Raw genomic sequence first — 121,896 nt, 5'->3', positions numbered from 1 at the left:
CCAGGCCCTTTGCTTCGCGCCGGAATCGAACCAAGGACACTCAGGCTCGTGGACCTTCGCCTATGGACATTCATGTCGTTAATTCCACTTCGTCCAGTGACACTTTCTCTCACTGTAACTGTGTTCGTCCCACAAAAACTGTGCGTCGGCGTCGCCGGAAATCACGTCAATTAGCAAGTGATTCTGTACCAGTGTCTGTTCCAATTGCACGGTTCTGGTCGACGCCTTCAGTAATTTTCCTTTTGTTGTCCGGATGTCTTCCACGACGTCCTCCGCCACCATCCAAGCGTTGTCTGCTATCTTTTGCATTGAAGGTCTTCCGCAGACTATTGTTTCCGACAATGGCCCACAATTCATGTCCGCAGAATTCCAGTCTTTCTGCCAGGCCAATGGTATTCAACATCTGACATCCGCGCCGTTTTCGCCTCAGTCCAACGGTGCCGCTGAACGATTGGTCCGGACTTTCAAGTCACAGATGTTGAAATTGAAAGAGTCGCATACTCGGGAGGACGCATTGTTGCTCTTTTTGTCTTCGTATCGCTCTCAGCCCGAGATGGTTGCTCGCCGGCTGAGTTGCTCCACGGTCGTCCTCATCGCACCTTGATGTCTTTGCTGCGTCCGCCGCATCAGGTTCCTGTGCAGCGGCAGACTCCTGCTTTTGCTCCAGGCGACGTTGTATTTTATCGCAACTATCGAGGTTCACGGCGTTGGCTCGCAGGGCGCATTCTTCGCTGCCTCGGCCGCGCGATGTATTTGGTTTTGGGGGCCTCTGGTGAGGTGCGTCGGCATCTCAATCAGCTGCGCCTCTGTCGTCGCTCGGGTTCTGCCGCTCCCCGTCTGCTTTCAGCGACGGTGCCGTCCGGTCAGCGCCCTGGGGACCCATCTACTGGCTCGCCTCATCCCCAGGTGTTACCGACGATGCCTTCCATTTTGCCCCATGGCGACGCGCCGCCGCCGCCGCAGCAGCAGCAGCAGCAGCCGCCGCCGCCGCCGACCGCATTCGACGCTTCGTTGCAGCAGCCAAGCGCCTCCCAGGGTCACGCGCCGCCGATCGCTTCCCGTGACCAGCTGTCCTCCGCCATGGAACTCCCGACCGCTCCGGACCACATGACGTCATCGCGCGTCGGCTACCCCGACGCAATGGAGGTCGACACTTTGGCCCCTCCTGTTTCTTTACGGGCGCATACACCGCATGTTGACGTGCACCCTGGACTAGTTTTGCAGGCGTTTCCTAGCTCCCCTCGGACCGGATGGCCGGGTGCGGGTGGCACAGCCTCGCCTGTTGTTAGGCTCCCCACCTCATCGCATACGTCAACATGTGGTCCTCCCCACGGCGGGCGGAAGCCTTATTACACGACCGTTCGCCGATTTGCGGGGGAGGAATGTGGTGTCACCGCCAGACACCACACTTGCTAGGTGGTAGTTTAAATCGGCCGCGGTCCATGTAGTACATGTCGGACCCGCGTGTCGCCACTGTGATCGCAGACCTAGCGCCACCACCAAGGCAGGTCTCGTGATACGAGAGTGGACTCGACCCCAGTTGTACGAGAACCAAGCTACCGCCCAGTTGTACGCGAACCTAGCTATCGCCCAGTTGTACGAAGCCTTTCTCTCTCATTAGCCGAGAGACAGAATAGCCATCAGCTAAGTTAATGGCAACGAACTAGCAAGGCGCCATTTGTATCAGTGCCTATAGCTTCGAGTATTCAAGAGAGATGTATTCCAAGGAATCAATAAAAGTTAAGTAAAAAGCATCTACATACTTTTCTTCTTATTCATTCATAAGTTTTTATGTTCCAGACATCACGCCCGTCTGCATTAGTCTAGCGTGCCTTTCTTTTGGCTACTACCGTGTGGCGTAACAGTCTTGTTACGTCACTACAGTTTTCAAGAAGAGAACATATGAAGAATTCGAGAACATGCACGCCCTCAACAATGAGACACAAGTAATACATATCAGCGACACCAAGAAAAAAGATTTATTGGCTATGTTGGATTACATAGATCCAAAATATCATGTTCTGCAAGGACACCTATTCCTCCTAACTTTTTATTGTTGTGCATAACTATGCTTTCTATAACTTTTGTTAATATTGTTCAAAACACATAACTGAAATGATTGTACCTAAAAATTAGAAGAAATAAAGTATTTCTAAAGTCCCAGCTACATTTTCTTAACTCCTGAAAAATTTACTTTTTGGTATTTACATCATTCTCCATGTCAGCTCTTCTTCACAAAGTCAACTAAGGTGTTCCTCACATCTGGAGAACCAGCAAACGTGTCTTCCACCCATCTGTCACCTGATAGGTGTACACAGTACACACCACAATCGATGTTCTCTTAACGAAATAAATACATGGAATGCGCAGAGGCGGTTACCTGGACAGTTTACATGAGAAGGAATAACGCTCCAAGGCAAACTCACGTCCATATTGAATCTTCCCAAAGTTCCATGGAGAACACACGCGATCATGAAGGCTGCCCAACACATATTCACGATTCAACCGTACAGAAGGCGACATGGTTAGGTCAGCCATATTCCTGTACCCCAACTGTCCTTTCCACTCAGACGATTCCTGCTGCAAGACAAAAACGTGAATCGTTCCCGCCACAGGCCACCGCCGCCACGCACCACGCAAGCCCAGACAGAGTCGTCCTAGGAAACTGACCACATATATATTTGAACGCTGTACTTACAGTACAGTTAAATAATACAATTGCAGCCTCAATTGGACGACATTCGACAATGTGCGAAGTGTCAGAAATACCCCCTCCTGACGACTGTGGCTCTGGAAATAGAAGAATCTGTACCATTCTTACGACTCGACATAATTTTCAAGTAAAAAAAAAAAAAATAAAATAAAATAAAGCATTCATTCCCTTTGCGGCTATCGTAATATTTCTCGTCAAATCCATACCTTCCCTTATGACACGACGTAGTCATTTTCTTTGCGCATGACGGAACACACACACATACTTCATAAGCCTGAGGCTCAAGGCGAAACTCTCATGCATCCCCTACTACTAAGTATAATACTTCTCTAATAACTGAATACTGGCGGTACGAAACAATACTGAGCGAAAATCAGCGATGGGTGGACATGTTTCATAAGTTTTTCTTCCGAATGGTACCACCATGTCTTATAAAGAGAAACGTAATCGTCTTACAAGCCGCCAGATGTTAAAAACATGATCACAATGGCCATGTTACTGTCACAGTCGGTCTTGGTTCTACAGGTTCTCACAGGCATCATTAATGATATCCATATAAAAAACTATATTGGCTTTATAAATCGACGTACGATATTGCTTCCAAATGAAGTGATTTTTCCGCATAAATACCGTGACACTGAATATAGACGGTGAAATCTGGAGTGTGTATTAACAGACCAAAAGTGCGGTTCACGTCACCGACGGCGTAAGCTCGTAATAAAATCACCGAATTTAGAAAGGGATTCGGCTAAGGAACGTGGTATGATGCCCATATTTGTAACCCCCTCACAGTGCCGCTAGATATTCGTCCAGTATTTGTAACGTATTCTGTTTTGATACCACATCAGAGGTTCTGCGAAATATCCTCTGGGCTACAGGTGCTGGTTGATTAAGAAGCATCGCATACAGTAGATAGTGTGGTGACTGAGGTCGTAAGTAATATACACAAGCTTTTCAGATCTGTAGTGTTACGCTTTCTGGTAGAAATGCTGTCTACGATTAGAAATCAAGTCTTTCCAGTCAACCACATACCTGAATTGGATCATATGAAGAAGTCTTTTAATGATTACAGCCACTCTTGAATCATATTCGTGGCACTCTCATACCTCGAAACGAGACACCTTTTTCGAACCTATCAGCTACAGTGAAATTCCAACGTGGTTTTAGATAGTCCTTATGCATCTTGCAACTGCTCCTCAGACTCTGCCCTGCCATCCCTGCAGCTTTGCACATGCGATCGTTCCTAATTAAGTAGGAACTGACCAGAGTCGGACAGATCTATATTTATCACATTCTGCTAAAGTGTAGATACAGATTAAGATGAGTCAGTGCGACAGGACCGAGTTTGGACCATTCGGTGAAAATGGAAACATGTTGTCATAGCTCCAGCAACCGTGTACTACGTTTAAGGTCAGTGCAAAACGAAGTCTGCTCCTCCAAGACGAGGAAGTATAAAAGGCAATGCTAAACAATTCCTCCTCTACTTTGCGAGTACTATTGCGAATGTAGATAGATGACTGTGCAGTACATCCATTCATTGTTAATTCTCGAATGTATACCTCAAAGTATACCGCACAGTGATCTGCATATTTCTAGCACTTCGATCGTAGTACGTAATTTACGATCTTTCTCGTGGATGGGAGTCACAGGGCATTCTCGCATTCTCAAGATAAAGTCTGAAAGATTTCCTCGCCTTAGAAGTGCATGTGTTTATGTTCTCTCTTACCAGTATCTTCTTGGTACTGATCCCAGACACTAGATCAACACTTTAGGATTGATGGTGTAGTTGATTTATGTAAAATGCTTTGAACTCCGTCCATCTGAAACTCCATTATGCATAAAACCATCTGTTTCTTGTTCTTCTTATCCGTCTGCTGTTACATCACAACACTTTCAAGTCTACAACTATACACCGATAAGGGGTGCTAACCTCCTAGACATGTGCTCATCTGGAGAGATCTTGTGCACTTGGATGGGTGAGGAACATCAGTTAAAGACTCAGTGTTCTCCATTTCTTCATGAGACACAGAATGAAGTCGTCTACTTCTGGTCAGCTGCAGATTAAATTGGTGACAGAGCTGCAGGGTGGGTTGGTCAAAGACAGGGAGAGGAGATCTTTTAGTTTAGAACCTGACAAAAACCTCAAAGTCATGGCGGAAAAAACAAAATGTATGGCAATGTACAAAGCGTGTCACAGCAGAGAAAGAGAGTGTTTCAAACAATGACACAGGGTCACAAGGAGTCTCTTCTGCGACTGATGGTCTATGGGATATGATCCTCCTCCCCTCCTCCCCCTACAGTACGGTTGTTAACACATTACACTGGTCTGTGCAATAGCTGTATATTTAATAGATCGCTGCATATGCTCGATACCGGCACACATACAAAATTGGTTTTCAATATATCAGAAGAGAGAGCTGCTGTAAAAGTCTTACCGAGTTTTCTATCGGATGAAATTAGCGGAGCTTTTATAGTTCGTAATTATCTCCGTTGTGTTGTGTTGGCAGAAGAGCCAACACCGTGTTACTAGTGGTGGCCGAAATGCACGCATTTTAGCTCACGCAGTCTGGCGTGAGGAGGGAAGACTTGAGGTCTGGAACATGACAAGGAATTAGAATTCAGAAAGCGGACGTAATTAGTTTCATACTTAACTTTAATCCATTCATGATGAACGTCGCTCTTGACGGTACATGATTCACAATATCAATATCAATAGTAACTGAATATGGCGCCTTGCTAGGTCGTAGCAAATGACGTAGCTGAAGGCTATGCTAAACTGTCGCCTCTGCAAATGAGAGCGTATGTAGTCAGTGAACCATCGCCGGCAAAGTCGGCTGTACAACTGGGGCGAGTGCTAGGGAGTCTCTCTAGACTAGACCTGCCTTGTGGCGGCGCTTGGTCTGCAAACACTGATAGTGGCGACACGCGGGTCCGACGTATACTAACGGACCGCGGCCGATTTAAAGGCTACCGCCTAGCAAGTGTGGTGTCTGGCGGTGACACCACACGTTGAATGGTACAAAATAACGTCGATAAAATGTTGGGTTGATAGACGTGCATGGACCCTGAGGGACATTGATCTGCTTTGGACTGCAGTACCTATATGATGTTGAATGTTCCTAATTTCTCGAGAAGAAACGCCACAGTAACTGTTCGTACTGCGATTTCTTCTACCTCGTGTTGCAGGAGCAGACTTCTTTCGACGCTGACCTTACACATCATACACGGTTGCCGGAGCTATGACAACATGTTTCCATTTTCACCAAATGGTCCAAACACTGTCCTGTCGCACTAACTCATCTTAATCTGTATCTACACTGTAGCAGAATGTGGTAAATATAGCTCTCTCCGACTCCTGGTCAGTTCCTATTTAATTAGGAACGATCGCATGTGCAAAGCTGCAGGGATGGCAGGGCAGACCCTGAGGAGCAGTTGCAAGATGCATGAGGACTATATACTGCAGTACCTATATGATGTTGAATGTTCCTAATTTCTCGAGAAGAAACGCCACAGTAACTGTTCGTACTGCGTTTTCTTCTACCTCGTGTTGCAGGAGCAGACTTCTTTCGACGCTGACCTTACACATCATACACGGTTGCCGGAGCTATGACAACATGTTTCCATTTTCACCGAATGGTCCAAACACTGTCCTGTCGCACTAACTCATCTTAATCTGTATCTACACTGTAGCAGAATGTGGTAAATATAGCTCTCTCCGACTCCTGGTCAGTTCCTATTTAATTAGGAACGATCGCATGTGCAAAGCTGCAGGGATGGCAGGGCAGACCCTGAGGAGCAGTTGCAAGATGCATGAGGACTATCTAAAACCACGCTGGAATTTCATTGTAGCTGATAGGTTCGAAAAAGGTGTCTCGTTTCGAGGTATGATTCGAGGTATGATTCACTAGTGACTGTAATCATTACAAGACTTCTCCATAAGATCCAATTCAGGTATGTGGTTGACTAGAAAGACTTGATTCCAAATCTTAGACAGCATTTCTAACCAGAAAGCGTAACACTACAGATCTGAAAAGCTTGTGTATATTACTTATGACCTCAATCACCACACCATCTACTGTATGCGATCGTTCTTAATCAACCAGCACCTGTAGCCCAGAGGATATACCGTAGACCCTCTGATGTGGTATCAAGACAGAATACGTTACAAATACTGGACAAATATCTAGCGACACTGTGAGGAGGTTGCAAATACGGGCATCATGCCACGTTCCTTAGCCGAATCACTTTCTAAATTCGGTGATTTTATTACGAGCTTACGCCGTCGGTGGCGTGTAACCGCACTTTAGGTCTGTTAATACACACTCCGGCGATCACCGTCTACATTCAGTGTCACGGTATTTATGTGGAAAAATCACTTCTTTTGGAAGCAATATCGTACGTCGATTTATAAAGCCAATATAGTTTTTTACATGGATATCATTAATGATGCCTGTAAGAACCCATAGAACCAAGACCGATTGTGACAGTAACATGGCCGTTGTGATCATGTTTTTAACATCTGGCGGCTTGTAAGACGATTACGTTTCTCTTTATAAGACATGGTGCTACCATTCGGAAGAAAAACTTGTGAGACATGTCCACACATCGCTGATTTTCGCTCAGTATTGTTTCGTACCGCCAGCATTCAGTTATTAGAGAAGTATTATACTTAGTAGTATGTCAAGTCGTAAGAATGGTACAGATACTTCTATTTACAGAACCACAGTCGTCAGGAGAGGGTATTCCCGATGTTGTTGTTGTTGTTATCATCAGTCCTGAGACTGGTTTGATGCAGCTCTCCATGATACCCTATCCTGTGCAAGCTTCTTCATCTCCCACTACTGACTGCAACCTACATCCTTCTGAATCTGCTTAGTGTATTCATCTCTTGGTGTCCCTCTACGATTTTTACCCTCCACGCTGCCCTCCAATGCTAAATTTGTGATCCCTTGATGCCTCAGAACATGTCCTACCAACCAGTCCCTTCTTCTGGTCAAGTTGTGCCACAAACTACTCTTCTCCCCAATTCTATTCAATACCTCCTCATTAGTTATGTGATCTACCCATTTAATCTTCAGCATTCTTCTGTAGCACCACATTTCAAAAGCTTCTATTCTCTTCTTGTCCAAACTATTTATCGTCCATGTTTCACTTCCGTACTGTAATCGACCCTGGAAGTGGAGTAGAAAAGAGTTTAGCACCTGCAATAATTTAATTTGATAGACATTAATTAGATAAAGGAAAGTTTCATTAACGTAGTGAGAAATGAAAGGGTTGCTCTACCGATTAACAGAATGAAAGTTCTGTCCAAAATAACAATTTGATTTATTATGACTAAACTCAAAATCGTAAACAAAACACATGAAACATTTACAATATATCAAATTGGATACTCAAATAAATGCTGTGAAGGAGAGGTTGTCCATAAACTAGATTGTGACATTTATGACCAAGTGGTATGTGGAGCCAATTCCTTGCAACTCAAATCTTAAGAGAAACTCCCAGCCAACCCAACATTAATTGCTGCTACAGTAGTGAGAACTCAGGCAGTGAACATCCAAGACAGAACCATGTAAGAAAAGACGGGAACAGGCGCACTCTGCTGAACTCTGATTATCACAGAGCAGATTCCCTAATCTGCCGGTGCTGCGGACATAGATTTCCAAGCTGTCTTCTTAGCTGCAAGGACACGATCTGGCGTAGCGGAAGTGATGGCTGGTTGCTTCGACGTCCCGTCGCGGTGATGATAATGTCGCGAGTATAGCCCGAAACAAATTATCCTGATCTGGTTGTTCCAGACTAAAGGCTTCCTATCAATACATATGCGCCTCTGAGGGAGACGAAGAAGGCTCGCCACACAGTCACTGACGGTATAGTGGTTGATTTCATCAAGCGAAGTCAGACATAACTCTGATACAGTCAACTTTAGCCAAAACTGCTCAAGACGGACAACATAGGCCGCTTGTACCCAGAACGCGCAAATGCCAACTGTACTCGGAAAGTTATGTTGAAGTCGAAACTTCAGCAACTTCGTCAAACAGTTACAATTAAATGAAAGTATACTAGACAGCCAACGGAAGGCAGGCTGTCCAGAGCAGCGAGAGCTCAGTCTTGTAACCTATCTCGACCGAAAGGCGAGAGACAACCCTCTCAAGAGCACCCATACAAGCTGAACACAGAACATTCCCGCCCCCACGACAGTGGTCATGGTTAAACATTCCGATCAACAAGTCGAAAACCGGCGGAAAATTCCACTCTATTGCCGACGCACTGCTATTCCACCGATGGAGATACTTGGCGCCAATTTCTGCGCCGATTTTGCTACGTCACAGAGCTATCCCCTGAGCCAGCCAATCACAGTTATGATTTTGCAGAAAACGCGGGAATTTGCCCGCCAAGACTGTCTGGGAACACAAGTCATTCCCACGCCTCGCTGGTAGCCTGCCAGAAAGTATTTTCAGTAAGAAACTTCCTGGCAGATTAAAACTGTGTGCCCGACCGAGTTCGAGTCTCGGTCGGGCACACAGTTTTAATCTGCCAGGAAGTTTCATATCAGCGCACACTCCGCTGCAGAGTGAAAATCTCATTCTGGTATTTTCAGTAAGTTTCCGCGAAGTAACGGAATCTCTAGTCCAGCCGCTCCGTCAGACCCCTGTGGGCATGTTGCTCCCACTCTTATGACAATGTCGGCGTCTGGAAAGCATCCACTCGACTCCCTCTTACCCGTCGGCTTAACCCTTTCAAGTTCAGCAGAACCCGCCTGTCACTGGACCACCCGGGTGATGAGAGACGCTGCGTGGGAAGTCTGCGTGTGAAGGAATAGCGACTTTTCACTGCATACAATTAGAGAGGAAAATCGAATTATCAGAGTAAGATAGAAATATGAGAGGGGACTCATGCCACCTCTCATGTTCTCTACTCCTGGAGCCTTGTTTCGGCTTAGGTCTTTCAGTAATCTGTCAAACTCTTCAAGCAGTATATCTCCTTTTTCATCTTCATCTACATCCTCTTCCATTTCCATAATATTGTCCTCAAGTACATCACCCTTGTACAGACCCTCTATATAGTACTTCCACCTTTCTGCTTTCTCTTCTTTGCTTAGAACTGGTTTCCCATCTGAGGTCGTGATATTCATACAAGTGGTTCTCTTTTCTCCAAAAGTCTCTTTAATTTTCCTGTAGGCAGTATCTATCTTATCCCTAGTGAGATATGACTCTTCATCCTTACATTTGTCCTCTAGCCATCCCTGATTAGCCATTTTGCACTTCCTGTCGATCTCATTTTTGAGACGTTTGTATTCCTTTTTGCTTGCTTAATTTACTGCATTTTTATGTTTTCTCTTTTCATTAATTAAATTCAATATATCTTGTGTTACCCCAGGATTTCTACTAGCCCTCGTCTTTTTACGTACTTGATCCTCTGCTGCCTCCACTATCTCAACCCTCAAAGCTACCCATTCTTCTTCTACTGTATTTCTTTCCCCCATTCCTGTCAATCGTTCCCTAATGTTCTTCCTGAAACTGTCTACAACCTCCACTTCTGTCAGTTTATCCAGATCCCATCTCCTTAAATTCCCACCTTTTTGCAGTTTCTTCAGTTTTAATCTACAGTTCATAACCAATAGATTGTGGTCAGAGTCCACATCTGCCCCTGGAAATGTCTTACAACTTAAAACCTGATTCCTAAACCTCTGTCTTACCATTCTGAGGGTGGTCTGGTCTCATGTCAGGCCAGCGTCTGACTGTCAGCTGAGGTGGATGACCACCCAACCTGACAGGAAATATCTAGTGCTGCAAGGAGAATATACGCTGCATGTGCTTATGCTACCTGTCTTTGTGGTATATGTACTCATGTATGGTGGTCGATAGCTATATGCAGGATACAGAAATGGTGATTTTGTATGGCACAGGACACAAACTGTGTGTTTACTACATAGATATGTTATATGCTGATATAGCCAGGTTGGAGAGCGTCTTCATGCTGAAATATTCAAGCTTTCCTCGACAGTAGCAGAACAGTGTAATTGAGGAAGTATCTTTCTGTATTTCATGATCTGTAGACCACTTTTTCAGGGTTTAGCTGTCAGTGTGATACGCCAATCTGTGCAAAATAGTTTTGCTGCTGAAAGTCTCATCTGCAGAAAATGGTGGACAGTGCTCCCACACCAGCAGCAGTAGTTTGGCGGGTTTCCCATCGAGAAATGCTAGATTTGCTCAACAATAACAGAACAGTGTAATTGAAGATCTGTCTTTCTGTATTTGGCAGTCAGTTGACCACTTTTGCAGGGTTTAGCTGTCAGTACAATATGTCGATCTGTACAACACAGTTTTGCTGCTGAAAGTCTTGTAAACAGGAAAAAATGGCCGACAGTGCTCCCACACCAGCAGCAGCAGTTTGATGGGTAAATTCAGTAAGAGCCAATCTGAATGCTCCACTTGTTCAAAAGACATACTTTGTGCTGGGGCATAGTTGCTTATACAGAGTGGTTCAAACAAGATGGGGGCAAGGTATCTACAAAAAGTTCTGACAGTAACACAATGTCTTCTTTGTCCAAGTGTTCAGAGACAAGTTGAAGCAGACCTTCCATCTCTGGTGGGATGCTGTCCCTTATCCTCTATTGTGGCATTACGACATATGTACACCAGCAGCTGTAGGACACCGAAAATTCCAGCCATTTTTTTCTGTAGGACAGTGCTTCGAATGCTGTTTGTGTAATTGTTCTAATTTTCCCATCTGTGCTTAGGCAGCGCTCTCTATTCAAACAACAAGAAAGCTTTTATGATGATCGATGTAGCCGCAAGCATACACAGATACGGTGAAGGTTTTTAGCGGTGAAAATGTGTGGGAACGTTCACCATTTCTGAGGCATATGTTGAAAGCAGGATGTTACGATTGCCAAGAAGGCTAACACATGATGGACGGGACTCGTTAGGACCATCAGGAAGAGTGCTTTCGTTGTTTTTCTGGTATATTTTCGAAAACAGGTTGTGTTAGAACAAGAATTTCCATGCAGACATCGTGAAATGGGACTGGTAACTGATTCTGTGGCACTTCATGATTTCTGTGAAGGACTGATATGTATTGAATGAGCTGTCCCATTAGGATCGCTGGTAAGAATTCATCCTGTGTTATTCTGGGATATTTTCGTAAACAGTTTCTGAGAGCATTGCAAAAGATATCTGTAGAACGTCCAGAGGGAGAATTGATTGTTATTTACATAGACATGAGATGTCAGTATAACACTGACAACCTTTTAGCTGCCCCCGCACGAGGGTGGGTTGCTAATCAAACATCTCACTCTGCAATTAGGCCGGCACTGGACCTTCAGGTACAAAGGCAATGTGTCAGCACACCAGCCGTGGTGGCAGCCAGGTAAACATGTGCATGCCCAGAGGTGTCACATGTGGGGCAGGCTGGACCGGCATGTGCATCTGCAAAAAGCGCTCATCATTCTGCTTTGGACCTCTGTAGGGAAAGATAGCTGATATGCTGTCGTAGAAATTCTTAACAATAGTTCAAAAGTGTTTTTACAAGTACATGCAATGAGTGTTTATGCACTGTAATATTTCGGTTGTTAAAGTGTTGTGAGAATGTTTGTAGAGCATTACGCATGCGTTCTTTTTTTTTTTTTCAATTTTACACCTAGTCAACGTGTCGGTATATCAGTGAATTGCTTTATTTTGTAATCAAGTCTGTAGGCTGTGCACTGCATTATTTTGACAATTTATAATTAGTGCATGTGTTTGCAGAGCGTTTTACATGCGTTATTTTGATAATTTACGAGTTGTTTACATGTCTGTGCATCAGTGTATTACATTATTTCGGTAATTTACGTTTGCTGATCTGTAAGCTATTTTTTGTGACCCCAAGCACATTGGAGCCAGTGTTTTGTATCAGTGTGATAAATAAACTATCTGAAAACCATCCCTAAATAAATTGTACCCGAAAATGAAGTACACTCTTTCCTCTCCAACAGCCAGACACAGACTGAGTCCTTTTCCCGCCATTTTCCCAGACCGCCATCTCGGATTATGTTATGGGAGGGGGAGGTGGAGGGACGGTAGTACCCTCTGGTGGTAGTGCTGTGTACTAGGTCAGTCAAACTCCGGAGCTCATGGTGAAAACAATGGATGGAATACCACCTGCAACAACTCGAATTGTTTAAATAAACAATCATGCAAAATAAAGACTTACATCCACCTATCCAGCAGCCCAGCACAGACTGAGTGATTTTCCTGCTAATTCCAATGAAGAGGTGGTCGTTTAATGACTTAGGTTAGTGGAGGTAGCCCTATTGACCTATTTTTCTACCTAAATTTTCCCATCTAAATTTTCCCGTTTTTTTGTTGAGGGGATGGGAGGGGTGGGGAGGGGGAGGGGAGTTGGTTAGGTTAGTGGAGGTAGCTTAATTGACCTATTTTCTCACCAAAGTTTGAATTTCCTTCCATGGTATTATTGCCAAATCGCCACATCTATCGCTGCCATATTGGGTCCACCATCCAGAATATATCTGGCAGCAATGCAGAATGGGGCCATGCTCTCTTTGCTCTACTACTTACAAGGGCTTAAATATTTTGGTAGATTGATAAAAATACAGTAACTATAATGACCTAAGCAATATTTTGTACAAAAAAAATAACGGGTGGAGAAAATTAAAGAGAAATAAAATTCCCCACACAATAATAGAAATGACATAGGCAGGGATTCGAAATGAAATTAAAAAATAATTATGTTTAAAACCAAATTACAAAGGTAAAAATAAAGACCACAATAATTTTGATTAAGATTATTATAAAAAAACTCACGCCACTGATACTGAGTCCACAGCCTGCAGTTTATGAGTGCAGAGCATTCATCACATTTTTGACATGAAATTTCTTCGAGTGTGTATAAAATTTCAAGCTCGTGACGTTTTTTACATGCACGTTACTTACAAGATGGGTTACATAGGGGTGTCGTGGGCTGTTACATAGATCTTTTTGAGATCTACAATTTAGTATATAATTTACATTAGGGAACACAATGAATGAACTTTGCCAAAGTAAATGAAGAATATTTCACAAGAATTACATCAAAATGACAAGGTATTAAAATGTATAATTCAAAGATTTGTACATAAAACACCATATTAGCACATGTTTATCTTAGACTGTTCACCCACATTCGCCAGTTTTGTGCTTTGTATTCACTCCACCAGCGACTTCAAACAACGAAAATGGTGACTGCTTGTAAACTATAAAATACATTGCCAGAACAAAAAAATAGCACACCTGCAAAGATGACATAGATTTTGGTCCGATAATGGCATGTGCCACCTGGGGATAAGTAGATGTGCTGATAATGGTTTCAACATTGTTCTCCAGCAGATGGCATAGTGGCGATGGCTAGCAGAGTGCCACCTGTGTACCCTTTAACCTGCCAGTGGTTTGGCCTTATGCTGGTCATATACGGAAGTGTAGTTCACCACATTTTATATATTTTGACTAATTTAACATTATCATCATTCATCCCCATTATGGTTGGAGGAAGGCAATGGCAAACCACCTCTCCTAGGACCTTGTCTAGTCCGCAGTGCAGGTCTCCCGCACCGTCATCTACTCTCCTCGGAGTATGGGACCTCATCATCATCATCATCATCATCAACATTGAAGTTGGTGGTTTAATCAATTTTAAGTTATTACTATAGGTTAATATTATTGCATATTATTAATATACATTGACAACAATAAAATGGAATGTTATTTATTAATTATTAGTCATGTCGGAACATTCACTGTGATATACATTGCTGACATAAGTTTTATATCTCTGACAGGTATTAGTGTGGTCTTAGCTTCCAAGCAGTATAGATGTGTACCTTTTACTGTGTAAATATTAACGCAATAAAGCATTATCTTCATTCTGTGCCATGATGTACCTCAATTACATTGCACCTGCAGCACACTCTCGCTACATTCACGTACAGGTTGAGTCACACTCTGGAGTTAATGTTTTGTGTCCAGCGCTATTGTGTTGAAGGGAAAAATTAATTTTACAAAAACATTTTCATGAATCAAATTCCTCTTTCCTTATATGGTCTCTGTTTACTCGTTTCATCTTTCCCCGGGTAATAATTATCACTAACGCCATCTTCATCATTTTCCTCTCCTTCTTGCTCTGATGTGTTGTGATCAATGATAATAACAGCATCTTCTTCATCTCCATCATCAGAATCAGTTGACCACTCGTCAAGTATGTCACAATGAATGCTCACGCTTGGTCCCCTTCTGGTCCATATGGATCCATCTATATAAATATTTGCTATTAATTATACAATGAAATATCATACCTCATGCAACACGTGTACAACATTTCAGTTAAGTAACTACCTTGACTTTTTCTTTTAACAGAACGAGATTGGTGAACATTCTCGCATCCATAGACAAGTTTTGGGACGGCCACATAGAACAGACGCATATCAAGATCGTCGTATTGCAAGGGCAGCAACTGCAGATTGTACAGCTACCACAGCACAGATAAGAGGGCTTGTGAGCCCAGACATCCCAACACAAATTGTTGCAAACCAGTTATTAAAAGTGGGACTACAGGCACACACACCTCTAGCTCATTTTCCACTTATGCCACAGCGTTGATGTGCACAGTTCGATTGGTGGCGTCAGCAGATCACTTGGAAGATGGAATGGCACGCCATGGCCTTCAACAATGAAAGCAGTTTCTGCCTGCACGCAAGTGATGGTCACTTTCGCTTACGACGTAGATCTGGTAAACGCAGTGTCACAGAGTCCATTCGTCCAAGACACACTGGCCCCACTCAGGTCTGGGGTGTGATAAGCTACAACTCTCGTTCACCTTTGGTGTTTCTGGAGCGGATGCTAAAAAGCAGAATTTTGTTAGCCCATTCTTTTGTCGTTTATGCAACTGCAAGGAGATGTGTTGTTACAACAGGATAATGCTCGTCCACGCACTTCCAGTGTAACTCAACGTGCTGTGCAAGACGTGCAGCAACTTCCCTGGCCAGCATGATCTCTGGACTTGTCTCCAATCGAGCACATGTGGTATGTGATGGAACAAGAAGTGACTCGTGCGACTCATCAACCGACAACTCTTACAGAACTACTTGGACAAGTCGAACAGGAGTGGCATAACATATACCAGAATAGTATCCACCATCTGTATGATCGACTGGATGCCAGAATCAACGCCTTGCTTGCCGCCTGTGGAGCATACACCTTTATCTATTATGAGTGTTTCAGCATGGGTCGATAGCTGGTACCTGAGAACTGCTTGAGCTGTTGAAGTGTAAATATAATCATTTCATGTACTCCAAATGCACTGTTTCAAAAATGGTTCTTGAGTGAAGTGGAAACCTCTAAAAGGGTATACTAATTTTTTATCCAGCAGTGTATAACAGATGTTATTGATGTGTTATGTACAGTACTTGTGTTTGGGTAAATGTCAACACACACATGGCTATACTAGTACATCCCAAGGAGTGAGTTACTACTATGTTCAGGTGTAAAAGAAGATTAATTAATTAATTTTTGAAAGGTTTACTTTTTGGTTCTTTAAAAATACTGACATTTGTTTTCGTAACTTTATGTGCTTTCTTCTCATGCAGATAACTTGATTAATATCTGTGCACGTTAATATCTGCTTTCTTTGCAAGGAAGTTGTTCAACGAATGTAGTAGAATTCCATTTTTTAATTTATTTTCCCTTCTCTGCAAATCGAGATAGCCAACCTGGGAAGTAGGCTTAGATGTATGGGCCGACACTACTTACTCGGAAGTGCAAAGCGTAAAGCAAAAGATGAAAAAGAAGGGAAAACCAAACTATTACATGAAAAACATGGATGTAGAGTATTTTGATTTTCAGAAAGATGTCGCTGAATCTAAAATAAACTGAAACAGAAAATATAGAAGTTGCACCTCATTGTACAGATGATGGCAGTAGGCCTGCTAAAAAATAATTATTAGGATCAGCAACTCTTACCGATGCTGCTAGATGTTCTGCAAGTGATACTGTGGTCGAACGGACAGCGAGTCCTCCCATTCAACCACATTGTCCTCCAATCAAAGACAAGTCAAACGCTCGGTATACTCTCTCGCCCTTGAATCATCTTATTCAACCAAAAGAGAAGTGGATAGCATTTACATGCTTCTAATGTCATTACATATTCTACAAGCCAGAAACGAAATGAAAGTAAATTGTACTGCAACGACATTGGTGAATGGCCGAGTAACTTTGATTGAGATTATTGGATTGCAAATGGAAATTGCGAAATGCAACATATAAACAGTAATTTTTTGACTTCAGAGAAAATACACGGTAAAGAAAATAAACCACTATTCAGTCAAAAGCTATTTTTCATATATAGACATAAAGTAACGAATAAAACTCATGTGAAAGATTGGTTGCGTTATTCAAAATCTAAAGGAAAACTTCTCTGATTTCTTTCCAAAGTTACGATTTCAGGCGGTTCGTCGCAGTTTACGAAAGATGGATCAGACGTCTGGAAGAACGCGAATACTTTGTTGGAAAGGCATGAGGAAAGCATTTCACGCAGGAAAGCATTAATTTCGTTGTTAGTTCGCAAAAGACAAGGATGCTTGTGTCGATTCTCACTTTGTGAGTCAAACGGAGCCGAACAAAAATATTGGCGGACACTCTTAGATCGAATTATTGCAGTTATAAGCTTCAGCAGAACGAGGTCTTTCGTTTTGGTCTACTGAATTGGTGGACCATAATTAATACCCAAATTTGATATTTTTCTTGCCCATCGTATACAGATTCATGCAAATGAAGGAAAGAGACATAATTATATTCGTCCAAAAAACATTTTATTTGTGAAACTAAAAGATGCAATATTATTATGTTTCATTGGATTCCACTCTAGATATACTGCACGTAGACTAACTGATCCTGATAGTGCATTATGTTCTGCCATTTGAACCAATGGACAGATTTGTGAGGTTCTTGGACGTAGAATGCCGCTTAGCACGCTGCTCAAAGCTAACAAGATTTTTAAAACGAGACTGACCCGACATCAAAGATAGTGGTGGGCAAATCTTTGACAATGCTGGCAAAATTAATGAGAACTGCACCGATTTAGAAGCACAAATGAAAAACTACAGAAAATAAATTCCTTGATCTGTGCATTCATTATATTTGTGTTTCAAGTGCACTGCAGAATGCTCTACAGAAACTCCTTTTTCTTCGATTTCCGCTTCTGGTTATCGATGAGGTCTTGTTTTGAAAACATTGAAAAAAACTAGTTCAAAAATTCCAATTTTGAAAAGGTTGTCAGATACTACGTGGTCAGCCTTAATGGACACTACAAGGCATATGTTAGTGGTTTTACCACTATCAAGCAAGTTTTGGAAGAGATATCTGATGATATGGATCACAAGGCAGAGTGTTGTAATAAGGCTTATGGAGTAGTTTCGAAGATGTATAAGTTGGAAACAGGAATGCTGGAATACTTGCAAATGACTATCGCTTCACCGGAGTTGGCTGGTCAATACCATAACATGGGATACACCCTTTGCAAATCGTTAAATGGGTAGGTCCATGCAGTGCAGCCCATGTTATCAGATATTGAAGCAAAAGCCAAAGTGTTGACCAACTGTGAAGAATATAAGCAATAGACATCAGGACAACGTAAGTGAAAAAGAGGTCCGTCCATCTCAGCGACTCTACTACACTTGATGAACTCGGAAAAAACCTAACAGATGGACAATATTTTCAAAGTGAGGTGGTTACTGTCATAATTGATAATACTGTCTACATTAGCTAAACGTATGGAAACAAACATTAAGTCACTAGTAAATATTGGAACAACAAAGTTTCAGAGTTCGAAGTGCTCCTGAAAAGCAGTGAAGCTTCCATAATACTAGATACAGAAAGTTGAATTTGATATTAGTGAGAGTTTTGGAAAAATTTAATTGTATATCAAGAGTATAGGCTAATGGGAAATGAAGGTGGTGTATTTATAGCAACAGACAAGAAACTCAAACCCACCAAGATGTGACTCTGCATGTGAGACTGTTTGGGCAAGACTCATTTCAGGGGTGGGCATAAAATAACAACTGGATCCTTCTATCACCCACCAGATTCATTTCCTAATGTAACCAAAAATTTAGAGAAAACCTTAGTTCACTTCTACGTAAGTTCCCCATTCATACTGCAATCATAGGTGGAGACTTTAATTATCCAACGATCAATTCGAAAAATTTCAGTTTTGTTAGTGGTGGGTGTGGTAAGACATCCTGTGAAACATTACTGAATGCCTTCTCTGAAAACTACCTAAACCAGATAGTTCAGAACCCCACTCATGATGGAAATGGCAAGAAATAGACCTGATCCCTTTGATGATGTTCATGTTGAAACTAGTATCAGTACCCATGAGTTGTGGCAACAATGATGACAAAAGTACAAAGCAAAACTAAAACAAGCAGAAAGATATAAAAGATGTTAGGTAAACTAGATAAAAAACATCAGTAGTGTCATATCTCAGTGAGGAACTTGAAACTTTCAGCACGCTCAAATTTAAAAGAACAGTTGACCATGCACCTGATCGATGTGTACCCACTACTACAGTTCTGAAGCCTTCAATGAATACTATAGCAAAATATTATCAACTGATCTTTCACTAAACCCAAAGAAATTCTGGTCATATGTAAAGGCTGTTGGTGGCACCAAAGTTAGTGTCCAGTCCCTAGCAAACTGCGGGTGGCAAACCAAAACTGAAACGCTTAACTCTGTTTTCAAATGTTCCTTTACAAAGGAAAACCCAGGAGAATTTCCCCAATTTAATCTTTGTACCACTGAAAATATGAGTGAAATCAGGAGTAGTGACAGTGAAGTTGAAAAACAACTGAAATTGTCAAAATTGAACAAAGCTTCAGAGCCTGATAGAACCCCTATCAAATAGTACGCTGAATTTGCACTTGAGTGAGCCCCTCATCTAACTACAGTCTATCGTAGATTCCTCGAACAGAAAACTGTGCCCAGTAGTTGGAAGAAAACACAGCTCACGCCCATCGACAAGAAGGGTGGTAGAATTGATCCACAAAACTACCGTCCAATATCCTTGACATCGATTTGCTGTAGAATCCTACTTTGAACAGAATGTCCTCCATAATGCCAACCACCATGAATTCCGAAAACATCGATCATGTGAATCTCGACTCGCACTTTTCTCACATGATGTACTGAAAGCCTTAATTAAGGCAGTCAGGTAGAGTCAGTATTACTTGATTTCCGAAAAGTATTTGACTCGGTACCACAACCACGCTTGTTGTCAAAACTTCGGTGATATGGGTATCAAGTGAGATTTGTGACTGAATTGAGGACTTTTTGATAGAGGGGATACAGCACGTTACACTATGTGATCAAAAGTATTTTGACACCTGGTTGAAGATGATTTACAAGTTCGTGGCACCTTCCATCGGTAATGCTGGAATTCAGTGTGGTGTTGACCCATCCTTAGCCTTGATGACAGCTTCCACTCTCGCAAGCATACCTTCAATCAGGTGCTAGAAGGTTTCTTGGGGAATGGCTGACCATTCTTCATAGTGTGCTGCACTGAGGAGGGGTATCTGTCGGTCGGTGAGGCCTGGCACGAAGTCGGCGTTCCATAACATCCCAATGGTGTTCTATACGATTCAGGACAGGATTCTGTGCAGGCAGTCCATTACAGGGATGTTATTGTCGTGTAACCACTCCCCCACAGGCCGTGCGTTATAAACAGGTGCTCGATCGTGTTGAAAGATCCAATCGCCATCCCTAAATTGCTTTTCAACAGTGAGAAGGAAGAAGGTGCTTAAAACCTCAGTGTAGGCCTGTGATGTGATAGTGCTACGCAAAACAACAAGGGATGCAAGCCCCCTCCATGAGAAACATGACCACACCGTAACACCACTGCATCCGAATTTTAGTGTTGACACTACACATGCTGGCAGATGACGTTCACTGGGCATTCGCCATACCCGCACCCTGCCATCGAATCGCCACTTTGTGTACCGTGATTACCTGCGCGATGTGTGGCTTATGATCAGCCGCTCGACCATGAAGTCCAAGTTTTCTCACCTCCCGTCTAACTGTCATAGTACCTGCAGTGGATCCTGATGCAGTTTGGAATTCCTGTGTGATGTTCTGGATAGATGTCTGCCTATTACTCATTACGACCCTCTTCAACTGTCGGCGGACTCTGTAAGTCATGAGATGAGGTCGGCATTTACGCTTTTGTGCTGTACCTGTCCCTTCACATTTCCACTTCACTATCACATCGGAAACAGTGGACTTAGGGTTGCTTAGAAGTATGGGAATCTCGCTTACAGGCATATGACACAAGTGACACCGAATCACCAGATCACGTTCGAGGTCTATGAGTTACGCTCTGCGCCCCATTGTCCCGATGTCTAATGACTGCTCAGGACGCTAATATGGAGTACCTGGCAGTAGGTGGCTGCACAATGCACCTAATATGAAAAACGTATGTTTTCGGGGGTGTCTGGTTACTTTTGATCACATAGTGTATCTTAGATGGAGAATGATCGTCAGATATAGAAGTAACTTCAGATTTACCTCAGGGAAGTGTGTTGGGACCCTTGCTATTCGTGTTGTATATTAATGGCCTTCCAGACACTACTTCAGACTGTTTGTATATGATACAGTTATCCATAACGAAGCACTGTCTGAAAGAGGCTGCAGAAATAATCAGTCAGATCTTGATAAGATTTCAAAGAATAACGTAGATTAGTGACTTGCTTTAAGTGTGCAGGAACGTAAAATTGTGCACTTCACAAAACGTAGTACCCTATGAGTATAATGTCAATGAATCATAGTTGCAATCGGCTAACTGATACAAATATCTGGGTGCAACACTTTGTAGGGATATGAAGTGGAATGATCACATGGGCTCAGTAGTGGGTAAAGCAGCTGGTAGAGTTCGCTATATTGGTAGAATACTGGTAAACTACAACCAGTCTACACAGGAGATTGATTACAAATTACTTGAGCGACCCACTCCGTACCATGTAAGTCTAACAGGAGGTATTAATGTTACAAAGAAGGGCAGCACGAATGATCACAGGTTTGTTTGACCCATGGCAAAGTGCGCCTATTCAGTCAGTGTTCCTTATGTTATTTCACCATTCTCTGTGAAAAATTTAAAGTTCTGTCGATATCATGGTCTACAGGCGATCTTACGAGAACAAGTTCTAGCTACGAATGGCAATACTGCTCTGCATAAACAGTCGATTATAGGGTAGTTTCCATAAGCGTTGCCTATGAAACGTGCTGACTCCGAACCAAATATATCGAATAACGAAACACATCGAGCTCACGGCTGTCGTGGCGGGAGATATGGGAAGTGTTTAAAGCATTGTCAAGGGAGAATCATGTAACGTCTAGCTTTGTGAGTAAAAATGAGTGAAGCCGCTGTAATCGCGAGTCTTGATTCTCTTACTTGGCGAAACTTAATTTCTCGTTTGTGTAGCGCTCAATCTCGTTCAGATTTCTGCTGGGAATAGGGATCGCTGCCAAATTACGATTTCAGGAATTATATGAATTGTCCATGAGACAGCTGTGTGAAACTAAGCAAAAAAGATGCTAATGCTGACTTCCCATTTCATTTAGACTGCGCGCGGTGTCTGGAAAAGACACCGATAAGGAAAAACATACAGTTCGAAAACAAGTGTAAGTTGATCATTGAAAAGAGCATTAGTTCAGTCACACCCTACAAGCGACCGTGTCGGAAGCTGAGTTATCGACAAACACCTTTTGTAAACTACTATGAGTTCTGTTGGGAAGTCGGCTATGTGATAGTCATGAATGACAATGTTCATATCGGTGAACAAATCAAGATGGTTGGAATAGACGAATCGCGAAGAGCTACTCGGAAATACAAGAAAGGACAACCACTAAAAGATGAAATTGTACACATTGGATCTTTGGAGGCACCGAAAGGGAATCCTGGAAACGCTTTACAGTTCGAGAGACAAAAATACTTAAGTGTCTCTCAGAAAACACCAAAGTTATATCAGATGCCCTTAAGTCCTACAACACCTTGAAGAAAGAAGGAATTTATAAGTCATTCTGTGGAATTTGTCTCTTCAGACGATCCATCTGCCCATACACAGAATATGGAGTACTTGTGGAAATCTGTCAGATCGTGGATTAAAAGTTAAGGTCGACAGGGAGACAAGGACGAACTGTACCTCTTCCAGTAATATTCGCTCCAACTAAGTTGATATTCAGCGTGATGGCTGATGGAAGCGACTGTAAATTGGAAATACCTTAACGGTCGCTTGCATCAGACACCGCGTCGAGTGTCAACTTAGTTAGCTCGTATAGCACCTGTATTTCCACAATTCTCGGTTGCGTGGGAACGTTCAACCTTCTGAGACTCTTCCGGTGTTCCTCAGAGACATATCTAGATTGTACCCAGCTTACGGGGAACAAGGATTGCTTCCTGCGACGTATACAATCTGTGGAGTAGTCAATGGAGAAGACATGGTTGACGAGGCAAGTAAGTGAAGTTACTAGTTTCGTTTTTAATTAATTTTACATTCGTTTTTAGTCGTCGCTCTAGCCATCACAATAAACAGAATCCATATTTACCGCCACGAGAGTAGGTGCTCGATATGGATCGTTCGATGCACGCGTTACGATATTGATATAGCCGCGTACTGGCTACGAGTGGCGGCACTGTTCTGCGTGAACAATTGAATATAGACTTCGACAGCTTTGTTTTCGTAATCACGTAGTGCCAACTGCGCAGTATGCAGGCAAACATGTGGAAGTGTTTAGGGCGTGCATAGCACGTGGGTGTCGGTATTCTGTTCGTTTTTATAGTGTTTGTAGTTATGTAATTGTGATTGTAGTACCAATGTTGGATTGTTTGTTCGGCGCTAATCAGTCGTGTGCCATTAAGTGCAAGCTCTTCTTCACGTCAATTTCTATATTAGCTTGGGAGACATGTCACCTACTCTAGCTCAAAGTAAAACGGAAGAACGACGAAAACACAAACTTCTCAAGAAAATTCGTAAACAGGAAAAGTTGTTGAAACTTGCGAAGAAATCTAACGAAGAGAAGAACGCGCCACCTGACAAAGACAAGATAGCGGAAGATGATAAAATATCATTATCGTTAATTGAGATGCCTACTGTTAGCATAGCTGTGCCAGGTACTATTTTGGAAAATGCTCAGAGCCAAGAACTGAGAACATATTTAGCCGGTCAGATAGCAAGAGCAGCATGTATATACAGAATCGATGAGGTTAGTTATGTTTACAGATGAGGTTTTTGGTATTATTACCATGTTATGATACTTGACCCAGAGAGAAATCATGTTTTTACAAGAGAAGTTCCAGTATTTCTTGGTGCCAGATGTATCACTCTTTATGGCCTGCCTATGCAGTTTTTACATGCATTACAGTAAGCATTCTACTTGATTTAGTTTTGTTTGTTTTCAGTGTTATATAAAAAAGGTTGTTCATGTGTGTGTCATTCCCAATTCTGTCCTCAAAGGAAGAAGAACCTGAAGCAAACATTTATATAAGGAAGGTTTTGCCCCCATGTAGGAATCACTCCTCTCCCCTACAAAAACATGTAACAATGTTGTGCATTAACAGTAAAACTTGCAAATGATGTGTATCTGCAATATGCCATGTGTGCGCAAACTTTAGGACCAATGTTAACTTCGAGGTGTCTAGTGACACGAAGTGCAAAATAAAATTTATAAGATGTCCTTTGAACTCTTAATTGCAGGGATTCTTTGAAGGAACTTGCCTGGGTCGACCGAAGCGTCCGGTCCCACCCGTCGGCTTTGACCTGTGACGTAAGGCTGTTGTGGTGTGTGACTTCATGGTCTGCTCTGAGATGTGTCATACTTGTCAGTATGAAACACAGTAACATGAGAGAGCAAATAGGCGCTAATGTAGCGCAAATGAACTCCCTGTCATGAAACATGAGAAATCAAATAATGGCATAATCTGAACAAACTTAGTTATTATAGGATTATAACTAAAATATCAAAGAATTTTTCTAAGTGAACACAAATGCAGTTAGTTAAAAGCTTTGAGGTTGTTGGAATTTGTAGAAAACATTTCAACACAAAGTTCTTTCAGATCTGTGGATGGGACGCAGTGTCCTTGCATGTCCTCCATGCGACATTGTGCTTCAGTTACGGCTTTTAGTTGCTTCTGTTATGATATCTTAAGCAACTATAGTTGTTTTCAAAATTCTTTTATTCTATTTATCAGCTCCAGGTCACACAAATGGTATTAAAACTATCAGTCAGAAAACAAATGTGAACATTTCCATGCATAACAGAGTGACAGTCAATTAAGATTTTTTTTTCATTTAAAAATAAAAAAGATCAAGAAACATTATAAGGACAAATGGTTTTATTGTACTGTCTAGAGTTAAGTAATGAAATGTAATTTTCTTACCAAAACAGTTTATTTCTTTCATATAGTGAGAGTTGTGTATTTAAAATAAATATATAAAAATCTGCTATCAGAATTACGTAATTCAGATACACATTTTGTTCTTATCTGTATGGAAAATAAATGCATTAAACATATATTTCACTAATGAAATTTAAAAAAAAGTCCAGTAATGAAATGACATCTCCTAGTATTCAGATGACATTATCACTTGGAAAAATTACTACTTTCATTCTGAATTGCTGTTATGTGGGAAATGTGGTACTTGTTCCTCTGGTCTACAGTAGTTGAAACCAGTTTCTCTACAATTTGATCTTTTTTCCACCCGGTCTTTCTCTTCCTTTGAGGGAAAGGCCGTCATCTTCAACTATAAATCACCTGCTCTACAAAAAGTCTTGACTTTTTTCTGGCATGGGCAACCACAGCAAAATCCTCTTGGAGCAAGACAATATGATTAATCAGGTCTCACAGATTTGTTGTGACTAAAGCTTGCTTTTTGAAATTGTGTGCAAACCTCTGGGGGGATAGTAAGTAATATTGGTACTCAATAATAAAAGAATAAATAGGTGTAACAACATGGATAGTTTTCATCTGCTGTGCTGGGACTATTCACATACATATTTGATCTAATTCCTCTTTATTCTCTGCAGTTTGCTGGGCAGAGAGAAAAAAGGTTATGCTGCAACATCTTTCAGTTGTAATTTTTGCAAAGTCTTCAACAACAGATAGTATGTGTTTCCCAACTTTGCAGATATTCGAGACTGCAGACTGTGCAGTTCCACCAATCCCATCCATGACACCTTTGCAATGTGGTGTGGAGAACTGTTTGTTCCCTAGCATTCTCTAAAAAAATGTCAACTTGGCAATGTGGAAACACTGCTTAAATTGATGGCACAGCCAACAGTGCAATACATAAAAATGCTTACTAAGATGGTATCTGTTCTTTCGGACATGTCCAAAAGAACAGATACCATCGGTGACCAAGCAGTTCATTACATTGAAATTACAATGAAATGAACACCACCGGCCACTTGACCGTTTTCTTCTGTCCGAATGCAAAAACAGTGCCCGAACGCTTACGGGAATCAGCAACGCGCCGTGATTAATGAGTATAATGGGCGGGGGCACTACGAATGTAGTGCAGGGCAATACATTGAGAATGTGGGTTTTGCAGAAGGTGTGCCAGAGGTAAATCCCTGCAGTTGCGCTATCCTCTGTGTCTTCAGATGGATAGAGCGTCTGCCATGTAAGCAGGAGATCCCGGGTTCGAGTCCCGGTCGGGGCACACATTTTCATCTGTCCCCTTTGACCTATGTCAACGCCTGTAAGCAGCTAAGGGTGTTCATTTCATTGTAATTTCAACATAAAAATGCCTCTATCATCTTGGCCTAACTCACAGCAACCTTCAAAGGTAGCCAACATTCTTTTACACTAAATAGGAAATTAAACTTTTTTTACTGTATTGAGTTTATTTGTAATTTGGCGTTTTCAATGTTTCCTGCAGAAAGTAATTAGTTAGCTCAAGGTATGGGAAAAGAAAGATTGTTTTTCAAAATAAATAACCATGTTCTACATGTAGTATGCATCCATTAACTCATTTCATTGTAAATTTGTAGTAAACAGGGTTATTAGCTCACCTTTCGCAGTCACTTGTCAGGCAGGCTGTATAAATGTCATTCCATTACTCCATTTGATATTTTATTACTGCATGTGTGTCATTCAGTTTCCATTATCAAATTGTGTTAAAATGAACACTTTTTGTTCCTGCTGTGTGACTTACGTTTATCTCATAAATCTATATTTCATGTGTATTTTCAGCCTTCCATAAAATTACATTGGTACTGAAAAACAACTTTTAGGCTTTAAAATATCGTGCTGGCGACCTTACTAATTAAATCAGTTCAGTAAAAACTATTGAAATGGACTGGTTTAAGATATTAGATGTATTTCAGAGATATTTACCTAATAACAAAGTTTTGTTAAGTTGCTTTAAGAAATCAATTTTTCAGGGTAACTAAAAGTTGAAATTTCAGACAGTTCCAGTGCTTCTTATCATAAATATGGAGCTTCAAATTAAAAAATAAATAATGTTTCAGCTAATAGAACTAGTAATCAGATTTGTAATAAAGAGAATTTTTGTTGTTATGGTTTATGTCAGTGTTCTGGAAGGAACAGATCACATGTTTACATTGCAAGTACGTCTTCAACCTGGGGAGTTGTTGTTGTTGTGGTGGTCTTCAGTCCTGAGACTGGTTTGATGCAGATCTCCATGCTACTCTATCCTGTGCAAGCTTCTTCATCTCCCAGTACCTACTGCAGCCTACATCCTTCTGAATCTGCTTAGTGTATTCATCTCTTGGTCTCGCTCTATGATTTTTACCCTCCACGCTGCCCTCCAATGCTAAGTTGGTGATCCCTCAATGTCTCAGAACAAGTCGTACCAAACGATCCCTTCCTCTAGTCAAGTTGTGCCACAAGCTCCTCTTCTCCCCAATGCTATTCAATACCTCCTCATTAGTTATGTGATCTACCCACCTAATCTTCAGCATTCTACTGTAGCACCACATTTCAAAAGCCTCTATTCTCTTTTTGTCTAAACTATTTATCGTCCACGTTTCACTTCCATACATGGCTACACTCCATACAAATACTTTCAGAAACGACTTCCTGACATTTAAATCTATACTAGATGTTAACAAATTTCACTTCTTCAGAAACGCTTTCCTTGCCATTGCCAGTCTACGTTTTATATCCTCCCTACTTCGACCATCATCAGTTATTTTGCTCCCCAAATAGCATAACTCCTTTACTACTTTAAGTGTCTCATTTCCTAATCTAATTCCCTCAACATCACCCAACTTAATTCGACTACATTCCATTATCCTTGTTTTGCTTTTGTTGATGTTCATTTTATACCCTCCTTTCAAAACACTGTCAATTCCGTTCAACTGCTCTTCCAAGCCCTTTGCTGTCTCTGACAGAATTACAATGTCATCGGCGAGCCTCAAAGTTTTTATTTCTTCTCCATGGATTTTAATACCTACTCCGAACTTTTGTTTTGTTTCCTTTATTGCTTGCTCAATATGAAGATGGAATAGCATCGGGGAGAGGCTACAACCCTGTCTCACTCCCTTCCCAACCACTGCTTCCCTTTCATACCCCTCGACTCTAACAACTGCCATCTGCTTTCTGTACAAATTGTAAATAGCCTTTCGCTCCCTGGATTTTACCCCTGCCACCTTTAGAATTTGAAAGAGAGTATTCCAATCAACATTGTCAAAAGCTTTCTCTAAATCTGCAAATGCTAGAAACGTAGGTTTGCCTTTCCTTAATCTTCTTTCTAAGATACATGGTAAGGTCAGTATTGCTTCACGTGTTCCAATATTTCTACGGAATCCAAACTGATCTTCGCCGAGGTCGGCTTCTATCAGTTTTTCCATTCATCTGTAAAGAATTCGCGTTAGTATTTTGCAGCTGTGACTTATTAAACTGACAGTTTGGTAATTTTCACGTCTGTCAACACCTGCTTTCTTTGGGATTGGAATTATTATATTCTTCTTGAAGTCTGTTTCATAAATCTTGTTCACCAGATGGTAGAGTTTTGTCAGGACTGGCTCTCCCAAGGCTGTCAGTAGTTCTAATGGAATGTTGTCTACTCGGGGGGGGGGGGGGGGGGGGCTTGTTTCGACTCAGGTCTTTCAGTGCTCTGTTAAACTATTCACGCAGTATCGTATCTCCCATTTCATCTTTATCTACATCCTCTTCCATTTCCATAATATTGTCCTCAAGTTCATCGCCCTTGTATAGACCCTCTATATACTCCTTCCACCTTTCTGCTTTCCCTTCTTTGCTTAGAACTGGGTTTCCATCAAAGCTCTTGATATTCATGCAAGTGGTTCTCCTTTCTCCAAAGGTCTCTTTAATTCTCCTGTAGGCAGTATCTATCTTACCCCCAGTGAGATAAGCCTCTACATCCTTACATTTGGCCTCTAGCCATCCCTGCTTAGCCATTTTGCACTTCCTGTTGATCTCATTTTTGAGACGTTTGTATTCCTTTTTCCCTGCTTCATTTACTGCATTTTTGTATTTTCTCCTTTCATCAATTAAATTCAATATTTCTTCTGTTACCCAAGGGTTTCTACTAGCCTTCGTCTTTTTACCTATTTGATCCTCTGCTGCCTTCACTATTTCATCCCACAAAGCTACCCATTCTTCTTCTACTGTATTTATTTCCCCCATTCCTGTCAATTGTTCCCTTATGCTCTTCCTGAAACTCTGTACAACCTCTGGTTCTTTCAGTTTATCCAGGTCCCATCTCCTTAATTTCCCACCTTTTTGCAGTTTCTTCAATTTTAATCTACAGTTCATAACCAATAGATTGTGGTCAGAGTCCACATCTGCCCCTGGAAATGTCTTACAATTTAAAACCTGGTTCCTAAATCTCTGTCTTACCATTATATAATTTATCTGATACCTTCTAGTATCTCCAGGATTCTTCCAGGTATACAACCTTCTTTTATGATTCTTGAACCAAGTGTTAGCTATGATTACGTTATCTCTGCGCAAAATTCTACCAGGCGGCTCCCTCGTTCATTTCTTAGCCCCAATACATATTCACCTACTATGTTTCCTTCTCTCCCTTTTCCTACTCTCGCATTCCAGTCACCCATGACTATTAAATTTTCGTCTCCCTTCACTACCTGAATAATTTCTTTTATCTCATCATACATTTCATCAATTTCTTCGTCATCTGCAGAGCTAGTTGATATATAAACTTGTACTACTGTAGTAGGCTCGGGCTTCGTGTCTATCTTGGCCACAATAATGCGTTCACTATGCTGTTTTTAGTAGCTTACCTGTACTCCTATTTTTTTATTCATTTATATCTAACTTTAACCCATCCATTTCCCTTTTTAAATTTTCTAACCTACCTGCCCGATTAAGGGATCCGACATTCCACACTCCAATCCGTAGAACGCCAGTTTTTTTTCTCCTGATAACAACGTCCTCTTGAGTAGTCCCCGCCCGGAGATCCGAATGGGGGACTATTTTACCTCCGGAATATTTTACCCAAGAGGACGCCATCATCATTTAGTCATACAGTAAAGCTGCACGGCCTCGGGAAAAATTACGGCTGTAGTTTCCCCTTGCTTTCAACCGTTCGCAGTACCAGAACAGCAAGGCCATTTTGGTTAGTGTTACAAGGCCAGATCAGTCAATCATCCAGACTGTTGCCCCTGCAACTACTGAAAAGGCTGCTGCCCCTCTTCAGGAACCACACATTTGTCTGGCCTCTCAACAGATACCCCTCTGTTGTGGTTGCACCTACGGTACGGCTATCTGTATCGTTGAGGTACGCAAGCCTCCCCACCAACGGCAAGGTCCATGGTTCATGGGGGGGAGTTATGTAGTAATGTAGTATGTAGAAGTAGCTTCAGGTGTGGCCCAGAGAAGTGTGTTGGGATCCTTGCTGTTCATATTGTATGTAGTAATATATTCAAGTACATGTAGTTGCGTAAAAAGTCAGTTTAAATTTTTAAATTTAATTTCCTAGTATTTTACTGTTGTCTTTGTCTTCCTTTTTAAACAGAGTTGAATTGGTAAGAAGTCAAAACTGTTTGTGATACCGCTTGTGTGAGCCTAGTCTGAAGAATGCCAGGCCAGTTTATACTTGTAGTTGTTTTCGGCTTGTTCACGCTGGTCAGGGATGACACACAAGGCTGCTGACTTTCTTTAAAAGTGCATCCTGGAGTCAGATCAAGCAAGGCAGGACCGTGATCGGAGTGGTGGCTTTCGGTTTAATAGATAAATTGATATGACATACTGAAAGCTTTGGGTCAAGGCAGTTTGGCAGATGCAATATTTCTCAATTTCCAGTAATTATTTGATCCAGTACCATGTCTGTGCTTATTGTCAAAAGTACAATTGTATGAGGTATTGAGTGAAATTTGTAACTGGATTTGGGATTTTTTAGGGAGGGGGCAAGAAGTTATCCTTGTTGAAGAGTCATCAGCATATGTAGAAGTAGCTTCAGGTGTGGCCCAGAGAAGTGTGTTGGGATCCTTGCTGTTCATGTTGTATGCTCATTAGCTATTTTTTAGAATGACTGCATTTTCACCTTTGACTTTTGGTTTTACTTCAATAAAATCTTCTAATTTTAAAAGCTGTGATACTTCGAATAAAACACGTGAACTCTCAATTGCTGTGTTCGCCATCATCATCAGGAGTTAAAATCTCTGACTGCCTTTTAGGGAAGCAGGAGTGGCAGTTTCAGATGTGGCATCAGTCCCTCACACTATTTGATGTCACTTGGTCCTGTGGCAGGATAGGGCTGCCCAACTTGCCTTCCGTACATGCGTCAGTGTCACTCAAACCCTCTGGTGCTGCCATTACATCTGTATAAGCAGAAGATCTCGCCAGCCCTGCCAGTCAGTGATTTTAACTCCTGATGACAATGGTGGAGGCAGTTCTCAAAAGCTTGATTGGTTTATTTGAGGTGGCACAGGTTGTAACCCACCACGATTTGATTGAGGCCTGCTGTCACAAGACTCGAAGGACACATGTTAGTTTTACTTAAAAATCAGCAAAGATGTTTATCACATATATTTTATAAATGTGAAAGTTTGTGTGCATGAGAGTATGTTACTCCTCATACTGAAATCACTGGGCAGATTGGGAATGAATTGGAATGGAGTTAGTGTATACCCTAAATTAACACATAGCCTACTTTTAAAAGTGTGTAGTAAAAGATATTTATTGATTTGAAGAATACAGGGTGTACATAAAGTTTGGGAACACTTTCAGTTATTTATTGCACAAGAACTAAGCATTGTACAGATGTCACACATATTGCATTTTGAAGAGACAATCTGAATTTTTTTTACATCACATGGTAGAGGCGGTACATACATCAGATCTTTAATGTGTCCCCACAGAAAAAACTTATACGGAGTGAGATCTGGTGATCGGGGAGGCCATTTCATGAAACAGCTGTCCTGTTCTGTAGCACAGCTGGGGATCTGGCAGCTTCGTGTTCAGGTACTCATGAACTTCATGATGAAAATGGGGTGGAGCCCCATCCTGTTGAAAGATGAAGAGAGAATTCAATTGCATTTGAGGCATCAGCCATTGCTGCAACATGTCGAAGTAGGAATATCCAATGACAGTGCTTTCGGCGAAGAAGAATGACCCGTACAGTTTTTCACGTGGCGAGTTACAACCTTTGGGGAATCGCGCTCAAATTCAGTGCATTTGTGTGAATGCTTTTTACCCCAGATTTGACAATTATGACTCTTCACTTTGCCATTAGTGTGAAAAGTGGCTTTGTCGCTAAAAATCAAACGAACAACAATGCCATCCCCATTCAATTGTTGCAACTGTGAACAAAACTCAAAACGCTTGCCTTTGTCATTGTCATTGAGCTTCTGCACTAGCTCCAGTTTGAATGGTTTCATAGACAGCTTCTGTCAGAGGACTTCCCACACTGTCATTGGACCCATTTTGAGTTCACAGGATGCACTGGGACGTCCACTTCTCTTTGACAGGCACAAGCAACCTGTCGTAACAAATTTGTTGTTCTGGTGGTAAATGGTCTTCCTTGTTGACGGCTTCTTACTATATTTGGTTCTAAACATCCATTGAACAGCTGTAGCACACTTGTTTTTGTTGAACTCCAACACACAGACAGCTCGGTGCACACCTGAACTTGCCATGTTTGCGACTAACGCTGACTATTTGCAAATTACCAAACTATGCTGTGGTGGTATACATGAGGAAAGAACTTGAGGTATTTCTCTTCAAAATGACATATGTACAATATTTGTACAATGTTTGGTTCTTGTGCAATAACTAATTCAAAGTGTTCCCGGACTTTCTGTAAACCCTGTTTAATGAAATGTAGAACAATAATTACTCACAGAAAAAGCTAAATTTAAGTGACTTAATTACAGACCACTGATGATGCTTTACCTTAATGAAGTGAAACACGTTTGGTGAAAAAATGATGCATTTTTTATAGTTGCGACGACAGAACATAAATACCCATAAGAATTGTAAAGCAGATATGGACAATATGGCAAGCAAGTGAAGAAAAAACTATTTACTCTTTGACTGTTGAACTGTTGGCAGTACAGAAGCATCCGGTTCCACTTGTCTGTTTTGACCCATGAAGTCATCAGTATGGCGGAAACTTCTACTTTCAGCACCTCCATACATGTGCCAACAAATGCAAAAACAAATATAAATAATACAATAACATCTCACTCCAAAAATAAAATGAAACTAATGGGACAATCATGGGAAACTAGGGACTTAGGACAGGGACAAGGTAAATAACAATAAAATAAACACCACTTGATTTGAAAACAGACAAAAAAAATTTACTGCATTCCACTACACCAACAAAAAACACTGGACTCGGACACTTCCCTTGCCCTATATAGCTCAACTGCAACTGTCAGTACCAAAAAACCAACCCCTACAATTACGAAAAATGTAACCAATACCCCAACACCTCAACAGCCCAAAAATCGGACATCACTTCATAAAGTAAAACACAATCAATCTACCATAAACACACAAAACATTGCAACTCATATAGAATAAACTGAAAACAAAAATTACTTACCATCAACAAATTCTGGCGATAAAATCTAAATTGGCCACTCCAACCGCACGCACACAAGAATGCAACCAAAACATGAACAAGAAAGACTCCCAAACCACCCACTAACCAATCCCAAACCACCCATCTCATAACCCCCCCCCCCCCCCCCCCCAAAAAAAAAAGCTGCCAACAAATAAAAAAAAGCAGAAAATAAACAAAAATCAATCACACCTTACAAATCAACAAAAACTGCAATGAAACAGGTCCTGTACAACATAATCATAAAGCCCACCCACAACCCATCCCCTTAAGTCCACAACAACACCAACACTCCCCCCTCCCCCAATGCCCACACAAACCCAACTCTCTCAACTCACCACCCTCGCCCTATAATACATCTTACCCACAGCCCTAAACAAAATACGAAAGATACAATAATCCCCAGGGATGCTCTTGTGCCAGCAACACTCATCTAAATGAGATTGCAGGTTAGAAGAGTGCCTCTTCCTCCTTCCTATGACTGATTTACCCCCACCCTCGAAGAACCCTTTATCATATTAATGCACGGCCCAGTTTCATATTTTTTGAACTCAAGATTCTGCTTGACAATCCTTCTACGATGAAAATGCGTCTAAAATAACAGTACTCCCCTCAATATATTCTTCAATCTACCCCACCAATTCTCTCTTAGTACAGCCCTCCAAAACCCTAAGAACACAGTCAGCATACTCATCCCCAAAATAACAGCCCCCCTACACCCATAGACCAATGTGAAAAGTACCCCTCCCTAACTTCCTCTTCCCAAACTAAGACTCATCGATCGCAACCACCATGCCTGGCCCACCCAACTCATCCCTACACTTAATGTACTCAGAACAAACTGCTCTACAAAAAGAAAACTAACGTAACATCGTTCTCTTGCTCACTCCAGTCTCGTGCACAAAAACTAATAGGGGACCTATAATAAAAATAACACGTCAGCAAAACAGTCTCCCTCATGGCCAACCTAGATTTCTTGAACCAGGTACCACGTGTAATGAACCGCCTAACTTTATCACGCCAACACTGCCACATACATACGTCCCTTGTCCGAGATGCCATATCTTTCATTAGCCCTATATTTTCACCACAAATACTACATCTGACAACCTCTGCAAGAACTTAATAACTGACATCTCGTCTCCTCCCAAAACTCGACACACAATGAAGTACTAATACATTTTAGGATTATATCCATACCTAACAACAGAAACCACGCAATGAATTAAACTTCTTGCCACACAACAAACACCAAACCAATAAACCTAACAAAAACACCAGACACATAAACAAACAAAAGTCGTTACTAACTCACTGAAAGCACTTTAAACACACGATACATGATGAACAGCTAACACTCCCAGCAACGTTGCACTGTCAACACGAAATCTCAAATGAACCCAATACAGCACGTTACACTCAGTACATAAACATACACCACCAGCGGTCACCAGCAAACACATCTACGAACACAACCAACTCAAAAACTCTGCGTCGTAATGATATCGCACAACACCATTACGTAACAGGTCAAAGCAAATGGGAGGATTCGGATGCTTCTATTTGACCCAAACTGTATTGTGTTTGTGAAAATGCTTTTATTCATTAATATGTCCTTTGAAATACGATTCAGCGTAATGAATACAATGCTTATACAATCCTTATACTCCATACAAGCTTGTTGATTTTAGCCATTGAGTGTCAGGCTTAATGTCGTAGGATTTTTGAGTTTGATTATGGTATGTAAGCAGATCTGCTGGTAACGGGCACACACGTGAGGACAGATGATGTTGTTGCACATACAAATATTATAAAATTTGCACTGAACAAGAAATTGCTTATTTTCTTTCTTCATTGAGTTAGTATATTTGTTACTCCTTCACGCTGAAGAGATTGGACAATTTGGATGAACTTTGGAATGTAGATACCCTCTAACCTGAATTAACACAAAATCACTATTCCTGTGAGATGGTCAACGTGACTGTTGTTCACAAATGATGGGTAATGTCACTAAAACATCATCCAGGAAGTTAAATGCAAAGTAATGCATTAAGGTTAACATAGAGATTAGTTTTTAAATGTTTCGACAAATTCAGTAAGTGTGTGCATAAACCAAGACAGTAGAAATATTCCTGTAGGATAAAATCATCATTAAACTCTGTGACATATGTGAGTGAAAATATTTCTAAGCACCTGGATGCACCAAGATTGCGCAGTGGCACTAGCTTATCCATCACAGACTTAGAAGGCATATCATGCAGGCCACCATTGTCACTGGTGGATCCAAAGGAGAGACAGGATTGATATGACAAATTCTTATCATTCCAACAAATTGTGTTTCCATCCAGTTTCAACCATTGCAGTTCCCTTCGAAAGTGACCTCCTTGATAAATAAGAATTGAGGACAAATGTTAAAAATGGCAGGTATTTCTCTGGACAAACCATGTTTTTCTTCACAGACAGATGTGCATTGTCTGCCCGCATGTATTGAGAACCAGAAATTTCTACATGTACGGAAAGAACAAGAAGTCTCAGAACATTTTTTACAGTGATGTTACAGCAGATTTCTTGCTCTCCATACACACTAACACAATTACGATCTTCTCAGTGCTAGGCATGTCACAAACACTCGTGAAATTATTTACTCCTTTTTGTGGCGCATTTTGTAATTTGCTACTCGGTTGCGTAGAACTTTTTTCCTTAAGTAATGGAGTGAGTTGTGAGCAGCATGTATTCTGTCAGATTCTTTCATCATTTGATGCCTTTTTTCCGATGTTGCGTGGTTTGCTAGGCCACAAGTGGCTCATGGCTCAATACCTCTAAGACATAACTTTGTGATGGTGCATACACAAGGACAGTGATTTTCGACATTAACATTCCTTTATGAATAACTGTTTAATTGTAGGTAACATGACAGGGTTCATCTAGTATACCCATAAATACTGCATGAGAATTCTTACTGTAAGTGTGTTTGAATGCAACATAAGTTTGTATTGTGGTGCACTGTTTCCTTATGTGTTTCATGAAATTGCAAATTTTTAGAAAAGATGTAGCTTGTTGTGGCTAGTTCGTAATGTCTCCAGTACCTCTTGCTTTTGCACCATTCAAGTTGGATGACACAAGATTGTTTGAGGAGGCTCAATACTATATCGAGTGCTGTTGCAAATCGAGAAACGTTTGAGCCCATTTGAATGCGAATACTGTTTGTCGGGCCTCACTAAAAAGTACTACTGAAGTACCAGTGATTTACACTGTCGACATCAGTTGGTATTGCATAACTTTTGTATTTATAACTTGAGTGAATGCTGTTGTACCAAGAGGTGTGAGTACTACTGAACAATCAGTTTCATATAGACAAATTATTTACAGAAGAGTGGAAAAACTTGTAGAACCCAACCTCAGTGAACATTAGTTTGCATTCCAAAGAAGTGAAGGAACATGTGAGGAAATACTTGACGCTGTGTCTTGTCTTAGAAGATAAGTTGAAGAATGGCGAACCAACATTTACTGCATTTTTGGATTTGGAGAAAGCTTCCAACAGTGTTGATGGGACTATACTACTTGAAATTTTTAAGACAGAAATATAAAATACAGGGAGCAACTTGAACAGAAGCAAGAATGCAATTATAAGAGTCTGAGGACATAAAAGTGAAGCAGTAGTTGGGAAAGGAGCGGGACAAGATTGTAGCCTAACCCCAGTATTAATAAATCTCTGCTGTGAGCAAACAGTAAAGGAAACCAAGGAAAATCTTTGGGAAGGGAATAAAACTTCATTGAGAAGAAATAAAAACTTTAGGATTGTGATGCAAAGAGACAGCCAGAGTTGCAACTAAAATGGATGTTTCTTTAGCACTTGACTGGTTTCAGGCTATGCTCATTCACAAACCAACCAGCATTTGTCTAAAATGTTGATCCAAAATAGCACTAAACAAAGTGCGTACTTATTTTGGATGGACTTTTTCTTGGCAAACATTGGTTGGTTTGGGAATGGGCTTAGCCCGAAACTAGTTACTGGCTAAGCATCCATTTTAGGTGCAGCTCTGGCTGTCTTTTTTTTAAAATCACAATCTAAAAATGAATTGCTATCCCACTATATGCAGCAAGCTGGAGCTATGCAAAAACTTTGAGGTTTGCTGGTGACATTGTTATTCTGTACAAGAAGGCAAAGGACTTGGAAGAGTAATTGAAAAGAATTAATGTAGTTAGTTACTTTCATGTTTCATGAATCTTTTGCACAATAAATTGTAATGATGTGGAATGAGTAATTTTACATTCAGATCACAAATTAATTTATGAATGTGGCTACAAGCTGATATTCCTAGGTGTCTTCTTTTTAAAGTTTTTACACAATACAGTGCTTGAAATTCTTCTATGAAATAGGGGGAGTTGTCAAGGAGATACATTTTCAGTTTGTTTGCAGATTTTACTTTGCTGTTTGTCAGACATTTTTTATCGGTGATTAAGTTATCAAAACTTTTAATTGCAACATTGTGCACACACCTTTCTTACTACAAACAGTTGTAATGTGGGGTAATGAATGTCATTTTTCCTTCTGCTATTGTTTATGTGCATCATTGTTCCTTTTGAACTGAAGTGAATTATTTACAGCAAACTTCATGAGCGTTCATAATGTCTTGAAAAGTTAAATTAGATTTGGAGATGGCACACCAAAAGTAGTAGAATAATTTTCTTGTTTGGGCAACAAAATAATTGATGATGGCTGAAGTGGAAAGAATGGAAAGTGCAGATTGGCTGTAGCATAAAAAAACATTTCTAAAAGAGAGGAATTTGTAAACATTTAACGTAGCCTTAAATATTAGGAAGTCTTTTCTGAAAGTATTTGTATGGAGTGTAGCATTGCATCGAAATGAAATGTGGACCATAAGCAGTTCAAATGAGAAGAGAATAGAAGCTTTTGAAATGCAGTGCAACAGGAGGATGTTGAAGATTAGAAAGATATACTGAATAACTAATGAGGATGTACTGAATCAAAGTGAGGAGAAAATACTTTCAGGGCAAAAGTTGGCTAAAAGAAAGGCATCAGTTGGTAGGACACTTTCTGAGTCACCAGGTAATAGTCAGTTTGGAATAGAAGGAAGTGTGGGGAGTAAAAATTGTAGAGGGAGGCCAAGAGATGAGTACGGTAAGCAGATTTGTTGGGATGCAGGTTGCAGTGCTTACTCAGATATGAAGAAGCCTGCAGAGGACAGACCAACTTGTAGAGCTGCATTGAACCAATGTTTCTACTGGAGACTACAACAGCATTTTTGTCTAAATAAAACACACACACACACACACACACACACACACACACACACACACAAGCCAAGCGTGCACACCTCACGTACACATGACCACTGTCGCCAGCCACCCAGGCCAGAATGTAGTGGTCCTGTGTACATGTGCGCCTGCTTGAGTGAATGTGTGTGTGTGTTTTTCTTTCTTTTCTGGAGCAGGCTTTTTCTTTGGCCTGTCTGCAATTTAACATGTCATCTTTATGTTGAGTAGCAATCTAATCTTCTCACAATTATTTCTATCCCAACATGGACTTCCTTTTATCTTTTTAGTAGCTTCTCATAAAGCTTCATGCAATATTTTGAAAATGTTGTTATGTTTAGAAATTATGTGGGAATCGTAAAAGGCATATACTTACTTTTGCAGGACTGAAAATACTGCACGTATTACTGTTTGTGTAAAATATACATTTTTTATTCTGAAGTACATTTTGTTCTTTACAGATTATTGTTTTTGATGATATTTGTGTCGGGGATGAAACGAAATGCGAAACTGTGCCAGAAGCGGATGGCATCAAGATGACCCGCCGGAGCTGCACCCAGCTGGCGAGGATCCTGCAGTACCTGGAGTGCCCCCAGTACCTCCGGAGGTTCTTCTTCCCCCTGCATAAAGACCTCGAGTACGCTGGGCTTGTGAACCCCCTCGATGCCCCTCACCACCTACGGAAGGACGAAGATTTTCCATTCAGGTCAGTGGCGTGTAAAGAATAATTTTTAATGGTGTTTTTCAATGCAGCCTGCTGTCTCAGACACATTTATGTTCAAAGTGTTTCTTGAAGTTTTTGTGATTGATCGAATATTCTATCATCTTTTGGGTGTGAGTGGGGAATGTTATTAATTATTGGTCCGATATGTTGACTGACAACCTTGGGTTCATTCTTGAGGTGATTTGCATTTGACAGCAGCAATACACCCGCCTTCTGTAGCCCAATGAATTGGAAAAGGCCAAATCTTGTATTTCCTCTGGTCATTCCGTGGTTAATGGTAATGTTAAGACGCTGGTCACAAACTCAGCCAACTGGGATTCTTTGGTCAAGGAAGCTGTGGAAATACAATCTGCAATCTGCTCAGCTGAGATGAGGGTTTCAAGTTTGACAAATTGTGGAAACCTCTCATTTCTCATCCGAACTCTCAAAGAAAATATTGTTCTAAGTGTTCATTGCCTGCCATTGCCACCCATAATAACGAACCACATGCTGTATTTCGTAAGCAATGTGGATTCACTGACTGTGCTTGCTTTTTTTACTGTGAGATGTGTAAAGTTGTATGTTTGACTGACACTTGTGTTACCAACAGTATTAACTCTTACGTATGTGTGTTTGCTCCACAGTATTGTATAGAGTGATTTAAAAATGTTGCAAGTGACTCACTTGTAGAATGGCAATAAGGCTGTCAACTGAAATATAGGAACAAGAATTAATAATATCCTGGATGCATGCCTGAAAGATGATTGAATATTGATGTACAAAATTGTTGATGTTTTTGTGGTCACTTGTTGACACATTACCTGTTAGCTTCTGTCTCAGCATCTTTGGCTGATGTTTGTTTAACTATTTTCCTGATGTTTCGCCAGCAAGTTTTTAGGCTGCCACCAGCAGTGTAAGGTGAATCTTTGACAATGCTAGCCACTCGTGCTGGCAGCACATCAGGAAAACATGAGTGAACAGGCAGTCGTTAAACATTGACATAACTAATAAAAAAAAATTATTTTTTTATTTTATTTATTTATTTTTAAGGAAAGCAAGAAAAACAAAATGTGTAACTGTTTCAAGAATTCATTTTGTGTGTGTGTGTGTGTGTGTGTGTGTGTGTGTGTGTGTGTGTGTGTGTGTGTGTGTGGGTGTGGGCGCGCGCATGAGCAGGAGAGAGAGAGAGAGAGAGAGAGAGAGAGAGAGAGAGAGAGAGAGAGAGAGATAACGAATGTATCTAGATTACCTTCCCACGGTGGTGACCTGTCTGGAAAACCTGAAGAATTGGCAGTTCTCATGGAAATTTAATTTACTGGAAAAGATGAGGAAATCTCAGGGATTTCTAGAGACTGTAGGTGGAGTTGAATTCCATATTGATGGGAATAAGTATAGGAGTCATTTGATTACAAATCATTCTGAGATTCCACTTCAGAAACAATTAATCATGGAGTCATGTAAGGAAAGGTGAAAAAAAGTGCTCTGCACCATTGAAAATTTTGTTATTTGATTGTTGCTGCCTCCAACACACTTGGTGACCTCAAGAATCTTCATAATTGTCCATAGGTTTTCAGAATGTAGGTCTGTTTCCCACTGCACAATTGGAAGCACAACAAAGTGTAACATATGTGTGAAATTTTGTCATGCATCTGTAAATTCACCAGTCATACAAAAGCAAAGGTTTATTTTGAATTTTACAAAAAATGTAAATCCAGATCTGTGTTTGAATTTGTTTATTTACATTAGCATTGAATATTCAGGCTTAAGACCATTTTTTGCTCATTTCAGTGCAGAGTAGTACTTGGCCACCTTCCTCACAGTGTGCTTCAATTGGAGGGTGACCATAGTGTGAAGAGCATCTGATCTGAAACGCGATGCAGTATTGTTGAAGTCTGTTGATATTAAGTTCTAATGGCGACATTCCAAAGCATGTCCCAGTGAGTATTTCTTGTATTCTTGAGAATATCGCACAGTTGCATGACGTGGCATGCAGTGGTGATAGGCTATGGTCAATTTCATCTACATCTTGTTTTTAATTCTAGCACAACTTGGAATAAGTGATGTACATGGCAACTCAAAAGAGTGTTGACTGTGAAATCTAGTGAAGTAAAACTTGCCCTCTCTCACAACAAAAATTGGTTCACGAAAATTGTAATTTCAACCTGAAAATGTTGGGGAGATGTCTTATCGAAAAAAATCGCTAGCCTCATTCCATGTGCATGTCCAGTGTGTAATCTCTTCAGAAGGCGATATCAACGTTGGCATGTCACAAGATTCAGTGCTTGTATCAATCCTCTATGCTGTTTTCTCAGGTGACCTAATAAAGGCAGACTGCATGCAGCTTGTGATGGTTGCAGATGACACAACAGTCTTCAGACACACAGATGCCAGGTGCTTAGGCTGATGGCTTTGAAGTGCAGTGGATTGCATAACCACCTGGACTGTGAAGTGACAAAAGCCAAACCACTATCTGTGCCTGATATTAATAAAAAACTCAGCCTTTCACAGGTGATGCACTTATTTGTAATGAAGTATTATTTGAAGAAAAACTACACACGCTGTCACCCAGATCTTAACATGTTATCAAAGTGATGCAAAGATTCACAACTCGTAAATATTAGTAATGTAAAACTGTTCATGTCAGACATTGTTGAAATGTTTCTTGTGACTACAATATCATTGTGGCCCCCAGGGGCTCGGCATTCGTTTGCTGGGTACGGGCTTGGCGACCCCGGGGTTCCTGAGCTGGGGACTGGTAAGCGCCGCCAGTCCCCTGTCACCGTAACCTCTAAGCATACTTCAACGACCACCGTGCGGCGCGGCGGTGGAATGTTGTGTGTCTCAGGGAATGGGGATCTTGGCTTGACCGCCCGGATCGCGAGGATGGAATAAACCTCTATAAAAAACCCCTCAATCTCAAGGTGTGCTGCGCGCTGATGAGATGCATGGCTGTTGAGGTGGAACAGTCGGTAGCGGGCAACCTCTGGGGAACCTGCCGCACCTCAGTTGTATAAGGCTTACCTAGGCACGCGGGGCTCTGTCTAGGTGGACTTCTAGTTCCCTAGCTGCTCGTGGGACCGAGATGGATCCTTCGAAATTCTCTTTTCCTCCTCCCAGCGGAAAGGGTGGGCCGCTGGAAGGTTCTAACACCCAGTCTCTTAAGAGGGCCCGTGCAGTCAGTCCCCCTGACTCCGGCGCTTCTTTAAAAAGTCCAGTCTTAGGTAACAGAATGCATTCTGGTAATCCGAATGTGTTTCTCATTGTGAAACGGAAGGAGGGTAGTTTTGAGAAGGTTTCGCCCTTCTATATACAAAAGGGATTGGAGGGAATCTGTGGCTCCTTAAAATCAGTGAAGCGCTTACGTAATGGGACCTTGCTAGTGGAAACTTCCACTTCCCAGCAAGCAACTAACCTCCAATCTGCTAAATGCCTTGGAGAGTATGCCATAGACACCGAACTGCACAGCACCTTGAACTATTGCAAAGGTGTTGTGACATGCCGGGATCTAGCTGATATTCCCAAGGAAGAACTGCAACGTGAGTGGGCTCCGGAAGGTATCGTTGATGTCCAACACATCATGAAGAGGGTTGATGGCACTCTTGTCAAATCCGACTCCTTTATTCTGACCTTCAGTAGCACAACACTTCCTGAACATGTTAAAGCTGGCTTCCTTCGCCTTAGTGTGAGGCCTTATTTCCCGGCCCCAATGCGCTGTTTCAAATGCCAGCGTTTTGGGCATACCACCTTAGGCTGTAAAGGCGAAGCGACTTGTGGAAACTGTGGTCAGGCTGCTCATGAAGGAGTTGGTTGCTCGTCTCCGGCTAAATGTATTAATTGCTCTGGGAACCACCCTGTTTGGAGTAGGGACTGCCGCATATTTTTAGAGGAACGCAAGGTCCAGGAAATCAAAACAACCAAGCGTATCCCCTATGGTGAGGCCAAGAAGATTTATAAGTCGATGCAACCTCCCACATTTGCTACATCTTTTGCATCCCTGGTACAGAAGCCTACTCCAAAGGTCGATGCCTCAACGCAGACTGAGGTGGTGAGTGTTGGCACTAACACCTGTAGCTGCCAGTGCACTTGCAACGCAGCCAGTGTTCCAGAGCCAGTAGCCCCTACTCGAACGGCAGACAAAGGTACAGTGGCGGACTTGGTCCAGCCCCTCGCGCCTCCAACAGCTGAGGTTGTCCCCAAGCCCAGTGCGCCACTTACCACTCCCACATCCGCTCCCCCAAAGTCCACCAAGCCACAGAAAGCTACTGTGCAGCAGCAACAGCGGGTCAAATCCCGTGGTAAACCATCTGACCATGCGGATGTTGTTTTACGCGAGGCTTCATCTGACTCTTCCCCAGAGTTGATGGAGTACGATGTATGTGTGGGGCAATCATCTCGTCCCACGCCTGCCCCTCCACCTGCTGCGGTCTCCCCGCCCCGTCGGAGAGACAGGATGAAGGTGCTACCCCCAACATAGATGGCTCCCATACTCCAGTGGAACTTGCAAGGGTTCAGGACGCATGTGGAGGAACTTCGTCTACTTTCTCAGGGTCGACCATTGTGTCTCTGTCTCCAGGAGACGTATTTCCATCCATCATACTCCCCTGAGATACGAGGCTATACACTCCACAAAAAGGACGACCTGCGTGGAGAGAGAGCTAGAGGAGGCGTAGGTATTTACGTCAGGACGGACTACCATTCCTCGCCTCTCTCACTTACGACGACTCTACAGGCCGTCGCTGTGTCCGTGCACGTGCGTCATCCATTGACTGTATGTTCACTTTACTTGCCCCCACATGATGCTCTTGATGAAGCGGCCCTCACCGACCTTCTTACACAGCTCCCCCAGCCATTCATTATTTGTGGTGATTTTAATGCCCACAATGTGCTTTGGGGCTCTGCAATTACCTGCCCCAGGGGTAGAGCAATTGAGAGGCTTCTCCTGTCATCCTGTGCCTACTTGCTCAATGGAGGACAGAGTACTCATTCCTGCACGGCGACTGGGTCGTTCTCTGCCATTGATCTCTCGCTTTGCTCTCCAGCTCTTGCCGCTAGTGCTCACTGGGAAGTGGTCGCTGACTTGCACGGCAGTGATCATTTCCCAATCTGGATTCACCTGCCAGATGGCGTGGGCCCCGACAGGAGACCACCACGATGGGTGCTCAGTGGAGCTGACTGGACACTTTATAGCCAGTTGGCCCAATTCGAACACTGTGCGAATGTTGAGGTGTGGGTGGATCATATTACCAAAACGGTCCTCCATGCCGCTGCGGCATCCATTCCACAGTCCACAGGTCACCGGAAAAGGCCACCTGTGCCTTGGTGGAGTGACGAATGCCGCTCTGCAATCAGGACCAGGCGTGCGGCTCTGCGGCGGTTCAAGTGTCGGCCGACTGCTGAGAATCTTGCTGCCTTTCGGGTGGCGAGGGCGAGATGTCGCCGCATTATTCGTGAGAGCAAGAAGAGGTCGTGGCAAAAGTTCCTGAACACCGTTAATCGTTCCACCAAGAGTTCCATTGTGTGGGAGACCATTAGGAGAATTTCTGGCAGAGGAGGGAGATGCCCCATAGCTGCTGTACTGAATAACGGCACTCTCCACACAGATCCGCGGGACATTGCCCAGACTATGTCAGCGTATTTTGCGACAGTTACTGCCACAACCAGTCAGGATCCCGGTTTCCAGCGCCATAGAGCGGTTGCTGAGAGGTGTAGTCTGAACTTCCAGCCCACCTCTCATGAAGTTTACAACTGCCCTTTTTCTATGTGGGAGCTGGATTCTGCATTGTCTGGAGCTCGTGACACTTCCCCTGGTCACGACAGGATCCATTACAGTATGCTATGGCACCTCACAATGCGCAACAAAGAAATCCTCCTCGCACTTTTTAATGCCATTTGGGCGTCGGGTCACTTTCCTGACGCGTGGCGTGAGGCAGTTTTAATCCCTTTTTTAAAACCTGGGAAAGACCGCTCGAGCCCAAGTAGCTACCGTAGTATTGCCCTCACTAGTTGCATAGGGAAGACCTTGGAGCGGATGGTCAACCGCCGCCTTGTCTGGATGTTCGAATCCCGGCAACTACTTAGTCGCTTTCAGTGTGGGTTCAGGAGGTTTCGTTCCACCTTCGATAACCTTGCCCTCCTGGAGGCGGCTATCCAACAAGCTTTCCTACGCCGTCATCACCTTATAGGTGTATTTTTCGACATCGAGAAGGCCTACGATACCACTTGGCGGCGTCTCATCCTGGAGCAGCTTCACGAATGGGGTTTTCGTGGTTGTCTTCCTCTTTTTATTCAGTCTTTCCTCTCGCCACGATATTTTAGATACCGAGTTGGTGACATCCTGTCTGATCGCTTTGAGCAGGAGAACGGTGTCCCTCAGGGTAGCGTTTTAAGTGTGACTCTGTTTGCCATCGCTATTAATAGCATTACGTCCATGGTGAAAAGTCCTGTCCAGTGTTCTTTGTTTGTGGATGATTTCTCTTTGTTCTGCTCTTCTTCAAGCCTTGCAACGACAACTCGTCAGTTGCAACTTACGATTAGGCGTTTGGATGACTGGGCGCTGAAGAGTGGATTTAAGTTTTCCACCGAGAAGTCTGTATGTGTTCTTTTTAACCGTTCTCGTTCGATTTTACCCTTTCCTGAGTTGCGCTTGAGGGACACTATTCTTTCTTTTAAAGACACGGTGAGATTTCTGGGTCTCATTTTTGACTCGAGGCTCACATGGTTACCTCATCTTAAAGACCTGAAACGACGGTCGCTTCAGGCTTTAAGCATTTTAAAATGTCTTAGCCACAGTACATGGGGAGCTGACAGGACTTGTCTGCTCCAGTTTTACAGGGCGTTTGTGCGATCTCGGCTCGATTATGGGTGCACGGTGTATGGGTCTGCGAGGCCTTCGTACTTAAAGATTTTGGACGTTGTCCACCATGAAGGGCTGCGGTTGGCCACTGGGGCATTCCGAACTAGCCCCATACCAAGCCTCTGTGCAGAGGCTGGTGAACCGCCACTTCATATGCGACGACGGCTACTTACGGTACGCCAGGCGTATAAAACTTTGTCCACACCGTACACACCTGCATACCATACCGTTGCTAAGCCTCCTCTGGCACGGTTATTTCATAACCGGCAACGTGCGACGCAGCCCTATGGGATTCGCGCACAGGATTGCCTCGCTGCGATGTCTGTGGCTGGTCTTCGTGTTTTACGTCGCGGTTGGAGCAGATCTCCACCTTGGCTCCTCCGGCGTCCCAAATTTATTTTAGATTTGACTCGTTTTAAGAAAGATGGCACACCAGATTTTACGTTCCAATCTCTGTTTTTTAACATTTTAGACGTGGATCACGGTTTCACTGTCGTTTATACTGATGGCTCGAAACAGGAGACTTCCCTAGGCTGTTCTGTTGTGTTCCCTGATCGTGTCACCCGGATTCGCCTCCCTGCTGAATATACCGTTTTCGCAGCGGAGCTCCACGCGATCCTGAAGGCACTGGAGCAGATGCATCGTGTTCGGGGCGATCGATTTCTTCTCTGCTCCGATTCTCTTAGTGCCTTACAATCGCTGCAGAGCCTATACCCGACTGAGGAGATGGTCCAGTTGATACATGACCAACTGTACTTGCTCCAACAGCGGGGTAAAGAGGTATCCTTCTGCTGGGTGCCTGGTCATGTCGGCATATGGGGCAATGAACAGGCTGATCGGGCTGCCAAGGAGGCCTGCAGAGAGCAGGATGTGGTCCAGTGTCCTATCCCCTTGCAGTCAGTCATCGCTGCACTCCATAGGAAGTGCATGGAGTTGTGGGAGGCCGAATGGCTGGCGGTGTCGGCCAATAAACTGCGGTCGGTAAAGTCAACCACTCGGCCGTGGCGTTCCTCCTGTCGGTTGCTCAGGCGGGAAGAGGTGGCCCTCACACGTCTGCGGATTGGGCACTGTCCTGTGACGCATAGCTATTTATTACGGCGGGAGGATCCTCCGTTTTGTGCCACTTGTGGTGTGCACATCTCTGTCCGGCACATTTTAATCGACTGTATTTTATACCGTGATGCAAGGGCAGAAGCACAGGTTGTTGGGGATCTCCCTTGTATTTTAGCTGACGATGAGACGTGTGTGGCAAGGGTTTTTAAGTTTTGTGATGTGTCTGGACTCTGGCCTAAACTTTTAGGCTGGAGGTTTTAGTGTGTTGCAGAGTGGCTGACTCCTCCCTTTTTTCCTTGTGGTCAGCCAGCCACTTCCATCTGCTCCAATGTTTTAGCTCTCTCTACCATTTTCTTCCTGTATTGTCCACGTTTTACTGCTGACGCCCTGCATCATCCCACACTTCAGTGTGGGTGAGCCCATTTTTTCGATGATTGTTCCCCGTGTTCTCTGTTCCGTTTTATGTCCCTGTTCTGAGGTTTTCTTTTTTCTTGACACCCGTCTCACTATGATGCTGCACGGGCGCTGAAGACCTTGCTGTCGTGCGCCCACAAACACCTCTACTACTACTCTACTACTAATATCATTGTGTTACTATTGGAATCAGTCAGCTCACACAAGTACTGGAGAGTAAAAATTTGTGTGAATGTGAAATGGAATGATCATGTAGCCTCACATATAGGTAAAGCAACTGGCAGATTAGGTTCCGTGGTAGAATACTGGTTAAATGCAGAGTACAGAGGAGTATGTGCTGTTCTAAAGCTATTTTCATGAATAAAATTATGTCAACAATGTAATTGTTGTTACTATGACTGACATGCAGGAGTTTAAGTGATGTAAACACAGGGCTTCTGTAAATGATTTATTTATTTTTCAAAGTTATGCATTTTCCAAAGTATTTTTGTACAAATATTATTTATGCATGAGTAGAACCATAAACTCACCGAGTTTACATTGTGCCCAACAGTTGGTGTTAAAGAGAGCGGGGTCTTGACAAAATGACAACAGAATGAGAAAAGTGTTTTGATATGTTGAAATATGTAACATGTTTATACATTACAACAGTGCAGCCTACATTGAGAAGGAATTAAGGAAAAGAACCGCTATGAAACAGAGAGCTGTGTGTTGATATCAACAATATAGGGACACTTGTTTATCATTTAACCAAGTGTGACAGGTGCAACTGTGACCTGAGTGTTTGTGTGTAGTCAAAAAGAAAAAAAAAATCAATGCTTGACACAAGCCACAAACTTGGAAACTGCAGCGAACTGTGAGGAAGATTTTGCGGTGGCTGTTACATTTCAGACAGCACCGTCTATGCTTGTACAACAGTTAAAAATGAAAGATTGTGGTCAGTACTTTCAATTTTGCATCACAATGCTGAAAGCTTCTGAGGATCAACAAGCCACCTCCAAGGTGATATTCGGCAAAACAACTGTCCATTTTTCTGCAAAAGTTAATCGCCACAATGTGATTGTGTCTGGCACTGAACATCCTCGTGAAATTCTGGCTCATGAATGAGACTCGCCAGAGGTTAGTGTTTAGTGCACAGTGCACAGACAACGCTGTATGGGCTGTTTTTCTTCTGCCAGAAGACCATGATGAGTATCTCTTACATTTGTATGTCTCAGTTGTGATTGTGTCCAAAACTGACTGCTGATTCCAAGAATTTCAACTTCCAATAAGGTGAGATGTCCCCTCATTGGAGCCTTGAAGTTCATCACTACATGAGTGAAGAACTTCCCCCATCAATGTATTGAATATAGAGTGGTGAAGATAATGTGACTGTTTCCTTGGCTCCCCAGTACGCCGGATCTAACACCATGTGACTTTTTACTTGGGAGTTCGTAAATGACGTTATATACATACTTCCAATTGTTTTGGTTCACCAATCAATTTTAACACAGGATTTTGACATGCAAAAAGTGTAATCCTTGAGTAATACAGCTGCTTCTTCATCTCTCTGCAGGGAAGGAGTGACAGTGAAGCGGCCAGGGAAACCTGGCAGGTGTGTGGTCAACGTCGGGCTGCAGCGAGACGTGATTGCCGACCGCGCACTCGTGCCTGGCCTCAGAGTTACCGTGCGCCTCCTGCCGCCGTCCCACAAGGAGGCGAAGCGGACGCGAGCTGCCATTGTATCCCCAGTGACACCGCGCGCTGAGATGGGCGTCTACTGGGGGTACACTGTCAGAGTGGCATCTTCCCTGAGTGCCGTGTTCACACAGTGCCCCTTTGAGGGTGGTTACGACCTGACCATTGGGACCTCTGACAAGGGTACACCAGCTTCTCAGCTGAAAAGGAAACAACTGTCTGGGTAAGCAGCAGCTAGATACAAGAGCTGCCTTTTGAGAGCAGAACTGTGTGTCTCAAAGCGGAAAAACATATTTTAGAAGCAAATTGAGAACTTTAGTTTTATTTGGTCTACTCTGTTGCACGTGGAGTAGATGACTGCATTATACAATATGTGTGAGGAAAGTAATGAGACTGGCAACATGGTGAGTGATGTAGCAACACTTTGTTGTTCTGCTTATGCAGACTAGTGTGTTCATCCCTTCCAGATGCTCAGTCCAAGTTTCAGGTTCCTACAGCCAACACATGATTTTTGAGAGCTCCATCAGTGAAGTTGTTGTTGTTGTTGTTGTTGTTGTTGTTGTGTGTTACAAAAATGGAACAGTGGAATTTATAGCAATGTTATGTCATCAAGTTTTGAATCAAACTAGGGGAATCCGTGAGTGCGATCTTTGAAAAGTCAAAACAGGCCCATGGGGAACATTCCTTATCAAGTGCATAAGCCATTTCTGGAAGGCTGAGAACACACTGAAGATGCACCTTGCTCAGGGAGACCTTGAACTTAAAAAACCAATGAAAACATTGAACAAGTGCATGCTCTTGAGAGATCAGACCGACGTTTAACAATAAGGAAGATGTTTGGCCTTGTAATCAAAGTTTTGCACTTGCGATAGGTTTGTGCTAAAAGGGTACTGAGAAACCTCACAACTGAGCAGAACAACAATCAAAGAAACGTGTGCATTGATCTTGAGAGGATTGCCAAGAATCCCAAATGGTTCAGTTGTGTGATTACAGATGATGAATTCTGGATTTTTGAGTACAATCCTGAGACAAAGTAAGGAATGGCACACTGAGACATCTTGACCGAAAAAAAGCTCGAATAAGCAAATCAAAATGATGCCCATTTGCTTTTTGGACAGTTGGGGTTTAGTGCATAAAGAATTTGTTCCTTCGAGACCAACTGTCCCCAAGTGTTCTACAAATTTGTCCTTGAAAGGCTCAGGAAAAGGATGAATTGAGTGAGATTGGGCATTGCAGACAAGTGGATGCTGCACCATGTCACACAGTGACTTCAGTCACGGGATTTTTGACCTCAAAAGCATTTGTTTTGTTCCACAGCCCCCTATTTACCTAATCTGAGTCCTTGTGACTTTTTTCCTTTCCCGAAATTGAAAAATTTCTTAAAAGAACAGCATTTTGTGACTCTGGAGAACACTCAAAAGAATGTGACTGACCATGTTGAAGGCCTACCAGGTGAAGCTCTTCAGTGCTGCTGCCAAGACTGGGAACGATGACTCTACAGGTGTACAGCTGGTGAAGGGACTACTTTTAAGGGGACAATATTGTTGTTTGAAAAAAATAAGAAGTTTGTTGGATAAAAAAATCAGTCTCATTACTTTTCTCACATGCCTTGTAAGCATCACACATTTCACATGTGTACTGCATAATGCCTAAACCCTACCACCTCTCGGGAAGTAACCAATAATAGATAGACGCCTAGTGTCACCAGGAAGAGTCAGTGAATATTTTGACTCTAAAGTTGCTCCTTATGACTTCTGAGCAGTTGATGCAAAGACTCTGTAAAAGCCTGAATAAGTGGAAGCTACTGCTGTGTTTCACTTCTGAATCTCCCCCTGTTGGATGACGTGACAATGAAGCTGTGGACTCTATGGGTCTCCATCTTATAGGCAGTCAACCTCATTCTCATCTTATAGATGGTCAGTGTCGTTGCCATTTTACTGACCAAGGTGGTGCAGTGGTTTGCACACTGGGCTCACATTAAGGAGGATGAAAGTTAAAATCCTTATTCAAATATTCTGATTCAGGTTTTCTGTCATTTCCCTAAATTGCTCCAGGCAAATTTCTGTGTGGTTCCTTTGGATGGGTACAGCTGATTTCCCTCCCGAGCCTTGAAGCAATCTGAGCTTATGCTCGATCTCTAATAAGCCTGTTGTTGACAGAACATTAAATCCTAATCCTCTCTTCTTCATTCCTATTTTCCCTCTGGGATCCACCTGTATACCTCCTGTGGTCAGCTATTGTCGTACATTCATTCTAAATGCCACACCATAATATCTTCCATTATCTTGTCTTCTACTTCCATCATTTTTCTGATTGCTTCATTTCTGATGATGTGGTTAGTTAAATCCTAAGACTCCAGCATTCTGTGTCTTCAGTAATCCATTTCCATGGATACTATCTAATCTTTCTGTCTTTCTCATTTTCCAAACTTCTGACCCACATTGCTATATTTTTTCTACTATTGTTTTACATATAATCTTCTTAGTGAGTATAATTGTCAAATGACACATTTTCCCTTACTGGTCTTATTGGGTCAATCCATATGAAGTGGTCCAGTGATGGTTGCTTGACCATGTTTAAATATTTTAATTTTTTTATATGTGATTGCCCTATATTTTAGAAGTTCAAAACAGTTTTCTAAAATAATTTATCTTACACCTTTACTGGATGGCGGCCATTTTTATTTGTAGGCGTGTGACGATTTTTCAGTCTGTAGGCATAATGAAAATTTTAATATCTCTGCACTGGGTTAAGTTACAACATTGCAGTTGACATGATCGTTTTTGGAAAAGTGTCCTCTACAACATTGTCTATTACACAAAATACCCTAAATTCAAAAATAACTAGTCAAAATGACCTCCAAAGTTTGGTATCCAAATTTTCAAAAATCCACTTTTTAGGCCGAGAAAAATTACAAACAAGGAGTGATTTATGAGAGTCTATTTTTCACCTATAGTTAGATATTGTACACTACTAGCCTCTTGTAGAGCAAGAACACTTTCAGATGTTTCCTTAATTTTTTATGAATTTTTGAAATTTGAAAATTTTCATTTTTTGTAGAGTTATCTCGGGTGGGACTGAATGTAAAAATATGATTTTTTGCACAGTTTGTACATCTATATGATAGCAACGACTGTTAAAATTTCAGCATAGATATCTGACTGTGAACAAAGATAAGAATTTTTGAAAATGCGGAGATAATTCACATTACTCTACAACTGATCTTATAGCTGTTGCCTATTGAAATGGTTTATTGTTTCATTGTAATAAAATTTAGTTGTGACATATATTTAGTTAACACTATCACCCAATATTCATTTAGTTTACTTATTTTTAATAATGCAATATTAAACAATAGGATCTTTCGCTTTTGTTGTATGGTAATAAAAATGCCCATTTACGTTTAGGTTTATTGTCAATAAAGAAGTACGTTATTGCTGGGTGTGGCATTGTAGAAGTACATTATTGCTGCGTGTGGGATTTTTGTAGTCAGTCTGTTCTGAAACCTCTGTTAGAGTGGATGTGCATACTTCATCGAGAGTGTAGAATGTGTTATGTGCTTTGTTCTGTGTGTAATGTGTAATTAATTTTGAGAGATTAAATGGAATGCAGTAACATGGATGAACAGTGCTCTGTTGGACAGATAGCAAGTGAAGTGTGTCAGAAAACAGTTTATGGTTCAGTTTCAAAAAACTTGAAAAATGTCATTGACTTTGATGAAGTTAGACAAACTTTGTTTAAATTTCGAGTAAGTTCTTCTGTAACATCAGTGTGTGAGTATCATGAGAAGAAATATATTCTGAAGTACAACCACATTTTTGGAAGAAAGTGCTGTGATCCACTTAAAGTTCACAAGAAGGCTATTACTAAAGGTTTGAGGGAAATAAAACTTGAACATTTGTCCTTGTTATGTGAGAGTGAAACAGCTTCCCAAGTGAAACGCAATGTGATTCCTGGTAATACCCTGTGCCCAAATTGTTACTCAAAAATATTTGTTGTGAATCCAGAACCAGAATCATGTAACCTTGTTAATGACATTTATATTCCTAATGAGAAAGCTGTTAGCGTATTGGATTTTGCTTGTTCTAAGTTAGACGTATCTCCTGCTTCGAAAATAATAAAATTAAATAGCAGAAAAAGAAAAGTAGCTATTGAAAATACGGTACAACAAATTTCAGACAAAGTTAGAAAAGACTTGGAATTATGCTTTAATAATAAAGATACCAACATTATTTCTAAAGAAGAAGAAAACCTACCACCAGCATCATCTGACACTGAATATTTGAGATTAATAGAGAAATTAAAAATTAAATGTTTAGTGACATCTAAAGAGGAAAAAGTTAAAATTTTAAGTCTGCTCCCTGACTCGTGGGCAAGAGAAAAAATAGTTCATGAATTCAACGTTTCTCATCGTTTGGTTAAACTAGCCCGAAAATTAGTGAAAGAGCAAGGTATTCTTCCAACTTTAGGAAAGAAGAAAGGAGTAGGTATAAGTGAAGAAACAATTAAAAAGATCCAGCAGTTTTGTGATCATGAAAACAATAGAATGTACTCAGGTTGCAAAGATAGCAGAAGAGTTGTTATAAATGAAGCTAAAGTAACGAAGCAGAAACAACTAGTGCTGTCAAATTTAAATGAACTTCATCTTGTCACCTGAGGCTCCAGGTGACAAGATGAAGTTTAGCTGGTGACAAGGTGAAGTTTAGCTGGTCCGTCTCAACTTTTTAGGGTAATTCCCTTTACATTTATGTATAGTTGCAATCCAGAGACGACGTCATCCTTGTCCATGTATGGTATGCACATGGGCATATTAGTAGCTATCTGTTATTTCTTTTTAACTCTTCCTTGTGAAGAACATGCCATTTTCCCGTGTCAAGGGTCCCTAAAAAAATTTCCAAGGTGTCTTCTCAGCTCAGGGATGTTTTGTCGTATCTATTTTAACAATAGCCTTTGTAACTTACCGAACAAAAGCATTGGCATGTTGATACACACACACACACACACACACACACACACACACACACACACACACACACACACAAACACAAACACACACAATTCAAGCTTTCGCAACCAATGGTTGCTTCATCAGGAAAGAGGGAAGGAGAGGGAAAGACGAAAGGATGTGGGTTTATAGCCTTTGATATAAGATGCAATGATTCTCTTTTGTAGCACATAGTGAAATTGACCTCTGTCGGTCCATAGCGTATAAGGGCGATGAAAGGGCGTTGCACGTCCGTTCCAGTTGCACGTAAAACACAATTTGGCCTATACTGGTCGATTGCTATTACATGGCGATGAAGTGGCGTTGTTCATCCACTCGTGGGTTATTTTTGGTAATAAGATACAAAATTAATCTTGATAATATTCTTCATTCAGTGCATACCAGCAGTAAGAAGTATATCTACGTCAACTGATAAAAACACCTACTCGACCATATGTCTACAGGTTATCCAAAATTATTGCATTTTAGCATTTACATACTACAGTTTCGCTGTTTTATGTCATATTTCATTAATAACGATGGTTGTGTTATGCAGCATTCATTGTGAAAGGGCTGATATATTTTAGTAGTGTAAGTTGGAGTAGTGTGTTCGCACTCATATAAATCCATGCATAGTTTATTAATATAATGGAAGGAAACATTCCACGTGGGAAAAATTATATATAAATACAAAGATGAGGTGACTTACCGAACAAAAACGCTGGCAGGTCGATAGACACACAAACAAACACAAACATACACACAAAATTCAAGCTTTCGCAACAAATTGTTGCCTCATCAGGAAAGAGGGAAGGAGAGGGGAAGACGAAAGGAAGTGGGTTTTAAAGGAGAGGGTAAGGAGTCATTCCAATCCCGGGAGCGGAAAGACTTACCTTAGGGGGAAAAAAGGACAGGTATACACTCGCACACACGCACATATCCATCCACACATACAGACACAAGCAGACATATTTAAATATGTCTGCTTGTGTCTGTATGTGTGGATGGATATGTGCGTGTGTGCGAGTGTATACCTGTCCTTTTTTCCCCCTAAGGTAAGTCTTTCCGCTCCCGGGATTGGAATGACTCCTTACCCTCTCCTTTAAAACCCACTTCCTTTCGTCTTCCCCTCTCCTTCCCTCTTTCCTGATGAGGCAACAATTTGTTGCGAAAGCTTGAATTTTGTGTGTATGTTTGTGTTTGTTTGTGTGTCTATCGACCTGCCAGCGTTTTTGTTCGGTAAGTCACCTCATCTTTGTATTTATATATAATTTTTCCATGCATAGTTTGTTACATTTTAGTCAAAACCTGGTGCAGAGGCTTTATATTTCAGAGTTTCAACATTTCTATAAGTTTTTTGTTTCAACATATAACTACGTTGGTTTTTTATCTTTGACAGTCTTGGTCTCAGTTAGACATGCTCAATGTTCCCCACCATGTTGATATGCAGTACGTCATCTAGGTCTACTTAGTTTCATGTGAGCTCCCGAGGTCCACCGCACGGCGTCCATGGAAACGAGGTGCTCCCCAGAGCTTAAGTTAAGTCTTGATGGTGACTTAGTACCTATGTACTGCATTTTTAAAATGTGACTATTCCTGTTCAGGCTGTTTTGTTTTATTTCTAGACCATGCCATCATAGACATATTACAGAATCAGATTTATCTTCTGAGGAAGGCTCAATTACTTGGGCTGAAACCTAGATAAAGGTTGGTTTCATTACCGCAATCGAGGCTGATAGTTTCTTATATACTGTGAACTATGGCTAGATGTTTCCATGAGTGCATCTCACAAGAAACTCTGAACAGTTTTTTTTCAATAAAATGTGAACATAAGTTGTTTTTTTGGCACTGATTTCTTTGACCCCATGGAGGCCACGTGTGCTCCATGCCCATCACTCGCCACCTTGTGCGGAAAATGACTGCACCCAACAGATAGCAGCACCAGGCTGTGGTCCTCATCACTGATAGCACAGGGCTGGTATAACTCCGATCTGCACAAACCATCAAAACTTCCCAAATGTGGCATGCTTCCCACGTACTAATACTTTAACCCATGAATATCTTTCAAAGGCCAATGGAAATTGAGGACATGGAATGTCTCATTCTACAAATAACATGCTACACCTCATAGTCAGCCATTAAAAAAGCAGACTGATAAGTTTGGAGCACTGCTTATGGTGTAGAACTGACACCACATGGTAATGTATCCCTCCACTGCAGACATTATATCGTGGCAGTGTGTGTACCAGGTGGTTATATGGAAATAACACAGGCTGCTTGATGAGGAGATGTGACAGAATGACAGAGGAGCCGTTGTATCTGGATTTGCCCTTGAATAGCATTGCCCAATTTGTTGCTGTATCAAGGTGGAATAGCCAATATGTCTACGAGGACTTGTGTATCACTCACAGCCATGTAACACGGTGTAAAACAGCCATAAAAGGATCCTAACTGATGTGGACTAGAGAGAAGTGCCACAGTTTGTCAACTATAATCACTTTCAAAGCTGACAGGAATTGCTGTTGTTTGTGAATGCAGGCCCATCTCAATTTGACCAGTCTCCGAGAAAACATTGGAAAAGAGAACTGTTGTTGTTGTGGTCTTCTGTCCAAAGATGTTTGATGCAGCTCTCCATGCTGCTCTAGCCTGTGCTAGCCTCTTCATCTCTGAATAACTACTGCAACTTACAACCTTCTGAAGCTGCCTTACTGTGTTTACCTCATGATCTCCCTTTACAATTTGTATCCCCCACACTTCCCTCCAGTACGAAGTTGGTGATTCCTTGATGTCTCAAAGTGTTTCATATCAGCCAATCACTTCTAGTCAGGTTATGCCAAAAATTTCTTTTTTCCCTAATTCTAATCTGTACCTCCTTGTTAGTCATGTGATCTACCATCTAAACTTCAGCAGTTTTTTGTAGCACCATATTTCAAAAGCCTCTTTCTCTTCTTGTCCAAACAGTTTATTGTCCATGTTTCAGTTCCAAACATGGCAACACTCCAGACAAATAGCTTCAGAAAAAACTTCCTAACACTTAAGTCCATATTCAGTATCAACAAATTTCTTTTCTTCAGAAAAGCTTTACTGGCCATTGCCAATTTCCATTTTATATCATCTCTAATTTGGCCATCATCAGTTATTTTGCTGCCTAAATAACAAATCTCATTTACTATTTTCAGTGCCTCATTTCCTAATCTAATTCCCGCAGCCTAATCTGATTTAATTTGACTACATTCCATTTTGCTTTAGTTAATGTTCATCTTATATCCTCCTTTCAAGGCACTCCATTCCACTCAACAACTCTTCCAAGTCCTTTGCTTTCTTTGACAAAATTACAATGTCACTGACAAACCACAAAGTTTGTATTTCTTCTCCCATAACATTAATTTCTACCCCAAAATATTTTTTGATTTCCTTTACTCCTTGCTTGGTGTACAGACTAAATAACATTGGGGAAAGGCTAAAACCCTGTCTTACTCCGTTGTTAGCCACTGTGCTTCCCGTTCATGCCCCTCAACTCTTATAACTACTGTCTAGTTTCTATAAAAGTTGCAAAATAGCCTGAGAGGACAGACGTGTTGTACACTCAGCTGTGCTGGATCATACAGCTGTGCCGCATACCTTAGCACAGACAGCGTGACAATGTCTAGAGCACTACAAACTCTCAGCACTGGAAAAAGAGCTGAGATAAGAGTGGTGTGCCTATTGACACCATCGGACACAGGAGGACTGCATATAGCCTTTTCAGACTAAGCCCAGTTCTATATATAGCATATCTTCTGGAGGCGCTGAGGTAAACAAACATTGTCCTGCATTTCGGCCCACATGGGCCAATCAGGACCGAGTGATGGCCATTTCATCTCCTGCCATTCACATTATTTGTACACAGTACAGAGGAACGTGGGGTCAGCAAACCACTCTTCGAGCCGTTGTCGGCTTTCTCGACCTCAAAGCCTCTACTGCTCGGTCAAGTAGCTCCTCAGTTGGCATCATGATGCTGAGTGCAGCACATTCCAGTCCTTCCAACGAGGTAAAATCCTGGCAGTACCGAAAAGAGAACCTGGCTCAGCAGCCAGATGTGCTGACCACTGAGCTATGGAGGTGGATGGGATGAAAGTTCCCAGATTTCATTTGTCACAGTCATATGGACCCAGCATTTGCTACAGTGTGGTGCTGTTGGCAGGTTGCATACACTTCAGGAAATCTGGAAAAAATGCAGGAATTTTATCCATCCGAGGAAAGACGGGGAATTTTTTTAGAATTCCGAGAATTTTTCATTGTTCTATTTTTCAGTTAAATTTTTGTAATTTTGACTAATAATAACTGATACTCTAGCAAAGAATTTTACATTAGCGTGCTACTGCAGAATAATAATGTTGCAATAAAACATAAACGAGAGAATAACACCAGAATAAAACTACAGTTGCAAAGAAAATGCGCCACTTAAACAACGAAACACAGTGTTCACTCAACAGTCTGCTGACAGCAAAATGTGACAAAGGCCTTAAGATGAAGACTGTGCAATACTTTGTAACAACATACTGTTTTCAATGAGCATGACGTTACAACTGTTTACATTTCTAACAGGTTGTGAGAAAATATTGCAAATGCTGGGTTGAGAAGCATTACTTTCAAAGGAAGTTTTCTGTTATGCAGCATGAATTATGTTATGTGTGAGAATATGCTGTGAATTTCTTAAATTGCAGAGCATTTGACTCTTTCAAAACATAACTCTTTGAGGACGAGCCACTTGGAAAAATTTTAGGCCCAGAAGACCAGCCGTTTATGCCATTATTTAAAATTGTACTGACACATTTTTATTTGATATATCTGAAAGGATAATGCACCAAAGAAGACCAGTATTATATGTGAAACCTTAGCTTTTTGTGTAGCTGTACTGTATGAATATTAATTTAAACTATTAGCTTCTATTTATGTGTTTGCATTTCTTAACAGCAATGTTGCTATTGGCTGACTGTATCACCTGTCCTGTGCTCTGAACATCTGCTGTCACTTGTTGATGAGATCACATGATGTGAGCCATGATTGGCTGACAGAAGAATATTGCACAGTGCATTCTCAATTTCAGTGTTTTGAAAGCTACCATGCTGTATTTGGTGGAATTCAGATTTACACTTTTGTAATATGAAAATATGCAGCATACATGTTGTCGTGGATCACAGATCTTCTCAGAAAGCACCTTTTTTGGATTATTTCCTAAATTGTCTGGAAGTTCTATGCTGGTGTACAAAACCTTTACCATTCAAAGGATTGATAAGTTTTACAGCTCATTGTCAATTAACACAGAAAAGGTGTATTTTCAACAGGGGAAAAGTGTTATTTTTATCCAGGAAAAATTCGTTCCCTTACTGCCCCCTCCCGCTCCTCCCCCCCTCCCCTGCGTAACCATCCTATATTGGGCACACAACACAGACACCTCTCGTTCTCTTAGTCTAGACAGCAGAGCTCACTTTTCAGACTAGTTAAGGCAGGTGGCTGTGTCATATCTTCATGGTTTCTATGACGTTCTATTTCAGCAGGGTAACATGACACGGCACACTGTGTATGCTGTGCTGGCCTACCTTGAACAGGGTATGTTCCACTGTTGCCCTTGCCAGCATTCTGTACAGATCTGTCACCCACTGAAAACTTCTGGTCATGGATTGACGAGAGTTTTCTCACCACCACTTCCTCGCCGCTATGATCGGTAACCTTTGGCATAGTATTCAAGCAGCATAGAATGATGTAACCCGATATCTGTCATCCGAACTCAGTTCAGCTTGGTGCCTATCTGGGTTAGAGCTGTTGTTACTGCTAGAAGTAGCAGATCTGTGTACTAACTTTGGCATCCTTTATACCCCTAAATCACCTACAAATTAACCATTTTATCTTCATGCTATGATATGTATTTACAGTAAATAAAATTTCATTGCAATTTTGACGACCAGTAATGTATATAACAGTAATTTTCTCCCTTCCTTTTAATTGATTTTTATTTAGATGTTTTATTCTGATGAGTTATGTGCCTACTTTACAGGTACCGCCATGCACTTATAGTATTTGGTGGTCTCCAGGGGTTGGAGGCTGCTCTGGAAAATGACGAACAGTTGAATGTCGAGCAGCCCAGCCTTTTGTTTGACCACTATGTGAACACCTGCCCTTCCCAGGGCACCCGCACATTACGCACAGAAGAGGCATTGCTGATCTCACTGGCAGTGCTGCAGAAGAAACTGAAAACAAAGGCAGTGCCTGTGCAGAGTCAAGCTGGTGCAGCGGAAGAGGAAACAAATGAGGAGGAGGTACAGTTGCTATTTTAAACTCGAATGGAAATACGGAGCTAATTCTCACCTAAGGAATGAAAATCTAGACTGCAAGTAGAAAATATTGAAAACATATTATTGTAAAATTTGATGAAGAGTATATTCCAATTATCCAGTCATCATAATGACTGACTCGTGTAGCTAATACAGTTCTCCGTTTTCTTGAAATTTTATTCAGTTTGGACATCCATATCAGTGACAAAAGCTTATTGTGCATTTCGGAATGTAATATTTTCTCCTGGATGAGATTCATAAATTATGACATGCTGGTAGGCCATAGTAATCTGCTGTTAAAATATATTAACTGAATGAGCAGTTTAAGTCGATGAGCATTGTCTGGCCACACTTTACCAGACAGCATACATTTGTAAAGGAGTGGCAGAAGTATCATTTGTGTCATCCAGTTGTGATCTGCAGAGTACTGTACAGTGCTCAGTTTGCTTATTTCTGACATTTGACAGCTGAAACAGCAATGCAACACGCATACTCACATTGCCCTGTGCGCAATTACACAGGCCCGTTGAGAATTTTCAAAAGTCATGTGAACGTAAAAAGTCTTCCCTAAAGCATTCACAAACTCATTACATGTCATGAGGTCAGAGGAAGGCATACCTTGTCTACACCTACATACTTATTAGGCAAGCCGGCACACCCCAGTGTATCTTGTCTTAGCAGCCCTTAAACAACATCCATGTTGCTGACAACAGGACAGTTCTACAGTGAGTAATAAATGTCGTGCATACATCAGCTGGTGTGACGACTGTTTTGTGTACAACATACATTCATTTTGTCATTCAAAAATTCAACTACCATCTAGAATAGATGGCCTGATTGTGGTGTGTTATATAACCGAAACCAGTAAATTGGAGATGAACTTACAGCTGATTGCAAAAAAAGAAATCTTGCGATCAGGCCCTGGAAACCACGGGATAGTCAGCTGACCGCCATGTCATCCTCAGTCATTCATCCTCAGATGTGGTATGAGGTGAAGTGTTTCAGGTTGGCTTGGGCTGCATGGTGGTTTGTTATACTTGGCCTCGTACATCAAACTCTTAAAGAAGTTGCCACCTGACCACTCCGTGTATATACAATGAATGTTGTTTATTGAGTGCTCGGTCATTGTTAAGTATTATTAATCAGGGTCCAGCTAGTCTGTGCCCTGAACCAGTGTGCCTCCTTCTTCTAACTTGGCTCAGACTTCACCTCCGTACAGTCTGCTGATAAAGCTGCTGGGAATTAACTTCACATTCTCATTCACTCCACCACATAATTAAGAAATGAGATTCAGTTCACCTTCCTATATTATCTTCAAAATTACAACTCAGTACATGATAAATTAGGGCAGCTACCAACTCGTATACTACCTCTCTGGACTACTTACACAACAGATCTGATATTCAACTTGATAATTGATAGTTACAATAGACTTACTATCTTTGACATGCCGTGTTTTTAGATTTCATGGAGTTCTTTCTTCTGCACCGCTCGGTCCATGGAACTCCTGTCTCCACCTCAGCAGGTAGGGTCACTTGACTGCTACCCATTTCCGTACAGTCACTGGATCGTTAGCTCTGGTATCGGCACCTACAATTCAAAACACCTCCCAACAGGAGAGTGCTCACCACTTATCGACTATCGCAGTCACGAACATCTTTTCTCTGACATATTTATTTAAGGATGTGATACCTCTTATTCAAGGAATGGGATGTATTACTACATATCCCTCCACTAAGAGAAAAATAGTGTGACAACACATTCAGCTTTAATTATTATGTAAGAGTTACATAAATGGACACTAAAGGTTTGCTATGACTTTCAGAATTTTTTTATCAGTGCAGTAAGTGTTTCTGTGTGTTTGGTTTTACCATTAACACATATTTCATTATACCTCACCACAAAAATCTCTCTTTCTTGGAGAAGGTAAATGTTATCTGTAATTCTAGGACCAAACTTCAGAGTACTCTGAGATTACATGGTCTTTGGAAACAGGTAAATTACTTAACGTTAATAATTTTATTTAATCAGTCTGGAGGTAATGCTCCCTTACCCTTGAGCAAATAATAATACTTGTAAATATTTCTTAACATTGGCCTTCCACTGATTAAGTACGCTTTCCTCTGACTTCTTACCATGGCTAACATGATGTACCTCTCTTGCCATAAAGTGGTTGGGGTTCTCCCTTCCTTGGGTGCACCCGAACCTGGTATAAGTTCCCTTCTCTGGGGCAGCTTACCCATCAACCCCGACAAAGTGGTTGGGGTCCTTCCTTCCTAGGGTCCACCTGAACCTGGTGTAAGTTCCCATCTCTGGAGTAACTTAGCCATAAACTCCCATAATATGCATCACACAGCTTCTTTATTATTATTTTGAGTACTTCAGCACGACTCCCTTCTGTTTTCCTTTTTCACATCTCTAAATCCCTCACCAAACTCCTATAGCCTCCTGATTTTCTCCAGACAGTCCTCCTGCCTGATTGTTTTTCCTATCGCTGCTGTCCTCCAAAACCCTTTTCCTTCTGCATGTTAGCTTGTCACTCTTGGGTTATTACGACACTAACAAGATGCACGTTTAACAGGTGTCTGCTGCAAAAGTTTCCAGACAGATTTTTGCAGGCTAGCAGTAATTTACTTCAAAATATTACTGGAGTTGTAACAGAAGGCTTGTGGTTCGGCTTATAATTAGGGATCTCGTCAGTTGGATCATGATGTCATTATCAACTTCTGAACACTACTTTTTGTGAAAACACTGGAGTTTGGCAATCCTACGGGGCAGGGGGCTGCCTTTGCCCACAGCAGCAGGTTTCTGTGGGTGGCAAAAGCTTAAATTTTAATATGGTTCCAAAAGAGTGATTTGAACAAGACAATAAAAGTTTGGTAAGAATTGTGAGAATAGTTGGAAATACAAATCATTCATAATATCTAGTGTATTACTGGAAATTATGTAGATATTATGTACGAAACTGTAAAACAGATGACAAATGAAGCACGAGTTGGTCACCTTGGGTGCATCAAAATAGCAAAGCTTTCTAGTGACATATTGCCATCTCGATTTCTACCACACACCTACACAACACTTGAAATGTACCTATTTCAGCTTAAAAGCTCCTACAGAAGTGAAACATGTTACAATAAAGAAAGATAAATGTCAGCATATGATAGCCACAGTAGCTGGAGTAGCAGTCATATGTGTATGGTTTTTTCTTTTTTTTTTTTTTTTTTTTAAAAAAAAGGCTTTAGCCAAAAGCTTTTCTGTAACTGTCTTTTCATTGTGCCCGTCTGCAACTTAATGTCTTGTATCTATTGTCAGTAGCAATCTGTTCTTTTCATCACATTATAGATTGTTCCATTTGATACTCGTATGTATTGTTATTTGCAGGTGTTTGTAAAAGTTAGTCGATTCCAGTTGACTCACTGAGATTGTAGTCAGAGGATACTACATTTTTTGTTTTGATAAGTGCATATTTTTCCATTTCTGATTGTTTAAGCAGGTTATCAAACTTTGTGCCCCTTTAAAAATTTATCAGCGTCTGACAATATTTGTGCTGCTTTTTTACATAATCATACTTTTGTTAGTAAAAATTGTCTTGGCACATAGTCAGTACTTTTTGGGTGCTAAAAAATACTGTGTGTTCTTTGATGTATGGGTTTCACTATATAGGGTGTTACAAAAAGGTACGACCAAACTTTCAGGAAACATTCCTCACACACAAAGGAAGAAAATATGTTATGTGGACATGTGTCCGGAAATGCTTACTTTTCATGTTAGAGCTCATTTTATTACTTCTCTTCAAATCACATTAATCATGGAATGGAAACACAGCAACAGAACGTACCAGCGTGACTTCAAACACTTGGTTACAGGAAATGTTCAAAATGTCCTCCGTTAGCGAGGATACATGCATCCACCCTCCGTCGCATGGAATCCCTGATGCGCCGATGCGGCTCTGGAGAATGGCGTATTGTATCACAGCCGTCCACAATACGAGCATGAAGAGTCTCTACATTTGGTACTGGAGTTGCGTAGACAAGAGCTTTCAGTGCCCCAATAAATGAAAGTCAAGAGAGTTGAGGTCAGGAAAGCATGGAGGCCATGGAATTGGTCCGCCTCTACCAATCCATCGGTCACCGAATCTGTTGTTGAGAAGCGTACGATCACTTCGACTGAAATGTGCAGGAGCTCCATCGTGCATGAACCACATGTTGTGTCGTACTTGTAAAGGCACATGTTCTAGAAGCACAGGTAGAGTATCCCGTATGAAATCATGATAACGTGCTCCATTGAGCGTAGGTGGAAGAACATGGGGCCCAATCAAGACATCACCAACAATGCCTGCCCAAACGTTCACAGAAAATCTGTGTTGATGACGTGATTGCACAATTGCGTGCAGATTCTCGTCAGCCCACACATGTTGATTGTGAAAATTTACAATTTGATCACATTGGAATGAAGCCTCATCCGTAAAGAGAACATTTGCACTGAAATGAGGATTGACACATTGTTGAATGAACCATTCGCAGAAGTGTACCTGTGGAGGCCAATCAGCTGCTAATAGTGCCTGCACACGCTGTACATGGTACGGAAACAACTGGTTCTGCCGTAGCACTCTCCATACAGTTACGTGGTCAACGTTACCTTGTACAGCAGCAACTTCTCTGACGCTGACATTAGGGTTATCGTCAACTGCACGAAGAATTGCCTCGTCCATTGCAGGTGTCCTCGTCATTCTAGGTCTTCCCCAGTCACGAGTCATAGGCTGGAATGTTCCGTGCTCCCCAAGACACCGATCAATTGCTTCGAACATCTTCCTGTGGGACACCTTCGTTCTGGAAATTTGTCTCGATACAAACGTACCGCACCACGACTATTGCCCCGTGCTAATCCATACATCAAATGGGCATCTGCCAACTCCGCATTTGTAAACATTGCACTGACTGCAAAACCACGTTCGTGATGAACACTAACCTGTTGATGCTACGTACTGATGTGCATGATGCTAGTACTGTAGAGCAATGAGTCGCATATCAACACAAGCACCGAAGTCAACATTACCTTCCTTCAATTGGGCCAACTGGCGGCGAATCGAGGAAGTACAGTACATACTGACAAAACTAAAATGAGCTCTAACATGGAAATTAAGCATTTCCGGACACATGTCCACATAACATCTTTTCTTTATTTGTGTGTGAGGAATGTTTCCTGAAAGTTTGGCCATACCTTTTGTAACACCATGTATAACGTGAGAAAAGTTGATTTTGGAATCCATCCTGGTTGGCATGGAAGTCATTCTCCTCAAAATACACGTTACACCTCCTCCTCATCCATCATGCATCTACCTTACACTGATTCAGTGCTGTGCCATTCAGAATCTTTTTCTTGTATTTGCTTCATGTCTACAACACATATTTGATCTAAATTGTTAGTAATTTGCACCACAATAATCTAATTTAATTTATTTAGTCTTCTCGTTCTACTATTGCATGTTGTGTAGTGCCCATGATGCTGATGACACACCAAATAAACAAAGAATTTATATTTCAGTGCACTTATGTTTAGTCAGCTGCACTATGTCGTGAAAGATGAAATAAAGTACCAATTGTGTGGCTTGGAAACTAGTGCCCCCCGCCCTCCCCTCCCAACTAAGCCTGAAACATTGAATTCGTCACTTACAAGTAAGAATGAATGAGAGAGATGCTGCCGAATGATAGCACACAGCATTAGAATGTGGCGGATTGCCTTTTGGCAGCACGGAGGCACCGGTGGTTCAGATGTGAGGCACCGGTGGTCTGGATGTGATCGTATTAGATTTGACATCATAATTCCAGGTGATCTGACTGTCACAACTAGCAGCAATGAGATCATTAATTCGACAGTCTTTTATTGATCTTTTGGAGTCTGTAACACTCAGTTAAACTGTTTCACTATGGCACCTGAACAGTTGGAGCACGAGCTCTGAAGACTGTCTGTACCAACCACTGAAGACTCATCTCGACAGCAGAACAACTTGGGTCCCAGTGAGGCATAGCTGTAGGTGTGAAGGGTATTTAAAACATTGGTTTTCAAAGAAAACGGCCAACTAAGGGGTCATCATATGCTTCATTGTCATTTGCCTGGTTTTTGGCAGGCTGCTCACAGTAAGTTACGTTAGGTTACCAGACATGGACTTCTTCTAATAGACAGAATTGCGTACTGGCACCTTCTTGATGAATTTGTGCAGAAAGGACCATTCAGCTGTTGAAAACGAAAAAATCCATCTTCGTGAAAATTATTAACTTTTGAATTAATTGTAATTATGACCAGCAAGAATTGTGTACATTATATCTATACTGGGGCATCATTACTGGTATCCTTTATTCTCCCTTGCAACACACATGAAATCACAAATCACATTAGAATCAAAATTAATATGTTGTATAGGACTATCATTGCTATCTCAAAGGCTTGCTAACATCTCTCATAAACCAAATTCTGATATGATAATAGTTTGCCACCCATGAAGTACAATGTAATTGTGAGATATACTTCATATTAGATTTCTTACATTGGAATCTGAGCATGGCCAACAGCTACAGCCTGTCATTTATGGATTTATGGAGTGTAGAAGAAGGGGAAAAAAAAAAAAAAAAAAAAAGGTTGCACCGAACAGCTTACTCACTTTGTGATGCACGGTTCCAGTTTCAAGTTGCCAATCTGTTTCAAGGGGCAACAAAAATTTAATTTTCAGTATTTCATAATATTATTGACCATATTTAAAAATTTAAAATGCTGTCATAACATACTCATTATGAGGTATAATCTTGTGTTAAAGGTTTAACACAGTAAAACAAGTATTACAAATAGAAACTGTGTACACGGCTTGACATAGTGTAGCTAGAAGTGCACAAATTACCCAGAGTAGATTAGTGATTCCAAGAAACTATAAACATAACTTCGAACTTTTTCTGAACTACTTCTTACTTACATGCTTATTGTGAGATATTTAATATGTTAACTCCCTTGTAAAGTAATCAGGTGTTTGAAATGAAAAGCTTGGTGGCAGACTGCAAATCCAGAGGTTTCAAGTGTGACCCCTGACCAGTCCTAATAGCACTTCTTTCGCTTCTGGCAGTGGATTGGAGTACATATTGAACAGTATCTCCCCTTGTGACTGATTCTGTCTCTTCAAAAGGTTGGAGGAAGGAAATGCTATAGGACCGTGCCCAGTAAAGCGCAAAGATCTTGCGTTGATGACAGGTTTGCTTTACTGACTTAGTTGAGCATTGGTTATTGAATAAATAGTTCTAAAAATGATTGTGTATGTGTGCTTATTTGGGAGTGAGTTGCAATTATGTGAAAGCATTTTCCTGATCTGACAAGGAGAGGTCCCCAGCAGTGGGTTTGACTTTTTGAAACCATCTATATGGAGATGCAGGTTAATATCCTGGGTATCACACCCTGCAGCCATTCACCCTAGTTGGCCCTCATTTGCGAGTAACTGACGAAAAAAGAAAATTAGAAATTAGGATGACATTCAATACCATTAAAAAAAGTAGCAACAATAGGCTGGTTGCTTGGTGTAATGGACAGAGTACTGCCTTCACATGCAGAAGGTTCTGGGTTCAAACCTTGCAAGGTGATTTAAACTTTTCTTTATTTTTAAATATTTGTCAAAATGACTTTGACCATTACTTTTATTTAGTTCATCATCATCTTGGACAGTTTCCAGTCTCTGGCCGGGTCTGTATGGAACATAGGCCTCTCCATCGTCTTCTATCTTGCCACCATCTCTCCATCTTCACCTTGGTCCAGCCTCCTCCTTTCTTCTAGACACATTCCTCTACTCCTTTCAGCCACCCATCTCTCGGTCTTCCTCTTTGTCTCTTTCTTACCAGTTTCTTCTTGTGTATCCTTCTGGGTATCCTCTTCTCCTCCATTCTCTTAACGTGTCCATACCATCTCAGCCTTGATTTCTCTATCTCCTCCTATAATGGTTCCACCTTCATTAACTCTCTGATCCTCTCATTTCTTAACCTGTCTATCTTTGTCACTCTAACACTGTTTCTCAAGAATTTCATCTCACTAGCTTGTATTTAGCTTTTCTCTCTTCCTTTCATAACCCAGGTTTCTGATGCATATGTCAGGATCGGGACAAAGTACGACTAGTATATAACCTTTTTACTGATTTGGGGTACATCCTAGCTCCATATCAGGCTTCTGACACTCTTCCAAAGTGCTTCTGCTTTTCTCCCCCCCCCCCCCCCCCATTTATTCCTGTGTTTTTTTTTTTTCAATTTTCTTGTATCAGGCTACCCTTGTGCTTCAAACTCTCCACTCTCCTCAATTGTTCCCCATCAATTGTTATTCCCATTATTCCTCTCTTCTTCTTTCTTGTTGTGATAATCATCTCACTCTTTCTTATATTAAATTTCACCCCATATTCTTGCACTGTTCATTCCCATACATCCAACTGCTCTTGTACTTCCTTCTCCTTATTCCCCCAAATCATCAGATCATCTGCAAACACCATAGCTTTTATCTTCCTTTCACCAGTTACTTGTGCTGCTGTACTCATTACATCATCCATCACTACAATGAAGAGTAATGGTGAAAGTACACTTCCCTGCCTCAAGCCATTCCTCTGTTCAGTCCAAGCTGATCTCTCTCCTCCCACTTTCACACAGCTTACACTTCCATGGTCTATATCCCTTATCCTCCAAATAATCTGTATTGCTACTCTTCTGTTCTCCAGGGCTTTCCACGCTTTGCTTTGACGTACACTATCATATGCTTTTTCAGTGTCCAGGAAGGTCTTTGGTAGATCTATTCCATATTCATAGTGTTGTTCCTGCAGTTGTCTTACAGCAAAAAGGGACCGATGACCATGGCAGTCTGGTCCCTTTAATCCCCCAAACCAACCAATCTTACAGCAAAAATTAGATTCACCATGGACCTTCATGTTTTGATGCCATGTTGCTCTTCTCTCATTCTTCCTTCTAATTTTTCCTGAATTCGTGCTTCCAAAATTTTCTCAAAAATTTTTGTACAGTGACTCATCAATGTTATTCCCCGATAGTTCTTGCACTCTTTTCTATTTCCCTTCTTAAAGATCGGGACAGTTATTCCCTTCTTCCAGTCTTCTTGGATCATCTGTCTCCACACAATTTTCATTACTCGATATAGCCATTGTATCCCCACCTCTCCTGCTGTTCTCACCACCTCTACACTTAGCTCATCCAGACCTGGTGACTTCCCTCCCTTCATCTTGCCCAATGCCTCTTCCACTTCTCCCCATGTAAGGTCTTTTTCTATTTGCTGTTCCTCCTCTTTTTTTTTTCTCTCGAATTGTTCCTCCTCATCCAGGTCTCCATTTGGGTTCAGGAGTTCTTCAAAATACTCCTTCCACATATTCTTGAGTTCCTCCTTATTTTATACATCTTGTCCACATTTATTCACCATTCGAGCATAATCTGTTGCACCGTTCTTCCTCTTACTTCCCATATAACACCTTTTTTGAATCTTCACTATCCTCCTCCATCATTCTGGTCCACTGTTCCATCCACTTTCTTCTTTCCTCCACCACCATTCTTTTTGCTTCTTTCTTGCTTGGCTGATACTCTTCTCTTGTCTCTACTGTTATCGTCTGGAACCATACCCAAAAGGCTCTATTCTTCTTCTTTACTATATCCTTTGTTTTATCATTCCACCAGGGTGTTTCTTTCCATCTCTTTTTGTTGCTTGTCCTCCCACATATTGCTTCTGCCACACTCACTAATGTTCCCTTGAATCTAGCCCATTCCTCTTCTACCATTTTTGGTTCATCCGTTGGGGTGCTTTTGTTTTGCTACTTGTAGGTACTGTAGCCTGCTTTCCTCCTCCTTCAACTTCCATACCCTTATACACCTTTCCTGTCTCTTAATAAATTTTTGAATTTATTTTTTGGGTCAAACGTCTTAAATTCTTCTTTAGGACAAGAAGACGGTTTTCTGTCCATTTATTATCCTTAGTCCCTCTTGGCTTTATTCATCTCAACTATTGTACAGGAAGTAGTCAACCCTTTAAGTCTTGACTGTGCCAGGTAATCTTGTGGCTCTCTCTTTTCCTGAACGAAGAGTTTCGGTTAAGTAGTTTAAATCTAATTTTAAATTTCTATTACATTGTCACATTATTTTGATGATTGTATCAACTTCTTCATTTGCCCTCATTTTTCTTCCTATCATTCTTTTTCCACTTGGAATTTTTGTGAATGTGAATTTAATTATATTTATCTGTTATAAAATTGAAAATGCTGTTCTGTCAATTAAATGAACAAAAGATGGAACAATCTATTTATATTGACCATATAATGGTGAAAAAATGTATTTTTTGTTACTAGATGTGTAATTTTTAAGGTAATCATCATATAAACACTTCAAACATAGGCTAAATTCCTGTTGCATTATAGACAAAGTAACACAGATGAAGATTTAAATGACGGAAGAAATTAAATCAAAATTAACTAAAATCACTCAAACAAATATCTCAAGTGGAAAAAGAGTTACAGGAAGAAAAAGAGGGCAAATGAATAAGTCGATATGATCATCAGAGTGACATGACAAAGGAATATAAATATAAAATTACATTCAAATCACTTAATTGAGCAAAACAAATGATTAAAATCATTTTGATAAAGATTTAAAAATAAATTTAAATCACCTGACGGACGAGGTTTGAACCCACAACCATCTATATATGAAGGCATTACTCTGTCCATTACACCACGCAACAAGTCTGTACACAACAATTTTTTTTTAATGCTATAGAACACCAAGAAAAATTCTAATTTTTTTTTTAATCGATTACTCACAAACGAGGGCCGATCAGGGTGAATGGTTGTACGCTGTAGGCCTGGGATCTTAACCTACATCACTGTACGTATGGTTTGCAACAGTTGATCCCACGACTGGGGGACCTCTTCTTGTATGTATATATATTTATCACAGTTCATTGTATTTACGAAGTAACATATCAGAGATTTGATATCTTCTGTTCTTGCTTGTTGTAGTGACTAACAAATCTGATTTAAAATATTAGTAATTGTTTCTGTTGCATGTTTGTCATATTTGAAAGTGCAAACGGTAACATATGTTTTTGATTAACACAGATGCAGATCGAGCAGTGACTTCCGGCGTTAGAAGAGGAAGCAGATAATGGGATTGGGAAAGGCAGAATCCTGGTCAGTCATAAAGTGTAAAGTGCTGTACAAATTGTAATACCTCTGATGTTAAGTGGAGGTTATCACTTTATTGTGTTTATTTACTGGATGATGGAGAGTTTTGTTGTGAGATTGATGAACTGATGCTGTAACTGACAGATTTTACCAAGAAAAGGATTAAAAATTACACAGTTTAATTTATGTCTCCCCATGAATGTCTCGCATAGATATTATGGATACAGTGACTGAAAACTTGAGAAACAGTTTTTCTTGTGATGGTTCCAACAATGACAAATTTGATGTGTTATTTTTATATGAAATAAATATCTATGAAACTTAATTGCAATTTTTCTCTTAATCATTTCTTCCTTCTTTGACTAATGTTGTTGGTTTTTTTTTTTTTTTTTTTTTTTGTGCTCCTGTGTTATTTCTTCATAAAGGATGGCGAAACACGTGGCACTTCCTATATGCACACTTTAAGGACACACACTGCAAGATGATTAATGGGAATAACTAATCTAATAGATATCATCTGACTGTGGCTGGTGTTGATGGCTTTTTGGTTGCTGCCAATTTTAGCTACCAGGTGACATTATTGTTGCTGTTTGTACCATTGAGGTAAATGAGACTTATGGAAATTTCATTGCACACCTTTTAGCAATCATTAAGTATGATCTCTACTTTCGTAGACATAAATACACTTCACAGCTTCTGCTAGGCGAAGTTGGCAATGTCCCAAAAGCAAATTCTGCTTTATAAATTTACTGAACTGCCAATTATGTTCTTCTATTCTTCCCAACCTCCGATCGCATAGTATAGAGGCTACACGAGTGGCAGGAAGTGGACATGAGCTGTTGGCTACTTCACAACTCACACATCCCGCCATTGCCGACCTCCCCAAGGCATCAGTCTGCATTGCACTACAGCCACGTAAACATGGCTGGCGTCATTGTTGCTTCTGCCAAGCGTGAATTACAAAGTGTAATTCAGTTTCTGCAAGCAGAAGGGAGAAATTCATCAGAGAATGAGCCGAGTGTACTTGCATTCAGGCCCAGGCGAGTTCAACCTATGGAGCAGAATGAAGATACGAAGACACCTTCCACTTTGGCCTTTTTGCTGTAGTTTGGTGCCATGTCATCAAGAACCGGAAGATATGTAATTAAGTGTGGTTTTCAACCATCTGCAAAACTGAGAAACCTGTTGGGTTCGGTTAAGGGTGACCTTGGACTGAGGAAATGTGGTGTGTACAAGATTCCTTGTCAGTGTGGGCCAGCGTATATAGGCCAGACATGCCGCACAGTACAAGAATGCTGCCATGAACATCAGCGTCACACTCGCCTTTTATCAACCGGAAAAGTCGGCAACTGCGTAACACTGCCTGAATACAGGACATCGTATGATTTATGAAAAGACAGAAGTTTTATCCCAGCATCATCTTTCTGGGACTGCGTCATTAAGGAAGCAATACATATCCGTGCAGCCGATAATCTCATCAACAAGGATACGGGATTTCAACTGAGCACAGCCTGGAATCCTGCATTGGCTGCTATTAAATCACGATGTGAAGCTCAAGATTCTTCGGTAACAGGCCCATTATAACACTGGCCTAGTACTGCCGTTGGTGAGTAATGTCTGGTCGCACTTGAAAAACACAGCACACGTGTGGGAAAGCCGATCTGCGATTTTCGGCAGAGGGAGTTTGAATATTGCAAATCTCTGCGCGTGCACGATTTCCGCAGCTGTGCATTCTTCGCACATGTTCTAAAAACGGGGCGTCGGTGTGCGGATACCGTCAGTCGTACCTAGCCACAAACAAGGTAGAACCACCTGAAGATGTCGAACAGTTGCTTCGAGGAAATATTGAGGAATTTGTACAATGTGATCCGGCAGCAAACCTGTGAAGATTATTTACAAATTAAAAGTCGACTATAAGGTACTGGCTCATTGCTAACAAAACGCACCTCAGTCTTATAATATAAGGTTCACTATTGAAGAGCAGAAGAGTCTTAATGTTGGGTTGAATAACTTATAACATTAATTGGGTTCAAATGTTTTTTTATGTTTGCTGGTCTGGTCTTCAGTCTGAAGACTGGTTTGATGCAACTCTCCATGCTACTCTGTCCTGTGCGGACCTCTTCATCTCTGAATAGCTACTGCAACCTACATCTTTCCAAATCTGCTTACTGTATTCACCTTTTGGTCTCCCTCTATAATTTTTATCCCCCGCACATCCTTCAAATACTAAAATGGTGATCCCTTGATGTCTCAGAATGTGTCCTATCAACCAAGCCCTCTTTTGGTCAAGCTGTGCCACAAATCTCTTGTCTCTCCAATTCTGTTCAATACTTCCTCATTAATTACATGATCGACCTATCTAATCTTCAGCAGTCTTCTGTAGCACCACATTTTAAAAGCTTCTATTCTCTTTTTATCTAAACTGTTCATCGTCCCGTGTTTCACTTCCATACATGGCTACACTCCAGACAAATACCTTCAGGAAAGACATCTTAACACTGAAATGTATATTGAATGTTAGCTGATTTTTCTTCTTCAGAAATGCTTTCCTTACAGTTGTCAGTCCAGATTTTATATCCCCTCTGCTTTGGTCATCATTAGTTATTTTGCTGCCCAAATCTACTACTTTAAATGTCTTGTTGCCTAATCTGATTCCCTTAACACTTAATTTCACTACATTCCAGTATCCTTGTTTTGCTTCTGTTGGTGTTCAATCATATGCCTCTTTTCAAAACATTGTCCATTGCGTTCAACTACTCTTCCAAGTCCTCTGCTGTCTCTGACAGAATTAAAATGTCATTGGGAAACCTCAACATTTTTATTTCTTCTCTCTGAATTTTAATTCCTACTCCAACTTTTTCTTTGGTTTCCTTTAATGCTTACTGAATGTACAGATTGAATAACGCCAGAGATAGGCTGCAACCGTGTCTTACTCCCTTCTCAACCACTGCTTCCCTGTCATGCCTCTTGACCCTCATTACTACTGTCTGGTTTCTGTACAAGCAGTTAATTGCATTACAATCCTTCTGTTTTACCCCTGCTACCTTCAGAATTTCAAAGAGAGTGTTCCAGTGAGCATTGTTAAAAGCTTTCTCTACATCTACAAATGCTATAGAAGTAAGTTTGTCTTTCCTTAACCTATCTTCTACCATAAGTCGTGGGGTCAGTATTCACTTGCGTGTTCTCACATTTCTCTGGAATCCAAACTGGTCTTTCGCAAGGTCTCTATCTACCCATTATAGAATCAATCTGAAAACTTCTGGTATCATTGGGTCTCTTCCACATATACAACCTTGTGTTATGATTCTTAAATCAAGTGTTAGCAATGATTAAATTATGCTCCATGCAAAACTCTACCAGAAGGCTTCCTCTTTTATTCCTTTCCCTCCAGGCCATATTCACCTACTATTTTTCCTTCTCTTCCTTTTCCTACTATCAAATTCCAGTCCCCCATCACTATTAAATTTTTGTCTCCTTCAACTATCTAAATAATTTCTTTTACCTAATTATACATTTCTTCAATCTCTTCATCATCTGCAGAACTAGTTGGCACATAAACTTGTACTATTGTGGTAGATGTGGGCTTCATGTCTATCTTGGGTACAATAATGCTGTTCATAGTAGCTTACTCGCATTCCTATTTTCTTTTTCATTATTAAGACCACTCCTGTATTCTCCTATTTGATTTTGTGCTTACAATCCCTGTTCACCTGACCAGATGTCCTGTTCCTCCAGCCACTGGACTTCACTAATCCCCACTACATCTAACTTCAACCTATCCATTCTCCTTTTTAAATTTTCTAGTCTACTTGCCTGATTAAGGGATTTAACATACCACACTCTGTTATGAGGAATGCCTGTTTTGTTTCTCCTTAGTAGTCCCTGCCCAGAGATCCAAATGGGGTCTATGTTACCTCCCATATATTTTACCCAAGTCGACGCAAACATTATTTAACTATTTAGTAGAGCTGCATGTCCTCGGGAAAAATTATGGCTGTAGTTTCCCCTTGCTTTCAGCTGTTCACAATACTAGCACAGCCAAGGCCATTTTGGTTGATCTTACAAGGCCATATCAGTCAATCATCCAGACTGCTACTACTCTTCTGGAACCACACATTTCTTTGGCCTCTCAACTTATACCCCTCTGCTGTGTTTGCACCTACGGTACAGCTATCTATATCGGTGAGGCGTGCAAGCCAAGGTCCATGGTTCATGGGATGTCTTTTTTATGATGGCTATCTTTCTCCAACAACCTTGTATTTAAATTTACAACTTATCTAAAACAAAGTCAGAATTTATTCAGCTCATTAAAGCATCACAAGTTCCTCTATTCAGTCTAAAATTTTATTAAAGTAGGTTTCTTTTTATTAATATTCTCCAATTACCCTAAGTGACAAGAACGTTTTCTAAATTATTGTTTTAACAGTCAGATATAGTACCCACATTTATTTCTAAACAAAATTGAATACACAGGTATTATGAGCTATAGTTTTGGGATCGTAACATTGATTCATGCATTAATTTCAGCTTGGCTTCTAATGTATGTGAACTCATAATCGAGTTTGTATTTATCCTTGGTAATATGGTTATATAGTGAGACAGGGTTGTATGATATTCAATCTGTATATTGAACAAGCAGTAAAGGAAACAAAAGAAAAGTTCGGAGTAGGTATTAAAATCCATGGAGAAGAAATAAAAACTTTGAGGTTCGCCGATGACATAGTAATTCTGTCAGAGACAGCAAAGGACTTGGAAGAGCAGTTGAACGGAATGGACAGTGTCTTGAAAGGAGGGTATAAGATGAACATCAACAAAAGCAAAACGAGGATAATGGAATGTAGTCGAATTAAGTCGGGTGATGCTGAGGGAATTAGATTAGGAAATGAGACACTTAAAGTAGTGAAGGAGTTTTGCTACTTGGGGAGCAAAATAACTGATGATGGTTGAAGTAGAGAGGATATAAAATGTAGACTGGCAATGGCAAGGAAAGTGTTTCTGAGGAAGAGAAATTTGTTAACATCGAGTATTGATTTAATTGTCAGGAAGCCGTTTCTGAAAGTATTTGTATGGAGTGTAGCCATGTATGGAAGTGAAACATGGACGATAAATAGTTTAGGCAAGAAGAGAATAGAGGCTTTCGAAATGTGGTGCTACAGAAGAATGCTGAAGATTAGATGGGTAGATCACATAACTAATGATGACGTATTGAATAGAATTGGGGAGAAGAGGAGTTTGTGGCACTACTTGACTAGAAGAAGGGATCTGTTGGTAGGACATGTTCTGAGGCATCAAGGGATCACCAATTTAGTACTGGAGGGCAGCATGGAGGGTAAAAATCGTAGAGGGAGACCAAGAGATGGATACACTAAGCAGATTCAGAAGGGTGTAGGCTGCAGTAGGTACTGGGAGATGAAGAAGCTTGCACAGGATAGAGTAGCATGGAGAGCTGCATCAACCCAGTCTCAGGACTGAAGACCACAACAACAACAGTCTTTGGTGCTAACAAACTCCTCTACAATGTACAACATACATTATCATTTATATGACGTTTATATACAAATATGTTAGAGTTGTGACAGTTGGACTCTCTGATCCAAGAATATTACAAATTAGAACATTGAAGTTAAAATCTTCCGGCTTATTAGGCCGCGTCATGTTTCTTCTAAAATGTTTGACGTTTTGACCCCTCTGCTGGGATCTTCCTCAGGATCTTTTGGTGTCCACTGCTACTGATCCTGAGGAAGATCCCAGCAGAGGGGTCAAAACGTCAAACATTTTAGAAGAAACATGATGCGGCCTAATAACCCAGAAGATTTTAACTTCAGTAACAACGGCCACGAAAGCCTGCAGACTTACATAAATTAGAACATTGTTCTCTTAGTAAAACTTGAAAGCATGATACATCGCCATCTGCAGATGAGACATAAACACACACAGAAAAATAGTACAAAATAACAATCGCTAGCCACCTTCCAATGTAAATGTGGCTTTTAGTGTCAGGAGATGTTCGGCTTGCTATTGATGCAGCTCTTTTCATTTAAACAGAGAGGCTGCATATTTAAGGTAACTTGATCTGACATGAAAGGAAGGAATTTGGAAACAGTAAGGAATTGACTGTAGCTTATAGTGAGAGACTAACCCTGGTACCTGCCTAAATTGAAACGGAAACCAGAGGCAGATGTACTCGAACCATGTCACCTCCTGAATCCAAGGATTGGTAGCTCAGCACCTCAAGGCGTAGAGTTACCCCGGTCAGTGGAGAATGTGAACAAACTGATAGTTATAGACCATAATTCTGGTGTTGCATCGTTTTCCTTTGAGCATGTTTCATCTTTTGACAGTGCATGAACACAAACATTTTAAGATTTAATTCTGCAGGGAACTCGTGGCTTCAGTTATTATAGTTTTAAAAGAACATAAATATATTTTGGACGAGAGAGGGGCAGCCAGTTCGGACGAATTCAAGCAGCTTTTAGAAATGAACGACCTATAGAAAGTATTGTCATAACATACCCCTTCTGCTGTCTACAAAGCCCTCCCTATCGTTCCGTACTGGAACTGGTTTTCGTAATTGAGTACTGCCCGGATGACCAGATTTGGGCTAATAATGACAGAATTTTCGGCAAATTTTTTTAAAGAAGTGTAACTATCGTCGTCTGGGCGAGAGTTTTGCTGATCAACGAGATTGTTGGGTGACACAGGCAAATCCAGGTGTATTTTTACGCACTGGTTATAGTTTGATGTTATTTACGATGATGTTTACCGCTCCGCTGGCTTGTGGAATACATAAATATTTCCACCTTTAAGTTCTACCAGTCTCCAAATAATGGCTCCTGTGCTAACGTTAAACTGGGGTAATTAGGCTATTATAGCAGTACCTACATATTTTTAGCTTATCATAACGCTCATGGGCGAATCACAATTGTTTTTTTTTTCTTTCTTGTACAAACTTATCTGTAATCAGGAACTATCAGAACACCACAAAAATAAGAAACGGCTGCACTTACATTGAATTAAACAGCAAGTAAGAACTGAACTGGTCAACAAAACAAAAACTGGATTCAAGTACGGCTAACAATGTACAATGGTTGGTATTGGCTCAAGTAGGGATAGGCGTAAGCCGATAATGCTATTGGTATAGCAATAGTTTAAATCTATTAAATCTGACGATCGACATGCTGCCTATCGATGTGCGTATCCCATTTCCGTCGTACGATTGAAAATCAAAATATAAAGCGCGATCAAAAAGTTTCAGTTCGATGGCCGTACAGTCCAGAATCGGTATACCACTTAAACAAAATCGCCGTGGGCGTTGAGGGTCATCCCAGCGACGCGCCAGATTGCAGATACCAGTTCGGTAAAACACGGTGTCCTGCTACGTGAGGGAGTCCAGAACTGCCTGCAGCACATAATTGTCGGACAGGAATCGTCAACGCTTCAAGGCGTTTGTTGAGGAACCGATGTGTGATAATCGTATGGGGAGAGATCAGGACTTGATGGGTGCTCGAGTGTCTCTCACTTGAGATGGTGTAACGTCTGCGTTACGACGTTTGCGACATGGGGAGTGCTTTATCATGAAGCAGTGGCGCTTCATTCCACTACGGTGGTTTTCGAGAGATATGCTGTCCCTTACACATTTTTCGCTCTCCAATGAATGTCTACCATTACCTACCTGCCTGTTAGCAGCCTAGAAAACAATGGTCGTACTTGGACGCAGTTGGTAATATCGTCGCCTAAGTTCACGTTTTCGCATTTGCCACACGCACGTTGACAAGACACGAATGTCAGACTAATCCCTTGCCGACACGTCGGTGCTTATAAACACACACCGGAGTTGCACTACATTGCATATACGCTGCAAACGGAAACTTTTATGTCTCCCCTTACATCTTGCAAAATGCATTACACGGCCACTAGGCCGCTGTGTAATTTCAATTAGGGGAGAGGAAGTGAGGGGGGGAGGGGGGGAGGCTTGCCGGACCAAAAAAATGGTTCAAATGGCTCTGAGCACTATGGGACTTAACATCTGAGGTCATCAGTCCCCGAGAACTTAGAACTACGTAAACCTAACTAACCTAAGGACAGCACACACATCCATCCCTGAGCCAGGATTCGAACCTGCGACCGTAGTGGTCGTTTGGTTCCAGACCTAGCCGGACCCTCTTTGGCTATGTCTTACAGCTGAGGTGGTCACTCGTTTCCAGTCAGATAACTTTGCAAAATTTTTGCTGTTCGTCCCTGAGACAATTCCTAACACATCCGTGGTCTTCAGAGTAGATTAATAACCTTCACTGAACATATGTACAGCTACACTGAAGATCCAAGGAAACCAGTACACCTTCGTAACATCGTGTAGGACAGCCGCGAGAGAAGTGCCACAACACGACGTGACATGGGCTCAACGAATGCCTGAAGTAGTGCCGAAAGGAACTGACACCATGAATCTTGCAGGGCTGTCCATAAATCCATAAGAGTACGAGGGGTTTGAGATCCCTTCTGAATAGAACATTGTAAGACATCCCAGTTATGCTCAATAACGTTCATGCCTGGGGAGTTTGGTTGCCAGCTGAAGTGTTTAAACTCAGAAGAGTGTTCCTGGAGCCACTATATAGCAATTATGGACGTGTAGGGATGTCGCATTGTCCTGTGAGAATTGCCTAAGTCTGTCGGAATGCACAACAGACATGAATGGGCGCAGGTGATCAGACAGGTTGCTTACGTACTTGTCACCTGTCAGAGTCGTATCTAGATGTATCAGGGGTCCATATCACTGCAACTACACACGCCACATCATTACAGAACCTCCACCAACTTGTACAGTCCGCTGCTGACATGCAGGATCCATGGATTCATAAGGTTATCTCCATACCCATACACGTCCATCGGCTCAATACAATTTGAAACGAGACTCATCCGACCAGGCAGCATGTTTCCATTCATCAACAGTCCAATGTCGGTGTTGACGGGCAGAGGCGAGGCATAAAGCTTTGTGTCGCGCAGTCATCAAGGGTACACGAGCAGGCCTTTGGCTCCGAAAGCCCATATCGATGATGTTTCGTTGAATGGTTTGCACGCTGACAGTTGTTGATGGCCCAACATTGAAATCTGTAGCAATTCGCGTAAGGGTTGCGGTTTGTCACGTTGAACGATTCTCTTTCGTCGTCGTTGGTCCCATTCTTGCAGGTTCTTTTTCCGACCGTAGTGATGTCGGAGATTTGATGGTCTTCCGGATTTCTGATATTTACAGTACACTCGTGAAATAGTTGTGCGGAAAAATCCCTACTTTATCGCTATCTTGGAGCTGCAGTGTCCCATCGCTCGTGCGCCGACTGTAACACCACCCTCAAACTCACTTAAATCTTGATTATCTGCCATTGTAGTAGCAGTAACCGATTTAACAACTGCGGCAGACAGTTGTCGTATGTAGGTGCTGCCGACTGCAGCGCCGTATTCTGCCTGTTTACATATCTCTGTCTTTGAATAGGCATGCCTAAGCCGGTTCCTTTGGCGCTTCACTGTATATATGCTGCTATTTCAACAGTTGTTACTCCACAATCAAGATGTTTCAGTACCAGTTTCCAAATGCACCCATTCAGACTGTCTTTACCATTTTGCGTATTGGTACCGGTGCATATTTTTGCAGATCTTCAATGGACAGAAATAAGTATACTGGGAGAATCTTTTATTGAACTAATTCATTGAGTGCCTACGGCTGCCTATGTTTCGATCGGGCCCACAATTCCATTGAACACGCTGTAGCATCTAAAATACTTTCGATATCGAAAAATTCCTTTTCCAGGCATAATCTGCTTACTTCAGGTATGCAAATTATTTTTTTGGAAAAATCAATTTTTCCACGTTTTCGACCAGAACTTGCCGGCAAGTACACTTTATTATCTCTGAAACCGGCAAGTAATAGTGTGATGTTTCATCATGTCCTCTGAATACTCTTGCATCACTTACCTTTGCTTCTACATTTCTGTCGATTACACTATACACTATCTGATCAAAAGTATTACTACTGGTGGACATAAATACAGGATGTATCAAAAAGAATCATCCGATATGACATGTCTATATTTCTGAAACTAATAAACATATACGATGAATTTTGTTTTTTGATGAACGGGAAACTCAAAAAGATTTTTTCATACCTTGAGATGTACTGCAGATGTCATTATGGTATTCAAATCGTTCCCACACTGCAGCGAGCACGTCTTTAAAGCTTCCAATGCTGCTGCTGTGTGATGTCTCAGTTCATTCATTGTTGTGGGTAGTGGCGGCACATAGACAGAGTCTTTTATAAACCCCCTCGAGAAATAATCACGCACACGTCCGGCGACCTCGGAGGCCAGTATTGTAAAGCTGGATCATTTGGCCCAGTGCAACGGATCCATCGTTCAGTAATCCTTTGATTTAAAAATTCCCACACTTCCAGATGCCAGTGTGACGATGCTCCATCCTGCTGGTAAGTGAAGTCGTTCGTATCAGTCTCCAACTGTGGGAAAAGAAAGTTCTCAAGTATATCGAGATATGTGCTTCCTATAGCAGTGTTCTTGGCAAAGAAAAATGGACCATACACCTTTTAGGTGAAACTGCACAAAACACATTAAATTCTGGAGAGTCCCCCTCAGCCTCTACGACTTCATAAGGCACCAACGGCTGCTGCATGGAGAGACGACATAGCTGGTTGAAAGATAATAAAATAGGCTTTAAACAGAATATGCAGAAAGCGGAACTTATGGAATTTCTGAAGCGATACAAGCCACAGAAGACACATTATGTGATTGATACATTAGCAGAGAACCGTGGCCACAAAGTTATACGTCTTCCACCGTACCACTCCCATTACAACACAATTGAACTCATCTGGGCTCAAATAAAACAGATGTTGCGGAGCGACACAAAACCTTTACAAGCGAAACAAAACCTTTACGTTGCGAGACACAGAGAGGCTGGTAAATGAGGCTGTCACGCGGATAACGCCAGAAAATTGAAAGAACGTCGTGAACCACGTGTGGAAAGAGATTACAAGGTCAGACATAGAAGAAGGTGTAAGAGAAGAAACCGTTCGTAATATAGTAATTTCTTTATCAGACGATGAGGACACCTAAGACTATGTGGTCATGAGGAGAGATGCCCAGCCAGATGAAGATGATCTTGGGGTTTTCGTTCTCCCGCACGAAAAATAGAGGTAACGTCCTTATCCGATATTTCACACGTAGCATTTGTGCAATTTGCTTTACCTTGTTAATGTTGAATCCGATTGTGTGTAATTTTTATTCTGGTTGGAACCATAGGAATGGTAATTTTTTTAATGATGTTACCACCATTCGACGGCAATAATTTTTATTTTATTGTTGTACGGTCCAGAGTTCGGCCATAGGTCATTTTCAAGTACAGTAATTTATTTTATGTCAAAAGATATCAGACTGGTATGAAATACAGCGAAATCTGAACCGCATAACAATAAAATAAAAATTGTTGTAGTCAAATGGCTGCAACATCATTAAAGAAATATTTATGTGTGTGTTTGTGTAAGGTGACAAAACACTGATAGAGCCGGCCGGTGTGACCGAGCGGTTCTACGCGCTTCAGTCTGGAACCGCGCGACCACTACGGTCGCAGGTTCGAATCCTGCCTCGGGCATGGATATGTGTGATGTCCTTAGGTTAGTTAGGTTTAACTAGTTGTAAGTTCTAGGGGACTGATGACCTCAGATGTTAATTCCCATAACGCTCAGAGCCATTTGAACACTGGTAGTGCATGTGAAAACATATTCCATCAAGGAACACGTCGGTCAGCAGGATGCTGCCCCTACAGGTATGCTGCAGTGAATGACGCGGCATTGTCAGGTTCTGAAGGAGCCGAGTGTTGCTGCGGGCCGAAGGATGGGACGGGGAAGTCTGACACCCCCCCTCTCCCCCTGCTGGCTCGCTGCCCGTCCGTGTCGAATACTGGCAACTATGCTGCCAGCTGTCAGAGCTTTTCTCTCGACGTACTGAGTGTAACGAAAACCATATAAAACTAGAGAGTTTGCTCTTTCCAATAGTACCTTGTTCACGCACATATCTCAAATAACATAACAGTAATGATTTTTTAAAAAATCGGATGGTTCTTTTTGATACTCCCTGATTTACCTGCCTTCTCCCTTCGCCTTTACAACAGCCTGAATTTCACTGGTGGCACGTCCTGTGAGTTTTCTGAATTACTATGGAGGAATGGCAGTCCATTTCTGCTCAAGACCCGAAATGAGAGAAACTATTGATGGTGAGCGCGGGGGTGGTCTGAATTCGATGTTTTAACTTATGCAAAAGGTGTCCCTTTGGCTTCTGCTCAGGTTTCTGTGCAGTCCAGTCCACATCAGGAACGTTATTGTCTGTAAACCACTGCCTAACAGTCTGTCACACTGATACAAACAGCCATCGTCTCCGAAGTACGTCTCCATTGTCCATAGTATCAGTACTGCAAAAGGTGTTCATATCCTTCCGCATTTAGTATTTTCTCAAGCGCAAGAAGGGGATCACACCATAACCATGAAAAATACCCTCATACTGTGACACTCCTCCTTCATTGCTGGCACTACAAACGATGGCAGATGGCATTCTCCAGGCATTCGCCACACCAAAATCCTTCTTAGCTGTGACAACGAAAAGTTTGGCTTACACTGAGGTGACAAAGGTCGTGGAATACCTCCGAACACCGTGTTGCGCCTCCTCGAGCCTGACACAGCGCAGCAACTCGACCTGGTATGGACTCCACAAGTCTTTGGAAATCCCCTGGAGAAATAACGAGCCAAGCTTCCTCTATATCCATCTATAACTGCGAAAGTGTTCCTGATGTAGGATTTTGTTTACGAACCAACCTCTCGATTATGTCCCACAAATGTTCGACGGGATTCATGTCGGGTGATCTCGGTGGCCAGATCATTTGCTCAAACTCTCCAGTATGTTCTTCAAACAGTTGTGATGCGATGACATAGCGGATTGTCACCTGTAAATGACATGAAGTCAATGACTGGCTGATGGTCTTCAAGTACACAAACATAATCAGTACCACACCACTATGGAGCCAACACCAGCTTGCACAGGGCCTTGTTGACAACTTGGATTGATGGCTTCATGGGGTTGCGCCACATGCGACCGCTGCCGTCAGTTCTTACCGAATGAAATCGGGACTCATGTGACCAGGCCACGTTTTTCGGTTGTCTAGAGTCTAACCGAAATGGTCATGAGCCCAGCAGAGGCACTGCAGGCAGTGCCAAGCTAATAGCAAAGGCACTTACGTCGGTCGCCTGCTGCCATAACCATACATAGATAATATTGTGGGGAAGGCGAGCCGAAGGTTGCGTTTCATTGGCAGGACACTTAGAAGATGCAACAAGTCCACTAAAGAGACAGTTTACACTACACTCGTTCGTCCTCTGTTAGAATATTGCTGCGCGGTGTGGGATCCTTACCAGGTGGGATTGACGAAGGACATCGAAAGGGTGCAAAAAAGGGCAGCTCGTTTTGTATTATCACGTAATAGGGGAGAGAGTGTGGCAGATATGATACGCGAGTTGGGATGGAAGTCATTAAAGCAAAGACGTTTTACGTCGCGGCGAGATCTACTTACGAATTTCAGTCACCAACTTTCTCTTCCGAATGCGAAAATATTTTGTTGAGCCCAACCTACATAGGTAGGAATGATCATCAAAATAAAATAAGAGAAATCGGAGCTCGAACAGAAAGGTTTAGGTGTTCGTTTTTCCCGCGCGCTGTTCGGGAGTGGAATGGTAGAGAGATAGTACGATTGTGGTTCGATGAACCCTCTGCCAAGCACTTAAATGTGAATTGCAGAGTAATCATGTAGATGTAGATGTAGAACGCTAGAATTTGTCGTACTGTTCTAAAGGATATGTACGTCGTACTTCCCACATTAATTTCTGCAGTTATTTCACGCAGTGTTGCTTGTCTGTTAGCACTGACAACTCTGCGATAACGCTGCTGCTCTCGGTCATTAGGTGAAGGCCGTTGGTCTCTGTGATGTGCGCGATGAGAGGTAATGCCTGAAATCTGTTATTCTCGGTACACTTTTGACGGTGTGGATCTCGGAATATTGAATTCCCAAACGATTTCCATAATGGAATGTCTCATGACTCTAACTGCACCCATTGTTTCGCATTCAAAGTCTGTTAATTACAATCGTGCGGTCGTAATCATGTAGCAAAACCTTTTCACTTGAATCAACTGAGTACAGAGGGCAGCTCCGCTACCGCACTGCCGTTTTATATCTTGTGTACACTATACAGGGTGTCCACAATGAGACTCCACTTTTAATATCCTATATCTTTCTCATTTCAGATGGTGGACCTGTGAATTCTGAAGGGGCAGACAGAGCAACTCAACAAGTTTGTGGTGTGCAAATTTGATACGCCAAGTGGCCGTAGTGGAGCTGCAATCAATTCTTTTAGCAAAATGGAGGATATGAAGGAGCGTGCACTAGGCTCTGGTGGTATGCAGAGACAAAATCGGCGACCCAAGTGCAAAGAAACTTTCGTCGAGTTTACAACAAAGCGCCCCCGTCGTTCAAGGCTATAAAGAAGTGGTGTGAGTTTTTGCCTACTGGGAGTGTTGCGAAAGAGCATGGTGGTGGCAAGCCTGGGATCAGCGACTATCATGTGGAACAAGTGCGGCGGTCATTCGAACAAAGTCCACAGAAGCCAGTGCGACAGGCAGCACGAGAACTTCGTATGAAACGTTCAACAGTGCACAGCTTCATCAGCGATTACGTTAGTACGCATATAAAGTGCAGGTTGTGCAAGAAATCAAGCCTGATGATCGACCAAAGCGAGAAGAACTTGCGTGTGTCATGTTAGATCGCATTGCCGCGGACGAGACATTTTTATCACGCGTGATGTTTACTGACGAGACAACCTTTCACATGTCAGGGGCTGTCAATCGTCACAATGTGCGCATCTGGAGGTCCGAAAACCCACATGCACCTAGGGAACACATGCGGGACAGTCCGGAAGTTAATATGTGGTGTGGTTTGATGATAAATCGCATTGTTGGGCCGTTTTTCTTTCAGGAGCCGACTGTGGATGGAGCCATCTACCTGGACATGTTGCACAATTTGCCGTGTCACAGATAACAGGCCTGCAGCCAAATGTGATGTTTCAACAGGACGGTGCACCACCCCATTGGAGCCTTGATGTCCGAAAATTTTTAAATGACGCATTCCTGCAACGGTGGGTTGGCCGTGGAGGTCCAGTTCCTTGGCCGCCACGTTCGCCCGACATAACCCCCCTCGATTTTTTCTTGTGGGGTTATGTGAAAGACCGGGTATACGCTACACCAGTAAAGGACCTGCAAGACTTGAAACAGCGCGTAAGAATTGTCATTAACTCTGTCGCAGAACAGATGCTCCGCAACACATGGCACGAAATCGATTATAGACTTGATATTCTTTGCACTACCCGTGGCGCCCATGTTCAAGTGTACTAAACCGTCCACCTGTGTATGAAAACTTTATGAGCTGCTGTGTGATTTCCTTGTATTTGTTCGTCAATAAATTGTGTTTCCTCTCAGATTGTATGAGTTCAAATGTTGGAGTCTCATTGTGGACACCCTGTACTTCAAGCCATTATGAGGACAGGTACGAAACTCATCGAAATGTTGTGACATGATGGTATCACTACTCGGCAAATCACCCGAGAAGATTTCAACTGAATAACTAGTCCATGCTCGAAGTAATTGACCTTTCCTGACCGACCCATTCTGTTATTACTGTTTCTCTGCTGACAAGACAATACTCCCCCCAGTTTATACTGGCAAGTCCGTCCCTCCTGACATCTGGCTGTCGATTCCACAGACTCCACCTTACAAAGTGGTGTCCGGACACTTTAGATCAGGTAGTGTAATCTATGGGGACCTGTAACATCTTGCTGCCCACGTATGTGAATATTTTTTTGCAGTCCACTAAAAGTCATAAAGTATCTTGTGAATGTTAACTTTTAATTGTGTTTAATGCTCACACGTATCACTGTAAAATGATCTAGTAAATAGCAACCTAACTTAACCAAATATCGCCTCAGTTCTGCTCTGAGCTCACGCGAGCTACATCACCTACACGAAGAACTGTAGAACGATGTAGGTGACTTTTCGACCACCACAGGACGAGAATGAAGGTGTTTCCGTATATTGTTACTGCTTTTCAGTATGCAGTTATAAAATGGTCACACAACAGAGAAATAAAAATACCCGAGAAACATCGGTTTCAATAAGGTAAGCTTCACACATTATTAGCCACAAAACATTCGTAATTTTGATTTTGAATGGGGCCACGAGCAACAGAACTTATATGAAGCGAACCATTGCCCGCAAAAGGCTGTACCGTTCTTTACTTTTTATTTGTTATTAGTTGTACTATCGGCCGATTTCGACAACTGCGTCATTATCAAGCACCTAAAATGGAACACACCAACGTGGACCACAATATAACATCAGTGCATACTTCACAAATCTACAAGACATAGAATGAGGCTTCTAAAATGCGTGACCTAAGCATTACTACTCACATGTCGCTGAGCTGGGGTCGGCTCCAGAGATTTTGTCGCCCAGTGTGAAAATTTCAAATGACACGAGCACAAGGCTGTGGCCGAAAGCTTTATGTGAGTGTCTTTTAATTGTACCTGTCAATAACTTGACGTGTTTTCCTTACGGTAAGTAGCCATATGTTTTCCCCTACATTGTTGATATTCCTACGTGGAGTGCCCATTGTTTGATTTCTCACTATGTTATTCATCCATGCCGTTTTATTTTCACGAATCACATATAACGTTTACAATATTACGAAAAGGATAGCTGCTACTCACCTCATAGCGGAGATGCTGAATCGCAGATAGGCACAACAAAAAAGTCTGTCAGAAAGTGAACTTCGTCGGAAACACACACACACACACACAGTCTCTGGCTGCTCAAGCCAGACTCACGTCACGTCAATGAAACAGAGGTTAAATGTTTACAGTGTAATACATTTTGCCTCGTGATGACTGGGTGTTGTGTGATGTTCTTAGGTTAGTTAGGTTTAAGTAGTTCTGAAGTTCTAGGGGACTGATGACCATAGATGTTAAGTCCCATAGTGCTCAGAGCCATTTGAACCATTTTTTTGTAATACATTTTGCGTTTAACTCTAAAATTAATCGTGTCAATCAGAATTACGTCACTCGCAGAGTTTAGTTATAAACACTGTTCAGTTTTTCTCATTCCCTGGCCAGAGGGGACTGTGCGATGCAGGACGTACATCACGACCGCCGGTGGGAGAGTAGTGATAGGACAATCGACTGGTTCCAATAACTGACTGGCCAGTCGATTGTTTTTTCGTTCAGTTGTTTTTTTCAGTCGAATGAAACAACTGAACGGGGCTAGTTTGCGATTACGTTTGAGCGGTACGATGACCGACTGACCCAACTATGTCTGTTATGTCAGTTGCATGAATGTCTTCCTCAATCTCTGGGTTTGAGTGATTTCACTTAAATACCTTTTCAACCTTTTCCGTGAGGAGCGACAGTAGGGATGGGAAAAACCAACCGGTTAAAACCGATACTGGTATTTTAGTTCTGAATAACTAGTATTTTCGGCATTTGTTTAGTCTCGGTTGTAACAAGGTTTTTTTTTTTATTTTTTACCTATCACCGATAAAAAAACCGACATATCAATTACCTGTAGCAGTAATGCTAACATTTTTCGTTTGTAAATAAACCTTCTTCAAAAAAGGAGTAATTTTTGCTCGTACAATGTTTTGAAATATTGCGTTATTATAGGAAACGGGATAAGTGATCAGTGCTACTCTTATCATAACGCCGACAGAAACGAGCAACAAACACATATTGGAGCAGAACTGTTGAAACAATAATGTCGTGGCTTAGGTACGTGTGTGTACGTGCACTGTGCAAGATGTGCCCCCATCTGATCTGTACGGTAGTTTCTCGCTTTCGTAGCCGGACATCCGTAGTATTGCAGAATGCCTCCAACCCTAGTCTGGGAATATTTTTACGAAGTGAGAAAAGAGTGTAATGCTTCATCTGCTCTGAAAGATTAAAGTTTGGTATTTGTGGGGATCCACAGCCTCCAGATGCTTATTAAACGTAAACACGGTCCCTAGTAGGCTGTAATGCGACATTTATTTAATCGTGCAGTTAACTAATATCGACTAGCTGTCAGTGTCGAAAAACATTTTTAACATCTGTATTTCATGTGATTTTCAAATTACTCTTAATTACTAGTTAAATACAGTCATATTCCGTCATTTTACGAAAGGATTCACACTACAGTGGCACCTTTTAAGATCGTATTCTGTGCTTGACAATGACGCTTAGTCTAACTAATCGCACGATTAAATAAACACCTTGTTGTAAACGGGAATCACGCCACTATTTGAACATTACGAGTAGACAGTGCTAAAGGGACTGAAGAACTCTATTTTTTGTGTTAATTTGCCCGTTTTTCAACCGCTGTAAGCAGATAAAGGAACACTACGTAGAAGACACAGGCAGAGCAGATCAGATACTTTGTGTTTTTATTGAATACTATGAATGAAGTTTTTATTAGCTTTTTAATTTATTACTGTTACCATGATTTCCTTCCTCTTTTTTACTTCGTATAAATTTCAGACAAGTCTTTAATCTCACAGCCTTCTACGATGTTTATTTAATCGTGCGATTAGCGAGACTAAGCGTCTTTGTCAAGCACAGAATACGATCCTTTTTATAAAAGGTGTCACTATAATTTGGATCCTTTTGTAAAATGACGGATATATGAACGTAGACATAGTCCGTAGTATATCAAAGCTTGCCGCGCGGTTAAGAGGCGCCATGCCGTTGATTGCTGATTGCGCTGCCCCCCCCCCCCCCCCCATCCCGAAGGTTCGAATCTTCCCTCGGGTATGGGTGGGTGTTGTTCGTAGCATAAGTTTAAGTAGTGTGTAAGTCTAGGGATCGATGACCTCGGCAGTTTGGTCCCATAGGAATTCAAAGACTATTCTACGAAATAATAAAAAGAGGAGGTATTAATGAACACTTCATTCATAGCTTCAATAAAAACAGAAAGTATTTGATCTCCTCTGCCTGTGTCTTCTACGTGGTATTCCTTTATCTGCTTACAGCCCTTGAAAACAGCCAAATGAATGCGAAAAATAAAGTTGTTCAGTCTCAGTTTCATCCTTTAGTACTGACCATTCGTTATGTTCAAATAGTGGTACGATTCCCGATTACAGCACGATTCTTGAACAGTATTTCAAAAAATTAAACTCAGTGGGAGTAGTTCTTGTGATTTTTTGTGGTGTTTAATCAATTACCATTTTTTGAGAGGAGCAGCGAAGTTATCTTTTACTTGCTTATTTAACTTAATGTTTTGTTCTATGTATCCTGAAATTGAGAGGGTCAAGAGACTAAAAAAAAAATCTCTGTTCGATTTATATGTGTGTTATGGGAAATAAAAGGAACAAAAAATCGGTTATTTCAGAAACCGGTTATTTAGATCGGTTTTAATAGTCATGTTAAACTGATGTGGAAGAAAACGATATAACCGAAAACCGGTTGTTTCAGCGATGCTCGTTGGGATAGTTGGTACACTGTGTGATAGAAAGTACTCAGACACCTGGATGAAAATGTGGGAAGTTCGCGGCGACCTCAATCGGTAATGCTGGAATTCAATATGGTATTGGCTCTTGATGACAGCTTCCACTCTCGCAAGCATACGTTCAATCAAGTGCTGGAAGGTTTCTTGGTAATGACAGTCCATTCTTTACGGAGTGCTGCACTGAGGAGAGGTATCGATGTTGGTTGGTGATGCCTGGCAAAGAAGTCAGCGTTCCAAAACATTCCAAAGGAGTGCTGTAGGATTCAGGTCAGGACTCTGTGCAGGCCAGTCCATTACAGTGATGCATCAGAGCATCCCCTCCTCTGGTTTTAGTTTAGGCATCCTAACCTGGGATGTTTATTTCCCATGCACTGGGGTAAAACTTTACATATCATTTAAATTTGTGGAGCCGATAACTGAAAGTTTTTAATACAGTCTTACTGTTAATACTATTAATATGTTCGCTTATTAATTTTGAAAAAGTGTTATGTAATAGGTAAGATTTCATAACATTTAGAACTAAACGACAAGACGACGCACGCCACATTTCCGTAGCGTGCCACAATGTTGCAAGACGTCGCCCCAGCGTAAACGAGGCTTTAGAGCCAGGTCTGTATTGTATGGTGGATGTGATGTGTTGCGTACGAAAGTAAAACCTGCAATCAGATCCAAACGTCGTGGAAAACTGTGAAGAGGCGTCATCCTGCAGCAAGATAACGCTTGCCCACATTCTGCCAAACGGACAGCCGACGCAATAAAGGAGTTGAGATTCGAGGTGCTGGAACATCCACCATGCAGTCCAGACCTGGCTCCAAGCGATTTTCACATGTTTGTACCCTTAACGGAAGCACTACAGGGAAGAAGATTTGAAAGTGATGAAGGCGTCATTGCTGCGGTGCAAAATTGGTTACAGATGCAACCGATGAACGTCGGGAAAACTGCATTGAAGTCCAGGGAGGTTACGTAGAAAAATAACGCATGTTTCAGTTTTCTATCATCAGAATAAGTACAGCTTTTCACAAATGTGCCTTTACTTTTTGAATTCCCCTCGTATACCTGTATGTAGATGATTTTGTAAATAAGCTTCACCTATAATGTACTTTTAAAGATATAACAAGGGATGTCTTTTCTGATAGTGCATATGCGTGAATAGTGAGTTTCGGCATTAACATCTACTTATAAATAACTGTTTAACCATGGGTAACGCCACGGTCAAAGCTAGTAACATATATAATTGTACTAACCCCCTAAGACACCCCCCCTCCCTGGTAAAAGCACAAATCGCACACTGGTAGTATGTGTCTTACGACCTCGCTGCCTAGGAGTGTGGAAATCTCGCGTACAGACGTGTGACACAAGTGACACCAATGACCTGACCACGTTCGAGGTTCCTGATATGGAGTACCTGGCAGTAGGTAGCGCAGCACAATGCACCTAATTAATATTGGGGGTGTCCCCGGATACTTATCACGTAGCTTCTTGGCGCTGCCGCCGTAACCTCCGCCTGCTCCTGCCAGGGCCAGGGATTCAGCCGGTGAGAGGAGGTGGCGCGGTAACCGGCGGGGGCAAGGTACTAGTAAGACCTGCGCTGGCGGCGCCTGGCCAACACGCCACCTCCTCGCGTTGGCTGGCACCCTAGCCCTGGCAGCATCAGGACGCTGACGTGGAGCGAGGACGCGGGCGCAATCAATCTAATAAAAAAAGTCAATCTCACACGCACAGGGTTTTTAAATTAAAATTGCTTTTTAATTAATGGACATTGCGTACCTTTTGAGTGAAAGATGCAAACAGTCGTAAAAATGTATTAATATTCCTTTGTTCTTCACGTACCCTAGAGAACCATTTGTGCTCCCCAACGTGTTAACAGCATCTGGATCAATTTTTAATGGTGAGAAGAACAATTAGTCTTTCAGTACGTAATTAAATGAATAAGAACATTGTTTATTAATCTGATTTCACTCAGAAATGACTCGATGAGTCAGTCAACTAAGCAGCTTCCAGCTGAATGAACAAACATGCATCGACCGACGGAGAAACTAAAAAACACTGGTTTCAGGTGAGAACAAAGAACGAGGAAGAATAACTCAGTGTGCAAAACGTCACGAGATTGTGTCGACTCATTTCATTCAAAAGAAATGGATGGATAAATAATAATCCAACCGATATATAAAACTATCGACTGGTGGGGATCTGATGGAACTGCATTTTCCTTCAGGCATATGAGTTTCAACTTGATCTTCGATAAAGATATAAGCGAAAGTAATGAATTAAAATTTATTCTACAACCAGAACTTGAACGCAAGTCTCCTGCTGCCTAGGCAGTTGCTCTAACCACTACACCACATAACCGTTCTTTTAATTAAGAACAACATTATCAGGCTTGTTTACACATAGGGGTTCAAAAAAAATGGTTCAAATGTTTCTGAGCACTATGGGACTTAACATCGGTGGTCATCAGTCCCCTAGAACTTAGAACTACTTAAACCTAACTAACATAAGGACATCACACACATCCATGCCCGAGGCAGGATTCGAACCTGCGACCGTAGCAGTCGCGCGGTTCCGGACTGCGCGCCTAGAACCGCTAGACCACCGCAGCCGGCACATACAGGGGGGGGGGGGGGGGGGGGGAGGTGATCGTTAATATAGGCAATAATTAATAGCACTGAAAAAGTTTTAATGAAAATTATGGATATATTATCTCTCTTCAGAATGACGCAGCAAAGTAGCGCTTCAGGGAAATGAAAAAGGTTCAAAGCGGCCTGCTTTTGTTTCTAAATTCTGCTTTTTAAACCATGTGCAGGTATTGTTAGTTCTCTCGTCTTGTTTTCTGCGCTCTGAATAAGCCTACGTAGATGCGGCGTGCGATACAGTGGGTACTTCCGTGTGATATGCTACGCAAGGGATCAGGGCACTTTTGTTAAACTGCAAGAAATTGCCGTAACGTCGCGGACTAAAAAAGTAGTGCTCAGTATTAAATTCTATTACATGCCGAATAGGAACTGTGGACTATATGAACGGACGTTAAATCGAATATAAGAACTGGACTGGACACTTAGCTTTGTGAAAATAAAAGCGTACGCAGTTTGAATGACTATATCGAAGTTACAGTAATGGACCATAGTCCTTGCTATAATATCTTTGAGTGACGAACTATAAAAAATCACGGACATTTTAGTTGCTGTGGCGTTCGCTGTGTTATTCAGTGGTTTGGTATTTAACCAATTTGTAAATGAAAATGATAATCTTATTTTATTACATTGAGTAATTACTAAATAATTTTTCTCCCGGCTAATGATTTGGTCAAGTTGCTAAAGAACTCCAAGTTAACGTCGTGTTAAAGTGTTGTCTGTAAGTTGTGTAAGTGTCACTAAATCCAGTTCATACAACAGATTCTATACAACTATTGATTATGATGGAAGCAGTTATCTTCAGCAAAATGATCATTAAAACCACCGAATATCAGCCGCGCACAACACTGACGTATGTTACCTGAAACAATATTCTTCGCAACTCGTGCTTAATTAATTTCGGCTCCATACATCAGCTAGAAAAGTTTGTTATAAGGATCGTGCTATGACCACTGTTTTTAAAGAACCAATCTGATTCGAATTATTTTCATTAAAATGAGTTCGGGACCACCGGTCCACGTTTATTTTTACACATTTGTATTACGTTCGGCATTTGTGTCTGCAGAGTTGCGTAATTTGAATTTGCCGCTGAGATAATTGTTAAGATGGCGGCAGACAATTGATAGAGACTTTCTATTGTTAGAGCAAATAAGATAAGTATTTGAAATGGTTATTAAACTTTACTTTCGTATTGTGCACTATTTAGACTTCATCAAGCAAACATTTGATTTTTTTCTAAGGAAAACACAGACAAAAACGCGATACAAATTGCTATCATCAATGGCTGCGCTCCTTGCAGCGGAAAGAAATAATTAACACAGATAATGCTTACTGAGAGAGGAATTAAAGTTACAAATAATTATTCACTCATATTTATGATAATAATGAACACTATTCTCAAGTAATAATTAACAAATAATTACAATTTCTTAACAGACCTCAGTTTGATATGCGTCCGCAACCTACAAAAGCCAACCAACAAAAGGTAAAAACAAAGGAAGACAAACGCAGATCATAAAAGGAATTTACAATTATCATTGTCTTTGTATGATACACATCGGTATGTTCAATTACATCATAAAATATTACATAAATAATTAATATTTATCATCGTTTTCACTGTTTTTTCATATGTTGAATATATAATGTTTATAATTGTTAGAGGCATAATTTCCTCTCGTCGCACTGTAGCTAATATTTATCTCGTGGATGTTACATTGCCGTAATTGCCGAGAGAAATTGTAGGATCATCCCTCCTTTTCCCTCTATACGAAACGCAACCATTCATGATCATTTAATTATGATCGAATGTTGTTAATAAAAAACTAAAGTGATTTCCATAATTACGTGTGTATTAGTAATTAATAAATAACATCCAAAGACGTTATTAACTATATTGTCTTCGGTAACGCAGCAGCAAATGAAGGGTGATTGACTGAGTCAAAAAGTTAACATTAATAATCATGAAAACCTGAAATTTAGTCTCCGTTACAGTGAAGATGTTTGTGGCTGATCCAGCTAATATATAGATATAACTAAAAACCGGGCTTATACAGTAGATGACAACATAAATATCGTACGTCAGAGAAGTCAATGACAGCAGATCGACGGAGGGCGGCTACAACCATCACATCAATGTGATACACTATCTACACAGATTACCTTACTTCACTGCGCTCCCTAACACACTCTGCAACTCTTGTTTTTAGCCCATTTTTCCCTTCTTAAGTTGTTAGTATTGTGTAGGCTGTACGATATTAGAATAGTACCCCAGCTTTTATGTAATGGGGAAAAGATGAACAAGTAATTCAGCCAATATGTAAAGCTGCAACCGAGCGAGTCCATTCTTTTTATTCAGTTGTTCGCATCACTATAGTCTGATTAAAATTTTGACGTCTGTCACTTGCTGCTCCAGTGTCGCCACATCCGCTGACGGCTACCGCTCGGTTATAGAGAAGTTATGGTTTACATAGCGAATGTTTTCCCAGCAGATCTGACTGCTCTTTTCAGACACTGTCGCACCTCTAGTCAGTTCCAGCGGGAGGATGAGTTTTATGAGCAGGTTGATGGTATGGCCATGGGTAACCCATTGAGTCCTACGATCGCCAATTTTTTTTACATGGAAAAATTCGAACAATTAGCTCTGGAAAAAGTGAATAAGAAACCATGTCGATGGTATCGATACGTGGATGATACATTCGTGATTTGGTCATATGGCAAAAAAGGTGATGGCAGCTTAAAACATAAAATCTTTCGGAAGGTTCCACATACTGACAGATACTTGCATAAGGATTCCAATCATCATCCACAACAGAAAAGAGGTGTAATTATAGCGGACAGAGCTAAAAGGATTTGTGCGCTGGAATACCTGGGCGCCGAGTTAAAACATCTAAAACAGGCTTTTGAGAAGAATGGGTACTCTAGTAAGGAAATAAATAGAGTTTTGCGACCGAATAACAGGAGGCCTAAGGACAACGATAGGACACAGCGATAGAAGAACACAGTTTCTCTACCCTTCGTCAAAAAAGTAACGGAACTAATCGGCAAGATTTTAAGGAAACATAACGTTCGACCGTTTTTAAAGACCAACTAAGAAAATAGGCCAAACACTTCGTTTCGTTAAGGATAAACATCCTTCTCTGTCTGCAAGTGGTGTATACAAGATTCCGTGTACATGTGGTAGGGTCTACATTGGAACTACAAAGAGAAGTGTGAACACACGGTTGAAGGAACATAAAAGCCATTGCCGACTAGGGAAAACAGAGAAGTCAGCCGTGGCGGAACATGCCCTCCAGTCGGGTGAACGCGTAGTTAAATTTTCGGAAACTGAGGTTTTATGTACTATGACGAACTATTATCCACGGGTATATAGAGAAGCCATCGCAATATACACTACTGGCCATTAAAATTGCTGCAGCAAGAAGAAATGCAGATGATAAACTGGTATTCATTGGACAAATATATTATACTAGAACTGACATGTGATTACATTTTCACGCAGTTTGGGTGCATAGATCCTGAGAAATCGGTACCAAGAACAACCATCTCTGGCCGTAATAACGGCCTTGATACGCCTGGGCATTGAGTCAAACAGAGCTTGGATGGTGTGTACAGGTACAGCTGCCCATGCAGCTTCAACATGATGCCACAGTTCATCAAGAGTAGTGACTGGCATATTGTGACGAGCCAGTTGCTCGGCCACCATTGACCAGACGTTTTCAGTTGGTGAGAGACCTGGAGAATGTGCTGGCCAGGGCAGCAGTCGAACATTTTCTGTATCCAGAAAAGCCCGTACAGAACCTGCAACATGCGGTCGTGCATTATCCTGCTGAAATGTAGGGTTTCGCAGGGATCGAATGAAGGGTAGAGCCACGGGTCGTAACACATCTGAAATGTAACGTCCACTGTTCAAAATGCTGTCAATGTGAACAAGAGGTGACCGAGACGTGTAACCAATGGCACCCCATACCATCACGCCAGGTGATACGCCAGTATGGCGATGACGGTACATGCTTCCAATGTGTGTTCCCGCGATGTCGCCAAACACGGATGCGACCATCATGATGCTGTAAACAGAACCTGGATTCATCCGAAAAAATGTCGTTTTGCTATTCGTGCACCCAGGTTCGTCGTTGAGTACCATCGCAGGCGCTCCTGTCTGCGATGCAGCGTCAAGGGTAACCGCAGCCATGACCTCCGAGCCGATAGTCCATGCTGCTGCAAACGTCGTCGAACTGTTCGTGCAGATGGTTGCTGTCTTGCAAACGCCCCCTTCTGTTGACTCAGGGATCGAGACGTGGCTGCACGATCCGTTACAGCCATGTGGATAAGATGCCTGCTAGTGATACGAGGCCGTTGGGATCCAGCACGGCGTTCCGTATTACCCTCCTGAACCCACCGATTCTATATTCTGCTAACAGTCATTGGATCTCGACCAACGCGAGCAGCAATGCCGCGATACGATAAACCGCAATCGCGATAGGCTACAATCCAACCTTTATCAAAGTCGAAAACGTGATGGTACGCATTTCTCCTCCTTGCACGAGGCATCACAACAATGTTTCACCAGGCAACGCCGGTCAACCGCTGTTTGTGTATCGGTTGGAAACTTTCCTCGTGTCAGCACGTTGTAGGTGCCACCACCGGCGCCTACCTTGTGTGAATGCTCTGAAAAGCTGATATTTGCATATCACAGCATCTTCTTCCTGTCGGTTAAATTTCGCGTCTGTAGCGCGTCATCTTCGTGGTGTAGCAATTTTAATGGCCGGTAGTGTATAAACATGGAGATAATTTAACAGAAAAGAAGAAGACATGAAACTCAGCGAAATATGGACAGTGGCGCTAGAGAATCGATGAGAAGTTTTTATCTTTGACGTACTATGAGCGATAGTTATATTTTATCCTTGTCAAGATTTATCCCTGCTATCACGTGAAATCCAGACCGCCCCCCCCCCTTTCCACGGTATTTAAGCCGTTCTCCGACACGCACGCGACGCACGCACTTGCGCTGTGGCTGCCGAAGCGTGCGGACGCTGCCGAGGCTAACCCTTAGCTCGTGATCCTGTAACGACCGGTTGCGCGGGTTTACGCAGTTGGCTACTCGCTTTGCGTGTTCTCGCTCACCAGCGTTTCTTTCAGATTCGATGTCAGCCTGCAAGGGCCTTTAGGGACTCAGGAGGGAAAATCCACGTGGCGTGAACCCCCTATCAAAGAAAGCAAAAATTGTCGTCGCTTTCTAAAAAAAAAAAAAGCTAAGTTTTCGTGTTGGGGGCCACGCCATGGAGGAGGAGCCGAAACGAGACGATCGCTCCGGCGAGGAACAGGGTGTGGCAGATGACGGTCCGAGGGAGGTTTCCCGGACGACGGCAGCGTCTGGTCCCCCTCCAACGACGAAGACGACGAGCGAGAGTGTTGCTCGCGGCCGCCGGATGGACGTGGAAATTTCCGAACGTACGGCGCCGCGCCCGCACACTCCCAGAACGGAGACGACGCATCGAGCCGCCGATCCCCGTGACAAAGGAGGAAATTGCCGCCGCCATCGCCAGGCTGATCCCCGAGCAGAGTTGCGTCTACATGCAACGTTTGGCCATGGGCACAAAAGAGGACAGGGAGGAGGTACTTTCGTGACTCCGGTCCTCGGTACCCATGGACCAGCAGTCGCGCCAGCCGCGCCGGCTACAGAAGCCGTCACGCCCTCGCCAACGTCCAGTCTGGCAACACCGGACAAGCCTGCAGAGGTCGAGCAAACTTCGCGGAAGCGCCCAGCCGCGGCCGTAGAGGACACCCCCTCCCCCAAGGCAAGTTCCGGTTGCGCCAGACGGAAGAAGAGGAGGGTGCGTCGCAGGACGACCGCATCGCCCAGGAGACAGAGTACGCGAAGGAACTTGCCCCCCTTCTTGCAGCGGTGTACCGTAGGTCTCTAGAAGAGCGTAGCGTTCCAAAGGATTGGAAAAGGGCACAGGTCATCCCTGTTTTCAAGTAGGGACGTCGAACAGATGTGCAGACTATAGACCTATATCTCTAACGTCGATCAGTTGTAGAATTTTGGAACATGTATTATAATCGAGTATAATGACTTTTCTGGGGACTAGAAATCTACTCTGTAGGAATCAGCATGGGTTTCGAAAAAGACGATCATGTGAAACCCAGCTCGCGCTATTCGTCCACGAGACTCAGAGGGCCATAGACACGGGTTCTCAGGTAGATGCCGTGTTTCTTGACTTCCGCAAGGGGTTCGATACAGTTCCCCACAGTCGTTTAATGAACAAAGTAAGAGCATATGGACTATCAGACCATTTGTGCGATTGGATTGAAGAGTTCCTAGATAACAGAACGCAGCATGTCATTCTCAATGGAGATTAGGCTTCCGAAGTAAGAGTGATTTCAGGTGTGCCACAGGGGAGTGTCGTAGGACCGTTGCTATTCACAATATACATAAATGACCTTGCGGATGACATCGGAAGTTCACTGAAGCTTTTTGCGTATGATGCTGTGGTATATCGAGAGGTTGTAACGATGGAAAATTGTACCGAAATGCAGGAGGATCTGCAGCGAATTGACGCATGGTGCAGGGAATGGCAATTGAATCTCAATGTAGACAAGTGTAATGTGCTGCGAATACATAGAAAGAAAGATCCCTTATCTTTTAGCCACAATATAGCAGGTCAGCAACTGGAAACAGTTAATTCTATAAATTATCTGGGAGTACGCATTAGGAGTGATTTAAAATGGAGTGATCATATAAAGTTGATCGTCGGTAAAGCAGATGCCAGACTGAGATCCATTAGAAGAGTCCTAAGGAAATGCAATTCAAAAACAAAGGAAGTAGGTTACAGTACGCTTGAACGCCCACTGCTTGAATACTGCTCAGCAGTGTGTGATCCGTACCAGATAGGGTTGATAGAAGAGATAGAGAAGATCCAACGGAAAGCAGCGCGCTTCGTTACAGGATCATTTAGTAATCGCGAAAGCGTTACGGTGATGATAGATAAACTCCAATGGAAGACTGCAGGAGAGACGCTCAGTAGCTCGGTACGGGCTTTTGTTAAAGTTTCGAGAACATACCTTCACCGAGGAGTCAAGCAGTATATTGCTCCCTCCTACGTATATTTCGCGAAGAGACCGTGAGGATAAAATCAGAGAGATTAGAGCCCACACAGAGACATACCGACAATCCTTCTTTCCACGAACAATACGAGACTGGAATAGAAGGGAGAACCGATAGAGGTACTCAAGGAAACCTCCGCCACACACCGTCAGGTGACTTGCGGAGTATGGATGTAGGTGTAGAGAGCCAGGGCATTCGAACTGGTGATGCCGGAACAGGTCGAGGCTGCAAACCGGTCTGCGGATCTGCCGGAAGTAGCCGAGACCGACGGGGACGGGACCACGCCGACGACGGCGACGAAACTGCCCCGTCGCCCACCGCTGATTACCATCCAGTGGCGTGAGGGCTATAGCGAGCTGAGAGAGAAGCTCTACTCAGTCGTAAAACCGCGAAAGATGATCGCGGGGACCAACACGTACAATGTACGTGAAGAAGTCACTGCGCCACCACCGAGTCTACCCGCCGGCGCTTAATACTCTGGAGGCCACAGGAGTGGCCGTCGACACCACCGCCGTGTCGGTGTACCGGCAGCCTGGCAGACCACTACACGAAGCCGACTCCGACGCCCTGCTGTCGTTGTAGGGGCGAGCTTTAATTGCCGGGGATTTCAATGCGAAACACACCGGTTGGAACTCACGAACTGTCAGCCACAGCGGGCGACGCCTCTCCCGCGCTGTTCACAGTAACGGCGCGATCACCGTGGGGCCGTTTGACCCCACGATCTTCCCTGTACGGGGACAACCGGACGTGCTCGATATTGCTCTTCTCAAGCGCATCGCGACCGGTGAGACGCGTAACTTCCTGTCCTCCGACCACGTACCGGTCATTTTTGGCCTCGACGTGGTCGGAGCTTCTCTTCTACATCTACATCTACTTACATACTCCGCAATCCACCATACGGTGCTTGGCGGAGGGTACCTCGTACTACAACTAGCATCTTCTCTCCATGTTCCACTCCAAAACAGAACGAGGGAAAAATGACTGCCTATATGCCTCTGTACGAGCCTGAAAAGGAACTAAAAAATGTTGTAATTTAATCTCAAAGATACAAGAAGAAAATTTGTTCGACTGTCATACCAGAGGAATACTCTAAAAAACTTTTTTATCATTGAGAGACAAAGGACTAATTTCGAGATTCTTTTATTACTTCTAGTATTAACTACCTTTTTGTTCTGATGTGCTGGCGTAAAGACATACTGTATAGTTTCATGTCTATGTGTTTGTTAAATGAAGGTGTTAAATGATGAAAAATGTGTTTTATGTATTTGTAATATTTTGTTATGTTTGTAAAATATTTAAAGTTTTGTATTTTTCATGTTTGGAGAGAGGAGCGTAACTCGCGGAAACAGCATCTTCAACGGCCAAAGAGCAGCAGAAGATCCTGTGACCTGGTTGTTGCTTCGAACCTCCAACATTCAAATAAATAAAAAATTGTAATTTTCCATTGTAATGACGTCACAGAATGTTTAGTTCATGTTGTATTTTGTTCAGTTCTGTTTTGTCGAGTCTGATCTTCACATCTGTATGTAGCATATACGAAGACAATAAAACAGTGTATGCACTGCCGGAACCAGAAAGAAAATTGCTGGCCACTAGACGACACGGGTCTGTGTTTTATAATTTCTGTCAAGATCAAGCCTAAATCCCATACCAATGGAGTAAAATTATTCTGTTAATTCGAGAAGGCGAATTTTAGATGGAGGCGACGATCTTTACGACGGCGCTGCTCAACAATAGAGGTACGTGATTGAGCTCACTACTTTCCTTTGGTGGCCGCTAAGATTAATTTCGATGTGTTTTTGCCGAGACATCCAGAACCTGCAATCTTCCTTTTCGTATAAAAATAGGAGTCAGATTGAAAAAGAAATATTCTTAAATTTAAATAATTGCAATTCTCTTACCCAGGCCACGGGGAATGATAGAAAGTACGTGCCTCTACCCTGATTGTACGTTCGCTATCTCCGAGTGTGTTACGACGTAATTATTTTACACACAAAAAAATTAAGATAGACCATTCTCGTCAGATCGCAACCACTCGTACGCGAATGTACGTACCCTCTGAATGAGTCTAGTCAGTCGTGCGCATTGTTCTAAAGCTTTTCTGTTAATATTCTGTGGATAGTATCTCCGCAATTAATTTTTGTTTATGCCGCAAATCGCACTTCATGCGAAGTATTTATTACGCAAGTTTCAGGCTGCATTTAATGTCAAAAAATTCCGAAGCACGGCTGACTAAGCAAACCGCTACAATAATTTCATTTCTCTACAACTACAATAACAAATAAACAATAAAAAAACAAAAACAATAACAGAGAGAGTGTACGTTACAAGCCCTAATCTCTCTTATCTTATCTTTGTGGTCCTTCCGCGAAATATAAGTTGGCGGCAGTAAAATTGTACTGCAGTCAGCCTCAAATGCTGGTTCTCTAAATTTCCTCAGTAGCGAATCACGAAAAGAACGCCTCATTTCCTCCAGGGACTCCCACCCGAGTTCCTGAAGCATTTCCGTAACACTCGCGTGATGATCAAATCTATCAGTAACAAATCTAGCAGCCCGCCTCTGAATTGCTTCTGTGTCCTCCCTCAATCCGACCTTATACGGATCCCAAACGCTCGAGCAGTACTCAAGAATAGGTCGTATTAGTGTTTTATACGCGGTCTCCTTTACAGATGAACCACATCTTCCCAACATTCTACCAATGAACCGAAGACGACTATCCGCCTTCCCCACGACTGCTATTACATGCTTCCCAAATATTTAATGGACGTGACTGTGTCAAGCGCTACACTGCTAACATTACGGGATTCTTTTTCCTACTCATCTGCATTAATTTACATTTATCTATATTTAGAGTTAGCTGCCATTCTTTACACCAATCACAAATCCTGTCCAAGACATCTTGTATCCTCCTACAATCACTCAACGACGACATCTTCCCGTACACTACAGCATCATCAGCAAACAGCCGCACATTGCTATCCAAAAGATCATTTATGTAGTTAGAAAACAACAGCGGACCTACCACACTTCCCTGGGACACTCCAGATGATACCCTCACCTCCGATGAACACTCACCTATTGGGTTCTGTTACTTGTCTTCGAGCCACTCACATATTTGGGAACCAATCCCATATGCTCGTACCTTAGTTAGGAGTGTGCAGTGGGACACCGAGTCAAACGCTTTCCGGAAGTCAAGGAATATGGCATCCGTCTGATACCCTTCATCCATGGTTCGCAAGAAATCATGTGAAAAAAGGGCGAGTTGCGTTTCGCAGGAGCGATGCTTTCTAAAGCCGTGCTGATGCATGGACAGCAACTTCTCTGTCTCAAGGAAATTCATTATATTCGAACTGAGAATATGTTCGAGAATCCTGCAACAAACCGATGTTAAGGATATTGCTCTGTAATTTTGAGGATCCGTCCTTCCACCCTGCGCTTTTTTCCAGGCGCTCGGGACTTTACGTTGGGCAAGAGATTCGCGATAAATGCAACCTAAGTAGGAGCCAATGCAGTGGAGTACTCTCTGTAAAACCGAACTGGAATCCCATCAGGACCTGGCAATTTTTTTATTTTGAACCCATTCAGCTGCTCCATAACCCCAGGGATGTCTATCACTATGTCCTCCATATAGGAATCTGTGCGAGACTCAAACGGCGGTATGTTTGTACGATCCTCCTGCGTGAAAGATTTCTCAAATGCTAAATTTAAAATTTCAGCTTCCGTTTTGCTGTCTTCCGTTGCCAGGTCAGACTGATCAATGAGTGACGGGATGGAAGCCTTTGGCCCGCTTACCGATTTTACGTAAGACCAGAATTTCCTTGGGTTTTCAGCAAGATCTTTTGCAAAGGTATGACGGTGGTAGTGGTTGTATGCTTCGCGCCTCGCTCTTTTTATAGCAGCACGAATCTCCACTAACTTTTGCCTGTCCTCATTCTACCGATCTTTCTTTTACCGCGAGTGCAACTGTCTTTGCTTCTTGAGCATTCTCTGAATTGCGCTGTTAAACCACGGTGGGTCTTTTCCGTCCGTAACCCATTTTTTCGGCACATACTTCTCCAATGCATGATTTACAATGTGTTTAAAATTTGCCCATAATTCTTCCATGTCCATCGTACCGGAAGTAAATGAAGACGATTCATTTACTAAGTGGGGTGCTAACAACTGCTTATCTGCTCTTTCTAGTAAGAATACTCTCCTAGCATTCTTGACCGACTTTTTAACTTTCCTAACCATAGTCGTAATGACAACATCATGATCACTAATCCCTGTCTCAACACTGACACCGTCGATGAGGTTTGGTCTGTTCGTGGCTATCAGATCTAAAATATTTCCATTACGCGTTGGCTGTCGATTTAGCTGCTCAAGACAGTTTTCGGATAATGTGTTCAAAAGTAATTCACACGACGGCTTGTCTGTACCACCTGCAATGAATCCATATACATGCCAGTCTATACTAGGTAGGTTGAAGTCGCCTCCGACTAATATAGCATGATCCGGGTACTGCTGCGATACAGAGTGTAGACTCCCTTTGAATGATTCTAGAACTGTCACGGTGGAACCTGGTGGCCGGTAATAACACCCAACAATTAACTTTATTTCTCCTATCCCTGTTAAAAGTGTCCAGATAACTTCACAATCACACTCTACTTCGACCTCAGTAGACACAATATTTTTGTCAACTGCAATGAAGACGCCACCTCCTACGGTGTCTAATCTGTCTTTCCGATGCACATTCCAACCCTCACTAAATATTTCAGAACTTCCTATCTCAGGGTTCAGCCAGGTCTCAGTCCCGAGAGTAATTTGCGCGCCATACGCTTCCTGGAGGGCAGTAAATTCAGGAGCTTTATTCCGAACACACTGAAAATTTACTGCTAATATCTTGATAGCTGAAGTGTCTTTACACTGAGCGCGTCCTGATTTCCCTGCCTGCACGTCGACTGGTGAGTGTTCATCGGGACACCTCGCACTACTGCCTAGCCTAAAAAACCCTCATGTGCACGCCACAAGTACTCTGCTACCCGAGTAGCCGCTTCCTTTGTGTAGTGCACCCCTGAGCTATCTAGGGGCGTCCTACAATTCCCCACCCAATAGCGCAAGTCTAGAAATCTGCAGCCAAGACCGTCACAGAGTCGACGAAGCCTCTGGTTGAGACCCTCTTCCAGAGAGCCGTCCGAGCTATCGCAGGCTCGACGCCGAGCGCTTTCAGAAGAAAGCCCTCGAGCTGTTCGAGGACGCGCCAAACCCTGCAGAGGTAGCGGCAGACGTCGTCTTAGCATTCTTCACCCGAAGAATATTCCGAGCAGCAGATGAAGATCTGTGCAGCTTCACTCGCTGAACCCCAAGAAGGCAGCGATGGCGTCACAAACATCCTGCTGAAGAACCTTCCGCCTGGATTACACCGGCAACTTGCCGATGTTTTCAACGAGATCCTCCGATCAGGTGTCTACCCCTCTGCGTGGAAACACGGGGAGGTGGTGGCCATACTGAAATCCGGCAAGGACCCGCGCCACGCATCCAGCTACCGACCCATCAGCCCGCTCCTTCCCTCTCGAAGGTTTTCGAGAGGGTGTACGCGAGAAGACTGATGCGACACGTCACCCAGGAGGGCATCATCCCGGATGAGCAGTTTGGGTTTCGAGAAAAACATGCCACTTCCCACCAGCTCTTGCGGGTGGTAGAACCGGCGATGAGGGCACTGGAAACAAGGGAATACCTTGGGGCAGTGTTCCTCGACGTCTCCCGAGCGTTTGACTCGGTGTGGCGCGACGGAGTTCAGACTTTTTGAACAAGGGACGCCGACGTCCCACATGACGCTACTGCGGTCGTACCTGTCTGAACGAACCTTCCACGCGAAGGCCGACGACGGTACGTCCACAGAACGGCAGATACGCGCAGGAGTGCCGCAGGGGCCGGTACTCGACCCCTCGCTGTACTCCCTGTACACTGCCGACGCCCCGAAAGTGGGAGGAGTTGAACTGGCGCTGTACGCTGATGATACGGCCCTTTTCACTCGCAGCATGAACGCCCAAGTGCTGAGAAACCGCCTCCAACGCGCGTGCGACGCCTTGGGCTCATGGGCAACAAAGTGGCGGCTGAAATTCAACGCCAGGCACTTGTCTTCATCCGAAGACCTCTGCCGCCAGGGCTTACGCCAGTCGAAGTCCTGGGGGAACCTATCACATGGAGTGGGACGGCGAAATACCTAGGGGTCACCCTAGACCGCAGGTTAACCTGGAAGCATCACATCCGTGATGTGAAAGGGAGAGAAATAGGACGCCTTCGCGCCCTGTATCCGCTGCTAAACACGCAGTCGTCGTTGCCACTGCAACACAGCATCAAGCTATAACTAACATTGGTCCGCCCACTGTTAGAGTATGCAGCCGTGGTCTGGAGGAAAGCCGCAGATCCTCACATTGTGACTCTGCAACGGATACAGAACCGCGCCCTGAAGGTTGCCATGGATCTTCTGAGGCGCTTCTCGACGCGCCAACTCCACGAGGACACTGGGATCCTGCTTCTCCGAGACAGGTTAATTACCTCTCCCCTTCCAGGAAACCCCTGCAACCCTCCCTGCCCATATACCCCCTCCCTTCCCCCACATGGAAATTTTCTGGAAAATGACTCAGTCTGTGTTGGAGAGGAAGTATCTTACGACAGGAAATTCAAATCAATGTCAATTCCATAGTGAAGAATATACAGTTTATTTATAAAATTCAGTTTGAGATCTCTCCTTTACATTGTGGGAAAAGTTCATCATTCTCTGCTGTTTGGGAAGATGCAGGTATTGTAAAATACATTGTAAAGAAATAATGTTTTTTTTCTGGTTGTGCAACAAATGCTGCAATGAAACTGAAGTCAACATAACTCACTGCACGTGATTACACTGTTAAAAATCTTTTGATCCTGTCTTTGCACTGACTGCAAGGCAGGTGTGCTGGTTGCATCCTGTATTCATGCGCGCACTGTTCAGAGAGAGACCACACTACACCCACCTGGACCCGTGACTACTGCTGGCCAGTGCACTGCCAGCTGCTTTGTGTGTTATCACGCACATCAGGACAGAGGTGCAGTGATCTGAAGACATGCTAATCCTCCACAAATGAAGCATTAGGTTGTGGCATCCCTTTGAAATTTGATACCACTCACTTGTTGACAATAACTGAATGCTGGTGGCAGCCCTGGATCTATCTCATTTCCAAATCAGTGCAAAAATTTTAAACTCCTCCTTGAGCGTGTGTGATACATATTTAAAAAAATTGATTTTTCAAAAATATGTTCATTTTTAGTGCACATCTCTCTGAAGAATTTAATAAATAAAACATATATGTTCAGAAAATGTAAGACGTGTTATTTGGTCTTAAGCGTGCCAAAGTGCAGTTCCATGTCTCTTCAGACAGCATTCTCCTATCGTACATCACTGTGGTTTGCTCTGTGGAATTCAAATGTGTATATTTTGTAACAGAAGCCGTCAAAACTATAATGATGACAGTGGAAATTAAAATGTCCTGTTGTGCCTCACCTGCTCCCAGTCAGCCAGTATGGCATCTTACCCCTTAAAAAGAGACTCACAATTAATATTGAATGGGATTATTTGTGACCTAGAGAATAAGAATTCTTCAGAAAATTTGCGCTCTTTATTGCCCGTTAGATATAACTTTTGCTTTCTTGTGACATAAAATTAAATATAGGAAACATAAAGCCGGTAAAGATAAGAGACAAAGCAAAACAGTACACATTTCTTCAATCCGTAGGTCCCAGTATTTTTTTCTCTCTAATCTTGCTACAGTTTTACATGGCTTACTTTCCTTTCTGTGAAAGTATATATTACATCATAAAAGTTTGCCAAACATTTTGCTACCTGAAAAATCAAAATGTCATTGTTTAATACTGAAAAAACTGTTAACACAAATAGTACCCAAGACTGATGTGGTTTATCAATCTGATTATGTCTATTTTGTTACTGTCTGCTAGATCAAACGAAATAGGCCTTTCTAACATTGCAGCAGTTGTAACACATGCCAAATAAGTGAGACTGTTTTGGCACAAACAGATATTTTTATCTACTTCATTTACATAAATAACACAAAAGAATATAATTTGCAAAGTACCCATATCAGATGCCTATTAGGTCTATTACACGCAAAAAGTATTATGTTAGGAAATAGTTTCACATTTCATTAATACGTCCCAGTTTCTCAAGCATGAGATCGAAAACTACTAGCGTGAAATTTTAATATATATTTAGAATCATCTTCCATATAATTTGTGTGATTCCCAGTTTCTTCTCCTTCCTTATTATAATGAACAATCTTGCCATCACAAATTCTATAACTATTCCTGCCATTGTCAAAACTTATTCTCTGCTTAACTTCACTATCCCTGCCAGATTCAGCAGTTTAGTTATCCATCCAGTGTTAACATTAAACTGCTATAGATAGGTAATAGGGTATCACAGCAGTGCATACATATTTTGAACTTGCCATAACACTACTGGACGAATCAGAATCAGTTTTCCTCTTCTTTCTTGTTACACACGTATCCATAATTAGAAACTATCACAACAGCACACAGCACAGAGACAGAATCAAAATTTCCTTCAGTTTCACTACATGGTTACTAGGTCATGTGTAATTTCATTTGACTGAGGCTGAACTACTATTAAAATATAATATTGATTCTGCAGATAGTAATGAAGCAGCTCATTCTTTTAGGCCTAACACTTCAAAAGAGCCAGATTTCAGAACTGAGAAGCCTTAGGACTAGCTGCCTGAAGCAATGCATTAAAAAAAAACCTTCATCACATAATGTAAAAGTGCTAGTGTAACAGTTTTGCACTCAAAGTGTGCATTGGAAAATGACAGCTTCCATATCAAATGAAGAATAAAACAAAAGCCATGAGACCATGCCGAAAACTTTTTGTTGCATCAGTGGGGAAGTGACACGTGCTTTGTAAAAAACAAAACATTACATCATTATTTAAAGAAGCCTGAAACAGATATTTTGGCTTTACAGTCAGAGTCTGGGATGAAACCTGGACACCACACATAGCTTGCAACACATGTGCCTTCAGTGCTGTTTACTGTTTTTGTGGTATGGATGGAGCCTGCAGATCACATAACAGATTTTAATTTCTACAGGCCTCCACCTCTTAAGCAAGGAATTTGAAAGAAAGAGATACTGTTTGTAACTTACCCTAATATTCTGTCTGGCATGTATCGAATTCCAATATGAGAATGGCTATCTGTAGTGAACAACTGACAGAATACAGCACTGATTCAAAAGATAGTAATAATAAAGCTTATTCCTTTGAGTTTCTAGCACTTCAGAAGAGTGAGATTTCAAAACTGATGGGACTTAAGACAAAGAATCTAGGGCATACCAAGTTTTTTAAATTTGTTTTTATTCAGAGGTGAATGTGAAATGTGCTTGTGTGACATTTTTGAATTAACAGTATATGTCACAGTTTGTGTATCAAACAAATAAAAATACTACCATGAAACTGTTTTAACAGCACTAATAATTTTGGTATATATGTCGGGAAGTGACAGTGGCCTTTCAAAAAAAAAAATTACACCATTAAGTAAAAAAGCCATAAATAGATATTTTAGCTTTCTAATAGGATACCAGAATAAAATCTGAGCAGACATGTAATTTGCAACACTTGTGCCAGAAATGCTCTTTGCAGTTCCTATGGTATGGAAGGAGCCCACAAATTACATGATATTTATTTAAGAATGGTTCCCCCCAATTAGATATGGAATTTTAAAGAAAAAGAAACTGCTAGCGACTTACTCTAATATTCCAAGTGTCATGCACCCGGTTCCACATGAAGAAGGGCTAGGTGTAGCTTAATCACCAATATGATACAATACAATATTGCAGTGCCTGTCTTATTCTGAATTATGATGCAGAGTTCCTTTGGACATGCATGCATGTCATCTTACCGTTTGGCTGTATGTGCACAACTCATGGCCAGGCACGGCAATATCATATTTAGCCTCTGATACTGGGAAAGCAACTTTCAAGTAAGAATGTCTCACCTGTATGGAAATATACATAATGGATGTACAAGTACAGGTTGCCAACACATGGTTGACTACAGATGGTAGTATGGGTCTGGCTGTGAGTTGTGCACGGATAGCTAAATGGTAAAGTGACCACTCACAATATGCGGGAAATCTGGCTTTAAATCTCCATATGCCACAAATTTTTGTTGTTGTCATTCCATTCCACAGCCGATGGTTGTCCATATTCACAACTGTGAATACATTTAATGTAAAATATAATATAACCTTGATTCTGAAGATACTAATGAAAAAGCTCATTCTGTTGAGCATAACACTTGAAAAGAGCCAGAGTTCAAAAGACAAGCCATGCAGTGCAACTTAAAATCACCTGACTCACCTCATAAGAGATAAGTGTTTGTTTTAACAACAAGTGCTTGCATTTCACCAACAAGGATGAGACGGCTTATCAGTTAATGTAAATGTTTCAGTTTCTCTGAGTAGTGACAAAATTTACATCTTGTTTATAATGCAAGCCAATCTTGTTGCGTGCATTAATGTAAACGGCATAATGGTGCTACTGGAATTACTTATAATCGGAAAGAGTGGAAACTGTTCACTTTTGTTTGAAAGTTGTACTTGTCCCCACTGGTAACATACGTCCTTCGGTTCCAGTTGGGTATGCTGTCCACTTGGAAGAGTTTTACATACTCTACCAATACCTAACGTTAACATTAGGGAAAGGATAGACTGAAACTCACCATATATTTGAGATGTTGGGTCACAGGCAGGCACAACAAAAAGACTGCTAAACAACTAGACTTTCCGGCCTCGGCAGTCACAGACAATGGTCGGGTGTGTGGGAGTTGTGTGTGCGTGTATGTATGTGTGTTTGTTGTCTGCTCCAGAATATACCCTTTTGGCCAAAAACTTACTTGTTTAGCAATCTTTTTGTTGTGTCTACCTGCAAGTCACTACAAGTCCACTGCAAGTCCACTACATGGTGAGTAGCAATCTGTCCTTTTCATAATATTGTCATTATTCCAGCATGGATTTTCCATTGTTTCATATAACTCATGTTATCTTCTTTATTAATTATGAATTAATAGATTATTATTGTATGTTTGATAACTATGGCTATATAAGGAACTGAAAAAATATGAAAAATATTAGTTTTCTTTTGTCTTAATTTAGTAATTTTGTGAATATACACTGATGAGACAAAACATTATGGCCATCTGCTTAATAACGTTTGTCTGTTTTTGGAATGAAATATGAGGGTAAGTGAATTATTATCCACAAAGTAGTTATAAAATTTTATTTTAATCAAATAGGAAACTTACAAGAACATTATTTTTGACATAGTCTCCTTGCATTTCAACACACTTGATCCATCGTTGTACAAGCTTCCTGATGCTCTCATAAAAAAAGGTTCTTGGTTGAGCCGCAAGCCAGGAATGTACTGCTTCTTTCACTGCTTCGTCTGAGGCAAATCGACAGCCCCTTAATAACTGTTTGAGTGGACCAAACAAGGGATAGAAGGGGAAAGATTGGGACTATATGGAGGGTGATCCAGTACTTCAAATTTGAGTTTCTGGAGCATTTCAGCAGTGTAGGCAGCAATATGTGGTTTGGGCATTGTTGTGCAACAGCACAACACCTTTTAACAGCAATCCTTAGCATTTGCTTCAAATTGCAGGATTTAACCTGGCAGTAAGCATCTCACTGTAACGTACACTGTTTATTGTTGTGCCCCTTTCCCCATAATGTTCCAGTACTGGACCTTGTGCATCCCAAAAAACTGTAATCATTAGTTTTCCTGTGAACGGTTGGGTCTTGAACTTTTTCTTGCACGGCAAATTTGGATATTTCCATTCCATACTCTGCCATTTACTCTCCAGCTTGTAATGATGGATCCATGTTTCGTCACCAGGAATGATCTTGTCTAAGAAGTAATCCCCTTTATTATCATAGTGATCCAAACATTTTTTGCTGATGTCCAAGCACGTTTGTTTATTCAACTGTGCAAGTTGTTTTGGGATCCATCTTGCACAAACATTATGAAACCCAACTCTGTTGTGGATGATTTCATAGGCAGAACCATGACTAATTTGCAGATGATGTGCCACTTCATCAATAGTTAATCGCCTGTATAAGAGAATCATTTCACGTGAACCCTCAATGCTTTCATCATTTGTGGCAGTAAACAGTCATCCGGCTCCTTCATCGCATGTAACACTTGTGCGACCATTTTGGAATTTTTCAATCCATTCATAGACACTCCATTGTGGCTAAACACTGTTCCAGTACTGCACCAAAAGTCTTCGATGAATTTCGGCCCCTGATACCTCTTCTGACCACAAAAATTGGATCACTGAATGTTGCTCTTCTTTGGTGCAAATAGACAGCGGAGCAGCGATGATTAACAGCACGGTAGTGATAATGAAACTAACCTAGCAACTTGAAAATTGCATAGATATAACAACAAATAAACAAAGCATGTGTCATCAATGTAAAATGACAGTACTACCAAAATAAACAAAAATATAACAAAATTGCGGATAATAATGGACATACCCTTGTACATTACTGATTCTTAATATCAGGGACCCAACAGTTTGTTAGTAGATTTGTGGAGCTATGTTGCATTAAATGTCTATACACAGGTCATGTAATTCACATAAGTAATGGGCTACTGGTTTGCGTACACGGTGATGACACCTGATAGCAAGCCTGATGGTATCCATAAGATTTACATCAGGTGAATTTGGTCACTGAGACATCAATGTGAGTTTATTACAATGCTCCTCAAACCACTGTAGCACAGTTCTGTTTCAGAGACATAGACAATTATACTTCTGAAATGTGACATCGCTGTTGGGGAAGACATCACGTGTGGTGGGATACAGGTGGTACACAGTTATCAGTGTGTCTTTGATTACTATCACATGTCCCATGCCAGCACAGGAAATGTCTCCCACAGCATAATACTGCTCTCACCAGCCTGCATCTGTGGTTCACAGCACATTTCAAACCTCCTTTCACTTTCATAATGTCATTTGTGGATATGACCATTGAGCTAGTGTAGCAAAAATGTGATTCACCCAAGGAGCTGACACATTTGCATTGATCAACGGTCAAATCTTGATGGCCCTCTACCCACTGCAATCATAATTGACAATTTTGTTGGGTTAGCTGGTGAATATGAAGGGGTAATCTGCTCAACAATGTATGATGAACAATGTGCTCTGAAACACTTGTGTGCACCAGCTCTGCGATCTTTTGGCAGAGATGACACAGATTACCATCTATCTAACTTTACAGAGCAGACAAGCCTCCACATCTCATGTTCTGTGAAGAGTTTTGGATGTCCAACCATTTAGCACCAGTGGAAGTTTCACTGTCCTCCTACCTCTTTCCACAGATGCTCACAACAGTAGTACATGTACATTAAACCATCTTCACTATTCTGGAGATACCTGTTCACAGGCACTGTGTAATGATAATCTGCCCTTTGTCAGAGTAGCTTATTTCAATGGATTTTCCCATTTGTAGCCTATATATTTGCTAGGATGATGCACCACACATGTCTGCTCTGCTTACGTACTTTTGTTACTGCTTCACATTCCCGTAACACCAGCAGGTGTCATCCAATATTGTGATGGGAATGTTTTGGCTTATCACTGTATGTTTACTGAATTTTATCTGTGCAAGTGATTACATATTATTTGAAGAATCTTTCACCTCAGGGATTGGTAATTATTAACAAATTTCTTATACTAAATGTGTCTAGGGTACATTGTTATTGAAATAAATATGTAGATTGTTGCTTAAAACAGGACACACATTTCTGAAGCTGGAGGTAAGTATTTCTTTTAATGGCTAATTTTCATTGTATTATGTCTAACAAGCAAATGTAGAAATCTTAAATTATGTAACACACATATTTTTAATCAATTGAAAATTTGTTGCACATTTTTATCAGTGTATCACTGTAGGTGGGGCAATAATTTTTTTGGTATTTTCACTTACATTTATGAATGGTTTATCTTTCTGTCACTTATTTCTCTTAGTGGAAGAGTCTTTCGCTCATGTCTTGCCCCAAGCAACTTCTTTGGATTCACTAATATGCGAGATATGTAGTTGGCAGCAGATACCTTCAACCTGTGCAGGGGTGCCTTAAGCTAACTGGTCAGTCCACATGGGCTACCACTAAGGAAAGTGATTGTAAATTTTTCTGTGTTAAAGAATGCTGTAATTTTCTGCAATTTATTGCCATTATTGAGACCTTCAGTTTGTATGCTACACTACTCTTCACCCAGAAGCAAAATTAAATATGTATCAAGCAAATGTTGTTTAGCCATCAGGGAGACATTAAACAACATGATTGCCTTTTTTGCAGCATTGTTCATTACAAAGATATGAATAAAAGTACATGTTTTATAAATAGCACACTATAATTTTTATTCGTAAGTCTATTCCATTTCTCAAGATCTGTTCAAAAACATATCACAATGTATCATTCATGTAAACATGATATCATCAAAACCATAGCACAATAATGATGTTGACTCTGCTGTAACAGCACACAGCACAAGTAGATAGGGTAACATAAATTGTCAACTTGCTGTAGTTACAGTAAATAAATAGAAACACAAGGAAAATACTACACATTACTGTACACATCATATTGATGAGAAGTACTACATGTACATGTATTGTAAATAAGAAAACGTTATTGCAGTTACTGTGGTGCTAACAGACATTCTCCATCAAAAAGTAGCATTTCTGTCTTCTCTTGATGTGTTGCATTGTACTCACACATGTATTCGACTAAAGAGGTAGAATGAAAGAGTGGTTTCCCTTTTCCTTGTGTTTCCATTTGTTTGTCAACTCCAGCAAGTGGAAAATTACATTACAGCCTGGCTTCAGCTTTCGCCTGTCATGCATGAATAGACAAGCAGCAAGTCTTTGTTTTCTTTATAGATTAATTCTTATATTCCAAGCACGTTTTCCTACTTAAGAAGTGTAATCTCACATTTTTGTACATGTAAAGAGTAGATGCATGCAGTCTGTAGTACAGTTGTCATTTCTTTTAAACGGCCAGCCACACATCTCTGTAGGAGTCAGCCTCCTTTGTAGACTCTCAGGGCAGTAGCAAGTTGTATATTTAGGTTTTTGTCTGTATTTTTTATCTGTTCTTTTATAGTGCACTTCTTAAGTTTGTCATGTTAGACTGGGTAGGATTTGCACATGCTGTGTGAGAATGCAGGAGGAGCTGTCTGCAGTTCACAAAAAGATGGGCTGCTGCTTGGGGGGGGGTAATGGTAGTGGAAAATCTGGCACGTCACATGGGACATCTCAGGGGTCACTTATGACACACATGAGCTCTGTTGCTAAGCCACCTCCCAGTGTATTCAATGTGGTGGATCTGTTCTCACCACAGGGTGAATGGTAACATGTTCAGGTTGCTCGAGGCAGAGGATCAGTGTGGAGTCTGATCATCTGGCCTCATCCATTTGGCCTATGAGTGGACAGGTGGCTGCTGCTTCAGAAGATTTCCAGCAGGCACATAGGGAGGGGGGCTTATAGTTGTGGGGAGCTCCAATGTTAGGTATGTTATGGAGCCCTTTAGGGGAATGGCATTCTGGGCATCTACATTTACATGATTACTCTGCAATTTACATTTAAGTGCTTGGCAGAGGGGTCATCGAACCACAATCATACTATCTCTCTACCATTCCACTCCCGAACAGCGCGTGGGAAAAACGCACACCTTAACCATTCTGTTCGAGCTCTGATTTCTCTTGTTTTATTTTGATGATCATTCCTACCTATGTAGGTTGGGCTCAACAAAATATATTCGCATTCAGAAGAGAAAGTTGGTGACTCAATTTCGTAAATATATCTTGCCGCGACAAAAAATGTCTTTGCTTTAATGACTTCCATCCCAACTCACATATCATATCTGCCACACTCTCACTCCTACTATGTGATAACACAAAACGAGCTGCCCTTATTTGCACCCTTTTGATGTCCTCCATCAATCCCACCTGGTAAGGATCCCACACTGCGCAGCAATATTCTAACAGAGTTTGAACGAGTGTAGTGTAAGCTGTCTCTTTAGTGGACTTATTGCATCTTCTAAGTGTCCTGCCAATGAAACGCAACCTTTGGCTCGCCTTCCCCACAATATTATCTATGTGGTCGTTCCAACTGAAGTTGTTCGTAATTTTAACACCCAGGTACTTAGTTGAATTGACAGCCTTGAGAATTGTACTATTTATCGAGTAATCAATTTCCAACAGATTTCTTTTGGAACTCATGTGGATCACCTCACACTTTTCGTTATTTAGCGTCAACTTCCACCTGCCACACCATATAGCAATCTTTTCTAAATCGCTTTGCAACTTATACTGGTCTTCGGATGACCTTACTAGATGGTAAATTACAGCATCATCTGCAAACAACCTAAGAGAACTGCTCAGATTGTCACCCAGGTCATTTATATAGACCAGGAACAGCAGAGGTCCCAGGACGCTTCCCTGGTGAACACCTGATATCACTTCAGTTTTACTCGATGATTTGCTGTATATTACTACGGACTGTGGCATTCCTGACAGGAAATCACGAATCCAGTAATGCAACTGAGACGATACCCCATAGCCTTGCAGCTTGATTAGAAGTCGCTTGTGAGGAATGGTCTCAAAAGCTTTCCAGAAATCTAGAAATATGGAATCAACTTGAGATCCCCTGTTGATAGCGGCCATTACTTCGTGCAAATAAAGAGCTAGCTGTGTTGCACAAGAATGATGTTTTCTGAAACCATGCTGATTATGTATCAATAGATCATTCCCTTCGAGGTGATTCATAATGTTTGAATACAGTATATGCTCCAAAAACTGATGTCAATGATATAGGTCTGTAGTTCGATGCGTTACTCCTACTACCCTTCTTAAACACTGGTGCGACCTGCGCAATTTTCCAATCTGTAGGTACAGATCTATCGGTGAGCAAGCGGTTGTATATGATTGCTAAGTAGGGAGCTATTGTATCAGTGTAATCTGAAAGGAACCTAATCGGTATACAATCTGGACCTGAAGACTTGCCCATATCAAGCGATTTGCGTTGATTTGCAACCCCTGTAAGGTATCTACTTCTAAGAACCTCATGCTGGCAGCTGTACGTGTTTCAAATTCTGGAATATTCCATTCATCTTCCCTGGTGAAGGAATTTCAGAAAACTGCGTTCAATAACTCTGCTTTAGCGGCACAGTCGTCGGTAACAGTACCATCGGCACTGCACAGCGAAGGTATTGACTGCATCTTGCCGCTTGTGTACTTTACATACGACCAGAATTTCTTCAGATTTTCTACCAAATTTCGAGACAATGTTTCGTTGTGGAACCTATTAAAGATATCTCACATTGAAGTTCATGCCAAATTTCGCACGTCTATAAATTTTAGCCAATCTTCAGGATTTCGCGTTCTTCTGAACTTTGCATGCTTTTTCTGTTGCCTCTGCAACAGCGTTCGGACCTGTTTTGTGTACCATTGGGGATCAGTTCCATCTCTTACCAATTTATGAGGTATGAATCTCTCAATTGCTGTTGCTACTATATCTTTGAATTAGAGCCACATCTCATCTACATTTGCATAGTCAGTTCAGAAGGAATGGAGATTGTGTCTTAGGAAGGCTTCTAGTGACACTTTATCTGCTTTTTTAAATAAAATTATTTTGCTTTTGTTTCTGGTGGATTTGGAAGAAACGGTATTGAGCCTAGCTACAATGACCTTGTGATCACTAATCCCTGTATCAGTCATGATGCTCTCTATTCGTTCTGGATTGTTTGTGGCTAAGAGGTAAAGTGTGTTTTTGCAACCATTTACAATTCGCGTGGGTTTGTGGACTAACTGCTCGAAATAATTTTCGGAGAAATCATTTAGGACAATCTCGGAAGATGTTTTCTGCCTACCACTGGTTTTGAACAAGTATTTTTGCCAACATATCGAGGGAAGGTTGAAGTCCCTACCAACTATAACCATATGAGTGGGGTATTTATTTGTTACGAGACTAAGATTTTCTCTGAACTGTTCACCAGCTATATCATCGGAGTCTGGGGGTCAGTAGAAGGAGCCAATTATTAACTTAGTTTGGCTGTTAAGTATAACCTCCACCCATACCAATTCACACGGAGTATCTACTTCGACTTCACTACAAGATAAACCACTACTGACAGACACAAACACTCCACCACCAATTCTGCCTAATCTATCTTTCCTGAACACCATCTGAGACTTCATAAAAATTTCTGCAGAACTTATTTCAGGCTTTAGCCAGCTTTCTGTACCTTTAACAATTTCAGCTTCTGTGCTTCCTATTAGCGCTTGAAGCTCAGGGACTTTCCCAGCACAACTACAACAATTTTCAAGTACGATTCTGACTGTTCCTTGATCCAAGCACGTCCTGTATTTGCCATGCACCCTTTGAGATTGTAGCCCACCCCGTACTGTCCGGAGGCCTTCTAACCTAAAAAACTGCCCAGTCCACGCCACACAGCCTCCGCTACCCGTGTAGCTGCCAGCTGAGTGTAGTGAACTCCTGACCTATTCAGCGGAACCCGAAACCCCACCACCCTATGGCGCAAGTCAAGGAATCTGCAGCCAACACGGTCGCAAAACCATCTGAACCTCTGATTCAGACCCTCCACCTGGCTCTGCACCAAAGGTCCGCAGTTGGTTCTGTCAATGATGCTGCAGATGGTGAGCTCTGCCTTCACCTTGTAAGCAAGACCGGCACCCTTCACCAAATCAGATAGCCGCTGGAATCCAGAGAGAATTTCCTCAGATTCAAAGCGACACATGTCATTAGTGCCGACATGTGCCACCACCTGCAGCTGGCTACACCCTGTGCTCTTCATGGCATCCGGAAGGACCATTTTCACATCAGGAATGACTCCACCCAGAATGAACACGGAGTGCACACTGCATTTCTTCCCCTCCTTAGCCACCATATCCCTAAGGGGCCCCATTACCCACCTAACATTGGAGCTCCCAACTACCAATAAGCCCACCTTCTGCGATTGCCCAGACCTTGGAGGCTGAGAATCATCCTCTGAAACAGGGCAGGCAGATGCATCTGGCTCAGCCAGAGACAGTAACTGAAACCTGTTTGTCAGACACACCGGGGAGGCTTTCTGATCAGCCTCCGGGGACATCTTTCGCTGCCTGCCACGCCTTGGAACGACCTCCCAATCAACCACAAGCGAGGGCTCAGCCCCACTGTGGGCAGCAACCGGGGCAACCACAGCTGCAGACCAATCCGGGGACAGATGGGACGAGGTTGAAATGCCCGTGATACCCAAGTCCGGCTCCCCACAGTGGTGCCCATTGGTAACAGCCTCAAGCTGCGTCACCGAAGTCAGCGCCGCCTGCAGCTGTGAGTGAAGGGATGCCAACTCAGCCCTCATCTGAACACAGCAATCACAGTCCTTGTCCATTCTAACCGATGTTGAACAACAGTTACTGAAACACGAGTCCGTGCCTAGATAACACAAGGGAAACACACAAAGAATGTATGAACTAACCTGTACAAGTGCCTAACAATTGCGCTACAATCTGCCCGAATTTATGATTACAGTAACTAAAACTCGAAATTACACCTCCTATACAAAACTCACACGCAATTTAAGTAAGGATCTATGAAGTAAACACAGAAAAGAAGCTATATATGTATCTTTCTGTGCTGTTGTGCACCAACTGGGAGCTCAGGCATGAAAGAATGCCAATGTCCACAAGGTATGTCTGATGGGGAGCCTCATCTGAGATATGCAGGAGGCCTTGTCTGTGGCTACTGAACATACAGGGTGCAAGTTGTGGCTCTTGTCAGCATCAATGTAGCATGTCACTTGGGTTCTGAGGCCATCCTCAGTTCATACGGGAGGATGGCAGAAGTGGTGAAGGCTACTGACCTCACTCATGGGGTGTAAGCAGAACTTGCAATTTTCAGCGTTGTGCCCAGAGTTGGTTGTGTCCTTCAGTTTGGAGCTGAGTGGAAGGTCTCAGCCAAAGGCTTCATCCACTCTATGGTGGTCGTGGTTGCAGATTTACGGGCATGAATTATTCGGTGGAGAATTGTAGGGCTCCCCTCAATAGGCCAGGGGTGCAGTGCTTGAAGGAAGAAGCTATTTGGATAACAGAGTAACTGTGAAGTGCACTTGGGGATTTGTTAGGCTAGATGGTAGTTTGAGGTACTCT

The 121,896-nt window shown here is 41.9% G+C and overlaps 1 protein-coding gene across 2 annotated transcripts; it reads left to right on the top strand.

Moving 5' to 3' along the window:
• Nucleotides 1-23,495: 23,495 nt before the first annotated feature.
• LOC124717304 (putative methyltransferase C9orf114) lies at nucleotides 23,496-72,554 on the top strand. Of its 2 annotated transcripts, none has more exons than XM_047244130.1 (5): nucleotides 23,496-23,994; nucleotides 39,548-39,792; nucleotides 49,665-50,009; nucleotides 60,808-61,069; nucleotides 72,207-72,554. In XM_047244130.1, exons 1-5 carry the CDS (start codon nucleotides 23,695-23,697, stop codon nucleotides 72,222-72,224), a joined length of 1,170 nt encoding a protein of 389 aa, XP_047100086.1. In that variant the 5' UTR covers nucleotides 23,496-23,694; the 3' UTR covers nucleotides 72,225-72,554. The 2 variants fall into 2 exon arrangements, with proteins under 2 accessions (XP_047100086.1, XP_047100087.1); XM_047244131.1 differs by lacking the exon at nucleotides 23,496-23,994 and adding an exon at nucleotides 24,012-24,152.
• Nucleotides 72,555-121,896: the final 49,342 nt, after the last annotated feature.

The sequence above is a fragment of the Schistocerca piceifrons genome, chromosome 9 (assembly GCF_021461385.2).
Source record: "Schistocerca piceifrons isolate TAMUIC-IGC-003096 chromosome 9, iqSchPice1.1, whole genome shotgun sequence".
Classification (NCBI taxonomy): domain Eukaryota; kingdom Metazoa; phylum Arthropoda; class Insecta; order Orthoptera; family Acrididae; genus Schistocerca; species Schistocerca piceifrons.
Note: the sequence above shows the minus strand (reverse complement) of the source record. Positions and strands in the feature narration are given on the sequence as shown.

Bases quoted from the DNA above. Each gene is read 5' to 3' on its own strand.
- LOC124717304 (XM_047244130.1), top strand. From the start codon at position 23,695: ATGTCACCTACTCTAGCTCAAAGTAAAACGGAAGAACGACGAAAACAC. The intron at 23,995-39,547 runs GTTAGTTATGTT...TGTTCTTTACAG, and splicing joins GTATATACAGAATCGATGAG to ATTATTGTTTTTGATGATAT. The intron at 39,793-49,664 runs GTCAGTGGCGTG...ATCTCTCTGCAG, and splicing joins GACGAAGATTTTCCATTCAG to GGAAGGAGTGACAGTGAAGC.